The sequence below is a fragment of the Bufo gargarizans genome, chromosome 4 (assembly GCF_014858855.1).
Source record: "Bufo gargarizans isolate SCDJY-AF-19 chromosome 4, ASM1485885v1, whole genome shotgun sequence".
NCBI lineage: Eukaryota > Metazoa > Chordata > Amphibia > Anura > Bufonidae > Bufo > Bufo gargarizans.
Genome location: NC_058083.1, coordinates 15,511,785 through 15,655,963, shown reverse-complemented (window position 1 = coordinate 15,655,963; position 144,179 = coordinate 15,511,785). Strand labels below are relative to the sequence as shown.

The 144,179-nt window shown below is 44.9% G+C and overlaps 2 protein-coding genes across 2 annotated transcripts in view; both read left to right on the top strand.

Moving 5' to 3' along the window:
* The window catches only part of LOC122935796 (b(0,+)-type amino acid transporter 1-like), a 16,901-nt gene extending 1,035 nt beyond the window's left edge, over positions 1-15,866 (top strand). Inside the window, exons 2-7 of the mRNA XM_044291687.1 lie at positions 644-1,413; positions 1,868-2,001; positions 3,015-3,144; positions 8,804-8,928; positions 13,548-13,635; positions 15,437-15,866. Coding sequence (XP_044147622.1) covers positions 673-1,413; positions 1,868-2,001; positions 3,015-3,144; positions 8,804-8,928; positions 13,548-13,635; positions 15,437-15,667 — 1,449 coding nt within the window. The 5' untranslated portion in view covers positions 644-672 and the 3' untranslated portion in view covers positions 15,668-15,866. The remainder of the gene's footprint in view (positions 1-643; positions 1,414-1,867; positions 2,002-3,014; positions 3,145-8,803; positions 8,929-13,547; positions 13,636-15,436) is intronic.
* Positions 15,867-68,411: 52,545 nt separating this feature from the next.
* Positions 68,412-133,733, top strand: LOC122934090 (rho-related GTP-binding protein RhoB-like). Its single transcript, XM_044289265.1, has 2 exons — positions 68,412-68,947; positions 133,160-133,733. Exons 1-2 carry the CDS (start codon positions 68,412-68,414, stop codon positions 133,596-133,598), a joined length of 975 nt encoding a protein of 324 aa, XP_044145200.1. The 3' UTR covers positions 133,599-133,733.
* The last annotated feature ends 10,446 nt before the right edge of the window (positions 133,734-144,179 follow it).

Sequence of the window (144,179 nt, the reverse complement as noted above, 5' to 3'; positions counted from 1 at the left end):
ATCTGGATCCTGTTCCTTATCCAATTACATTAGTTAGTTAGTTAGCTCATATATATAATACAGATAGTCAGTGTAGGTTAGATAGTGATATAGTGTAGCTGATAGGTTACAGTGCAGGGTGTTAGGTAGTGTGATAGGAATTACTGTTTCTCTGCTGTCCATACATACATGCTACAGACATAGTGCTGTGATGTCACAACAATACTTAGTGCACCAATCAGTAATATCTACTCAGACCTGATAAAATGTGAAGTTGTACGTATTGTGCAAAAAATATGCGCATCATTAGTGCTGATTTGCTCAATTGCAAAAAATAATGACTGGAGATCACGCATTCCAGAATTCGCGAATTTATTGCGAATATTATGCAAAAAATTCGCGAAATATTGCGAAAAACGAATATTGTCTATGCCGCTCATAACTACTGCCTGCCGTATGTCCACTGAACTCTAGGCTATAGCTCAGCACAATGTAGCATCCGTATGTCCCCTATTCACCTGAATATACAATTTCTTGTCTCTTTTTTAAGAGATCATTAACTAAAATTACAGAAAACTCGCGAAGTTCTTTAATATTTAACTTAGGTGTTAATTGCCAATGTTGGGCTGTCAAAGAGTGCAGTGTCTTCTCCTTTCTTTCACAGACATCTGATTGGAGGACTTGACGTACAAGATGGAACTAAGGGAGACCTCTTCAACATCCGCTGATGGAAAAATGGAGGAGGACACTGGAAAGATTCATCTAAAACGGGAGCTAGGTCTCATAAGTGCTGTGTCCATGATCGCTGGCACCATGATTGGCTCTGGGATCTTCATGTCTCCTCAATGGGTCCTGTATTACATGGGGAGTCCTGGGGCTAGTCTCTTAATATGGGCTGCTTGTGGCCTCCTAGCTATGCTTGGTGCCCTATGCTATGCTGAACTTGGAACAGTCATTAAGGAATCTGGAGGAGATTACGTATATATTTTAAGGAACGTTGGCTCCTTACCTGCCTTTCTCCTGGCGTTCACCTCAGTCATCGTGGTGAGGCCGGCCAGCATAGCTGGAGTCTCTCTAAGCTTTGCAGAATACGTTGTGGCTTCTTTCTTCCCAGACTGTCCAGCTCCACAAGCCATCACTAAGTGCACAGCAGCTGCCTGCATCCTTGTCCTGGCGATTGTCAATTGTCTGAATGTCAGACTTTCCATGTCCATCATGAACTTCTTCACAGCAGCTAAGCTGATAGTTCTATTGGTAATGATTGTGGGTGGCATGGTCCTTTTGGTCATGGGGAACACCAAGGTTTTACAGAGCGCCTTTGAAAACACAGCCACTGGTTTTGGACCTGTTGGGGTGGCCTTTTATCAAGGGCTCTGGTCCTATGATGGATGGAATAATCTGAATTATGTCACTGAAGAACTGAAGAACCCTGAGGTTAGTGATTCCTAAAGGACAACCTCCTTTTTTGGGGTCCTTTTACACGAACCGATTATCAGTCAGAGTATCAGAGATGAGCGTAGGTATAAACGTTTGTTCCCGATAATCTGACAGTGTAAAAAGTGTTGGCCTTCAATGTCAGACTGGTGGGGGAAACTCTACACCCTGCCAATCAGATGGTCTTCACTAGCTGTATTAGCTCCAGTTCTGGAACTACACTGCTCTATCCATTTCTGAAGTGAATGGGAGTAGAACTACAGTGTCCAGCTCTGTCCATGTTGCGGTGCCTACTTCTGGCGTTGGAGCTACTGTAGCTTCTGCAGAACAGCTAACCGGTGGGGGTGCGGGGTGTTGGCCAAGTAGATATTGATAGCCAATCCTGAGGAAGCCTTTTACCCCAGCTTTCTTAGAGTCACAGTTTGGATCATGATTGATTTCATATATATTTTAGGTGAACCTTCCTCGGGCTGTGATGATTGCAATCCCATTGGTCACATGTATTTACCTTCTGGTTAATGTCAGCTATTTTGCTGCGATGACTCCACAGGAACTACTTACATCGGATGCTGTCGCCATCAGTTGGGGGTCAGTCTATCATTTCTGATTTATATTTGCTATCCTCATATAGGTTATTATTTCCCCTCCCCCCGTGTCCGACCTTCTGCATTTTAGTCACCAAGGGGCCCCGGACCTTATAAAAATAGAGGGCCACAGGCTATTTATTCAGATTATGGAGCTCAGAGGTGACATTTACCATCCACCGCTGACTGATATATCATGCTATGATCCTCTTCAATATCCTCATCTTCATATTATCTTTCAGTTCTGTCATTAATCTTTTTATTTTTTCATATTTACATGGACAACCTCTTTAAAACTTGTTCTTCCTCTGCCAGCCCCTCCCTCACTTTTTACCTTCTTGATTGACCGAACTAGGCAAGATGACTATATAGGAACCTGAGCCTCTCCATCAAGAAGGAGCGGGAGGAGCTAGCAGAGGAAGCAGAAGGAGCAATGGTGCACAGAGTGGCTCAGGCATCATTACATTCAGTTGAGCTAGCCCCCCTTATCTGAAAACGGGCTTCTATAATCTCCATCAATCTGCATTTATCACTGACACTCAAAAGAACCATTATATGGCTGTCGTTCAAATTAATGGTTTCTATGTAATGTGTCGACAAGTCGGCTCTGCCTTCATTGCCCCTAAAGGATTTCCCAGACATATGCACAAAGGATGTCCTTACGGGACAATCCCATTAATAGCAAACGAAAACCTGTTCAGGGTCCCTCTCTCAATAGGCCCTACGATATTACAAGACATGGTTGTGAGGAAGTAAATTTAGGATCCTAGCAAGTTTATGGAGGCAAGCAAACACCAAGTTCTCCAAGATGTGGTGATCACTAGCTCCAGAAGGTGGCTCCATCTTAATCTTTTCTTTTGGGACCCTTTAATTCTATGTATGAACCTGTATTCCAAGGGGTATTCCTTGTACAAGATCTAGCAATGTTACCTGATGGGTGGTTGCCCTAATCTTACATCTGATGTTATCTATTTTACATGATCTGTAGTTTCTTATCTCCTAATCTATTTGCTGTAGCTTGAAGGTCCTGGGGACTTGGACGTGGATAATCAGTCTTGGGGTTGCACTTTCTACTTTCGGGTCTGCAAATGGAACTTTCTTCAGTGGAGGACGAGTGTGCTACGTGGCTGCCAGAGAAGGACATCTGGTAAATTCCCATGTTTTCCCCTTTCTTTCCTTGTTTTATAAAATTGACTCACTTGGTCAATGAACATAAATTGGTTCTTTATTTTGATGATATCTGCCGCTGAAATGATGGATTTCTATGGGTTTTATGTGTATTAGGACACCATAAAACCCACCAGTGAAACTAAACAACCGCTGCTGCTCAATTCTAAGACAGCAGCAGTGGTTGTCAGAGCCGCACCCTCTTAGTCAGTGCTTCTCCGTTATTGGCTGTAGCTACGCTGATGTCATCACTGCTCTCATCCACTATGCTTATTTTTGGAGGGTTTTCTGCATCCGTATTGAGATACTGGGCTCTCTTTCACTCCTTGCTTATATGGACCACTAACACATTCTAGGGGGGTACCCAAGAAAAGGGCAGCACAGTGCTTTGAATATGACTGTCTCTTTAGTGCCCCCTATGGATGGCTACCCTGTAAGTAAACATTTCATCCATCAAAAAGCCTTGGAACATGACTAGGGATATCAGCCAAACCAGAGACACCCATTGATTGTAGACAGAGCCGTTTCAGATTTCCTGCTGCTCAGGCTGGTCATTGGGCGAGACGACTTTGAGGCAGGATATCCCTAGTCATGTTTAAAGGCTCTTTACCCCTTCCTGCAAATGGACGTAACTGTACGTTGATTCTAGCACCCCTTACAGCAAATTGGCACACAGGTACATGCAGTGGATGGCACGCACCCTCACTATCCACAGCGAGAAGTGGCTGTGGTATACAGATGACATCCTGCTGTAATGGCCTGGTTCAGAGATGGTTCTGATCCAGGTTGTTGAACCCCTTAGATGCCATGATTAATAGTGACTGTGGCACCACATCAGATAGGATAGGATGTCATAACCAGTGGCGTACATAGAGATGTAAGGGCCCCATAGCAAGGATCAAACCAGGCCTCCCCACAAGACGGAAAGGTTTCTGCGTAAACCCCTTTCAATGACCCTTGGGGCATTTCCCACTGCCTCATTTGCTAAAAGTTGTTCCTTTAGAGGGTAGAGTCCTGACCAAGTTTTCACCTCCAGTAGAAGAGGAGATAATCCCAACTAAGACTGGGCCCCATAGCAGTCGCATGGTCTGCCGCTATGGTAGTTACTCCTCTGGTCATAACCCAATAGAGTTTGTCACTGACAGGGAATAGCAACCGAGTAAACCAAAACATTATAGAAGTGATTGAACAGTCGCCTTGTGAAGTCCTGTAGTGGGGCTAAAAAAATACAATAAAATAATCTATTAAATAAGCATGTATACAGTACAAAACAAAGTGTTAAATGCACATACAGGGTTTCACTGAAAAGGTAAAAATCTGTTTAATAAAGTTAATGCATTATTTAAACTGCACAGCCATCAACATAAAAAAGCACAAAAAAACGTCAGCATTTATTTCCCATTTAATCAATAACTTATATGGCTATATCGACGATAAAATAAAAAAGTTACAGCTCTGGGAATTCAGAGAGACAAAGCTTGAGTACATTGTGCAATATTGAGGTGTATATTGTGCAATGGTAAACTATGCAACATATATTGTGCAACAGTAAAGACCTACAGAATATCAGATTTGGTTTCACTGTAATTGTGCCAGCCCATAGCATAAAGGTAATATGTTATTTATGCTGCATGGGGAAAGGTGCAAAATTTAGAACACAAACATACACTGGAGAAATTGCTGTTTTTACCATCAGCCCCAGAAAGTGTTAATAAAAGTTAAGGTATATGTGTCCCCCAAATTGGTGCAATGGAAACAAGCCCTCACACGGCTACGTTAATTAAAATATTAAAGTTATGGCTTTAAAGTGGGTCTGTAAAAATGAATGGGGGATGGTTGGCAACCCCCCAATCATCCGGACCTGTAAAGAGAAGATTACTTATATGCTTCCCGACGCCAGCTCCCCGCTCCTTCTCCTGCAGGCCTCCTATGCTTCACTAGGCTATCTTGATGTAAACATCTGGTTTGACATCGCCCCAGCCAATCACTGGCCAGAGCAGTGATCGGATCCCCTTGCTTCATGTGACCATAAGGATAGCTGGTCACCGCCGTGACGAGTGATTGGCTGCGGCAATGTCAAACCAGATGTTTACAGTGAGGGAGCCCAGCGGACCATTGGAGGCCTGCGGTAGAAGGAGCGGGGAGCCGGTGTAGCGTTACATTACCCTACTTCATGAGATTTCCCTACCTCCTAACGTCCGGTCGCACTGCTAATGACGTGAGGAGGCGTTCCTGAGTTTTGACGATCTGCGCATGCGCAAACGGACAGTTTAGGGAAAATCTTACAGCGGAGTTCAGCTGCACACCGGGACACTGCGCATGCGGCGGAGAGCCTCAGTAAGAAAATATTACGGCCCAGTGCGCAAGCGCGGCTAACTCCAGAAGATCCATCTGATCTCTGCGCCTGCACAGTGTGGGGGTAAGGAGATCTAATGGCCATATTTTCTGTTAAAAAAAAATATATATACAGTACAGACCAAAAGTTTGGACACACCTTCTCATTCAAAGAGTTTTCTTTATTTTCATAACTATGAAAATCGTAGATTCACACTGAAGGCATCAAAACTATGAATTAACACATGTGGAATTATATACATAACAAAAAAGTGTGAAACAACTGAAAATATGTCATATTCTAGGTTCTTCAAAGTAGCCACCTTTTGCTTTGATTACTGCTTTGCACACTCTTGGCATTCTCTTGATCAGCTTCAAGAGGTAGTCACCTGAAATGGTTTTCACTTCACAGGTGTGCCCTGTCAGGTTTAATAAGTGGGATTTCTTGTGTTATAAATGGGGTTGGGGCCATCAGTTGCCTTGTGGAGAAGTCAGGTGGATACAAAGCTGATAGTCCTACTGAATAGACTGTTAGAATTTTTATTATGGCAAGAAAAAAGCAGCTAAGTAAAGAAAAACAAGTGGCCATCATTACTTTAAGAAATAAAGGTCAGTCAGTCCGAAAAATTGGGAAAACTTTGAAAGTGTCCCCAAGTGCAGTCACAAAAACCATCAAGCGCTACAAAGAAACTGGCTCACATGCGGACCGCCCCAGGAAAGGAAGACCAAGAGTCACCTCTGCTGCGGAGGATAAGTTTATCTGAGTCACCAGCCTCAGAAATCGCAGGTTAACAGCAGCTCAGATTAGAGACTAGGTCAATGCCACACAGAGTTCTAGCAGCAGACACATCTCTAGAACAACTGTTAAGAGGAGACTGTGTGAATCTGGCCTTCATGGTAGAATATCTGCTAGGAAACCACTGCTAAGCACAGGCAACAAGCAGAAGAGACTTGTTTGGGCTAAAGAACACAAGGAATGGACATTAGACCAGTGGAAATCTGTGCTTTGGTCTGATGAGTCCAAATTTGAGATCTTTGGTTCCAACCACCGTGTCTTTGTGCGATGCAGAAAAGGTGAACGGATGGACTCTACATGCCTGGTTCCCACCGTGAAGCATGGAGGAGGAGATGTGATGGTGTGGGGGTGCTTTGCTGGTGACACTGTTGGGGATTTATTCAAAATTGAAGGCATACTGAACCAGCATGGCTACCACAGCATCTTGCAGCGGCATGCTATTCCATCCGGTTTGCGTTTATTTGGACCATAATTTATTTTTCAACAGGACAATGACCCCAAACACACCTCCAGGCTGTGTAAGGGCTATTTGACCATGAAGGAGAGTGATGGGGTGCTGCGCCAGATGACCTGGCCTCCACAGTCACCGGACCTGAACCCAATCGAGATGGTTTGGGGTGAGCTGGACTGCAGAGTGAAGGCAAAAGGGCCAACAAGTGCTAAGCATCTCTGGGAACTTCTTCAAGACTGTTGGAAGACCATTTCAGGCGACTACCTCTTGAAGCCCATCAAGAGAATGCCAAGAGTGTGCAAAGCAGTAATCAAAGCAAAAGGTGGCTACTTTGAAGAACCTAGAATATGACATATTTTCAGTTGTTTCACACTTTTTTTTATTATGTATATAATTCCACATGTGTTAATTCATAGTTTTGATGCCTTCAGTGTGAATCTACAATTTTCATAGTCATGAAAATAAAGAAAACTCTTTGAATGAGAAGGTGCGTCCAAACTTTTGGTCTGTACTGTATATATATATATATATATATATATATATATATATTTATTTATAAATCCATAATTATTTATCTATAAATTTATCCACACTTTGCCTAGGGTGATCTCATGGCCATATTTTCTTTTAAATAAATATTTATTTAACAGAAAATATGGCCATGAGATCTCCCTACCCCCACACTGCGCAGGCACAGAGATCGGATGGATCTTCTGGAGTTAGCCACGCTTGCGCACTGGGCCGCAATATTTCCCTACTGAGGCTCTCCGCCGCATGCGCAGTGTCCCGGTGTGCAGCTGAACTCCGCTGTGAGATTTTCCCTTTACAGGGCAGCTGCCTACATGTGGCACTAGAGAGACAGAATAGAGCAAATTTCCATATTTTTCCCAGGGAGCAAATCCTTAAATCTTGCAGTTTTCTCTCTGGCCACTAAGCCTAATAATAGGCTGACACTTTCTGTTCTGTACAGAAAGGGATGCAAATGAGTTCTTAACAAGTAATGCCACCAGATGTAAGGCAGCTATCCTATGTTCAACCCTTTAACTAGGCCTTGAGACATGATTTGGATATTAAAAAAGCCAGCCCCTCATCTACAGACAGCTGCTTTCAGATGATTGCCCCTCATCAGTGCAGAGTAGAGAGTACTGGCTCAACTGAGTGAGAGGCCTAAGTCCGCATTTGGGAGGTACTTTCTCTCCTTGGGGAGAGCGCCTTAATCAGTGTGAGGCTTACATCTGGTGGCATTACAGGCAGAGCTCTGGCTGGCGTGGGCACGTCCAGCAGAGACATCTCCCTGTACACCCTTCCCTTAGCAGAGGGTAAGCTAGACTAACTGCATCCCTTTCTTCCTAGAATTCCAGAGGAACATGTATGACCTATAAGCCGATTAAGGTGTTGTGTAGATTTCACTTTTCAGCAGTTATCTCATTATCATCACAGAAATGATTACAATGACAGATATCTTCTATGCATAGATAACATTCAAAATATTGATATCACAGCATATTTATTCCCCTTCCCTGCACAATGACATCTGCACAGTTCACAGAGAGAGACAACTTTCCCATAGATTAGCAGTCAGTGAATGTCTCCTGTCCATTGTGTCTCTAGTTCAAGTGGCTGCTGTAAAGCATATTTCTAAACAATGTTAACAACAGTGCAGGAAGAATGGCTGCCTCTGCCTAATCATGTGTAGAAATAGAAAATAAAAGAAAAAAAGAACAAAAAAAAAAAGTTAGTTAGGAAAAAAATATAGGTGATACATTCCCTTTAAATAAAAAGTTGTGCTTTTACGACATCTCTTAGCTGCAGATTTTTTCAAAGGGCTTAACAACACTGTAAAGGTAAGTATTAAAAAATAGTCTAAAACACATAATGAATTCAGGGATATTAGCTTACTAAATCTTTCCTCTGTTCTAGGTTGGAGACATATTAAGCATACTATGGTGATCTTCTCCCGCCGGATTTTCTGCTCCGACTTTGGAAAATATGTTCTCTATTCTATGGAAATTATCTTTAACTAATGTTATTCTGCATCTTTTTTTATGTGTTTCACAGCCAGACGTTCTCTCCATGGCCCACGTGACACGGTTAACCCCATCTCCTGCCCTCATCTTCACATCTGCCATCTCATTAATAATGATAATTCCCGGAGATTTCAGTAGTATTGTCAACTTCTTTAGGTAGGTATATGATATATATATATAAATACTTTCAACGGGCTCCTCCCCCTAGGGCCCTCTATATAACACGTCCCAGGTGTAGGAAATGCCAAGTGGTATGTTGCTGCCTAAAATGTCTCTTTATGCTCCTACCTGGATACCGCTGGACCCCAGGCTTTGGCTCGGAATAATTGAAGGATAAAAGAATAACTTGAGTCCAGACCTTGAGATGAAGTTCAATGGCAGCTTTACTTGAATAAACGTTTCATTAAACAGTTTACAGGCTTTGTCTTGGTTCCAGCAGGCTTTAGCATATAACTGGCAGGCAAACTCAATTCTGCTCTCTCACTCTTCTGCACTGACAAGCTTAAACAGTGTCCTGGCTTTCTTCTTGGTGCTGCACTTTCTCTCTGTAGTTTGTCTTATAGTTAGGCCAGGGAACTTTCCTCCTGGCTCCTGAGGCTTCAAGATTTGGCCTCCATGGCCAGCAGAGCTTAAAGGGAACCTGTCACCGGGATTTTGGGTATAGAGCTGAGGACATGGGCTGCTAGGTGGCCGCTAGCACATCCGCAATACCTAGTCCCCATAGCTCTGTGTGCTTTTATGGTGTAAAAAAACTGATTTGATACATATGCAAATTAACCTGAGATGAGTCCTGTACGTGAGAGGAGTCAGGGACAGGACTCATCTGAGGTTAATTTGCATATGTATCAAATCGTTTTTTTTACTCAATAAAAGCACACAGAGCTATGGGGACTGGGTATTGCGGATGTGCTAGAGGCCATCTAGCAACCCATGTCCTCAGCTCTAGACACAAAATCCAGGTGACAGGTTCCCTTTAAGGTGCTCTGGCTGGCGTTGGCTCGTCCAGCAGAGACATGTCTCTGTACACCCTTCCCTTAGCAGAGGGTAAGCTAGACTAACTGGAACTTCTGCCCCACCCTTCCTGCAGGAAGTAGGACTCGCCCGCTTCTCTCCAGAGGGGGAGTTAGAATGGAATGGTAAGTTCCATTCTAAGTATACTTCTGTCGTGTTTGCTGCCACCTGCTGGTAAACCAGGCATATTAGATGTTATAAACAGTTGCAAACATTATAATAGATGCACATTATAGAGAGGACCTGGAACATAATGCATAGATGACTTTATGTTAGACCATTAAGGACAGTAGCAGGGTGTAGGAGTGATAACACCACTCGGGGGTGTTACATACTGTATATATACTATACATATATATATATATATATATATATATATATACATACACACCATATTTTTTTCTTTATATGACGCACCTGATGATAAGACGCACCTTTTTGAGGAGGAAAATAAGAGAAAAATATTTTTAACCAAAAGGTGTGGGTTTTGAACTAATGGCGGTCTGTGGCTGAAAAAAGCTTTCACCATTTCTGACAAGTTTATTTTCCCCATGTAATAATAATGATATAAATTAACAAATGGATGTTACCATTCCCCTTGTCAATTTGGTAAGTCCCTAAACAGTCTCGCTAGTAGGCTTGAGTCACACTGTGTAAGAACAGCACCCAGTTATCAATTTATTCATACATTTCCCAGAGGAATAAATGAAGATCACAACACAAACTTCTAAGAAAAGATAGAATTATTTCATGGGGAATGTTAGTACTTTATGCACTAAAACAGTCATCAAAAGAGTCCAGAATTTTAATATTGAATGTCTATCCTCAGGATAGGCCATCAACATCTGATTGGTGGGGATCCAGCATTCCACGCCTCCACCGATCAGTTGTTTTGAGGTGGCTCTGGCTCCAGAAGTCAATGTCGTATTGAATGGAGCTGGTTATGGCAGCGCTGCTCCCATTCAGTTAAATAGGAGCAGCACTGCAGTATCCAGCTCCATGCTCCACACAGTGGACGGAGCTGTGTAGTTTGATCACTGGCTTCCAGGGTCGGAGCTACCTCGAAAAAACTGATTGGTGGGGGTGTGAAATGCCGGACCACCACAGATCAGATACTGATCGCCTATCCTAAGTTCTGGACAACTCCATTAAAGCCTGTTTTAGTGCACACAGTATTTGTATTTCCCATGAAATAACAATTCTGGAGTATCTTTTATTAGAAATTTGTATTATTGTTAAAATCTTGGACAACCCCTTTTTAATGGGAGCTGAGAGGGCCTTCTTAAAGGGGTTAGCTGACACATTTAACACTTTTCCCCTAACATATATGAAGGATTATCTTCCTTGGGAAGCATCTCCTAGGATGCAGTGCAATTAGTTCTTGTTATTCCCTTCCCCCCTGCATAGAAAACAACCCCCTCACATATAGCCCCCGAGATATTTATGGTATTTAATGTCCTCCCTCAATTCCCTTCTTCACTGTCTAGAGAGATAGCTATATATTTCTATGGATTTATAAGTAGGGATAAATGAATGAAAGGTGTCTGGACCACTTAACTATGAGATCACTACACCGGCACTGAGAGGAGGAGAGCAGGGAACCACTGAGCATGCTCGTCCACCTCTGAATTCAGGAGAAGGTGGACCAGATGGACAGACAGCAGGGGGTGATACCAAAGAGAAAAATGTACATAAAAAACCTGAACAATATTTTTATGACATGTATATTGCAATAATGCTTCATTTAAAATGTCCTATTCACTGCATAGTAATACTTATTTTTGTGGAACAACCCCTTTAATATGTCATTTAAAGAAAACCTTCATACTGCTAGCTAACCTTGCTCTGATTATGAGTGTTTCTCCCCCCCCCCCCCCCACCATGATTGCTCTTTAGAAGAAGACATCATATGGGGAGGTGTAACCAGATCGCAACCAACGTGAGATATATTTATAATTATTAGTGATGAGCGGGAGGTGCCATATTCGATTTCGCGATATTTCGCGAATATTCGATTGAATATTCGTCTTATATTCGTAGAAATCGAATATTCGTCATTTTTCTATTTATCGTGAATAATATACGATTTAATTGTTCGTGTATTGCGATTTTTCTTTTGACAGTATAAGGCAACGTTCCTATGACATTGACTATGGCTAGGCTAATATGTGTATTTTGCAAATATTCATATTATTGCTCTAACTTATATTACGAATATTCTAAAAGACGAAGTTAGAGCAATATTACGAATATTCGTAAAATACACATATAGACTGTAATTTAGCTAATATAGTGTTATAATCTTTTTTTTTGTCTAACTTTTTTTCCTCTTCTGAACTTCAGTTTTGGAAAATAAATACACTATTAAAAAAATTACTATAGCACTATATTAGCTAAATTGCAGTCTATATGTGTATTTTACGAATTTTCGTAATATTGCTCTAACTTCGTCTTTTAGAATATTGCAAATATTCTAAAAGACGAAGTTAGAGCAATATTACGAATATTCGTAAAATACACATTTAGACTGTAATTTATGTGTACTGTTATTCCACTTTGGCATACTGCTCCCCGACAAGCGTCCCCGTAACCATGGGAACGCCTGTGCGTTAGAATATACCATCGGATCTGAGCTTTCGCGATCTCAGGGAAAACTCAGATCCGATGGTATTTTCTAACCCACAGGCGTTCCCATGGTGACGGGGACGCTTGTCGGGGAGGAGTATGCGAACAACTGTACAGATAGGAAAAAAATAATGCCAAAATTCTAAATAACGAATATATTCACTATATTCCTATGTATTTGTTTTTTAGAATATTGGTCATTTTATTTTCCATATGAAAACATGATTCCCCCCCTGCTTAAGTTGCTTGTGGGCCAATGGCTTATTGACCCACAAGCAAGAAGCAGGGAGAAATCATATTTTCAGATAAAAAAAAAACAAATATTCAATTTCGCGAATATATAGAACTATATTCTAAATATTCACGAAATCTCGAAGTTACGATATTCGATAAAAAAATTAGCTATTCTAATATTCGCGCTCAACACTAATAATTATAGATCATTACAAATAGTGACCACAGAGTTATAGGTGGATGTCTAAAGGCACAGGAGAGGCTGGTGACTGTGTCCTGTGCAGCAGCATGCATGTCGCAGGCAAATAGCAAACTCCAGCTCAGTGTAGAGAAGAGCAGAAAAACTGGACCACCAGCAAACTTCCCTGTAGGGTCTACGGCCAGTCCACCACTGACCTCAGGTATCATGATTACAGGGGAGAACTGACATTTAAAGGGGTTCTCCATGATTGTTTTAAAATTTGGCTGTATAAAATAAATGTCCTGCCACTCGTGTCTCCAGCACTCCGATCCTTGCTGGGCCGGTCATCCATGTGACAACCACAGCAATCACTGGACTCAGCTATCACATGGGATTCATGCACACATGACCCAGGAGGCCAGTGATTGGCTGCTTCAGTCACATGAACGAGGAATGACATGTTAACGCTACATACCCAGTAAGAATTGGAGTGCCGGGCAGTGGTGGGACATTTAAAAGGCGAGTAAGGTTTTTTCTTTATTTTATACAGCCTCTTGCCAATTTTAAAAAATCTTGGAGCATCTCTTTTACTGTTTCTCTTGTGAATGTCTGACTACACATAATGAGGTAGGTTAACCTCTGCATAGATAAGTTCTTTCCTTTTAGTGACACATTCATATTTTTTTTCCTATTTTAATTCCTATCATGTATTGTTTTCTTTCAGTTTCACAGCCTGGCTGTTCTATGGTATCACAATTTCTGGTCTTATATATATGAAGATTAAAAAGCCGGATATCCCTAGACCATACAAGGTGAGTAAAACAATGGGGCAGGTTTATGAAAATTGTCCAAAAGAAAAACTGCAGACCAGAATGCAAAATTAATGCTGCATTGTGATTGGTTGCTATGGGCAAAGATTTATTTTTTCTTTTTGACAGTCTTTTATCTCTTTTCCATTTTGTTGCGCTGGTGGTCCATGCCTACTGCCATCTCCCTTTCAGAGCACTTACCTGGTTGCCTGCTCTGCTCTCCCAGGGGCCTTATGCACGCCAATGTCCCCCCGCTCCTTCCTAGGGGGCAGGACCGCTGAGGTAGTTCTGCTCGGTCCACCCCACATAGATTGGGGCCTGCTTCCTGTGGGCTCTGCCTCTCACTTTCTTTAGGGTGTGCAGTGTCTCCGGCAGCGCACTCATCTTAATGTTACCTAGCCTATGACTGGCCACCCTAGTGTACTCTCCTGTGGGAGAGTGCCTGAGCAATAGGTTCTAGTTGTCTAGTTTCCTGCAAAGGTGCGATTCTTGTCTTGTTCGCTCTTCCGTGTCACAACTTCTGCCTGTCTCAGGTTTTTGCCCTTCGCTGCCTGACCTGACCTCTGCCTGATCTCCATACTGACCCAGGCTGGCCATCTTGATCTTTGGACCGACTTTGGATTGCACAAACTTTGCCTGGCTTGACCTTGGCTTGTCCCTGACTACAGTTTTGCATGACGCCTCAGTGCTCTACAGAAGTGTCTCTTGACCCGCGTGAGTCAGCAGTCTACTGAACACCATAGAATAGAAGGTGTAGCAGCACTAAAGGGTATACTGGCCTTAATGTGGTGGTGCACGCGGTGTTGAACGCCAGTCCGTAACGTCCCTCCAAGTAGGCAACTGAAAATAGTAGAACCGCAGCACTCTCTTGTCTCATTAATTCCTTTATTCCATCAAATTCATGCAACGTTTTGACCTGGACGGTCTTTTTCAAGCTTGAAAAAGACCGTTTCGACTTGAAAAAGACCGTCCAGGTCGAAACGTTGCATGAATTTGATGGAATAAAGGAATTAATGAGACAAGAGTGCTGCGGTTCTACTATTTTCGGCAGTAGACACAACAGATCCACATTCGCTCCATAAGATATTTCTGTTGGTAAATTCAGTACATCTAAGCCTAACCCCCAGGCCTACCCCAAACCCCCTAGAGAACACCATTTTCAAGCAAGACAAGCCAAATTTTGTAGGATTGTCTCTGGAAATTCAGAATAATCCTGGCAAATTGAGGATGTTTCCAAGTATTGGGTAAATTAGTTTCTAGTACTGTAGTTCATTTTCCATCATCCCTAGCTATCCTAGTATGTGGCCATAGAGATAGGAGCATGATGGGGAGAATTCATACTTTTTTAGTGTTGGTTCCTGAGCCTTAAACAAATATTTAAATGGTCATAAAGTTCAACAGGTTTATAAGAGAGAGAGAGGACCGGCTTGGGCAGGGACTGTAGGTGGTGGAGGCCCCATTATGTTCTAAACCTTTTGGATGATAAGTCTTTTTCAACTGCTCAAATAATGATGACCATATAAAAAATACTTTATACAGAACCTTATCCTGAGGTAATATTCTGGATTCTTGTGATAGACATTTTGGGGCACATCTATTAAGACCAGTGTTTTAGACACCGATCTTAATAAAGCCCTGCACTGGCGGTGGATCCAGTGGAGTTATGAAGAGGCGCTGAGATCACAATGTTCCTATAAACAATAAGGAGCACTCCATTATATAATAATAGACATTGACTCCATTGTCCACACAGATTTTAGTCATTGCTTCCAGCGCTAACTATTATACTCTTCTAATCTTCCAGGTTCCAATCATCATTCCGGTGATAGTGCTCATTGCCTCCGTATACCTGGTGTTGGCCCCGATTATTGGCAGCCCTCAGCTGGAATATCTCTATGTTGTCCTCTTTATCCTCAGTGGGATTATCCTTTACTTTCCAGTTGTCCGCTATAAATGGTCTCCAGGATGGTTCCATTCTGTCACGCTTTATCTTCAGCTCCTGCTTCAGGTTGCACCCGCTGATAAGAACGAATGAGATGAAGTTTCTCTGTTATGGATGTAAATACTGGGACATTATATAATATATTTTATTCTTCCAGTAATTCTGGGTTATCTGCGCCTCCATTTGTTGTGTCATATTTTTTGGTTCTCTGTGGTCAACAACGTAAGTCTGTTTTTTCCACAGTGATCAAGAAGAGTAGGCCAAAAATTACTTCACAAGACTCTTTTCAAATACATTAGGGAATTGTGAGTTAAAAAGGATGTCTGCCAATCAAGTTTATTTTAAGAAGAGACTCCCCATTTTGTAAAATGAAAAAAAAAGTCATTACTCACCCCTTACTGATCCTCTGCTGCTTCTTTTTTGATGCTTCAAGGTTCCCTGCTGGTCTCTCTTGATCCAGAGTAACAATGAGAATGGATCTACATTCAAACCGAAAATTCTACCCATTTTCATAAGATTTTGCTGCAACCCAGAGCAGGGGGGGGGGGAATGCTGTGAGGAGGATAGGAGTGATAGCTGTGGCACTGGTGGATGTTGTAGTTCATGGGGCTGTCCTCACTCCAACTCTCGATAGGGCAATGCAGTGAATGGAGGCCGGAGGGTGCACCCTTTCTTCACCTTGGTATTGGTGCTCCTGCCTGGTGGTAGTTGGGGTGCCCTAGATGGAGGATAGTTGGCAGGATGGAAGGCAGGAGGGCAGATATAGGGGCTGGCGGATGGATGGTGGAGTCAATAACCAGGCCCATTTGGTTGCAATAAATGAAGTCTTTCTTTACTGAATAGATAATAATAGTAGTAGTTCATACAGCAGTAAAGGCACAGTTTCCAGGTATATGACTGAATGGTATTTTACCAATAGCTATGTATAGACAGCAATGATGGTAGTAGTACACTTTGCAGTGTCTCCAAATAACCATAGGCATGCAATCCCGTTCTCATGAACTCTTTTTGCTATTTCCGAGCTGAGGGGTGCAGATCTAAGATCCGGGTGGCCAGTTTGTCTCAAAGGGTGGTGGGCCCTAAAGCATATACCCTTTCCACAGCAGTAAAGTATTTTGCCAGTCTTTATCCTGCACAGCCTCTGGCAGCTCATTCATCTCAGGAATAGCATTTTCTTGTACGAGGCTTTACTAATTCTCTCCTGCATAACGGAAACTGGACGGATTTGTTACGCTGGCCATAGACATATGATACCGGTAGATTATTAGCACCTAGATGTAAAACTTTACATTTACCCACATTGAACCTCATTTTCCAAGTGGAAGCCTAAACACCAAAGGAGAATGTATTAAGACTGGCGTTTCATTTTTTCTTTCTTTATTCTTTTCTTTTTGAAAACGTATACACAATCATCACATCAATACCACAATGCAAAAAATCCATCTTACAATAAATATTATCCTTATTCCTTATCACCCAAATACCCACCCGCCACCCCTTGAAGAGAGAGAGAGAGAGAGAGAGAGAGAGGAACTGGTAAACAACAACATTTCTTCTGAGTTTAAACACTGAAAAAATGTGTTAATGGTAGTTGTATAAATAATTATCTATCACAGAGGTCAACCACCTAAAATATAGCTTTTAATAGAAAATATAAAAAATTACCATAAATCCCTCACGTGGGGACAATAGAACAAGACAGACTGTCTTGTTCTATTGTCCCCACGTGAGGGATTTATGGTAATTTTTTATATTTTCTATTAAAAGCTATATTTTAGGTGGTTGACCTCTGATAGAACATTTCTTCAGAATTTTTAGTATAGCACTCAGTAACCAATTGAATTTTAATAAGATTAACAACTGCTTCGCGCCACTGTCTCACTGTAGGCGGGTCTTCCTTTACCCATTTCGTAAGTATAAGCCGTCTAGCTTGAAATAGTACTGTACTCAGAGCCAATCGTACTTCTTTCTTTAATTTCAAATGTTCAGTTGCTCCCAATATACAAACTACTGGATCTGCAAGCACCTGAACATCCAGAAATACCAGTACAATCTCTGCTATCTCCTTCCAATATCTAAAAAGTCTGGGGCATCTCCAAAAACAGTGTATTAGATCTGCGTTCTCTCCCCTGCATTTTGGGCACTTATCTGAAGTTCTCACACCCATTTTCTTTAGCATCATAGGAGATCGATGTAATCTATGTACTATAAAAAACGGTGATGTTTTATGTGAACCCCTATCCGACACCGTGGCATAACTTCTGAGGGCATCTTTCCATTTCTCTTCCGTGAAGAAAAGCTGAAGTTCTTTTTCCCATTTTTTTTTTGCAAGTATTGTGATCTGTTCTTTCTTTCCCTCCATCAATATCCCATATCTTTTTTTTGTTATACCTCTTTTTTCTCTTCCATTGGTGAATTTATATATTCTATCTGATTGTTCCTTTCTATATTTATCTACACTTACCACTGTTTTTAAAGCGTTCCTAAACTGGAGGTATTTATAAATATCCTTTTGGGGGATCCCAAACTCCCTGACAAGTGTATTAAAATCCTTCAATTTATCTTCTTCAAATGCTTGACCTAGATATTTCATCCCCTTTTTTCCCAGTCGATGTAACTCCTAATCGTTTGCAGTTCCTTTAAATTAAAATTTTTCCACATAGGTGTATATTGCATAGGTCTGTTCAATCAGCCGTGCCAAGTTACTGCATATCAGCTGAACTGACTGTGACTTTACCAAGGACTGCTGAGGAGAGTGTTCAGTGACCAGAAAAGGCTCTGTGTATCTTACAACTGGTTTCAGACCACAGTGTGTGCCCGTTCTGTAGCCGGGTGGGAGTCAAGTCACCCTTAACTGTGACCAGAACCGAAGAAACAGACAGTGACAAGCCAACCAAGACCCTGCATTTACTAAATACATTGAGCTGCTCTGTGAAATCAACAGAGACTGTAACTGCCAAGTTGTGTGCCCCATTGAGACTGTAACCACCAAGCTAAGTGCCACTGTTTGTAACTATTACCCTTTGTACCCAAGCTGGAGTAGAGTTGTGTTAAGGCACTGGGTGCGGAACAACTGTGTCAACCAACACATTTGGCTTAGGGATAATCCTAAGGGCATTGTCCTGGTAGGTACCCTTTTCTCCCTTTAACACTTATACAGGGATATGGACTTCGCTGCAGGGGAATTACCAGGCTTCTATCTCCTGGAGTAGTCTCTGTGCGGTAAAGCTGACCCACGAGGGTCAGAGACACCGGTGCAGAGCATTGAGCGGTCAGGCCAAATCGTAGTCAGGGACAGGCTGAGGTCAGGGCTGGTGGAGTTTGCGCAATATGGGAAAGGGCAGGCTGAGTAAGATCAGTACGTAGGTCAAATACGGGTCAGGACAGGCAGTGGAGGGTCACCGTAAAGTAAATGGGCAGAGGTCAGTAAAAGGCCAGACAACAGGACACCTGGCAGGAACTTAAAGGGGTTCTGTACCTTTAGCTTACTGATCACCTATCCTTTGGAGTGGAGTGGTGGAATGGTTCAACTGTGAAATGATGCATTCCGAGGTAGTAAAGGTGAACAAGAGAAAATAAGCTTTACTTGACGTTCAGCAGCAGTGGCATACATCCGAAGGCAAAATATTTGAACATCGCTCAACGGCTCCTTGTGTCCCTTCTGCTGACTGCTCCCTGCTCTCTTCCACTGCTTCTCTTACCACACACTCTGACTAAGGCTCCAGTCATACGACCGTATATTTACTCCGCATCTGATCTGCATTTTTTGTGGATTTGATGCGGACCCGTTCATTTCAATGGGTCTGCAGAATATGTGTGCTGACCGCATCCGTATGTCCGCTCCGCAATTCCGCAAAAAAGATAGTTTTGCAACAGCTGCAGGGATGCAGGTTGAGCATCTCTGCTTTAGGGCTCATGTACGCGACCGTATGTATTTTGCGATCTGCAAAAAGCGAATCCGCAAAGAATACGGATGATGTCCGCGTACATTCTGTATTTTGCAGAACGGAACAGCTGGCCCCTAATAGAACAGTCCTATCCTTGTCTGTAATGTGGACAATAATAGAACATGTTCTATTCTTATGCGGAACAGACATACGGAAATGGAATGCACACGGAGTAACTTCTTTTTTTTTTCGCGGACTAATTGAAATGAATGGTTCAGCATATGGTCCACAAAAAAATGGAACGTATGCGGAAAGAAAATACGTTCATGTGTATGAGTCCTAAGGATGTATTTAAAAACTGTACTAATTGCATTGTGGGAAAATGAAAGTCAGAGTACATCATATTAGCCTATAGCCAGGAGGTGGCAGTATTGTGTAACGGATTCATGAATATCTGTCTCCACTAGTAATAATGTACTGTTATCAGCAGTAATAATTCCCGTCATATGCTCCTGTATGTCACAGTGTTATAGGAATCAGCTGTGATCCTCCTAATAATAATGTATAAGTATAAGGAGAGCATTGGTGTTAACACTTCATACAGCGCTGAGGTCTAGTGATTGCTGCCGCTGCCTATATGCTCTGACAACCTAGTTTCTCCATTATGGCGCTTTATTTCTTGTTTTATTCGCTAATGAGGGTTATTCTTTATTCACTATGGAGCAGTGGCGACTCTAGGAACAATATATAGGGGTGGGGGCACATAAGATACCACAGTCAAAAATTGGGGGGGAACTAATAATTTTAACTACTTAATCATACCACTGAAAAAAACGGAAAAAGTATATATAAATAAGATTCCAAAATACGAGAGTATTGCGGTCTGCAGAGATACCTTTTTATTGTACTAACCTAATACTTAAAAGAGAAGCTTTCAAGAGTTTTCCTTTCTTCCTCGGTTTTGCTTCAGACCTGAGAAAGAGAGAAACACTCTCCAAAAGTTTTCTTTATAGTTTAAAGCAGTTTTAGCGAACACCAGGGCTGTGTAAATAATCCCATATGTTAAACATGTCACTAAAGAAGACCAATGAACAGACGCTCACAGGCTTATTCACAAAAGGGTGAAGAGTTTGGAGGAGGAAGCAATCTAGGACAACATAACTGAATAGGAAAGTGAGCTGAATTGGAGAATTTTTTTCAAATCAGCTATGTTGTCCTATATTGTTCACTTCTCCAAACTCTTCACTATTTTGTGAAATAACCCTGTGGGTGTTGTTAGTGTGTGCAACTAATACTACTTAATCTGCTTGTAACGCAGAATGCGGTGGTCAGGGGTGCGTGTAACGCAGAGTGCGGTGGTCAGGGGTGTGTGTAACTCAGGGTGCGCTGGTCAGGGGTGCATGTAATGCAAGGTGCGCTAGTCAGAGGTTCATGTAACGCAGGGTGTGCTGGTCAGGGGTGCATGTAACGCAGGGTGTGCTGGTCAGGGGTGCATGTAACGCAGGGTGTGCTGGTCAGGGGTGCATGTAACTCAGGGGGCGCTGATACTGTGCCAGGGTGCCCCCCACAGTAATAGTGCTCCCAAAAGTCCCACCAATAGGAATAATTCTCTGCTAGAGCACACATGGTAGTAATAGTGCTACTACAGTGCCCCCAACATGTCCCCACTGTGCCCCAGAAGTAATAATGCTCCCATAGTGCCCATACTAGTAATCATATTCCCCATAGACCCCCAGTAGTAATAAAGCCCATCATAATGCCCCCCAGTAGTAATAATTCTCCTTATAATGTGACAGTGCAAAAAATACCCCTTTTTAATGCCCCCAGTTGAGCTAATGTCCCTATAGTGCCCCCATAATGTGCCAGTATAAAATACCCCTATTTAGTGCCCCCAGTAAATGCCCCATAGTGCTCCTCTCCCCCCTTCTTCCTAGTGCCCCTCTTAATGTACCAGTATAAAATGCCCCATATATAGTGCCCCAGTAGATGCCTTCAGTGTCCCCCCTAATTTGCAAGTATAAAATACCCCTTCTTAGTGCCCCCCATAGATGAGCCCATGGTACTCCTCTCTCTCCTTACCCATAGTACCCACCAATAATGTGCCCCAGTATAAAATGCCCCTATACAGAGCCCCCCATATAAAATGCCCCTTCTTTGTGGCCTCAGTAGAAACCCCATAGTGTTCCTCTCCCTATTCCCCCATATAAAATACTTGTCACGGATGAAGTTTGCAGATAGCTGGAACTTATAAATAAACGAGCGACTGGCTTGATCCCAAACTAAGAAGCTTATAGGTGAGCCCTATAAAACCCTAAGAGCTCTCCCTGACTGCTATCCACATGCAAGGGTCTCGATGGTAGACAATTGCATGCCCTCGTACCTAAGCCTGTGTGACACCTGAAAACCCTATAACAGTGAGGGGACACAACCACTGGCTCCCTGCACTTAATACGGACGGAGTCCGGGTCACCTAGAATCAAGCCAGCAAGAAAACACAATTAAATAAAGGACTTATCTGAGCAAACAGCAGAAGCAGCCTCCAGCAGTGAACACTTCATCCAGCAAGTAGTATAAACCGCAAAGTGAGGCAGTATGGGAGGGAATATAAAGGAAGACGATTAGTCTAAATAAGTGACACCTGGCAGAAGGAAAAGAGATGAGAAAGTGAAACCAAAACATAGAATATCATACGAGAGGTAGAGAAGAACGTCTGCCATACTTTCTCACAGAACTGGCGGTGACAATACCCCTTCTTTGTGGCTCAGTAGATGCCCCCATAGTGCTCCTAATAATATGCTAGTAAGAAGTGCCCCCATAGATGCCTCCATAGTGCCACCTAATAATGTGCCACTAAAAAGTGCCACCAATAATGTCCCAGTAAGAAGTTCCCCCATAGATGCCCCCACAGTGCCCCCAATAATATGCCAGTAAGATGTGCCTCCATAGATGCCCCCAATCATGTGCAAGTAACAAGTGCCCCCATAGATGCCCCCTAATCATGTGCCAGTAACAGGTGCCCCCATAGATACCCCCCAATCATGTGCCAGTAATAGGTGACCATTTTCTCTGGTGGGCCCAAGGGACTCTCACGGCCTATGGTGTACGCCGTGACACTGTTGCCGCACTTGCTGTTTCCGGTGGCAACTTGTTGCTGTTTTGGCATGTTGTGGCAGTGTCACGGGTTTTGCTGTGCGCGTTGTGACTTGCTTGCCACGCATGCTGTTGCCTGCGGCAACTTGTTGCCATTTGCTTGTGTGTGCAATTCCCCTTCAGTTGCTTCTTCCTTGTGTTTGTTTACCTTTGGGTTAATGTGTGTTCTTGGTGTGGGTGTGGTCGCATTGCGCTATTTAGCTTCTGCTGGATGCCTGTAGCTCAATGTTCCTCCAGGCTTGGTGTGTGCTGGTGGTTCACTGCTCCTGGCTTTACCATTTGTCCAGTGAGGGCCACCCTTGTGGTCATCAAGGTCTTCCCAGTGTCTCCTTCCCATCCTACCCTTTATTGATTGGTATGGGTTTTATCCAGGGTGTATTTATGTCTAGTGTGTTGTGACTATCTGGTCTGTTTATGTTGTTTCCAGGATGTCTGCTAGATATTCCCCTGTTGTATGTTGCACCTCCGTGAGGGGGCTGGTTTCCCGGAGGGGTGAACCATAAGCCAGTATGCAGCGCTGCCAGGGGCTGCCATGCACCTTGCTGCATGGGGGTCCAGGCAGTAACTGGTATGCTGGTTTCCTGTATGCATTGTTTGTGTTGTGCCCTGTTTGGTGTGTGGGCTCTGGTTCGTATACACAGATTCCAGTCATGGTAGCAGCGGCAGGTAAGTGAGTTTTCTGGTATTCTTACCTGCCGATCCAGTTACTGCATATGGTCTTTTTCCTTCCACCTGTTACTTGGCAGCTGGAGACTCCGGTTCGTCTGAGTCCCTGAGGAACCGGTTATCTCCTATTCCTGACCCCTATGCCAGGGACTGTCAGGGTCAGCAGGATCCAGGTTCCAGTGCATGAGTCCTCACACTTTCAGGGTTCGCTCATGCGGTCAGGAGATCAGGGTCAGGATTAGGGTGGCTGTAGGTTGTTGCCTGCTCCCTTCACTGTAGTCTGGCCTAGTAACAGTTCCCACTATACGGTGGGGAGTTTCCCCCACTCCCCATCGTGACAGGGACTTCAGTCAGAAGCTGGTTGTGGATCCCACTTTTGGAACCTGCTCCTATTTCAAGAACAGGGCACCTCCATAAAAAGAGGGCACATCACGCATGGACTGCTTCCTCTCCATTCACTGCTATGGGACTTCGGAAAATAGCCTATTGGCTATTTTCGGAAGTCCCATAACAGGGAAGGGAAAGCTCACCGCACAAGTGCAGCCACCTCTCCGGAGAATTCACTGCTATGGCACTGCCAAAATTGGCTGAGCCAGTACAGGTTTTTTCTGTAGTCCCATAGTAGTGAATGGAGGGTGGCCATGAACATATGGCTGGTTGTCCATTTACTTTGGGGCTCAGTCCTTTAGACAGGAGCAGTGGGACCCGCACCTTTCTGACGTTTATAGCATATCCTATGAAAGTGCCATAAATGTCCTAGATGGGAATATCCTTTTAACACACCCAACGGTATACTGAGTATTTTCAGTGACCTAACAAGTTCTTCCTGCCAAGATGTGATAGAATTGGGCGAACCAAACGTACCTTGAAAGTTAGGATAGCGGAACACCTAAATAACATCGCTAAAGGGTATGAAAAACATTCGCTGTCCAAGCATTTCAAGGACGTACACCATCAAGACCCCAGGGGTCTCTCATTCATGGCGCTGGAAAGGGTGGAGAAGCATTGGCGGGGGGGGGGGGGTTTCAGATCGAGAGATTATCAAGGGCTGAATCTAGAAAAATCTATGAATTCGGCAGTCTCTTACTGAGAGGCCTGAATGCGGAATTAGAAATATTTGGGTTTATCTAGAACAGGGTGGTCCGTGTGGGTGTCGATGTAGAGTTGTATGTCAGGCTGTTTTCCCAGCACTACAACTCTCCCTCTACCCCACACGTGCCCCCCCCCCCCTTTATACATCTGTTAGATACCCAGAACAAATGAAAATTAAAATCATATGTATATATACCGCAAAACGGAAGATTCAATATGTTGTAATATCCCTGATGAATCTCACCTATGATATTGTGCTGATGGGAGAGAAAACGCACTGAATTTGAAAAAAACACAACAAAACCGCGTGCGCGTTTTTTAGTCAAGTAAGCTGGTGATAAAAGCCCCTAATGGTGGGCTAATAACCCTTCCATTAAAAGCTTGGGGGAACAGCCTTGAGTTCATGGACAAATATCTATTTATTGTTTTAGAAAAAAATTTACCAGCAGCACCACCAGGCCAAAAAACAAATATAGAGGGTGCACTGTCCGAGTATGGTAACTGGTGCTTACCCACTAATACGGAACAAAGAAATCGGACTGCACTCCAGTTGAATCTTCAGTGAAAAAAGGTTTATTCACCCATAGGTGGCACAAGCGACGTTTCGGCTCGCATATGAGCCTTTCTCGAGAAAGGCTCATATGCGAGCCGAAACGTCGCTTGTGCCACCTATGGGTGAATAAACATTTTTTCACTGAAGATTCAACTGGAGTGCAGTCCGATTTCTTTGTTCCGTATTTATTGTTTTAAATATATTGTAAAGGATTTAGTATTAGTAGACTAAAATCACAGTGTATATGTTAAACAACAGATAGCTGTATTGAATATTATAGCCAATACAGGTGGATCACATCCTGAATAGAAAAATAAATAAATAAATTGCACCAGGATTGAAAAACGCAGCATAATGAGGAGCCCATATCGATTTTGAAGGAGCAAGTCTGGATCCAGTCCGGATCTTGTGAAAGACCAACGCCAGTATAAATTGTACCGATTTTTTAAATGGGGGTATGCCACTGAGGAAGGGGAAACGTCTCCCCGAAACGCGTCTGGCGTCAAGCATTTGGACAAATACCCCTTTTTGTGCACTATAAAGAAAAGGATTTCCTGGACTCAGTAACAGAAGATTGTAATATGTCACTCAGCAGCGCCAACAGAGAGAGGTCTGTGATCCTCACATTGAACCAACATCATCTGTGAGAGACACGTGGGACGCGAGCGGCTCCATAGCCGGGACGCCGGCAGATTGAACGGAGCAAGGGCTCGAATCCAAGTCCCGACGTACCCGACGGCGCAAGTGAAGGTAAGCCCACAGTTGTGGGTACAACAATAAGGAATACTTTGTCACTGAATAAGTGAATGAACTGTCCTTGGCTACTGAAGCGAATAATTTACATTGTAGCTGTGCACAAACTTACCATAGGAGCTATCAGCTGGATACATTTCAGTATTTATGTGCGGCAGCCAGAGCGCTGTATAACACAGACTTTGGACACAAGTAAATCACTTTGGCCATCTAAGCAAAGGATTGCTGCTAGATTATATCTGTATGCTACTGCAGTGGGACAATTCACCAACTGAAAAGCGGACATAACCCACTATTTGTGTACAAGAAGTAGGAGTGCTATTCTTAATATAGACATCTAGATAGACCTGTGCAGATATAAGAAAAAGACCTAAGAACTGGCCTACTCACGTGGTCTAATAGAATTTTTATTTGTACAATTGAATGTTGGATGTAATGTAATTTTCATTTATTTGGCATTTCCTTGCCATCAATTGGATGGTTACTGTCTGTGCCATTTTATCTCTCTAACCAACTAGATCATCTATTACACCTGGGACAATACCAGTCCAGGTGAAGGACATAGAGAGAGAGGTTTTTTGACACTACCAGTACCTATCTAAATTGTGTTCGGTCACACAATCGAACATATTAAGAAAGAATATATGACATCTTGACAGAGAACAAACATATAACACTGTGTTAAACGATTGTTAGAAGATTTTTATATTGTATTTTTATACCACACCTGTATACTTTTTATTATTTTTATTTCATCTATTTTAAATATAAATGTCAAATAAAACATCCTGTATTTCCATATAAGAGTGACCAATCCTCATTTTCTTTATATATATCCAAATTTTTGAGGGGTGACTCAAGTTTTGGATTGGAGCACCTACCCTGAAAGAATAGAGGTGAGCGGATCCCTTTTCCTGTTAGTTAATGTGATAGAATTTATCTGACCGCTCACTTCTGAACATGTCGATTTATGTAAAGATGAAAACAATCTTAAAAAGGAGGAGAGCGCTCTGTGCTGTAAGAACATTCCTAATCCCTGTGCTTCCTTCCAGGAGACATTTTATGCTTCACTTTGCAATCTGTTTATGTGAGGGGGAGTAGAAAGGCGCCTGATACCGACAGTTTACATACAGTAAGTACCACAGGTATCAGAAGACACATCTGTATGGTACATAAGCTTGTTTTTTGTCACAGCTTTACACGGCTGTCTTTTGGGGAAAGGTTATCATGGTTGAATGGGATTGTACAATGAGGAAACAGACCAGGATGGTCAAATCTGTTCATATTTAGTTCTTGCATGGTTATGGGCAGGGGTGCACCACCAATGAGGCCAGGTGACGGTCTCTCCCATGACAGAGGTTAGAAGATTTGAGAGACTGGCGGCACGTGAGGTTAACTGACAGCCTATCTGTTTTCACTTGTTGCAGTGTTGTTGTTGGTAATGACCACACCTCTTATCCCAGGTGCAGCTTGTGGTCATTACTGCTCTCTAGTTAGTCTAGACTCACACTTCTTACCTTGCGGTTGATATTATCTGCCTGGTGTTGGAAGAGCTGGTGTGTTGTTCTTATCTGAAGTTCCTGCTCATCCATTTTCTATTTAAGATAAGTGTACTTTGCTTGTATTTTGTTGTTCTCTATTGCTCATTGTTTACTAGGCCTCAGGGAGACAGTAGTTCGTTCATCTGGGAAGGAACCAGTAGTCTCAGACCCTGTCACTACTCCTAGGGATTTTCAGGGCTACTAGGGCCTAGGTTTACGGTGTATGAATATTCCCACCTTCAGGGTCTATTCATACTGACAGGAGTCAGGGCTAAGTCTAGGGTTTCCTAGGTGGTCTCCCATTCCCTTTCCTTAGCCTTGAGGCCTAGTTCCCGGTAATTTTGCTTTTGTTGTCATTCTGGTGTTTATCCCCTCCCCCTACATTGTCACAATTGGCATCAGGGAGAGGGGGGCGCCGTTTCAGTTTTCTCCTAAAGCAGCAGAAAGGCTAGATGCACCCCTTGTTTTGGGGGCAATACGGGGCATTTTTGTTCTTATATGGAGCACTCTGGCTGCCATAAACCTCTTTTCCCTCTAAAGTTTATTTTCATCAATTACTCTAGCTCCCATACCTCATTTGCAGCTTTCTCTTATCCCCCATGCTTGAATCCTACTTCCTGTTTTGTTACGTGTCTGCTGTCCCATCAGTGAGATGTGTCCTAACATCAGCAGGACATGTGACCCTAACCACATCCCTTATTTTTGCCAATATCTCTTGAGCCTCCTGCATTACAAAGCTCCAATGAAGGACGTAACTCACTCAACTGAATATCAAAAGATATTCTCCACAGGGTGCCATGGAGGACTAATAACTTTAGAATAAGGCAGTTTTGATGAATGGTGGTATTTGCAGAAAGTGTTATAAAATGGCGAGGGATACATTTACATGAGTGTAACAACCCCTTTAATGAGGGTCCTTTGGATAGCTCTTACGGTTGCACCATTGCTAATTTTTTAGGGGCATTACAGCTACGTTTTATGGGAGCAATCTGGTTGCTATTACGGCTAGATCTAACTGGTGGCACAATTGCAAGATTTTCTATGTCTTAAGGTGTACTATAACTTTTTGGGGTGCTGTTATTATTATGGTACTGTGGCTGTTTTTTATGGGGTTAGTGTGGCTTATTGGGACATTATGGTATGCACCCCTTTATTGGGCTTATTTATATGGCTCTCCTGTTCCCTCATTATTATTATATAATACTCACTTATAAAGCACTGACATATTCCACAGCGCTTTATAGACGTAAGCATCACTCACTGTCCTCAATGGGGCTCACAATCTAAGCTCCCTATCAGTATGTCTTTAGAGTGTGGGAGGAAACCGGAGTAACCGGAAGAAACCAACGCAAACACGGGGAGAACATCCGTGCAGATGTTGTCCTTGGTCAGATTCGAACCCAGGACCTCAGCGCTGCAAGGCACCAGTGCTCATACACATGCATGCTGAACTAGTCAGAGCAGTGGATTCAGCCGTCATAAATCGAATGTCTATAGCAAGCTTTATATTTCCACTCCATTTTCAATGTATGTCCCCTTGGTCTGGAAATATGATAATCCACCATTACTCTAGACACAGATCCAGTATGTTGCTATGAAGAAACATCATTATGATTTCTGATATTCTCAGGAAGCGAGGCCTCCATGCTCTGTATGCAGATCCCTGTGGGCACAAAGCCTCCTCTCATTGTTCGTACCCATGAACAGTCTTCCTCTGTATGAGATCCCTCCAATAACACAAAGATGTTATGTATCTGACACATTGCCCTTGTGCCCCTGATTTGCTGCTTCTCCTCTTGCTATGCCCACATCATGCCCTATGTGGGTCTTCAAACACCAGCTTCACTTTGAATACTAGTTCTCAGGCAGGGAACAAAGCGGCTTTGTGCGATCGTGTATATTGCTGAGGCCTGAAACCACCAATATGAAGTACATACAATATATGGAGAAAAGTATTGGGAAACACGTTTTAATCATTGAATTTTGGCATTTTATTCAGTCCCATTGCCACAGGTGTATAAAATCCAACCCCTATCCATTTGTGAAAGAATGGCTCTTTCTAAAGAGTTAAATAAATTCCAGCGTGGTCGTGTAATAAGATGTCACAATTCAGTTCGTGAAATTTCCTCTGCCCACCATCAACTGTAAGAGTAATTAATTATTGCAAAGTGGTAGCATTTCGGAACCATGGCAACTCAGTCACGAGACCACGTAAAGTTACAGACCAGGGTCACTGTATGCTGAGGAGCATAATGCATACAAGTCACCAATACTCTGCTGAAGCCATAACTGCAGAGTCTAAACCTCCTCTGGTATTAATCTGCACAAAAACTGTGCTGTTTCGGAAGCTTCCTGACATGGGTTTCCATGGTTGAGCAGCTGCATGCAAGCCTTACATTATCAAGCACAATGCCAAGTTTCAGATGGAGTGGTGTAAAGCCTCTGGAGCAGTGGAAATGTGTTCTGTCGTGTGATGAATTATACTTCTCTATCTGGCAGTCTGATGGACGAGTCTGAGTTTGGCCAAAGTTTGGTGGAGGAGGGATATTTCTATGGGGTGTTCTTCAGACGTTGGCCTAGGCTCCTTAGTTCCAGTGAAGGAAAATCTAAAAGCTTCAGCAAAGCAATACATTTTCGACAATTGTACACTTCCAGCTTTGTAACAGTTTGGGGGAAGGCCCTTTTTTTGTTCCAGCATGACTATGTCCCATTGCACAAAGAACGATCCATAAAGACATGGTCAGGTGAGTTTGGAGTGAAAGAATTTGACTGGTACCACAGGTCCCTGACCTCAACCCATCCAACACATTTGGGATGAACTCGAATGGAGATTGTGAGCCAGACCCTCTCCTCCAACATCAGTGTCTGACCTCGCAAATGGTCTTCTTAATGAATGGGCAAAACATTTCCACAGACACCCTCCAAAATCTTAAAGAAAGCCTTGTACCTTATCTGTGTGGGGGGACAGGGCACTAAGGGGCACGATGGCACCTTAACTTTGTGGGAGCACTAACTACTGCATGTGCAGGGCAGAAAGGGTGCACCATTACTGTGAGGGGGGCACTGTCAGAACTATTGGGTATGAATAAAGTCCATAATTATAAGGCCTATATAAGAGTATGGACATGAGCCTAAGGGACAACCATTTTTGTCTTATTTTAAAAGGCAGAGTGATTTTTTTTCCCTTTACTCTGAAATTGCTAAACTAAGGTTTACGATATATACCAAAGTGTTTACCTAGGTCTGTTTTGTGAGAAGGAGATGTCCCAAGGTCTAATGAAATGTAACTGCCTAGATAAGACAATGTATTTGAGGTCTGATGATTTTAGTGAATAGAAAGACTCTAATCTTTCTTTGTGGTTTTTATATTAATCAATATAGGAGTAGATTGATTTTTTTATTATCAATTTTAATAGGTGGGCTGAATATATAGTATATATATAAGAGTATAGTCCTCATAGATATATTCAGTTTTAAGATTAGAAACGAGGTATAAACTCCTCTGTCATGTTTAGAATCTGTCTCAGTGTACCTCACAAATTAATTATTTCTTTCCTTGAATGGAGAAATGTGGACACAGGTGATCATGAACAAACCCTGTCTCCTCCAAGAACAATGAATTGAGATAGCCCTATTTATCTTGATTTAATTAAGTCTGGTCAAAAGACTTAAGGATACACAAGGTAGTGGACCAAATATAAAGGTCATTGTCTCTTCGGGATCTTCTCAAGGTTTTGTTTGAAACCTTAGATTACATTTTATTGCTAGTATATGAATAAGAGAAATAAATGAATGCTTCGATTTTTGTCTGGAATACTAGTGCCATCTAGTGTTAGGGTAACAAAGATCTAGGGTATATTTTTCCCTAGAGGGAGGTTCTATTAATTATAAAGTGAGGTCACTAGTTAATGATAAAACTTGGCCAAGCCCTTTCTAAGAGAGGATAAAAAGATGGTATGGGCTGACAGAAGGGGTCGATCTCGCTCTCTCTCTCTGAACATCATCTTGACCACCTTGCCAGTCATTGGAGGCAGCCATCTTAGAACCATTGAAACTGATTTCTGCTAGCTGACATTTTGGTATAGTATAACCTTACCTATATTTTATAGGATAATTAATTAATATAATACATATCTATATATTCAATTAACCATACTTTGTATATAGTATCTGTTTTGGAATAAGATTGGGGTGTACCTGCAGCATCATCCTGAAAATTAATCCAATACAGGGAGATTAAAAATATACTAGTGAAAGCACAGTATTATCTCCAAGGAACTGAATTCAGTTCTAGACCAGTATGGTTGATAATATATATATATTTATATAGATAAAAGATAAACCAGATTTGGGTTTAATCGGACATTTGTCGGCTGAGAGAAATCAAGTATTAAATTGACTTTTAATATAAGTGAGGGGTATTATTATAAGAAGGCATAGTTGTGTATATATATATATATATATATATATATATGTTCTCAATTATTTTTGTCTTTACCACTATTTTGCATATCATTGATTGAATTTTATTACCGCCAATTTTATTATATATATTAGTTTGCACTATAAATTGTATTAATAAATTACATATATATTTTGTCTGTAACTGGGTTTTGTCTTCAATTCAACGCAGATCACGAGCTTGTTTTAGCTTGATATTTATGATAATAAGTTAGAATCTCCTTTATTACCGATTTTAATTTATTCACATAAATCATATAGACTGTCAATCGGAGACAGCATAAATATTCCGACATTAAATTGGAGGTCCCACCGAGATCTGCTTGTAATAGAAACAAAATTTTGGGGTGCAAAATATATATTTGATAAAGTTATTGTGGTACTTGTAGTGCAACAAGTAAAAAAAATGTCTGATAACAATGGCGAGGCTAGCCAAGGCATGCAGGCTGCTGCTGCAGTGGTAAAGACTGATATGCATGATAAAAAGACTCAAGAATTAATTGAATATATTGTGTTGGGTCATATGCATGACAGGTTGGATATTAAGAGAGAGTTAAAAGATTGGAGGTTTGAATTGGAAAAGAGAGCTGTAGAATATGCAGATGATATCTGGTCTGATAAATCCCGGTTTGCTGATTATCTCTGTCACATTTCCCAAGCTAAACATAAGAAAGATAAGGATTCATTAATCCTTCAATCTTGGCCTGAATTTGTATATTTAGTTATTGAAATAGCAAAGCAATTAGAAAAAGCAAAATATAAAAATGTTGAACAGGCATATGAAATTGATAAATTTCAAAAAGATTTATCTGAAATGGAAAATAAGGCGGCCATGGTTTCTGGTGAATTAGCACAATGGTCTGCTAAATTATCAGAATATAATGACAGAGACAGTCAACAGCAGGAAGTTATTAGGACTCTGGAATGGAAATTAAGTCAGGCTACTAATGAATTGTCTAAATGTCAATTGTCTATGGTGGATCTAGATGAGGAATGTAAAAAGTTGTATAAGGACAATAGAAATTTACAAACAGAATTAGATAACCGGGATCTTGACCCTCTTCAATTCAGACAGCCTAAGGATTCTAATAGAGTGCAGGTAAAATATTCCAGGGGGGAATTAGATGCAGAAAGTAAATATGACAACCCCTTTAATGGAGAAGAATTAATGGCTCTGAGAGAACATTCTCTTCCTAAATTAAGACCGATTTCACCTCCTAGGTCCTCTAAAAGTTCAGTACAGAGATCTTATCAGCCCATGATAGACACTACTAAAGTGATCAAATTTCTCAAGGAAACTGTGGGTCAATTTGCAAAAAAGGGTTCACCCTCCATAATAAGTCATTTGGAAATATATGAGGAGGCCATGAAAACTTTACATTTAGAAAAGGACATACAGAAACTTGAATTTATTACCTGGGTATTCTAACCAAAACACCGGTATTTCTTTAATTCCCTTAGAGATATGGGTAGGGATTCTTGGTCAGATGTGGTCGCAGAAATAAAAACTGAATTTGGTCCCTATAAGTCCGCTACTGCTGCAAGGAGGGCCTTATTTACCCTGAAATGTAGACATAATCAAAGTCCCAGGGAATTTTTGTCAGTCCTCAAAAATGCCTATAGTTTATCTGAAAAAGATCCCAATTTTGAAGGTAGTGAATTTATCCAGTTATTTTATGACGCTTTGCCCAATAAAATAAAATTTATTTTGGCCAGGGATTAACATCCCAGAAAGACTCTGGATTGGTTACTCACTGAGAGTACAACTCTGTACGCTGCAATACAAAATTGTGATGAGTCTCCGGAAATAGCAGAAACTCACATAAAAAGAGATCAGGGAAAATTTGAAAGCCCTAAAAGAAGTTATGCTGATGTGTTAAAAACTCCTAGACCTTCCGAGCCAAATAAAATTCAGCCTAGGCCAGATGGGAATAAGGGTCCAAATGTTGCTGAAAAGAACCCAAACCACCAGAAGGAGTTTAGAAATAGACGGTTACCTCCTTTTCAAAGATATCAGAATAATTATTATAGGGGATATCAACGTAGGCCAGAAAGGGCTCAAAGTGGTTCTGAGTCAGATGGTTCTGGGAGATCACAATCATATCGGTACCAAAATCAATCTCCCAAAGGTTATGGGAGAAAGAGAAGTAACCTATATGATCGAATGGATCAAATCCAAGATCAGTTTGGTATGTTGATGCAGCGGATGGAGGAATTGTCTAAAACAATCACTGCTAACCCTAAAAATCCTTTTTTAGGGGTAACCCCTCCTGTAGAGAATCCTCCCCAAATATAAAGGGGGAGAAGCAGGTAAGTATGTCAAATGTTGCAGAGGTTGATGACTTAAATGTATGTAAAGTGGAGCAATCTAACACAATTGTCCTTCCCTTTAAAAGGAATTTAACCCTTACAAAGCCACATGGCAAGGGGGAGGGGAAACCTGTTTGTTCTGTCTTACAGCACACAAAGTCTTCAGCTGCACAGAAGAAGACATGCAATCCTGCTCATAAAAGGAAGGAGTTGAGGACAAGTATAACTGCTGTGCAGGAAAACCATTTCAATAATCATTCCAAATATCTTTGTTGCATACAGGAAATAGATAATAGATATTATATGAAAGTTGAATTATTTGATAATTTCTCGCCAATAATAGCCTTGATAGATACAGGTAGCCAAGCAACTTTATTATCTTTAAAGTATTTCCAACAATTGCAGGATGTATCTTCTAACAGGTATAAGTTAAAAAGTTTTAATGCTAACCTGGTAAGTGTCTCAGGCAATGCCCTCAAGGTTTTAGGTAAAGCTTGGCTGGATTTTAAAGTAGGAAACAAAGTAATTAGCCATCCTACATTGATCGTGGATATGCCCATTGATAGATTAATTATTGGCATTGATTTCCTGAAAAGATTAAGTCCAGTTATTGATTTTGTTAATAAGGTGATATGGTCTCAAGTGAGGATGCCCATTAATTATGAACAATCACAATCCTATCGCAATAGGCGTAACTGCCATGTGATAGAGGAAAGGCCGGATTCCATTGAGGTACATTTCCGAAATAGCCAAATCCCTGATGTCTCTTTCCTGCAAATCACTCCAAATTCCACTATAGGTGAACAGGAAGATAACACCATATGTGTGTCTCCTGAACGAGTAAAAGATGTATGTTTGGAAGGGGATGTTCTTACAATCCACCTACACCCAGAAACTACTGACCCTATGGGGTTTAATGGTCACGAACAATTCCTAGTGGGAATGGAAAAGGTGGATGATGAGATGTTCTTCCCAGTACAGGTGAATGACTTAGGAAGAACTAAGAGGGCTAAATTGGATTTGCGCCATGAAAACAGTTATATTAGTAGAGATCTACTAAATCAAGTGGCCAATTCTAAAGTGATTCGATATCCAAATCCACAAGATAATTGGATACATGACTTAGATAATGATTCTGATGATCATAATATAATTGCAAAATGTATATTAACCATTTCTATTGCAGGAAAATCGGCTACTCATTTATTCCTGGTGCTTGATGAACCTAGATATCCTATGTACATTGGCAACGATATTTTACATCATTTTGCTATCCATGTGGATATAGTGAATTCCACATTGTGGACAAGATTAAAAGGGAATCCTGAAGGTTTTATGGATGAACATGAAGCACTTAAGTCATCCCAGATACTGCCTTATGCAGTTAGTGTATTAGTGCCACGAGATATAATCATCCCTCCAGGTACTAATAATTTCCTGTTACCCATTCAGGTGTCAAAAGGCCAAAAATTAAAGAATGGTGATGCATTGATATGCCTATCAAACAGAATGCAACAATTAGGTATTTCAGTAAATCATACCCCTATGGTGAATTTACAAACCTTTAAAACCCAAATAATTGTGAATAATGGTATGCCAAATGAAGTTCATTTGTCTAAAGACACTATCATTGGTATGGCATTAGATTCAGATTATTATACTTTTGGGTTTCAGAATATAATTATTGGCCTAATACCTGAATCGTATCTAACAGAAGAACAATTGGTTGAACAAACATTTTATTCTTCTCCTGAAGGATTGTTCACCATTAGTTCAGTATATCCTTTTAATCTTGAAGAAGGTACCTGTAAGGTAGAGGAATCCTCTCTTACCTTTGATCATACAATCAATGAGCAGGAAGCCCAGGAATATCATGAGTTTGCTGAAAAAGCAGGTAAGTCAAATCATGACCTCACTGACAGATTGGAGGAAACCTATGAAATAGGTCAACCAGAAGTTTTTCCAGGGTTTATGGAAATGGTCCAGCAACAAATCTCATTAGCTGATGGATGCTCCAATGACCCAGAGCGACAACAACTAAAGGAAGTTCTCTTAGAATTCAAGGATATCTTTGCTAAAGATTCCTTTGATTGTGGTCTGACTGACATACACATTGCTAGGATTCAGACTGATCCTGAGGCACCTCCCGTTTATATCAAGCAATATCGTCTTCCACTAGCTTGTTACGACTCGCTAGCGGAAATAATCCAAAATCTCAAGGAGAGAGGTATTATAAGACCAGTGCACAGTTCTTATAACAATCCTATTCTTGGAATTCTTAAACCGAATGGTCAATGGCGTTTATGTGCTGATCTTCGTCAGCTAAATAAACATGTATATATGTCCGGCTGGCCCGTGCCGTATATAGACCAATGCTTGGTACAAATGCAAGGCGCTAGGATCTTTACCACCTTAGATTGCGCTCAGGGATATTGGACCATCAAAGTAAGCCCTGAAGATCAATACAAATTAGCCTTTACTTTTGGTAAAGAACAGTTTGCCTGGACTAGACTACCGTTTGGGTACATAAATTCAGGTCATGAATTTGCTGTATTTTTACATAAGGCTATGCCTGATGCCACAGAAAGAGGAAATTTAACTTATGTAGATGACATTTTGAAAAAGGACGGGCGGAACCAGACGTGATTCCTGGCGATGATGATGACAACAAAGATACAGATATCGTGCAGATGGTGTTGATTCAAGAGGTCCAATTAAAGACGGAACTAATCATCAACCCGAATCTACAGTCGTGTTTCAGATGTCCCAGGATTGTGAATGATGGCTAAGAAGATTATACTTCAAGAATCTTTGCGAAACTGGATCCAAGGACATTCATTGGCTGAAGATACCGGATATCACCATTTTAGCTTGGGAAAGGAACCAAATTGGTACATTATGCATGAGAACAAAGTCACAGCAATAATGGCATGATTGGTGCCGAGTTTTGCATTTTTCTCACATGCTAAAAAACCATTGGACACAGGATCTCTGTGATAATATACTTTTCCAGGATTGACGTTATGATGCGATAAAAGACTCAGATACAATATTGATGAACATGAAAATTCTTCCGACCTTCTCCCAGTTAGGTCTTAAGGGGATCCTTGACTAACGTGGGAAGAAGGGGGGAAATTTGTCAGAACTATTGGGTATGAATAAAGTCCATAATTATAAGGCCTATATAAGAGTATGGGCATGAGCCTAAGGGACAACCATTTTTGTCTTATTTTAAAAGGCAGAGTGATTTTTTTTCCCTTTACTCTGAAATTGCTAAACTAAGGTTTACGATATATACCAAAGTGTTTACCTAGGTCTGTTTTGTGAGAAGGAGATGTCCCAAGGTCTAATGAAATGTAACTGCCTAGATAAGACAATGTATTTGAGGTCTGATGATTTTAGTGAATAGAAAGACTCTAATCTTTGTTTGTGGTTTTTATATTAATCAATATAGGAGTAGATTGATTTTTTTATTATCAATTTTAATAGGTGGGCTGAATATATAGTATATATATAAGAGTATAGTCCTCATAGATATATTCAGTTTTAAGATTAGAAACGAGGTATAAACTCCTCTGTCATGTTTAGAATCTGTCTCAGTGTACCTCACAAATTAATTATTTCTTTCCTTGAATGGAGAAATGTGGACACAGGTGATCATGAACAAACCCTGTCTCCTCCAAGAACAATGAATTGAGATAGCCCTATTTATCTTGATTTAATTAAGTCTGGTCAAAAGACTTAAGGATACACAAGGTAGTGGACCAAATATAAAGGTCATTGTCTCTTCGGGATCTTCTCAAGGTTTTGTTTGAAACCTTAGATTACATTTTATTGCTAGTATATGAATAAGAGAAATAAATGAATGCTTCGATTTTTGTCTGGAATACTAGTGCCATCTAGTGTTAGGGTAACAAAGATCTAGGGTATATTTTTCCCTAGAGGGAGGTTCTATTAATTATAAAGTGAGGTCACTAGTTAATGATAAAACTTGGCCAAGCCCTTTCTAAGAGAGGATAAAAAGATGGTATGGGCTGACAGAAGGGGTCGATCTCGCTCTCTCTCTCTGAACATCATCTTGACCACCTTGCCAGTCATTGGAGGCAGCCATCTTAGAACCATTGAAACTGATTTCTGCTAGCTGACATTTTGGTATAGTATAACCTTACCTATATTTTATAGGATAATTAATTAATATAATACATATCTATATATTCAATTAACCATACTTTGTATATAGTATCTGTTTTGGAATAAGATTGGGGTGTACCTGCAGCATCATCCTGAAAATTAATCCAATACAGGGAGATTAAAAATATACTAGTGAAAGCACAGTATTATCTCCAAGGAACTGAATTCAGTTCTAGACCAGTATAGTTGATAATATATATATATTTATATAGATAAAAGATAAACCAGATTTGGGTTTAATCGGACATTTGTCGGCTGAGAGAAATCAAGTATTAAATTGACTTTTAATATAAGTGAGGGGTATTATTATAAGAAGGCATAGTTGTGTATATATATATATATATATATATATATGTTCTCAATTATTTTTGTCTTTACCACTATTTTGCATATCATTGATTGAATTTTATTACCGCCAATTTTATTATATATATTAGTTTGCACTATAAATTGTATTAATAAATTACATATATATTTTGTCTGTAACTGGGTTTTGTCTTCAATTCAACGCAGATCACGAGCTTGTTTTAGCTTGATATTTATGATAATAAGTTAGAATCTCCTTTATTACCGATTTTAATTTATTCACATAAATCATATAGACTGACAATCGGAGACAGCATAAATATTCCGACAGCACTGTTATTGTGTTAATGCCAAAGGGAAGGATAACGTAGCGCAGAGATGTCAGAAAACTCTGCAGAAATGAGTCATGGTTGGGAGAAGTTGTGATGGTGGTCCTTGTCAGACGGAGAAGAAAAGGGAAAATGAACGATTTCAATCAGAAAATGTCACATCATCTGTAATGAACTGAATCAAACTGTACTGTATTCACAGAATGTTTAGAAATTGTATCTACCACTACATGGTCAGTGTATAGGGGTAATACTGGTCTTTCTATATTGGATTGTATTTACTGACTATCCGTGGTAATATATGGTCATAATGTGGAGTTATTATTTGGAAACAGAATTATGATATTATTCAGATAGTAGTAATATGTGGTCATGGTGTGGAGGTATTATTTGGAAACAGTATGGTGGTATTATTCAGATAGTGGTAATCTGCTAGTCATATATGGTTACGGTGTGGCAGTATTTTTTAGTAAAAGTACTAGCAGGAGGACCCGGCTTCACAAGGGTATATTTAATCTATTTCAGTTATTGTTTGTGTGTGTTGTTAAAAGATATCGACAGTATCCCCCATAACAGTGACCTCTACAGCACCCCAGACCTTTAATAGTGAACTCCTCAGTCCCCCAACCTTTACCACTGACCCCCCACAGTGCCCCGACATCTTAAAATGGGACCTCCACAACAGCCCATCCCCTTAAATTTGACCTTCACAGCAGCCCGCCCCTTTAACAGTGAGTTTCACAGCACCTCACTCCCTTGACAATGACCTCCTCGGAGGCCCCCTTAACAGTGACCTCTACAGCACCCCGCCCCTTTAGCACTGACCTCCATAGCGAACCATCCCCTTAGCTGTGACCTCAACAGTTCCCTGTCCCCTTAACAGAGACCTCCACAGCACCCGGCCCTTTAACAGTGACCTCAACAGCATCCCGCCCTCTTAACAGTGACCTCCACAGCGGCTGCCCCTTTATTAGTGACCTTCACAGTACCCCCTCTCCTTAACAGTGATTTCCACAACACCCCGTCCCCTTAACAGTGGCCTCAACAGCAATCTGCCTCTTAACACTGACCTCAATAGCGGACCGTCTGCTTAACTGTGACTTCCACAGTAGCCTGCCCCTAGGGTGGCCAGAGGTCCAGTTTTAGGCCGGACAGTCTGGCCTTCAGACTCCCTGTCCTCTGTCCGGTGCAGGGCCTGGACGGATACAGGGATGTTCTTTTGGACAGCTCACTCTCAGACAGCAGCACTGTGCTGTCTAAGCGTGAGCTGCAGGGAGAAAGTCACTCTCTCTCCCACCCCTGCACCTGACACAAGTTGATTTTTACTTTAATATTTTTTCGGCTGCAGAGTGGGAGGGGGCTAGGCTTAGTGGGACCTAGAGGCATGGTTTTTAAGTCCATCTTTGGAGGGTGGCCTGAATGGCCACCCTACCTACCCCTGAACTGTGACCTTCACAGCACTCCGCTCCCTTAACAGTGTTATCCACAGCACCCTACCCCTTTAAAGCTGACCTACAGCAGTAAGTGTACTTTCACACTTGCGTTGTTTGATTCCGGCAGGCAGTTACGTTGCCTGAACTGACTGCCTGATCAGGCAAACTGTATGCAAACGGATGTAATTTTTTCTGACTGATCAGGCATTTTTCTGACTGATCAGGATCCTGATCAGTCAGAAAAATGCCTGATCAGTCAGAAAAATGCATTGCAATACCGGATCCGTTTTTCCGGTGTCATCAGGCAAAACGGATCCGTTTTTGTTTTTTGTTTTTTCATTTTTAAAGGTCTGCGCATTCCGGTATTTTGAATGCCGGATCCGGCACTAATACATTCCTATGTATTCAGGCAAGTCTCCGGCATTCAGGCAAGTCTTCAGTTTTTTTCGCCGGAGATAAAACCGTAGCATGCTACGGTTTTCTCTTTTGCCTGATCAGTCAAAACGACTGAACTGAAAACATCCTGATGCAAACTGAACGGATTACTCTCCATTCAGAATGCATGGGGGTATGCCTGATCAGTTATTTTCCGGTATAGAGCCCCTGTGACGGAACTCTATGCCGGAAAAGAAAAACGCAAGTGTGAAAGTACCCTAAAGAAAAATGGCTGGGTTGTTATGGAAACCTGGTGTGAAACTGTGTGTATGTGGAGACTAAGGGCCTGTGAGCTCCTATTGGCTGATAAGGGTCATGTGACCAGGCTTCTATTGGCTAATGCATTTTTTGGGAATATCTCACACAGGGATGTCCTTTTGAACAGCTCACTCTCAGACAGCAGCACTGTGCTGTCCGAGCGTGAGCTGCAGGGAGAAAGTCACCGTCCCTCAAACCCCTGCAGCTGACAGAAGTTGAATTTTACCTTCCTTTTTTCAATCCCTGTTGACTGTTGAGTGGGAGGAGGCGTGGCCTAACCGGATATGGGACGTGGCTTAGCGGTACCTGGGGGTGGGGTTTTTATGTCCATCTTTTGAGGGTGGCCTGAATGGCCACCCTACCTGCCCCCTGTACTGTGACCTCCATAGCAGCCCACTCCCTTAACATGTCATCCATAGCGCCCTGCCCCTTTAAAGCTGACCTACAGCAGTGAAGAAAAATGACTGGGTTGTTATGGAAACCTGGTGTAAAACTGTGTGTATGTGGAGACTAAGGGCCTGCGAGCTTCTATTGGCTGAAAAGGGACATGTGACCGTGTGTATGGCAGTTGGGATATGAAGAGAAAGACTTGCAGGCATGTATTGGCTAATGCAGGTCATTTTTTGGGAATATCTCCGGAACGGTATGTCCTAGAGAGCTGTGACCCCCCACAAGATTTCTTTCCAGGCAGCAAGGGATGTGTATACAAAGTTTCATTGAAATCGATAGTTGCGTTTTTGAGTGATCGCGGAACATACATACATACACACATACATATATACGTCCTTCTTTATATATATAAATAGTGGTGTTATTCAGATAGTGGTAATCTGGCGGTAATATATGGTCATGATGTGGAGGTATTATTTGGAAACAGTATGGTGGCATTATGCAACAAAGTTAGACCAGCACCTTCGAGTAATATGAAATAACGTATAGCAGTAATGCAACTCAGATTTATCCATGTTTTCATGTGTCTGTGGCGCAGTGTGCTGGTGCATACAGTGTTAGTATGGTGGCATTATCCAGACTTGATCTACTGCTAATATGTTGTCATGATGTGGATTTATTATTTGGTGACAGCATGGTGGCATTATGCAGACACGATCTACTGGTAATGTGTGGTCATTATGTGTTGGCATTATTTGGTGACAGTATGGTGGTATTATTCAGACACGATCTAGTGGTAATATGTGGTCATGGTGTGGAGGTATAATTTGGTGACAGTATGGTGGCATTAAGTAGACACGATCTACTGGTAATATGCGGTCATAATGTAAAGGTATTATTTGTAACAGTATCTTTATATGGCAACCTAAACCATCACCATAGCCCCCTGTTCACCGGAGACTATACATAGTATGTATCAAAATGACAAACAAAATAGGAAACCCATTTCAACATTTTATTTTAGTGTCAGTTTGGAAGTTTAAAGAATTAAGCATACATGGAATAAATATTAGTGATGATCGAGCATGTTTGGCCAAACACCTGTTCGGCTCGAGCATCTCGATGCTCGGCACATGGCGGTACTCGGCCGAGTACCGCATGTGCCCGAGCGCAATGCTCGAGTCTCCTTCCCGCACGTTTCGTGGGTTTTGAGCAGCCAATAAAGGTGCAGGTAAGTACTGCCCTAACTGTAATGCCAGTAGCCATGTTGGCTGCTGGCATTACAGTGATTGGCTGGCCAGAACGCGTCATCGGGTGCTACATAGCACCCGATGACGCATGTTCGACTCAGACGTAGACAGGGAGAGCAGAGCGTAGGAAGGGAAAGACAGAGTAGGGAGCAAATTTCACAGTTTTTATTCTGAGAAAGCTTTTCCAAGACCCAAAAGTCCTTTTAAGTGTGTGTTTTAGAGCAGCAATCTATTTACCTGCAGTCTCAGGGACAGTGCTGAGGAAGGGACAGATAGTGCAGGGAGAGAAATTAGCTGTTTTTCCTATCAAAAGCTTTTCAAAGACCCCAAAGTCCTTTTAAGGACTACTGTGTGTGTTTGACAGCAGCAAGGTATTTTTATTTTATACCTATTAGTGAAATATACTGTACATCATCCGCAGTCTTTAATAATTTGGGCCACATCTAGTGTCCATAGCGTGTGGCTTTGTGTAAACACATCTGCAAACTGTGTCTGTATTACAAACTACAATAATCTGGGCCTAATATAGTGTCCATAATCTGTGGTGTTCTGTGAAATATACTGTCCTGCATCTGAAAACTGTGTCTGTAATGCAAATTCCAATAATCTAGGCCTAATATAGTGTCCATAATCTGTGGTGTTCTGTGAAATATACTGTCCTGCATCTGAAAACTGTGTCTGTAATGCAAATTCCAATAATCTAGGCCTAATATAGTGTCCATAATCTGTGGGTTTCTGTGAGATATACTGTCCTGCATCTGAAAACTGTGCCTGTAATGCAAATTCCAATAATCTAGGCCTAATATAGTGTCCATAATCTGTGGGTTTCTGTGAGATATACTGTCCTGCATCTGAAAACTGTGCCTGTATTGCAAATTCCAATAATCTGAGCCTAATATAGTGTCCATATTCTGTGGGTTTCTGTGACATATACTGTCCTGCATCCGAAAACTGTGTCTGTATTGCAAATTCCAATAATCTAGGCCTAATATAGTGTCCATAATCTGTGGTGTTCTGTAACCAATACTGTACTACATCAGAAACCAGTGTCTGTATTGCAAATTCCAATAATCTGTGCCTAATATAGTGTCCATATTCTGTGAGTTTCTGTGACATATACTGTCCTGCATCCGAAAACGGTGTCTGTATTGCAAATTCCAATAATCTGGGCCTAATATAGTGTCCATATTCTGTGGGTTTCTGTGAGATATACTTTCCTGCATCCAAAAACTGTGTCTGTATTGCAAATTCCAATAATCTGAGCCTAATATAGTGTGCATATTCTGTCGGTTTATGTGACATATACTGTCCTGCATTCGAAAACTGTGTCTGTATTGCAAATTCCAATAATCTGGGCGTAATATAGTGTCCATAATCTGTGGGTTTCTGTGAGATATACTGTCCTACATCCGAAAACTGTGTCTGTATTGCAAATTCCAATAATCTGGGGCTAATATAGTGTCCATATTCTGTGGGTTTCTGTGAGATATACTGTCCTGCATCCAAAAACTGTGTCTGTATTGCAAATTTCAATAATCTGGGGCTAATATAGTGTCCATATTCTGTGGGTTTCTGTGACATATACTTTCCTGCATCCGAAAACTGTGTCTATATTGCAAATTCCAATAATCTGGGCCTAATATAGTGTCCATAATCTGTAGTGTTCTGGGACATATACTGTCCTGCATCCGAAAACTGTGTCTGTATTGCAAATTCCAATAATCTGGGCCTAATATAGTGTCCATATTCTGTGGGTTTCTGTGAGATATACTGTCCTGCATCCAAAAACTGTGTCTGTATTTCAAATTCCAATAATCTGGGCCTAATATAGTGTCCATATTCTGTGGGTTTCTGTGACATATACTTTCCTGCATCCAAAAACTGTGTCTGTATTGCAAATTCCAATAATCTGGGCCTAATATAGTGTCCATAATCTGTGTTGTTCTGTAACTAATACTGTACTACATCAGAAAACTGTGTCTGTATTGCAAATTCCAATAATCTGGGCCTAATATAGTGTCCATAATCTGTGGTGTTCTGTGACATATACTGTCCTGCATCCGAAAACTGTGTCTGTATTGCAAATTCTAATAATCTGGGCCTAATATAGTGTCAATAATCTGTGGTATTCTGTGACATATACTGTCCTGCATCTGAAAACTGTGTCTGTATTGCAAATTCCAATAATCTGGGCCTAACATAGTGTCCATAATCTGTGGTGTTCTGTGAAATATACTGTCCTGCATCTGAAAACTGTGTCTGTAATGCAAATTCCAATAATCTAGGCCTAATATAGTGTCCATAATCTGTGGGTTTCTGTGAGATATACTGTCCTGCATCTGAAAACTGTGCCTGTAATGCAAATTCCAATAATCTAGGCCTAATATAGTGTCCATAATCTGTGGGTTTCTGTGAGATATACTGTCCTGCATCTGAAAACTGTGCCTGTATTGCAAATTCCAATAATCTGAGCCTAATATAGTGTCCATATTCTGTGGGTTTCTGTGACATATACTGTCCTGCATCCGAAAACTGTGTCTGTATTGCAAATTCCAATAATCTAGGCCTAATATAGTGTCCATAATCTGTGGTGTTCTGTAACCAATACTGTACTACATCAGAAACCAGTGTCTGTATTGCAAATTCCAATAATCTGTGCCTAATATAGTGTCCATATTCTGTGAGTTTCTGTGACATATACTGTCCTGCATCCGAAAACGGTGTCTGTATTGCAAATTCCAATAATCTGGGCCTAATATAGTGTCCATATTCTGTGGGTTTCTGTGAGATATACTGTCCTACATCCGAAAACTGTGTCTGTATTGCAAATTCCAATAATCTGGGGCTAATATAGTGTCCATATTCTGTGGGTTTCTGTGAGATATACTGTCCTGCATCCAAAAACTGTGTCTGTATTGCAAATTTCAATAATCTGGGGCTAATATAGTGTCCATATTCTGTGGGTTTCTGTGACATATACTTTCCTGCATCCGAAAACTGTGTCTGTATTGCAAATTCCAATAATCTGGGCCTAATATAGTGTCCATAATCTGTAGTGTTCTGGGACATATACTGTCCTGCATCCGAAAACTGTGTCTGTATTGCAAATTCCAATAATCTGGGCCTAATATAGTGTCCATATTCTGTGGGTTTCTGTGAGATATACTGTCCTGCATCCAAAAACTGTGTCTGTATTTCAAATTCCAATAATCTGGGCCTAATATAGTGTCCATATTCTGTGGGTTTCTGTGACATATACTTTCCTGCATCCAAAAACTGTGTCTGTATTGCAAATTCCAATAATCTGGGCCTAATATAGTGTCCATAATCTGTGTTGTTCTGTAACTAATACTGTACTACATCAGAAAACTGTGTCTGTATTGCAAATTCCAATAATCTGGGCCTAATATAGTGTCCATAATCTGTGGGTTTCTGTGACATATACTTTCCTGCATCCGAAAACTGTGTCTGTATTGCAAATTCTAATAATCTGGGCCTAATATAGTGTCAATAATCTGTGGTATTCTGTGACATATACTGTCCTGCATCTGAAAACTGTGTCTGTATTGCAAATTCCAATAATCTGGGCCTAACATAGTGTCCATAATCTGTGGTGTTCTGTGACATATACTGTCCTGCATCCGAAAACTGTGTCTGTAATGCAAATTCCAATAATCTAGGCCTAATATAGTGTCAATAATCTGTGGTGTTCTGTGACATATACTTTCCTGCATCCGAAAACTGTGTCTGTAATGCAAATTCCAATAATCTAAGCCTAATATAGTGTCCATAATCTGTGGTGTTCTGTAACCAATACTGTACTACATCAGAAACCAGTGTCTGTATTGCAAATTCCAATAATCTGGGCCTAATATAGTGTCCATAATCTGTGGGTTTCTGTGACATATACTGTCCTTCATTTGAAAACGGCGTCTTTAGCTGACAGTAAAACAATCTGCGCCACATCTAGTGACAAAACCATTAATATGAAGAAGGCGAGAACTAAGGGACAGGGAAGTGGGCGTGATGCTGATTGTGCACGCAGAGGCCATGGCCCTGGGCACAATGAAACTGTGCCTGCTGCCAGTGCACCAGAAAAATAAATAAACATACACCGTACTAAGCTTCATGTCCAACTTAGCTGGGCGGCGCAGGACAACACTGTCCAAGTCGGACCAGTACAAACAGTTGGTCGGTTGGATTGCTGAAGATAATGCTTCCAGTCGGTTAAGCACCACCCTCTCTTTTACCAAGTCCCACCAAGTCCAGTCTCTGTAGCCATGAGTCTGGTCAACTGAATCCTCACTCTGATCATTCTTCCTCCCACCATGGAGAGACTTGCCAAACGAGTGATCCCACACTCGGATATTCCAAGGAGCTCCTTCCAGCGCCACTATTAGATTTGGCCCTTGCGCTCAGCATGCTTGAAGAGGGACCTGAGATATTGTGCCCTGATTCCCAACCTCTTGAGCCTTCACAGTCTCAAGAAGATGAGGGTGGTGAACGGCAATCATTCGCTCACGAGGTGGATGATGATGAGACACAGTTGTCAATCACTAAGGTTGTGGTTAGGTCAAGTCAGGAGGATGAGCAGAGTGAGGAAGTGGAAGAGGAGGTGGTGGACGATGAGGTCTCTGACCCAATATGGGAAGGTGAAAAGCCGAGTGAGGACAGCAGTACAGAGGGGGAGGGATCCGCCGCACTGCAACAGGCTGGAAGAGGAAGTAGGGTTGCAAAAGGGAGAAGTCGACCCACACCAAACAGGCCCGCAACTGTTACATCGAGCACCCCTAATGTGTAAATCTACCTTGTCAAGGGGTAGGTGTAGCAGTATGGCGCTTTTATGAGGAAAGTGCAGACGACAAAAGAGTGGTAATTTGCAACCTGTGCCGTACCAAAATTAGCCGGGGCGTGAACACTAACTACAAAGAGAACTTCTCATCTCTCATTCCTGTGGTGGAGAGGACGAGTAAAACGGTGCAATACCAAAAGATACTTATTGAGAGATTGCTCCAAAATTTTCCATCTGACAACGTGGCCGGCAGAGTCTGTATTTCCTTAGGCAACTGAGGAAGGGAGACAAGGGGAACACACAGCAGTTCCAACAAAGGCAGGGCAACACTCTCCAAGGCATGGGACACTTTCATGACACCCCGCCAGCAATCTCACCCTGAAGAGCGGCCTAGAGGTACAAGGAGGGAAAAGTTTTGGAAGATGGTGAAGGAATACATAGCAGACCGTGTCAGTGTCCTAAATGATCCCTCAGTGCCTTACAAATACTGGGTGTCCAAGCTGGACACGTGGCACGAACTTGCGCTCTGTGCCTTGAAGGTACTGGCCTGCCCTGCCACCAGAGTTTTGTCTGAGCGTGTATTTAGTGCTGCTGGTGGCATTATAACAGATAAGCGTATCCGCTTGTCCATTGGGAATCCTGACAGGTTGACTCGGATATAAATGAACAAGGCCTGGATTGCCCCTGTCTTCTCAATTCCACCAGAGGAGAGCTGAGCTGATGACGAACATAAAGGCAATTTCAATCATTTATAATGTACCTTATCTACTGTAGTGTATTCCTATGCACCTTTTCCACCACAAAAAAATAATATATGGTTGAATCTTGTTTTCTCCTCCTCCTCCTCCTCCTCCTCCTCCAGATTGTATATATTCCCTCCACTCTAATTTTTTTAATAGGGTAAGCTCAACTGCAGGCCCTCAACTCAAATTTTTTTATAGGGTCAGCTCAACTGCAGGCCCTCAACTCAATTTTTTTAATAGGGTCAGCTGAACAGCATGCACCCACATATAATGTTTTAGAGTGTCAGCTGTACAGCATGCACTCGCATATAATGTTTTAGAGCGTCATTTGAACAACATGCACTCGCATATGTTTTAGAGCATCACCTGAACAGCATGAACTCGCTTATAATGTTTTAGAGCGTCAGATGAAGAACATGCACTCGCATATAATGTTTTAGAGTATAATTTGAACAGCATGCACTCACATATAATGTTTTAGAGCATCAGCTGAACAACATGCACTTGAAAATGATATTTTAGAGCATCAGCTGTACAGCATGCACTCACATATAATGTTTTAGAGCATTATTTGAACAGCATGCACTCGCATATAATGTTTTAGAGTGTCAGCTCACCTGCAGGCACTCGCATATAATGTTTTAGGCTACTTTCACACTGCCGTTTAGGGGTCCGCCTGTGAGATCCGTTTCTGAATGGATGCGGATCAGTTTGGCTCCGTTCCGCCTCCATTCCGCTCTGGAGGCGGACACCAAAACGCTGCTTGCAGCGTTTTGGTGTCTGCCTGGCGGTGCAGAGCCAAACTGATCCGTCCTGGGTTACAATGGAAGTCAATGGGGACGGATCCGTTTACATTGACACAATATTGGTGCAATTGTAAACTGATCCGTCCCCCATTGACTTTTAATGTAAAGTCAGGATGGATCCGTCTGCATACACTTAGACTTAGAATTTATTTTTAACTAAGTGTATGCAGACGGATCCATACTGAACGGATCCATCTTTTGCATTTATAGGTGCGGATCCGTCTGTGCAGATACCAGACGGATCCGCACCGAACGCATATGTGAAAGTAGCCTTAGAGTGTCAGCTGAACAGCATGCACTAGCATATAATGTTTTATAGCGTCAGCTTAGCAGCAGGCCCTCGCCCCTCATGTTTTTGACGGTCACCAGCAGGCCACCAATCATAATTTTTCAAGGCTGTGTATGATGCCCTCCTTTATGTGTAATAAAGGGTGTATTGGAGAGCCGGTTCCTTGTAATTTTTGGCAGCCTTTTCACTTAGTGCATAGGCTTTATGAGTGTAGGAGTCCCACTACCTGAACAATTGTACCACAATGTGAATGAGGCCCTCCTTTATGTGATATACAGGCTGTTTTGGAGTGCCGCTTGCTTGTAATTTTTTGCTGCACTTGCACTTTATACACCATTGAATATACAGTAAAGAATGTTTCCTAACAATTTTTTTCTTTTGTGCGTTTTTTGTCAGTCTGTAAAAGTGGAGTATAACTAGGACAACATGGTTCCCAGCAGCGACCTGGGAGTCCAAGATGCATCCAGACATCGCCCCCATGCTGTTCACGATCCATTTCGGTGGTGTTTCTGTCACTTTCTGACCTTTTCCAATGGACCAGGCACCCTTCCCTCTTCAGAGCAGGGGGTGCCTGGTTGTCTCCCATTGACTTCCATTATACTCGGGTGCTCGGTTGAGCGCACGAATATAGCAATGTGTTCGGGCCGAATACTTTGGTGCTCGATTATCACTAATAACTATTTTATCAGGTGTTACTATCTGTCTTAAAAGTAGAGAAATTCAAATTTAGAAAATTGGGAATTCTTCCAAATTTTTGGTAAATTTTGGACTATTTTATAAATAAAGGTGAAATATATTGACTCAAATGTATCACTGTCATGAAGTGCAATGTGTCACAAGAAAATAATCTCAGAATGGCCTGGATAAGTAAAAGCTTTCCAAAGTTATTACCACATAAAGTGATACATGTCAGATTTAAAAAATCAGCCTGGGATTTAAAATTAAAAGTGGCTCGGTAGTGAAAGGGTTAAACAGAATTCACCATGCAGGTTATTTAATGTGATAGTTGTGTAGTTCAGGTCATTACAGTAATATTAATAATGTCTTTTACTTTTTCCATGTAATAAAGCATTTTATCGAGAAATAATTTTCTTGATTTTTTTCTAAAATTTTGATATTGACTTTTTGATCAGAATCCAGCTTCCACTTAGGTCACATCCTTTGGCAGGTTTCTGGCCAGAGCTTTTTGGATGGGACATCACTTCCCCTATGGATCAGGCCAGAACTATTCCTCTCCCTGACACATGCGCAAATGAGGTGGATTCAGATATCTAACATCTATAGACCTTTCATAAATGTGCATGAAAATTATAGTCATTTTAATTGGAATATAAATAAAGTTACAGAAGAAAGAAAATCAATGCACATCCATAATAAAAATCATTCAGGGAATTGATAAAATGATAACATTTTAATACTGGTCTGCTGACACTAGATGGCGACATTGTACAATCATTCTGGTGTTTTCTGTTTTCCCATTGACTTCTATGGAAATCCGCAATTAAACCTGCTTCATAAAAGTAACGTCACTTCTCAAGCATTAATAATATTCGCTGCTGAAAAAAAACAAATCTCTACTATGTTTATCAAAACGTGTCTATAGGAAAATTGGCTTAGCTGCCCAAAGCAACCAATCAGATTCCACCTTTCATCTTCCAAAGGAGCTGTCAAAAATGAAAGGTGGACTCTGATTGGTCTCTATGGGCAACTAAGCCAGTTCTACTTTACACCAATTTGATAAATCTCCCCCAGTACGAACCTGTTGATGGTATTTTGAATGTGGATTTAGTAGTGGAAGACGCCCATTTGCTGCTGCTGAATCTGTGGCAGATTTTACATATGTGAACATAACCTCAAGAAGACTTGGTCTGAACATACCATCTCCATTTCATGCCTAGCTTATAGGTGAATGCCCCTTAGAGGACCCCACTTGGTCCTAAAATCAATCTATTTGCTCTCATAAATATCTACTTATACGGTGGAGTCCCATTACTATGACCTCCAGCTAATATCCAGAGTAACCACCATGTGCAGCACGGACAGCAGCTAAACGGGCTGGAAGTGACTCAATAAGGTCCTGGTAGGCTGTCACAGGTATGTGGAGCCATGCGGACTGCAGTGCATCCCAAAGCTGCTGGAGGGGGTGTACCAGAGGACAAGTAGACCATCGAGGTGGTCTCACAGATGCCTCATTGGGTTCAAGTCTGGGCAATTAGGGGCCAGGGTAATACTTGGGAGTCTTGGACATGCTCTTCCAACCAATGTTGGACATTTTTAGCCGTGTGACATGTATGGGTGTACGTGGCCTGCAAGGATGGATTCATACCCAGGGAATGCCACAAAAACATCCCCCAGACCATAAAGCTGCCACCACCATCTTGTGTTCTTCCAGCAATGGTTGCTGGGCGCTTGTTCTCTGATGTTTCTCACCTGACACGTAAACATCCATCCTTCAATGAAGCAGAAGACTTGACATATCGGAGAAGACAACTGCCAATCACTGGAGGTCTAATTCTGATACTGCTGCAAAACCTGAAGCCTTTTCTGCTGATACAACTTCGTTATCAGAGGAGCAGTGACCGTCCATCTGCTTTGGAGCCCTATACACAGTAGGGTTCTCTAAAGTGTTGTGTTAGACATACAGTGGATATAAAAAGTCTACACACCCCTGTTAAATGTCAGGTTTCTGTGATGTAAAATAATGAGACAAAGATAAATCATTTCAGAACTTTTTCCACCTTTAATGTGACCTATAAACTGTACAACTCAATTGAAAAACAAACTGAAATTTTTTAGGTGGCGGGAAGAAAACAAAACAAAAAATAAAATAATATGGTTGCATAAGTGTGCACACCCTCTTATAACTGGGGATGTAGCTGTGTTCAGAATTAAGCAATCACATTCAAAATCCTGTTAAATAGGAGTCAGCATACACCTGCCATCATTTAAAGTGCCTCTGATTAACCCCAAATAAAGTTCAGCTGCTCTAGTTGGTCTTTCCTGAAATTTTCTTAGTCGCATCCCACAGCAAAAGCCATGGTCCACAGAGAGCTTCCAAAGCATCAGAGGGATCTCATTGTTAAAGGGTATCAGTCGGGAGAAGGGTACAAAAGAATTTCCAAGGCATTAGATATACCATGGAACACAGTGAAGACAGTCATCATCAAGTGGAGAAAATATGGCACAACAGTGACATTACCAAGAACTGGACGTCCCTCCAAAATTGATAAAAATACAAGAAGAAAACTGGTCTAGGAGGCTACCAAGAGGCCTACAGCAACAATAAAGGAGCTGCAGGAATATCTGGCAAGTCCTGGCTGTGTGGTACATGTGACAACAATCTCCCGTATTCTTTATATGTCTGGGCTATGGGGCAGAGTGGCAAGATGAAAGCATTTTCTTACAAAGAAAAACATCCAAGCCAGGCTACATTTTGCAAAAACACATCTGAAGTCTCCCAAAAACATGTGGGAAAAGGTGTTATGGTCTGATGAAACCAAGGTTAAACTTTTTGGCCATAATTCCAAAATATATGTTTGGCGCAAAAACAATCACCAAAAGAACACCATACCCACAGTGAAGCATGGTGGTGGCAGCATCATGCTTTGGGGTTGTTTTTCTTTAGCTGGAACTAGGGCCTTAGTTAAGCTAGAGGAAATTATGAACAGTTCCAAATACCAGTCAATATTAGCACAAAATCTTCAGGCTTCTGCTAGAAAGCTGAACATGAAGAGGAAATTCATCTTTCAGCATGACAACGACCCAAAGCATACATCCAAATCAACAAAGGAATGGCTTCACCAGAAGAAGATTAAAGTTTTGGAATGGCCCAGCCAGAGCCCAGACCTGAATCCAATTGAAAATCTGTGGGGTGATCTGAAGAGGGCTGTGCACAGGAGAAGCGCTCGCTATCTGATAGATTTGGAGTGTTTTTGCAAAGAAGAGTGGGCAAATCTTGCCAAGTCAAAATGTGCCATGCTGATAGACTCATACCCAAAAACACTGAGTGCTGTAATACAATCAAAAGGTGCTTCAACAAAGTATCAGTTTAACAACCTCCCGATGCGTCCTGCGGGCGGCGGGGTTATTCCTCCTAGACGCATCGATGCGTCATCTCACAGCAACGCGCACCTGAGAAGTTGATCTACAGCCTGCCAGCAGCAATCATTCGCTGGCAGGCTGTAGATGTGATTTTTTAAACCCCAAAAAGGTATATTAGACGCTGTTTTGTTAACAGCGTCTAATATACCTGCTACCTGGTCCTCTGGTGGTCCCTTTTGCTTGAATCGACCACCAGAGGACACAGGCAGCTCTGTAAGTAGCACCAATCACCACACTACACCCCCCCTTGTCACTTATTAACCCCTTATTAACCCCTGATCACCCCATATAGACTCTCTGATCACCCCCCTGTCATTGATCACCACCCTGTAAGGCTCCATTCAGATGTCCGTATGTGTTTTGCGGATCCGCGGATCGTCAAAACACGGACACCGGCAATGTGCTTTCCGCATTTTGCGGATCCGCACATTGCCAGATCTATATAGAAAATGCCTTTTCTTGTCCGCAATTGCGGACAAGAATAGGACATGTTCTATAGGCTCTACAAAAAACGCAGTGTTCGCCCGATCAGGCCTGATCTTGTGCGCACACTTGCGTTTAGTCCGCCCCACCGAAGTGACAGAATTATTTTTTTCTGATCACTGCAAAAACACCGTAAAATCGCTGCAGCGCTATAAAAAGATCACTTTTGAGGGGCATGGCGAGTTCATAGAAGATTTATTTTTTTGTTTGGCACAAGTTAGCGGAAATTTTTTTTTTTTGTTTTTTCTTACAAAGTCTCATATTCCACTAACTTGTGACAAAAAATAAAATCTCACATGAACTCACCATACCCCTCATAGAATCCAAATTCGTAAAAAAATTTAGACATTTATATTCCAGACTTCTTCTCACGCTTTAGGGCCCCTAAAATGCCAGGGCAATATAAATACCCCACAAGTGACCCCATTTTGGAAAGAAGACACCCCAAGGTATTCCGTGAGGGGCATGGCGAGTTCCTAGAATTTTTTTGGGCACAAGTTAGCGGAAAATGTTTTTTTTTTTATTTAAATTTAAATTAAATCTTACATGAACTCACCATACCACTCACGGAATCCAAATGCATAAAAATGCCCTGTGAAATCCTAAAGGTATTCATTGGAATTTGGGCCCCTTTGCGCATCTTGGCTGCAAAAAAGTGTCACACATGTGGTATCGCTGTACTCAGGAGATGTAGGGGCAATGTGGTTTGGGGTGTATTTTTACATATACCCATGCTGGGTGAGAGAAATATCTCAGTAAATTGACAACTTTGTATAAAAAAATGTAAAAAGATGTCATTTACAGAGATATTTCTCACACACAGTATGGGTATATGTAAAAATACACCCCAAAACACATTGCCCTACTTCTTCTAAGTACGGCGATACCACATGTGTGACACTAGGTGGGCAAAGGGGTCCAAATTCCAATGAGTACCTTTTAGGAGGGCATTTTTTGACATTTGGATTCCAGACTTCTTCTCACGCTTTAGGGCCCCTAAAATGCCAGGGCAGTATAAATACCCCACATGTGACCCCGTTTTGGAAAGAAGACACCCCAAGATATTCCGTGAGGGGCATGGTGAGTTCATGTAAAATTTTATTTTTTGTCACAAGTTAGTGGAATATGAGACTTTGTAAGAAAAAAAATAAAAAATCTTTTTTCGCTAACTTGCGCCCAAAAAAAAAACTTCTATGAACTCGCCATGCCCCTCACAGAATACCTTTGGGTTTCTTCTTTCCAAAATGGGGTCACTTGTGGGGCATTTATACTGCCCTGGCATTTTAGGGGCCCTAAAGCGTGAGAAGTAGTTCCAAATGCCTAAAAATGCCCTCCTAAAAGGTACTCATTGGAATTTGGGCCCCTTTGCCCACCTAGACTGCAAAAAAGTGTCACACATGTGGTATCGCCGTACTCAGAAGAAGTAGGGCAATGTGGTTTCGGGTGTATTTTTACATATACCCATGCTGGGTGAGAGAAATATCTCTGTAAAATTACAACTTTGTATAAAAAAATGGGAAAAGTTGTCTTTTACAGAGATATTTATCTCACCCAGCATAGGTATATGTAAAAATACACCCCAAAACACATTGCCCTACTTCTTCTGAGTATGGCGATAACACATGTGTGACACTTTTTTGCAGCCTAGGTGCGCAAAGGGGACCAAATTCCAAAGAGTACCTTTACAATTTCACAGGGCATTTTTTATGCATTTGGATTCCAAACTACTTCTCACGCTTTAGGTCCCCTAAAATGCCAGAGCAGTATAAATACCCCACAAGTGACCCCATTTTGGAAAGAAGACACCCCAAGATATTTCGTGAGGGGCATGGCGAGTTTATGTAAAATTTTATTTTTTGTCACAAGTTAGTGGAATATGAGACTTTGTAAGAAAAACAAAATAAAAAAATTCCATTTCCGCTAACTTGTGACAAAAAATAAAAACTTCCATTAACTCACTATGCCCATCAGCGAATATCTTAGGGTGTCTAATTTCCGAAATGAGGTCATTTGTGGGGTGTTTCTATTGTCTGGGCATTGTATAACCTCAGGAAACATGACAGGTGCTCAGAAAATCTAAGTGCGTAAATACATTTTTTTACACCATAGTTTGTAAACGCTAACTTTTTACCCAAACCAATAAATATACACTTATTGCATTTTTTTTATCAAAGACATGTAGAATAATAAATTTAGAGTAAAATTTATATAGAAATGTAGTTTTATTTGAAAAAATTTACAACAGAAAGTGAAAAATTTCATTTTTCTGCAAAAATTTCGGTCATTTTCGATTAATATAAAAAAAAGTAAAAATGTCAGCAGCAATGAAATACCACCAAATGAAAGCTCTATTAGTGAGAAGAAAAGGAGGTAAAATTCATTTGGGTGGTAAGTTGTATGACGGAGCAATAAACCGTGAAAGTAGTGTAGTGCAGAATTGTAAAAAGAGGTCTGGTCATTAAGGGGGTTTATGCAACCATATTATTTTAGTTTTTATATTTTTTTCTTCCCTCTACCTAAAAGATTTCAGTTTGTTTTTCAATTGAGTTGTACAGTTTATAGGTCACATTAAAGGTGGAAAAAGTTCTGAAATGATTTATCTTTGTCTAATTTTTTTACATCACAGAAACCTGTCAGCAGCAGAAAACAGTTCACACTGCGCAGGTTCAGAAATACCGCCACCCGCGGCCCGAAAGCAAATAATCCTTTTTTACAACTCTGATTACTCTCCCCTTTTACCCATTATATCAACGAGGGATATGTGTGCAGACAGCCTATCACATACCTTATATACCCACCAAGCCAGCTCAGCACACCTTATATACCCACCGAGCCAGCTCAGCACACCTTATATACCCATCGAGCCAGCTCAGCACCCGTCACTTCCTTCTTGAGCTTCTTCTGCCGACATCAAGTGTAGGAAGTGGTCATAATACTGGGACTCGGCTGTGTATCTATCTATCTATCTATAATTTTTCATGACCCTGTGCCATTTACCCCCCTAAAGCCTCATTCACACGTCCGTGTCTGTGCGTGAAAAGGTGGTCAGTGATGGATCCGTATTGGGTCCGTGTGTCCGTTTTTTGCTGTCCGTGTGTCATCCGTGTTTCACGGACTCTACAGCTGAAAAATAATTTACAAAGCATCTCTTCCTAATGATCCGTGAAACACAGATGGCATCCATGTTGCATACGTGGTTTTCACGGATCTATAGACTATAATGGGCGTGATGAATAACGGAAAAAATTGAGTGTGCATCCGTGATAAAAACACTGATGTCTGAATACACACATTAAAATGAATGGGTACGTGTGCTGTCCGTGGAGAACGCGTACATGGAACACTGACGTGTGAATGAGGCTCAACCCTGCAGTCCCCTATATAGAGAGAAGTCCTGCAGAGGTTCTCACCACCCAGTAGTAAAGGGTATTCAAGACCTCATGGATGGGACCCTCTCTCCAGGGACCCCATAGCACCCGCCTGGTCTGCCTCAATAGTACATATTTTAAAATATGCATTTTGGGAAAAATCTGTGAATTGGCAAAGAATATAACACAATGTAGGAGACTTATCAAACTGGTGTAACGTAGAACTGGCTCAGTTGCCCATAGGAACCAATCAGATTCCTCCTTTCATTATCTAAAGGAGCTGTGAAAAATGAAAGGTGGAATCTGATTGGTTGCTATGGGCAACTGAGACAGTTCTCCTTTACACCAGTTTGATAAATCTCCCCCAATACGTCTGGACGTGTATACCCTTAAAATGCATTGTGGGTAAGAGCGGACGCCCGTATACGGTGGGTGTGCCGACCAGTAACAGGACAGCCCTGAACTGAGTCCAAAATACTCCTTATCTAGCACGGCAGCCAGGGAACAAAACGGCCTGATCCGTCCGGGATGATTCACTGCGGCTGGCAGATCATCGCTCCACAGGAAAAGAGGCCAAACACTGGGGAGGGCCAGGGAGAACTGTCACAACCCCATGATTAGAGCATCCCGAATGTGCACGATACGGGGGGTGGGGTGCCATGCACACACTGCGCAATACATAGGAGAGCCATGTCATGAGGAAAGGGAAGCTCCTGCTGCATTAGGGCATTGCATTGTAAGCAACTGTCTGCTGGAGTCATCCCTTTACAAGCTGGAGCGACAGCCTCATCCCAGAGTCCTCACAGCGTGCCCCCAGCTACAGGCTCCCATCATCAGACCATTCACAGAGTGCAGGCTACCAAAAATGCCACCTGCATTCTGCATGTTAAAACTTGGATGTGGGGGAGGGGGGCGTCCTTGTAAAATGTCACAAAATGCAGGTCATTCATAGTTATGGTGTTAGTCCCATAGGACTTAAAGGGATATTCCGATTGGTGGGGGTCCTATCACGGGGTACCTGTACTCCCTGCAGCTAGCCTGAAATGAAAGGGGCGTCAAGTCACACATGCGTGCGGCTGCTCCATTCATTTCTATGGGAGTGCTGTTTTAGACTTTCTCCTAAACTCCCATAGAAATTAATAGAACGGCTGCACGTGCGACCGGATGTTCTGTTCATTTCTAGGGGGGCTTGCAGGGGGTACGGGGCACCCGTTTTCGTGATCGGTGGGGGTCCCAGCGGTAGGACCCCCACCAATCTAATAGTTATCCCCTATCCACAGGATCACGTCTAAGAACCAGAATACCCCTTTAAAGGGGTTTTCCAGGACTTAAGGTATTGATGGCGTATCTTCAGGACAGGTCATCAATATCAGATCTGTGGGGGTCTGACTCCCGGCACCCCCACAGATCAGCTGCCTATGCTGAAAACGATACAGCGGACAAAGGCGGAAGGTCCCATGGAGGCAAATGACATCACTCAGCCTCAAAAACCTTATGCAAGTAAATAAATAAAACACTGAAAACTTAATGGAATAGAAATGGCCGCAGTGCTTTATTAAGGGTAACCATAAATAAATACCATTAAATAATTTCAATAAATTAATTAAATAATTTAAACCATATCAATATAGACCAATATTAAACCATCTATATATAGAGCAAGATCCAGTCAGCATCAGCTTAGCGATACAGCCCCTCTAATAAAGAAAAGCGACAAATAACTAGAAAATTAAGGGAGAGAGGGCGGGCGCTGTACAAATCTTCGTCGACTGCCCTGAAGTAGCGCCAAACCTGGAAATATAAAGGGGAGAAATTTCCTGCCGTGGGGGAGAGAACAAATCACAGCACTGGAAATCTCCCCCAGCAACGGGCAGCAACCAATCAGGAGCACAGCTTGACCAACCGGATTAAACTGCATCTTTTTTTTTTTTAGAACTTTCTTTATTCGGAAGTAAATCACAGGTCATACACATTGTTGGCAAGCATGCCATATATCCATCACATTTAGTACCTCCTTTTAAATAACAATATTTGCGGTACATAAAGTACAATTGCATACAAAGACAAGTATTGTTCTCTTTTCCCTTCCAGCATTTGATAATCCTTGATGAGCTGGGGCATTGGCGTACGAGAGATTGAAGGCATACGTGGCTTTATGTAGGATTCTCAGCTGTGACTCACGCCATTGTTCGCTCTGGATTGCCTTTCTAATGCATTCCAAACCCTCTCTCATTTTAAGGGAGAGGTCTGCTACTTTTATGTCCCTCGTCCAATGCGCAAATACGTTTTTTGCCAAGCCTATATAGCTCGTACTATGAATACACCTGTATAACTCTGACAGTGAAGTCGACTCATCTTTTCCCCCTAGGAGAGCTGTAAACCAAGTCAGTCTGTCAGAATCCCCCAGTGACTTCGACTGGGCCTTACAATACGTCGAAAGCTGAAGATATGACAGTGAAAGTGATTCAGATAGTTGGTATTTACCTACCACTTGTTCCCAGGTCATCAACATAGTATCTGACAACCCCTTTATATCGCTAAGAGTATGGATGCCTTTCTCCCTCCATCTCTTAAACATCCCATTTTCCCTTCCTTGTGGAAAGGCCGGGAGGGACCACAGGGGCATTTGGGGTGACACATATATCTGCAACTTATACGTTTTCCTAACTGTTTTCCATGTCATAATAGTGTCTCTGAGTAGTACTGAATGTTTAATATTTGCTGGGAGATCCTTTAGTCTGGTGTGTAACAGAGCCGCTAAGTTCCATGGTTGCGCCACTTCCCTTTCTATCTTAGGGCTCTTTCACACCTGCGTTCTTGTCTTCCGGCATAGAGTTCCGTCGTCGGGGCTCTATGCCGGAAGAATCCTGATCAGTTTTACCCTAATGCATTCTGAATGGAGTGAAATCCGTTCAGGATGCATCAGGATGTCTACAGTTCCGGAACGGAGCGTTTTTTGGCCGGAGAAAATACCGCAGCATGCTGCGCTTTTTGCTCCGGCCAAAAATCCTGAAGACTTGCCGCAAGGCCGGATCCGGAATTAATGCCCATTGAAAGACATTGATCCGGATCCGGCCTTAAGCTAAACGTCGTTTTGGCAGATTACTGGATCCGACGTTTAGCTTTTTCTTAATGGTTACCATGGCTGCCGGGACGCTAAAGTCCTGGCAGCCATGGTAAAGTGTAGTGGGGAGCGGGGGAGCAGTATACTTACCGTCCGTGCGGCTCCCGGGGCGCTTCAGAGTGACGTCAGGGCGCCCCACGCGCATGGATGACGTGATCGCATGGACACGTCATCCATGCGCATGGGGGCGCTGTGACGTCATTCTGGAGCGCCCCGGGAGCCGCGCGGACTGTAAGTATGCCGCTCCCCCGCTCCTACTATGGCAACCAGGACTTTAATAGCGTCCTGGGTGCCATAGTAACACTGAACGCATTTTGAAGACGTATCCGTCCTCAAATGCTTTCAGTACACTTGCGTTTTTCCGGATCTAGCGTGTACCTCCGGCAAGTGGAGTACACGCCGGATCCGGACAACGCAAGTGTGAAAGAGGCCTTACCTGCTGAGAAGTAGTCGGTACCCCACACCCAATCTTTCACATGCCGAAACAGAGCTGCCAAATGATATAATCTAATATCCGGCATTTTCAATCCTCCTTCCCATTTAGGTAAACATAACTTTTTGTACGCTATACGGGGCCTCTTTTTTTTCCAGAGGAAAGTCACGAAAGCCGATTGTAGTTTCCTTATGTCTAGATGTTTCAGTAGCATCGGGATCATCTGCAGCGGATAAAGCATCTTGGGGAAACTAACCATTTTTATTAGGCACGCTCTCCCTGTCAGAGACAATGGTATTTCCTTCCATTTATCAAGCTCCTTGATAATCTTACTAATTAATGGAGGGTAATTCAATGTATAAATGGAAGAAGCGGTTCTACCTATTTTGATCCCCAGGTACGTGAGATATTCCTACCTCAGCTCTACTCCAGTCTGGGACATATTCAATCTGTTTTGGTCCCCCAAAAGCAAAAGTTGACTCTTGGATACATTTATTTTATACCCCGTTACCCCACTATATTTGTGGAATGCCTCAAGTATTGACTGTAAATGTAGGTCTAAAGCTCCCATATAAATTAAAAGATCATCAGCAAAGCATGTAAGTTTCAGCACCTCTTTTCCCACTTTAATCCCCTCATATACAGGTCCTTCTAAAAAAATTAGCATATTGTGATAAAGTTCATTATTTTCTGTAATGTACTGATAAACATTAGACTTTCATATATTTTAGATTTATTACACACCAACTGAAGTAGTTCAAGCCTTTTATTGTTTTAATATTGATGATTTTGGCATACAGCTCATGAAAACCCAAATTTCCTATCAAAAAAAATTTGCATATTTCATCCGACCAATAAAAGAAAAGTGTTTTTAATACAAAAAAAGTCAACCTTCAAATAATTATGTTCAGTTCTGCACTCAATACTTGGTCGGGAATCCTTTTGCAGAAATGACTGCTTCAATGCGGCGTGGCATGGAGGCAATCAGCCTGTGGCACTGCTGAGGTGTTATGGAGGCCCAGGATGCTTCGATAGCGGCCTTAAGCTCATCCAGAGTGTTGGGTTTTGCGTCTCTCAACTTTCTCTTCCCAATATCCCACAGATTCTCTATGGGGTTCAGGTCAGGAGAGTTGGCAGGCCAATTGAGCCCAGTAATACCATGGTCAGTAAACCATTTACCAGTGGTTTTGGCACTGTGAGCAGGTGCCAGGTCGTGCTGAAAAATGACATCTTCATCTCCATAAAGCTTTTCAGCAGATGGAAGCATGAAGTGCTCCAAAATCTCCTGATAGCTAGCTGCACTGACCCTGCCCTTGATAAAACACAGTGGACCAACACCAGCAGCTGACATGGCACCCCAGACCATCACTGACTGTGGGTACTTGACACTGGACTTCAGGCATTTTGGCATTTCCCTCTCCCCAGTCTTCCTCCAGACTCTGGTACCTTGATTTCCGAATGACATGCAAAATTTGCTTTCATCCGAAAAAAGTACTTTGGACCACTGAGCAACAGTCCAGTGCTGCTTCTCTGTAGCCCCGGTCAGGCGCTTCTGCCGCTTTTTCTGGTTCAAAAGTGGCTTGACCTGGGGAATGCGGCACCTGTAGCCCATTTCCTGCACACGCCTGCACACGGTGGCTCTGGATGTTTCTACTCCAGACTCAGTCCACTGCTTCCGCAGGTCCCCCAAGGTCTGGAATCGGTCCTTCTCCACAATCTTCCTCAGGGTCCGGTCACCTCTTCTCGTTGTGCAGCGTTTTCTGCCACACTTTTTCCTTCCCACAGACTTCCCACTGAGATGCCTTGATACAGCACTCTGGGAACAGCCTATTCGGTCAGAAATTTCTTTCTGTGTCTTACCCTCTTGCTTGAGGGTGTCAATGATGGCCTTCTGGACAGCAGTCAGGTCGGCAGTCTTACCCATGATTGCGGTTTTGAGTAATGAACCAGGCTGGGAGTTTTTAAAAGCCTCAGGAATCTTTTGCAGGTGTTTAGAGTTAATTAGTTGATTCAGATGATTAGGTTAATAGCTCATTTAGAGAACCTTTTCATGATATGCTAATTTTTTTTATAGGAATTTTGGGTTTTCATGAGCTGTATGCCAAATTCATCAATATTAAAACAATAAAAGGCTTGAACTACTTCAGTTGTGTGTAATGAATCTAAAATATATGAAAGTCTAATGTTTATCAGTACATTACAGAAAATAATGAACTTTATCACAATATGCAAATTTTTTTAGAAGGACCTGTATATTAGAACGTATGGGGTGTAAAGCCAAAGGTTCCAGCGCTAGGTCAAACAATAAGGGCGATAACGGGCATCCCTGTCGCGTTCCCTTATTAAGTTGTATTACTTCTGACAGAAAACCCGGTACGTGCACCCTCGCCTGCGGGGCTGCGTATAGTGCTGTAATATAATTCCTGAAGCTGCCTTTCAAGGCCATTGTGTCCAGAACATCATTAAGCCATTGCCAACTGACGTTATCAAATGCTTTCGTGGCATCCACTGCCAGTAGGGTGCGTGAGCTATTCGGCAACTTCCCCTTCAAACTATCTTGTACTGCCAGTACCTTCCTAATATTTGTTACAGCCGAACGACCTTTAATGAAACCTACCTGATGGTCCCCAATGATATCTGGCATAATCAACGCCAGTCTGTTGGCCAATAGTTTAGAAGCTATCTTTAGATCCTGATTAATCAGGGAAATAGGTCGGAATGAATCTGGGTTTGTTAAATCCTTTCCTTCTTTAGGAATAAGTTTAATGTATGCCGTATTGCCGGATGGCGGTATCCTACCCCCCTGAATCACCCCATTAAATAAAGCAGCCAGAACCGATACAATCTCTGGCCCCAGAGTTTTATAGAATTCCGCTGGAAATCCGTCGGGGCCTGGCGATTTTCCCGTTCTGTAGGGATTTTCCCGTTCTGTAGGGAGCCTCCGTGATTTCCGCATTAAGACTAGCTAAAGCCTCGTTTGATAATGACGGGAGTCGTACCTGCTCCAGAAGCTCCCGCGCTAAACCTTCGTCATATGAGTCTTGAGAATACATGGCTGTGAAATAGTCTTTCATAATTTCTACCATCTTTCTAGGGTGGGTGTGCAGAATTCCCTTTTCATCTCTAAGGGGATAAACTTGTACCCGCCGAGTATATGGGCGCATCAGATTCACCAATAGTTTCCCTGCTTTGTTTCCATTCTTAAACAGGGTGGCTTGTTTGCAATCTGCAAACCATTTGACCTTGCCTTCTTGCAAATAATCATAGTTATGTTTCGCTGTAATCCACTGTATTCTATTGATGTCTGTCGGGTCATCTAGGTACTTTGTATAAGCTAACCGAACCAACTGAATTGCTTGCTCATATTTTTCCTGTATATCCCATTTCTGCCCTATTGTGAAAGACATTATGCGCCCTCTTAGCACTGCCTTAGCCGTTTCCCAAAAGAGCTCAGGGTTTTGCCTGTGAGGTTCATTGTCTTGGGAGTACTCCCACTACCATCCCTTCAATCTATCATTAAAATCCTCATCCAACAATAGGTGACTAGGCATTCTCCAAACATGGTCCGACCCCCTAGGAAGAGACTCAGTAACCTCAACCCCCAACGGAGCATGATCTGATATCAGCAGATCAGCTATTTCAGTTTTTTGAGTCCTCGGAACCATGTCCGGCGACATTAACAGGTAATCTATTCTGGACCAAGACTGTTGGGAGTGAGAGTAGTGAGAATACTCCCTATCTATTGGGTGATGATGTCTCCAGATGTCAATTAGGCCGGTAGCCTCTAGCAACAGGGTTAATGTATCGGCTCCTTCCGGGTTCTGAATGAGCTGACTACGGTTCTCCTGTTTTCTGTCTTCTACACTATTACGCACTCTATTAAAATCACCTCCCACTATCGTCTGGGGGCCCTTGTTTTGCAGGATAAAGGTCTCCAGTGCTTGATAAAACCCAGATTGGCCCGTATTTGGGGAATATATATTATATAGGGTCAGATTACCTCCCCTCACACCTAACTCCACTCTCATAATCCTACCCTCCTCATCTGTCTCACATTTGTTCACAGCGCACTGTAAATGTTTGTGGAATAGCATCATCGTACCTGCCTTTCTACCAGCCGATGGAGGTCCCAATACCTGACCCACCCACTGCTTGCGCATCCTCCAGAACTCGAGCTCCTCCAGATGCGTCTCCTGCAGCAGGGCAATATCTGCCTTAAGTTTCCTAAGATGTTTTAGTACCATGCTACGTTTTGTCTGGGAACGCAGACCTTTGACGTTCCACGTAACTATTCTCATAATGGTATTCTATTTAGAGCTATTATCAGAGACGCGTCTGGAGGAGGGAGAGATCTCCCACCCATGACCCGTGAGTTAAAGAACAAAACAGCGGCGAGCAGCAACAAGAGCGACAGTTCCCCATTCAGAACTGAGTGGATTTAATGTCTGGTGCAAGTAATTTTGCCACTTCTATTGCCATACTACGGCAGGAGATGGTAAGATCCTGATCAGGGGTTAAACTAACCTCCGCATCTTCAGTCCCCAACTCAGCTGGCTTGACTGGTGGCTGTGCCGCTGACAAGGTAAATCGCTGTGCTTTCTCCACGGCCGCCATCTTGCTTCGTGGCTGTTTGTCTTCAGCTTGTGAAGAACGTGCTGGCGTACTCGCTGAGCTGTCTTTTTTCAGGTACCTCTCCATCCACTACCTCTGGTCACTGTTTGGGGGGTCAGTGTGAAAAAAAAAACCACTGTTTGAGGGGTGTCTAGCTCAGTTTGCGGGCTTCAGGCGCCGAAGCTCTATTCCCCTTCAGCCTCTCATGTGCGCGCCGGAAGCGGAAGTCTAAACTGCATCTTCACCTTGACTGAGGTAATTTTACCTGAAAAATAAAGCAGGAGAGCAGGACAGGGGAACAGAGTGGGGAGAGAACAAGAACTACCCTAATATATAATGAAAAAAGGGGTGTAATAGCCCCCATGTGTCCCCCATGGTAATCGCTCGGGGGGTCTGTACATTCACAATGTCCTCAGCTTCCATTCACGCTTTCCATCCACTGTATCGTTTTTGTCACTGGCAGATGCCTGAAACAGTTAATTAGTGGGGGACCTCCACCAATCTCATATTGATGAAAAATGAGTTTCTGATGCTCTGAAATCTGCAAACCAAAAAAAAAAAAATGCCTGTGTGAACGTGATCTTACAAAGTAAAAACATCTAAGGCCCTCAGAAAACCTGGTGTTATCCAGGCAGACCCCTCCAGCTTGCATTGACCCATCCTGAACCCCATAATTTTTAGGAGCAGCACTTACAAAGGGTACAGTATTGTGAGAGGCCAATGGAGGTGATAGGGGTGCATGATGACAGACAGGGGCCCCAGCCCACTCCCCTAATATTATCAGAGCCAGCAAGCAGGACAAAGAATTATGTAATGAATCATCCCCATATCCAGTGATGCCAGTGACCAGCAGCCCCCTCCAGTAGTGATGACCCCCTCCTACAGCTCCAGCTGTAGTGATGACCCCCTCCTCCTGTAGTGAATGACCCCCTCCTCCTGTAGTGAATGACCCCCTCCAGTTGTAGTGAATGACCCCCTCCTCCTGTAGTGATGACCCCTCCTCCTGTAGTGAACGTCCCCATCCTCCTGTAGTGAACGACCCCCTCCTCCTGTAGTGAACGACCCCCTCCTCCTGTAGTGAACATCCCCCTCCTCCTGTAGTGAACATCCCCCTCCTCCTGTAGTGAACATCCCCCTCCTCCTGTAGTGAACATCCCCCTCCTCCTGTAGTGAACATCCCCCTCCTCCTGTAGTGAACGACCCCCTCCTCCTGTAGTGAATGATCCCCTCCTCCTGTAGTGAATTACCCCCTCCTCCTGTAGTGAACATCCCCCTCCTCCTGTAGTGAACATCCCCCTCCTCCTGTAGTGAACGTCCCCCTCCAGCTGTAGTGAATGACCCCCTCCTCCTGTAGTGAACATCCCCCTCCTCCTGTAGTGAACGTCCCCCTCCTCCTGTAGTGAACGTCCCCCTCCTCCTGTAGTGAACGTCCCCCTCCTCCTGTAGTGAACATCCCCCTCCTCCTGTAGTGAATGACCCCCTCCTCCTGTAGTGAATGACCCCCTCCTCCTGTAGTGAACGTCCCCCTCCAGCTGTAGTTAAAGACCCCCTCCTCCTGTAGTGAACGTCCCCCTCCTCCTGTAGTGAACGTTCCCCTCCTCCTGTAGTGAACGACCAAGAAGAAGAGGTTCCTGCACTCATATATAATTTCATTGCGTGATCTTTATTTCAAGTAACAGCTTTACATATATGGACACATCCTTTTACTCTTGCACAATTAACAATTAATTGTGCAAGAGTAAAAGGATGTGTCCATATATGTAAAGCTGTTACTTGAAATAAAGATCACGCAATGAAATTATATATGAGTGCAGGAACCTCTTCTTCTTGGCTTCTTATGATTGGAGAACTTACCTGGTTCGTTCCATGCACGCGGGGTACTGGATAAGTGGTGAGCTGGACTTTGTTATATGTAGTGACTGACCCCCTCCTCCTGTAGTGACTGACCCCCTTCTCCTGTAGTGAATGACCCCCTCCTCCTGTAGTGAATAACCCCCTCCTCCTGTAGTGAATGACCCCCTCCTCCTGTAGTGAACGACCCCCTCCTCCTGTAGTGAACGTCCCCCTCCTCCTGTAGTGAACGTCCCCCTCCTCCTGTAGTGAACATCCCCCTACTCCTGTAGTGAACATCCCCCTCCTCCTGTAGTGAACATCCCCCTCCTCCTGTAGTGAACGACCCCCTCCTCCTGTAGTGAATGATCCCCTCCTCCTGTAGTGAACGACCCCCTCCTCCTGTAGTGAACATCCCCCTCCTCCTGTAGTGAACATCCCCCTCCTCCTGTAGTGACTGACCCCCTCCTCCTGTAGTTAACGTCCCCCTCCTCCTGTAGTTAACGTCCCCCTCCTCCTGTAGTGACTGACCCCCTCCTCCTGTAGTGAACGACCCCCTCCTCCTGTAGTGAACGACCCCCCCCTCCTGTAGTGATGACCCCCTCCTCCTGTAGTGAACGTCCCCCTCCTCCTGTAGTAATTACCCCCTCCTCCTGTAGTGAATGACCCCCTCCTCCTGTAGTGAATGACCCCCTCCTCCTGTAGTGAATGACCCCCTCCTCCTGTAGTGAATGACCCCCTCCTCCTGTAGTTTATGACCCCCTCCTCCTGTAGTAAATTACCCCCTCCTCCTGTAGTGATGACCCCCTTCTCCTGTAGTGAACGACCCCCTCCTCCTGTAGTGAATGATCCCTCCTCCTGTAGTCACTATCCACCTACTCTTGTAGTGAATGACCCCCTTCTCCTGTAGTAAATGGTCGAGCCCCTTCTCGGCCCCGCCCCCCGCCACTTCCTCCCCCTCCATTCCCAAGCTCCAGCCTGTAACACCCTGTCAGCGGCTGCCGGAGGCGACCCCGCCCCTTCTCCTACCTCCACCAATCAGCGCAGCTTCCCGGAGCATGCCGCCTCTGCCATTGGCTGGCTATATTAAGAAAGCCACAGGAAGGTTTAAATAGCCGGCACGGAGCGTGGACAAGACTCCCAGAAGCCGGAGAACGTCCGCCTGAGTGACCGCCACATCCCGCAGTGCTCCTCCCCGCCGCAGGGCGCTACAGCCACCATTAAAACCATAGGCAACAGCAGCAAGGTGGCCATGGCCGCGATTTACACGAAGTTGGTAGTGGTCGGGGACGGGGCTTGCGGCAAGACCTGCCTGCTGACTGTCTTCATCAGGGACGAGTTCCCCGAGGTCTATGTGCCCACCGTGTTCGAGAGCTGGGTGGCCGACATCGAGGTGGACGGCAAGCAGGTAGAGCTGGCGCTGTGGGACACGGCTGGCCAGGAGGACTACGACCACCTGCGGCCGCTCTCCTACCCTCACACGGACGTCATCCTCATGTGCTTCTCCGTGGACAGCCCGGACTCCCTGAAGAACATCACGGAGAAGTGGGTGCCCGAGGTCAAGCACTTCTGCCCCAATGTGCCCATCATCCTGGTGGCCAACAAGAAGGACCTACGGAACGACGAGCACATCCGCAACGAGCTGGCACGGATGAAGCAGGAGCCGGTGCGGACCGAAGATGGACGGGCTATGGCCGTCCGTATATCCGCCTACGAGTACCTGGAGTGCTCCGCCAAAACCAAGGACGGGGTGAGGGAGGTCTTCGAGGTGGCCGCCAGGGCGGAGCTCCAGAAGAGGCACGGCCCAAGCGGGAAGTGTATGAGCTGCTGCAAGCTCCTCTGATCCTGGAGACTATGTACTGGTACCCACCTGACAGAGGGTGGCCTGGCCCTGAAGCCAGGACAGGGGACCCCCAGACTAAGATCCCCCCCCCCCCCCAGTGGTGTACCGCGGGGGGGGGACGGGCCGCCCTGGGTGCCACTCACAAGGGGGGTGCCATGACTGAGTCACCCAGTCCCCGGCTCCATCCACTGCTGCACCGCGACGCGACTCCGCCAGGCGCCGGCTTCGGTGGAAGGATTATTGCGGCGGCGCGCAACATGACGTGATGTCACGCCGCGCCGCCTTCACGGATCAGAAGCGGAAGGATCCATTATACCAGCGGTCGGACGGGCATCATCAAAATAAATGTGAGTAAATAATTGTGTAATTAAGGGGGGGGTGTACCATGTAATTAAGGTGGGGAGGGAGGGGGTGTAATTAAGGGAGGGGGTGTAATTAAGGGGAGAAGAGAGGGTGTAATTAAGGGGGGGGGGGGGTGCAGGATTTGTTCATTTTATTGATGGGGATTTTGATTTTTTTTTTTTTCTTTTTGGTGCAGATGGAAAGTGATTTTATTAATAACCACCTCCGGACCGCCTAACGCAGATGTGCGGTCCGGAGGTGGCAGGGCTGCGCACAGCGACGCATATACGCGTCATCTCGCGAGAGGTAAGCGAGTGGATCTCCAGCCTGCCAGCGGCGCTCGCTGGCAGGCTGGAGATGGGGGTTAAAAAAATCACAACAGGTATATTAGACGCTGTTTTGATAACAGCGTCTAATATACCTGCTACCTGGTCCTCTGGTGGTCCCTTTTGTTTGGATCGACCACCAGAGGACACAGGTAGCTCTGTAAGTAGCACAAAACACCACTACACCCCCCCCCCTGTCACTTATTAACCCCTTATGAACCACTGATCACCCCATATAGACTCCCTGCTCACCCCCCTGTCATTGATCACCCCCCTGTAAGGCTCCATTCAGAGGTCCGTATGGTTTTTACGGATCCACTGATACATGGATCGGATCTGCAAAACACATGCGGATGTCTGAATGGAGCCTTACAGGGGGGTGATCAATGACAGAGGGGTGATCACCCATATAGACTCCCTGATCACCTCCGTCATTGATCACCCCCCTGTAATGCTCCATTCAGACGTCCGTATGATTTTTACAGATCCACTGATGCATGGATCGGATCCGCAAAACACATGCGGATGTCTGAATGGAGCCTTACAGGGGGGACTAGAGCTTACAAATTTGTAATAAATATTATTGAAAACATTGAAAAAAGTTTGCATGTTTTCTTAACTTTCTTGGGGGGGGGGGGGGGGAGTGCCAAACAAAGGGTTCGCCCTGGGTGCCAAATGCTCTAGGTACGCCCCTGCCCCCCCCCCCCTCCTCCTCTTGGGGAAGGAAAGCCACCTACAGTATTTGCTTGGGTGGGGGCAGGGCATTGCTTGTGACCTCTGTGCCCTTTACACTACCTTGAAAGGGGGTCGCCCCCTAAACTGAGATGGGATGCATTGCCTTGGAGACTCCTGTGCTAATGAGGTTCGGCAAGTGCCCAGGGGCGGCGTTACTGCAGCATTTGCCCAGAAAACCGCACCTATTTCACCCCTCTGGCCCGCCCTCCTTTCCTATTATTACCTCCTCCTCTCCCTCACAAATCTCGCACCTGCTAGAGGAAAGATGCTGCTGCGCCGCCCCTTCTTTGGCTGCACTGCAGTCCCTTTTTTTTTTTTTTTTTTTTTTTTTGTTCATGATAATGCAAACGGATCCGTTTTGACTTGCATCTTGCATTGAAAGTCAATGGGGGACGGATCTGTTTGAAAATTGAGCCATATTGTGTCAACTTCAAACGGATCCCTCCCCATTGACTTGCATTGTAAGTCTGGACGGATCAGTTTGCCTCCGCACGGCCAGACGGACACCCGAACGCTGCAAGCTGTGTTCGGGTGCCAGACTGATGCATTCTGAGCGAATCCGCATCCACTCAGAATGCATTAGGGCTGGACGGATCCATTCGGGGCTGCTTGTAAGAGCCTTCAAACGGAGCTCACAAGCAGAGCCCCGAACGCTAGTGTGACAGTAGCCTTATTGGTTATTAAAGTGCCTGTGGTCATTTTTCTAATTGTTCCTTTATCAAATCCCTACCTATCTTGGCAAATTCGTTCACTCCTCCCCCACTGTTGTCTTCTGGTAACCATTAGATATGGGCACCGCATGTGCCGGGGCGCACATCACTGTCTTGAACGCAAATGCCGCCGCACATGCGCAATGGTGACTTCTTCCTGGCCGAGCATAGAACAGAGCTGCGCTGCATATAGAGCATGCTATACTCGGCCAGGAAGAAGTCACCATTGTGCGGCAGCGCGGACATCGGCGAGGGACGTGCAGGAGAAGTATCGGAGGACCGGGACAACTTAAAATATGTATCTTTTTTTTAGATAAATAAATTCACCACCTAATCCACCAACGATATTATCCTAATGGACAATAAAGGGGGTTACTCAGGAATTCAGGAGGAACGCCAATGGAGTGGAGGGACGCACATGTGGATACTATGGATGGAGTTCTCAGTGTGATGTCATGAAGAGGCGTGGCCGGCCTTCACTCCAACTGCCTAGGCCCGTCCAGCCTTAGAAGCAGGAAACCAGGAAGTGAACAGAGCTGGCTGCAGGTGAGGAGGAATTGGCAAGATGGGGAACCAGTGACATACATGTATGGCGGGCATGAGCTGCGCCTGCCCCAACAGGGGTACGGACCCGGCAGTCACAGCCGGGCCCCTACTGCATATGCGGGCATCGGTGAAAATGCCGGTGTGTTAACCCCTTGTATACCGCGGTCAAAGCTGGTCGCGGCATGCAGAGGGTATGGGTGCCCTCCGCTTCCTCATTAGGTCCCGTGCTACAGTGGCAGGGACCCAATGGCAGAGAAGGCAAGTCCAATGCCTTCCATAGGCATCAGGGCTTGTCTCCCACGGAAGCCTGTGAGATCCAGCCCTTAGGCAGGCTGTCAGCATGTCAACTTTTATGCTATCTATTACAATACAGGTTGTATTGTAATACATTGCAGAGGGGATCGGACCCCAGAAGTTGAAGTCCCAGAGTGGGACAAAAATAAAAAAGGTAAAAAAAAGTCAATTTGAACTAAGTTTTTTTTTTTTTTTTTTTTTTTTTTTTTTTTTAGGGTCAATCAAACAAGGGAAAGGAATAAATGCAGATTGGGCGGAAGGACGCACCATAGGCCCCAGAAGAAATCTTCCTCCACAGACGGACAAGGGAGAGCGACAAAACGCAATCCAAGGAAGTGAACAATCTCTAGTCATTAATATTATTTCCATCGAACTAACTGATGATGAAGCGAGGGTATTAAGCCGAGGATTGGCTTTTTGCCCCTCTACATCAAGTGACTGGTTTGATATAGAACTTGATTTATAGCGATTTTACAGAAGATCATTTGAAGGGATATTTTGCTTGGGATGCGATAGGGTTTACTAAAGTAAATATGAATAAAGATGCAAATATGTTCTGCTTGAAAGATTTAGTTTTTTAAACTTTCAGATTTTTATTCAGCCTTTCAGTACAAATCATTATGTCAAAGTAACAATAAATGAGATTCACTGCTTTATTTGTACATTCTATTATAATCTGAAAATAATCAATATTGATATCAGTTAATAGAACCGTGTGTTCCTTAAGAAATTAGTTACCATAGTAAACATCACAATATGCGTAGGAGCACAATTTAAGAACAGTATTAATGATCGTGATATGCGACAGCTGTGTGTCCAACCCCCCCCCCACATCTCCCTTGATAGCTTTCCCTTACGTTGGCGATTCTATAATTCATTTACAGAGCGATCTGTGGTATGTGAGAGGCGTAAGAGGATGCACACCATAGTTCCCATCTTTTCACCACCTTCAATCTATTTGTATGTGAAGTGGCATATATGCATTCATGTTGCATGTATTTATTAATTAGAGCCTCTGAGAGGGTCTGAGTAATAGGCAACTTCCAGTAAGTGGCAATTAGCTTTTGTGCTGCTGTTAGTACCCCTGTTGTCATCCATCTGTGCGTGTATGGGAGGGTTTCAAACCTGATAGAGAGTATGGCTAATGCTGGGGATAGGGGAAGGGGGACTCCAGCAACTTTAGATAGGTCACTCACATCCTTCCAAAATGGAGAAATGGTAGGACAATTCCACCACATGTGTGATGGTGGTCCCCTCTCACCGCATCCTCGTCAACAATCTGGGCTATATGTAGGATTGACATGGGCTAGGGTCAGATACCAATGGAAATGGTTTTTATGATTTTGTTCTGCATGGTTTATACAATTGGATACAGCTACTGCCCAATAGAATGCATCTTTCCATTCATAAATGGTCCATTCACAACCCATTTTCTACTCCATCTCATCATGAAACCCGACTTGATATCAAATTGTGGGCCTAGAGCAGGCATCCTCAAACTGCGGCCCTCCAGCTGTTGTAAAACTGCAAATCCCACAATGCCCTGCTGTTTGGGCATGCTGGGAGTTGTAGTTTTGCAACAGCTGGAGGGCCGCAGTTTGAGGATGCCTGGCCTAGAGCATGGTATGCAGTGGAAAGACCTTTCCTTGCTGGTCTTGATATGTTGAAAAGCCTACTTAATGGTGTGGCTGCAGGTGGTTGGGTCGGTGGTAACTTGATATCATATAAGTGCCTGATTGGTAAATATTGGGGAGTTGGTGGGAATGATGTAGATCCTCGAATGTTTTAAGGTTGGAGCCCTCCAGTGTCTGATCTAGTGATAATAAACCTCTTTCTTCCCACATCCTGACATCAAGATCTGGAATGAGATAAGAGAAAGCTGTCAGGGGGATTTCTAAGTTGGTAGGAGAGAACAATTCTGTGTTTCTTATATAATGCTTGAAAGATTTTGACCTCAGAAATGAGAGTAATTTCTCCCCTCCACAAAACAATCATGTTATTGAATCCCACATTGAGATAGTAAGTAGACAAATTAAAACATTAAGAGAACAAGAGAATAATTACTATACACACAATATGTCAAAGAAAGAAACGCCCTTAAAACCTTGGAACAGAACAAAGAGATAATAAAACCCGCTGATAAGGGAGGAGCAATGGTTATAATGGACTCTGAAGTACAGGGTGGGCCATTTATATGGATACACTTTAATAAAATGGGAATGGATGGTGATATTAACTTCCTGTTTGTGGCACATTAGTATATGTGAGGGGGGAAACTTTTCAAGATGGATGGTGGCCATTTTGAATCCAACTTTAGTTTTTTCAATAGGAAGAGGGTCATGTGACACATCAAACTTATTGGGAATTTCACAAGAAAAACAATGGTGTGCTTGGTTTTAACGTAACTTTATTCTTTCATGAGTTATTTACAAGTTTCTGACCACTTATAAAATGTGTTCAATGTGCTGCCCATTGTGTTGGATTGTCAATGCAACCCTCTTCTCCCACTGATGATGTGTTTCCCTCTTTATGCACTGAAGCTGGCACGTTCCCTGAGTTTTTCCAGCAAGATGGTGCACCACCACATTATGGGTGTCAGGTCCGAGCATTTCTAGAAGAACAGTTTCCTGGAAAGTGGATTGGTCGTCGTGGGCCAGTTGAATGGCCCCTAAGGTCTCCTGATCTGACCCCCTTAGACTTTTATCTTTGAGGTCATCTGAAGGCAATTGTCTATGCTGTGAAGATACGAGATGTGCAGCACCTGAAACTACAGATACTGGAAGCCTGTGCTAGCATTTCTCCTGCAGTGTTGCTATCAGTGTGTGAAGAGTGGGAGAAGAGGGTTGCATTGACAATCCAACACAATGGGCAGCACATTGAACACATTTTATAAGTGGTCAGAAACTTGTAAATAACTCATGAAAGAATAAAGTTACGTTAAAACCAAGCACACCATTGTTTTTCTTGTGAAATTCCCAATAATTTTGATGTGTCACATGACCCTCTTCCTATTGAAAAAACAAAAGTTGGATTCAAAATGGTTGACTTGAAAATGGCCGCCATGGTCACCACCCATCTTGAAAAGTTTTCCCCCTCACATATACTAATGTGCCACAAACAGGAAGTTAATATCACCAACCATTCCCATTTTATTAAGATGTATCCATATAAATGGCCCACTCTGTATATTCGGGAGATACAGAGGCAATTGGAGGATAGAGAGGTCTATGAAGTACTATGGACTGACCTGAAATTTGAGATGAGTGCCACAGGAAGTATAATAGAGAAGGCTATTAAAGATAACATAATAGACAATGATTTGGGGGAATTTTTGAGGGTGCAACATCCCATAACCTCTCTACTCTATATACCTCGTAAGAGGTTGGAGGATTCCCCTGGTAGACCCATCGTCTCAGGTCAAGGTTCAGTCCTCAGCGCTATAGCTGTATTACTAGACCGTCTATTCCGTAAGTATGCAATGGAAGCCCCCTCGTATACAGGGAGTGCAGAATTATTAGGCAAATGAGTATTTTGACCACATCATCCTCTTTATGCATGTTGTCTTACTCCAAGCTGTATAGGCTCGAAAGCCTACTACCAATTAAGCATATTAGGTGATGTGCATCTCTGTAATGAGAAGGGGTGTGGTCTAATGACATCAACACCCTATATCAGGTGTGCATAATTATTAGGCAACTTCCTTTCCTTTGGCAAAATGGGTAAAAAGAAGGACTTGCTCAGAAAAGTCAAAAATAGTGAGATATCTTGCAGAGGGATGCAGCACTCTTAAAATTCCAAAGCTTCTGAAGCGTGATCATCGAACAATCAAGCGTTTCATTCAAAATAGTCAACAGGGTCGCAAGAAGCGTGTGGAAAAACCAAGGCGCAAAATAACTGCCCATGAACTGCAACATCACTGGAGTGCCCAAAAGCACAAGGTGTGCAATACTCAGAGACATGGCCAAGGTAAGAAAGGCTGAAAGATGACCACCACTGAACAAGACACACAAGCTGAAATGTCAAGACTGGGCCAAGAAATATCTCAAGACTGATTTTTCTAAGGTTTTATGGACTGATGAAATGAGAGTGAGTCTTGATGGGCCAGATGGATGGGCCCGTGGCTGGATTGGTAAAGGGCAGAGAGCTCCAGTCCGACTCAGACGCCAGCAAGGTGGAGGTGGACTACTGGTTTGGGCTGGTATCATCAAAGATGAGCTTGTGGGGCCTTTTCGGGTTGAGGATGGAGTCAAGCTCAACTCCCAGTCCTACTGCCAGTTTCTGGAAGACACCTTCTTCAAGCAGTGGTACAGGAAGAAGTCTGCATCCTTCAAGAAAAACATAATTTTCATGCAGGACAATGCTCCATCACACGCGTCCAAGTACTCCACAGCGGGGCTGGCAAGAAAGGGTATAAAAGAAGAAAATCTAATGACATGGCCTCCTTGTTCACCTGATCTGAACCCCATTGAGAACCTGTGGTCCATCATCAAATGTGAGATTTACAAGGAGGGAAAACAGTACACCTCTCTGAACAGTGTCTGGGAGGCTGTGGTTGCTGCTGCGCGCAATGTTGATGGTGAACAGATCAAAACACTGACAGAATCCATGGATGGCAGGCTTTTGAGTGTCCTTGCAAAGAAAGGTGGCTATATTGGTCACTGATTTGTTTTTGTTTTGTTTTTGAATGTCAGAAATGTATATTTGTGAATGTTGAGATGTTATATTGGTTTCACTGGTAAAAATAAATAATTGAAATGGGTATATATTTGTTTTTTGTTAAGTTGCCTAATAATTATGCACAGTTATAGTCACCTGCACACACAGATATCCCCCTAAAATAGCTCAAACTAAAAACTACTTCCAAAAATATTCAGCTTTGATATTAATGAGTTTTTTGGGTTCATTGAGAACATGGTTGTTGTTCAATAATAAAATTAATCCTCAAAAATACAACTTGCCTAATAATTCTGCACTCCCTGTATTAGGGACACAGGTCACTTTCTTTTGAAGTTGCCTGAAATCAAACTAGCAGATTTTTTTTCTACTTAGTTTCTTTTGATGCCTCATTATATACATCGATTAAACATGATGATGGATTGAGGGCGTTCAATTTGGTGTTGGCTGGTGCAGGATTCTCTGAGTGGCCCTCAGGAGGAATTACTGCGATAGGGTCCAACGTGGCCCCAATGTATGCTACATGACCAAAGTGGAGGACAGACTTGTGTGCCGATCCACTTTTATGGAGAGGATCCTGTGCTGGTGGCGTTATATTGATGACATTTTTTTATTTGGGATGGCAAAAGTGAGGAACTAGAATTGTTCCATCAGCATCTCAATGCAGGTATTCCTGGTCTACAATTTACCAAAACTGTTTCGGATAGAGAATTACAATTTCTTGATGTGAGGGTCTACATAGAGGATAAATGTATTAAAACAGATTTATATTTAACAACTAAGTGGCATAAATCTGCGCAAATGCTCATAGATGGTCAGCCAAGATCACCAGTGATAACTGACAAAAATTTCCCATGTGTAGAGACATTTAAATATTTAGGTATTAACAGATCTCCTAAAATTAAGGATTTTGAGGAATTAAATCTTACTCCACTACTAACTAAATTTCGCAATAAAAGTTATGGCCTGGAGTAAACTTTACTTGTCAGTGTTGGGGAGGACAAACCTTCTTAAGATGGTATTGATGCCGCAGCTTTTATATGTTCTCCATAATGCCCCGGTCTGGCTGCCAAGGGACAGGTTTAACAAAATTAACTCGATATTTAGGGATTTGACATGGCGCAAAAGAAAACAACCTGGAATAAAATTCGAGACCTTGCAGTATTCTAAAGCAGAGGGAGGCCTGGCAGTTCCCAATCCATGGGTATACTTTCTGGCGGCCCAAAGTCAACACTTTAAAGGATGGATAGACTTAGGGTCTATGGATATAACTAGCCAGATTCTTAGACATCATCTGAAAGGCAGGGATCTAATGATGTTATTAGAGGGACTAGATGGGAGGTCAGAGAGGTCAGAAATTCCCATACAACGTACAATGCATACGGTTTGGCGGAATATCAAACACTTCAGAGGGTTGTCTGGGATTACAGAATATGCCCCAATATAGCGTAACCCAGTTTTGTCTGAATTCGGATCGCTGACAGGGTTTGATGAATGGAAGAGGCGAGTGAAGAGAATGGGACACCTCCTGGAGGCTAAAGTGTTTTGAGCTTTTACTAGCTTCCAGGAAGTCTATGGCATTCCTAGACATTGTTTCTATCAATATTTACAAATGCAGCATGCTTATAACACTATGATCAAGAATGGTCTTATGGTGTCACAGCAGGATACAGCATTACACTTTATGGTTTCGGGAGGAGAGGGTTGATATCTATGGTATATAGGTTGTTGCTTGACAAATACCTAGAATCACACCCATTCACCAGGATGCAAAAATGGGAATAAGATGTAGGTGCAATTTTGAAAGATCAATGGTCTGATATACTAGAAGTGGTACCTCTTTTCTCTTTGAGTGAAAGTGAAAAACTATCACAATTATTTATTATTCATAGAGTGTACAAGACACCGGTTTTCTTACATTGGATGGGCATCAGATCAGATGCTAAATGTCCTAGATGTTCTATGGAATCTGCAGATCTGATACACATGCTATGGTAGTGTCCAGTAATAACTTCTTTCTGGGATAAGGTGATTGATGTCATACAGAAAGCCTACACGATACGAATACCATGGTACCCCGATGTGTGCATCAGGGATTATATGTCAGAGAACATATAACATATAACTGAAAACACACCTAAGGTGGCTATAGGTCACTTGCTATATTTGGCTAGGGAATTGATAGCTCTACATTGGATTCAGGCTGACCCCCACCCACCGACACCCTGAGAATTTCAGTGTAAAATGAAAAATATGCTTGTATGCGAGAAAGCTGTCTTCCAGGGTTGTCCCCTCAAATATAATAAGCTATGGGAGCCGTGGCTGGAATTTGTGTGAGTAAACAATATTACGGGATAAAGATGCAGCTGATACTGGAATAAGGGGAATTGGTTGGGGGGGGGGGGGTCTGAGTTTAAAGAAAAGAGAGATTCATTTCATATATGTATCTGTCAATATGCATGTACACTGTATTATTATATTTTAAATGTATGTTGTTTTTATTCTTTGTGACATGTAATAAAAAAAAAAAAAAGATTTATATCAGAAACCCATGGATAAAAACAACTTGTTAAGATATGACAGTGGTCATCCTTGTAGGATGATCGAATTATTACCATGGAGTCAACTGTTGAGGGTTAGGAGGGTGGTATCTGACAATCATGTTTTTCATAATCGAGTTTATGAAATGTGTGAGAAGTTTGTCACCAGAGGTTATCCCTGAAAATTATTACAAAGATCACATGACAAGGTAAAAGTGGTGAATAGGCAGGAGACTTTACAGATGAGCCATGGAAAAAAGAATGACATATGGAGGATTCCGTTTGTCTCCACATATGGGATACATAGTGGTAAAATATCTCAGATTATAAAAAAAAGAATGGCATATTCTACAAAGAGGTTTGCCTATGTAAGGGAAAGCCTCTTATTCGGGGGTCATTCTCACAATGATCTTCATCAACCACAGGGTTAGGGGCCAAACATTGCTTTTATTTGGCACCTCAGCAAAACCAAAACAAACAATACAAATAAAACACCTGCCCGGCTGGGCTGTAACTAAACATGAGGACTCCCTACCTCACTGAAAGCCCAGTTCACACACGGGAAGAACATGCGGCTTTTCCCAGCCTAACAATCCAGCACTTCCAGGCTGTAACAAAATCCAGTACCTTTTGGGGGATTGTGGCCCAGAAGTCCCCCTGACTCTGGCCTAGCGACCGTCGATTCCAAGACCTTGCGGATTCCCCCAAAGTTCAGGCTAACACCTAGCCCCGTGGCTCCTTAGCCAGCTCGGCTGAGCCCACTAGTACAGAGCCTTCCCGGGCCTCTGCTGCACACAGACTCTTCCTCCTTCTCCTAAGAGTCTGGACTGGGCTCTTATCCCAGACTGATTGTTCCAGCTGGTGCGGCCTCTGACCTGCTGATTGACAGCGAAGAAATGGGAACTCCTGCCATGTCTCCCCCCTAGCAGCCGTGAGGCCTGTCACTGCCTCACACCATCTATAAGTGAATTTAACCCCTTAGTGACCACCCATACGTGTTTTTACGGCGGTCACTAAGGGGCCTTAGGCTGGGCCGCCGCGTTTTTACGGCAGCCCGGTCTAAGCGCTGCACGGCTCCCCCGTGCAGCGGGAAGCACGGACCTGGCTCTCACATGAGAGCCGGGACCCTGCTCTAACAGCCCGGACCGGCAGGAGTGCCGATCCGGGCTGTTTAACCCTTTACATGCCGGGCGCAATGGCGCCTGCTGCATGTAAAGTGGTGACAGAGGGAGCGGACTCCCTCTGTCTCCCATCAGCACCCCGAAAATAAGATCGCGGGGTGCTGATGTGTTCGGAAGCTTACCTTGCTTCCGTTCAGGGCCCCGAGCCTGTCTTCAGTTATTTCCAGCAGGCTGTGCCTCTCTGGCGCCACCTGCTGGTAAAGGTTTGAATAGCATTGCTATTGAAATGCTATTGAAATGTAATGCCTTATAGAGATAATGCATTACATTTTAAAAGCAATCAAAATACTGTATATTATAGTCCCCTTGTGGGACTTTTAAGTAGTAAAAAAATAAATAAATAAATACACATTTATTAAATAAAAAAATTCCATAAAATAAAAAAATATGCTTTTTTTTTCATTGAAAATACGCTTTTCAATGAAAAAAATTGCAAAAAGAAAATATCCCCCATATGTTTGGTATTGCCGCGTCCGTAACGACCCGGACTACATAAATATTACATAAATTATCCCCTATGGTGAACGCCGTAAAAAATAAAAATAAAAAAAAGACCGAATTTCTAATTTATTCTTAGTTTCCACCGAAAAAAACGTAATAACAAGCGATCAAAAAGCGCCATTTACTCCAAAATGATACCAATGAAAAATACAAGTTGTCCCTCAAAAATCAAGCCCTCACACAACTCCATAGAAAAAGAAAAAAAAAAGTTATGGGTCTTGTGAAGTGGCAATGCAAAATCATTTTTTTGGTTAATTAAAGGGGTTTTATTGGAAAAAAAAGTAGTAAAACGTAAAAAAAATTATAAGTATTTAGTATCACTGTAATCGTACTGACCCAGAGAATAAAGATATTATGTTATTTGTACCGAAAAATGAACGCCGTAAAATTTATAATGTAAAAACGCAGTGGCAGTATTGCTATTTTCCCCCATCTCCCTCCCAGAAAGAGTTAATAAAAGTTAATCAGAAAGTTATGTGTACCCCAAAATGGTTCCATTAAAAACTACAACTTGTCCCGTAAAAAACAAGCCCTCATAAAGCTATATAGACGAAAAAATAAAAAAGTTATAGCTCTTGGAACGAGACCATGAAAAAAGGAAGAAAAACGCTTGGTCATAAAGGCCCAAACAGGCTTGGTCACTAAGGGGTTAAAGTCCCCCCCCCCCCCCATGGCCTATAGAGCAAGTACCAATTTAAGGTCTAAGATTTGAACATGATGTTGTTTTTAACATATTGATTTTATCTTTTTGATAGATGGAGGAGAGACTGCATATTGATCCTCATCATGCACATGAGCGAGTTGTCAGTTATAGCATTGAGAGCGCAAAGAACACCGAAAATCGGATGATGATCTGGTAATCCTCAGCAAGTTAGTAGTTGTCCTGATAAGATCAGAATACAGCTTGATTTAATAACGACCGTATATCCCTAAGTAGGTCAGTAGTCGTCCTGATATGACCGTGACACCTACCGCACAATGGATCGATCTACCAGTGGTGATCAGTTCTGTTGTTGCACTGCACGGCGTGTACGTTTCCATGGAGATAGACTGTGAATCTTAAAGTCCTCATAAAACCTGACCACTGTGAAATCATTCATTTTTCACTGATTGCTTCTCCAAAGTTTCCAGTAATTTTGGGTATCCCTTTGTCGGGTTGTAATAATTCAATTAAGAATTATTAATTATGGTCATAAAAATTATTAACCATAAAAAAATTAAATTTATAAAATTTGTCATAAATTCTTAAAATCATGACCTGGTGAATTGTAGACAACCTAATTGATACAACTCACATCTGAGTCCGACTATTTCCTCAGATAAATAAGTTATTTTTGACGTGAGATGACGTTAATGATAAAACATGTAGTTCTACATTACACAATAATACGAAGGTATTATAAAAATATGCAGATTTATTGGTTACAAGATTATAAACATATATAAGTAAATAAACACAATGATACATGCAAATGAATATATATAGCGTTAATCTAAAGCATTACAAGCTTAACAATACATGTGAGTGAAAATAACTTGTCACATTATAACCAAGCTATTATTAGGTTAGGATATCAAAGTAGGAACATAATTTATATATTACCGCTGTTCAGAGAAAATCTCATGATATCAGGATGGGCATGTCTAATCCTAGACATCAATATGGAATGCTAGATACATTCTTCCCCCCTCTAACCAACTACACATCACATGACTTCAGGCATGGGCAAATCCATTCAAGGATATAGCTTAGAAGAGATAACTGTATCCTTCCGCCCCATCCTGGACTATTTTTTCACACATATGACTTTGGTAAGATTATTAAGACAAATAACAGGGATCTAGGATCATTGCTAGATCATATCTTAAATGGGAAGGACTTTGAAATATGTCTTTCCTGTGGGAATCCATCACTTAGCTTGGCGAAGAATGTTCTATCAATATATATATATATATCTAAGCAATTATTTAATGCTTTGCTAGATTATGAGTCTTGATTCTTCTGCAGGTAGAATGAAGCCTCACAATATCCTAAAACTACATCTCAATATGGAGATGATCAATTAATTAATGTATTTATTCGCCAATCTAGATGGTATAATTTCACCCACACTATCAAATTAGTCTTAATAAAATGAAATATAATTTTCTGTGTCTCTTACCAAGTCCTAGTAGAAATCTCACTTCTGCTCCTAGGAAAGCTGGGTGGTCCATCATAGCACATCTCACCATGGCTTTCATCTTGATAGACCCCTCTAGAGAGCTCCACTTCTCTCTCCTCTCCTCTTTCTTGTCTGTGTCCCTTTTCTCCCCCCTGTGTATGGTTTATGATCACAAACTTATCAGTTAGACACACCTTCCTAATTTGGAGCTTTCCAATCATTGTCGGATGGGTGTGATCATTGATAAGAAATGACATCATAACCTTACCCAGAATGCACTTTTGCTACTGTTGTAATGTCACCTACTCATACCTAGGTGGCACTGCTGTGTAAGCTATTTGCATCATAGTATAAAGGGTTAACTTCTGTAAGTCTGAATAAAGGTATAATATACAATTGACCTTAAAAGCTTTAATTCAAGGCTATAGGGATTAACTCTGACACTTGTAGCAATTAGAGACAGACCTCTCGGCGTCTCTCTGAATGTTTCTCACACTGTTTATTTGTGTATCGTAAATAACTTCAATGGCTTTGTTTTCTCAGAGATATCAGTACCTCCTCTCATACCAAAGAGGTCAATAATTGTTACAAAACACACATCTTCATAGACACTCTTTTAGAGACAAAGATTTTCCTAATAAGAAATATATATAATATACTGGATACATGTTGTCTTCATAACATATACCAGTATAATATATAGTAATATATATATATGTCCTACTGATTGTCTTATGCTAAGGACTAAGGCTCATTAAATGAATACATGAATATTATATATTTGCTTCATTGATAAATGCCTAATTGTATAGGTAATTATCACCAGCTGCATAGAGCTTATCTTTATCTTCCGTCATAAATTTTAAAGTAGATAAGGAGTCCTCTTCTCAGACTGGTACATTCATGAGAAGAATAACACTAAAAAGTAGAAACCTTCGTGTGACCTTACTTTGGCCTTCTCAAGACATACAAAATTGTAACTATAGTCGAGCATGGCTCTTAAAGGGAATGAACATTCATCTTGACTAAAATGAATTGGATATCAATGTATTTACCTATGAAAAGGCACAACACCTTGGCTAACTACTCATAACTAGAGTTGAGCAGACACCTGGATGTTCGGGTTCGACGGGTTTGGCCGAACTTCACAAAAAAGTTTGAGTTCGCAACCCGAAAAATCTCCATGAAGCATATGATTACATATCTGTTAGGATTGGATAGCGACCAGTCCCTAAACTTACGTTAAGTAAAGTTAAAGAACTATAAAAACAACAAAAACATGTGTACTCAAACCCAAGTGACCGAGCTTCTGAGTAGCTTTGTGGATAGGTGTTCAAAAGACCCAAACGTAATGGAGTAAAAGAATAAAAGACCTGAATGTGGCAAACAGCTGTATAGCTTAGCCAATGACTAGAGGTAAAAGCTCTATGATGATATCACTTTAAGGAGTGACATCCTTCCACAAGCGCTCCGTTTGGAACTCTTTCCATTGATTCCACAACCGCAGAAATCTAGCATGCGATCTGGTGGCCCAACTTGCCAATTCCTCCATCAGGAAAATCTGGTCAACTCTATCATACCAGTCCTCAATAGAGGGAAGAGAGGTCTGAAGCCAGTTCATGGGGACTAATAACCTGGCTGCCTGGATTAGGAGGGTCGGCAAGTCGTCCATTGATGGCTGCCACGTTTTTGACGGTAGCCATAATAGTACCGATTGAGGGGAAAGCTCAATCAAGGTTTTACATATCACATTTATTTGACGTTCAATTTGGTCCCAAAAAGAGCGGATAAGCGGACAGAACCACATAATATGGCCTAAATCGTTGTTCATAAAACCCATATTGAAGCATTTAACCGGGTCATTGTACCAGCGAGACATAGTTTTAAAGGAATGTTCTTGCGTTTTAATACATCTAGAGAAGCCGTGAGACCTCAAGAAGATCTGGGATATGTCTTGTGGTGAGAAAGATCCATCTAGGTCCACTTCCCACTCTCTTATAGAAGCCGGAGTCACATTACCCCTCTTGGAAAGTAACCATTTATATAGAAGTGATATACTATGTCTCGGCAAAACCTCATGGGAAGTAAGCTGTTCAAACATCTACACCCGGCGCAGGCGCATTGAGGATGGAGCGGTCGAGAGAGCAGCCGCCTCTCAGTGCGCCTGCGCCGATTAAAGACAGGTACGGCGCAGGCGCGATATTTTGAATTCAAACAGGGCCAGCAGAGAACGATCCCGTTCCCTGGCCCTGTCACTCACACAGCAGAGGGGGTGTCATTATGAGAGGAGGATGCGGCTGCTACCAGCAAGTAGCCGCCCTACTTGCTGGTAGCAAGGTAATTTACATATTATAAAAATAGCTTTTTAACAAAATCTACTGAACAAAAATGACTATTTAGCTTATGTATAGGGAGCTCGCAGTGTAGGGATTATTATTAACAAAAAAAAAAAAAACGGTTTAGTGGGCTGACAGAAGCCCTTTAAGACCTAATGGAGGAGACAAATTGGGCATCTTTCCTCTGTCTAATCTGATGAGTCATAAGTTTGTTCCCCTTATCACCATGAATATATTGCCTAAACTTTGCATATTGATAAGCCTTTGCACACTTAATATTGAGAAGTTCCTTTAGTTGTCTCCGTAAGGATTTAAGTTCCTCTTGAGCAAGGGAGAACCTAGATCTCTTCTGTATGGACTCAATTGCGGCAATCTGGCCTAGTAAGGAGTTAAGTCTCGTCTGTCTCTCTTTTTTGAGCATGGAGCCTAGGGCAATGAATTCACCACGTATAAAGGCCTTGTGAGCCTCCCAAATAATAGTCTGGGCTGTATCTTGTTGAATATTATCTCGGAAATAATAGGTTAATTTGAGGGTAATATCTGAGACATGTTTATCTGTATCTAAAAGAGTCTCGTTTAGGCGCCACGTCCATTCCCTAAGGCCTCATGCACACGACCGTTGTTGTGTTCCGTTCCGCAAAATGGGGTTCCGGTGTTCCGTGATCCGTTTCCGTTTTTGTTTCCGTGTGTCTTCCTTTATTTTTGGAGGACCACCAAACATGAAGGAATATAAAAAAAAGTCTAAGACAAGTTTGCCATGCAAATGATAGGAAAAAAAAAAACACGGACGCGGATGACAATCTTGTGTGCCTCCGCGTTTTTTAGCAGTCCCATTGACTTGAATGGGTCCGGGAACCGTTTTCTGCGAAAATAATAGGTTATATTTTTTTGACGGACTGGAACCACAGATCATGGACGCGTGCATTAGCCGAGTTTTCAACGGACCCCTTGAAAATCAATGGGTCCGCAGAAAATCACCAAAAAACGGCGCAATGGACACGGAATAAAACAACAGTCGTGTGCATAAGGTCGTATAAGAAGGTTTGCAAAAGTAAGCAAAGTCATTACAGGGGCATGGTCTGACAGTAATAGGGCCTATGGTCGACTGAACCAGCATGTCCAAATGTGAATTGGACAAAAAGATATAATCTAACCTCTGGTAGGACCTATGTACTTGCGAATAAAAAGAGAAATTCTTATCCGGGGCATTTAAAGACCTCCAGGTGTCCGTCAGTTGCAAATCTTTAAAAACTTTTTGAATGCCACCTAACGTTTTTGGGGATTTAGTAGAGCTACCTAATGACATATCCAAAACGAGGATTTAATAACACATTAATATCACCACCTACCACCCTCATGTGAAATTGCGTAAGAGTTGTCCTAAGCCAGCAGTGTTGTCTAGTATTCGGGGCATATAGACCCGCTAGCGAAACTAAGATGGACGATTTTACCTTTCCCAAACAAGAATCTGCCTTCTGGGACCGCCTGCACCATTATTGGTACAAACGGTACCTTTTTACTAATTGCAATACTCACGCCTCTAGAGGCAGATACATATGTGCTGTGGAACCATTGTGAATACTGTAATTTGGATATAAGTGGAATCTTTACAGTCTTAAGGTGTGTCTCTTGGTGAAAACATATGTCACTTCCAATCTTTTTTAGGAGTGTAAAAACCTGTGACTTTTCTGGGGCTTATTGAAATCTCTAACATTGAAAGTAGTAACTTTTAATTCTGACATGGGTGTATGGAGAAAAGAGGTGGGAAGCGCCTGTGATATAGCATACAAGGTAAGAAGACTGAAACAGTAATTACCAGGCTGAGTACATACCGATCAAGAAAACTGAATATACGACATCCAGGTAAGCTAAGGACATATGGATGAGCAAGTAAGCTGGGTACATATGGTTCGGGTGAGCTGAGTACACGAAGAACAGAAAAGCTGAGTACATTAAGAAAAACAGGTAAGTTAAATACATGCGACTCAAGTGGGCTGGGCGCCCAAAGAACATATGATCTGAGCATATGGATCAAGATAACAACATCGAAACATAAGTAGTACAATAAAATTGCAATGGCAAAGAGCCAATGCCAGGGAGTATGGGGGGGGAAGGTGGTTTTTAATAAACATCCTAACCCGAAAACCTCCTCACCCATGCTTCTGTTGATAGCAATACTAGCTGGCCCAGAAGGCCAGAACTGAAAACAATATTAAGAATGCACAACAATTGGAAAACAGTGTGTATCACCATACGTCAACTTGCGGGCTTGCGACCACAGCGAGACTTTGCCCTGCATATTTATCACGACCTTTAATACATGCACACATGAGAGGTCAGTGGTCTGCTAAAAAGGCACCGCAGTTTTAATGAGAGTTAGTATGACAACTTCGCATAGTTGACCAAGATGGGAGAGCATCCTGAGAAAACACGATACAAGGCATTTCAACAATTACGTGTTACTCAGGTGCAATCTCTTCCTCCAGGAGCCTTCTTGTTGGGGAAGGATTTTTGCCGGGATACTACTGCCTACAAATCCCGGGAGGGCAACTGTGGCAGTCCTGCTACTGAAATGTCCACCGGTAACCAGGAATCCAAAGCAAAATTTTCCAGGCTGCGCGCAGGTCCTGGGGCGTGCGTACTGTGCATCGACGGCCATCTTTGGCGAATGTAATTCCAAAGGGAAAGAGACATTTATATAGCATCTTTTGGCTTCTTAAGTAATCCGTGAGTGGCTTTAGGACCCTACGTTTAGCCAAGGTGGAGGTGGCCAGATCTTGGTACAGCGCCACTGCTGAATCCCTATGCATGAGGTCTGTTTTTTTACGGGAAGCTTGCAGGATGGCTGCTGTGTCCCTGTAACTTAAAAGGCCACAGGTTACATCTCTGGGGGGGATCTTCACCCTTGGGAACAGGGCACAAGGATCAGTGAATTTGCTCAATAACAATATCCGTTGCTTTCTTTTCTCCCAGCAGGTCTGTAAACAGCGACCTAGCAGCCGCCTCAAGGCCCTCCAGAGGTACTGATTCCGCTAAGCCCTTCAATCTTACACTTTTCCTCCTACTTCTGTTCTCCTGATCCTCAATCATGAGGAAAGCGTTGTTTAGGGAGGTTATCTGCGAGTCTGTGATATTCATCATGGCCGCACTATGCGCCACTACTTGATCCTGTCAGCTTTCCAGGTGCTCCACCCGGGACTCCAGGGCGCGCATATCATGTCTGAGATCTTGAACCTCTTGTATCAGCTGAACTAGGGCTTGAGCCAGCGTCTCCTTGAAGAAGGCTTTGGTAAGTGTGTCAGCTTCTCCCTGTAATGCAGCTGTAGCAGGAGTCTCCGTGAGTTCAACTTCGCCGTCATCTTCCCCATCAGATTCCTTCTCTGAGAGCTGGGGCGCCATCTTGGATCCCCGAACAGGGGACGCAGTTACTCTTTTGGTGAAAAATTTCTCCATGTCCCTCTGGTTTTTCTTCGATCTGGGAGTATCAGGAGCCTCCCTGGACCTGTCTCTGCCAACTTTGCCCATCTTGGCGCTTTTAGAAGTGTGCAAAAGCAAAGAAGCACAGGCTACAGAAGAGAGGGCTCTTTCTCAAGCCTCCGTCTTGTTCAGTGGTTAGGCTCCGCCCCCCCTATCTGGGTAATTTTTAAGGAACCTCTGCACCACCAAATTCAGCACATGCGCCAGGCAAGGGATGTGCGTCAAGCCGGCTAGTCCCAGAGCCGCTACGAGATTTTGCCCATTATCGCACACCACTAGGCCGGGCTTGAGGCTCACTGGCACCAACCACTCATCGGTCTGTTGTTCAAGGTCCGTCCACAGCTCCTGCGCGGTGTAGGGTTTGTCCCCCAAACAGATAAGTTTTAAAACTGCCTGCTGTCGTTTACCCCTGGCTGTGCTGAAGTTGGTGGTGAAGGTGTTACGCTGACCGGATGAGGAGCCGGTAGAGAATGAGGAAGCGGAGTAGGAGGAGGAAGCAACAGGAGGCAAACTGAAGCGCCCTGCAATCCTCGGTGGTGGAAGGACACGCGCCAAACTGCTATCCGCCTCAGGCCCAGCCGCCACTGCATTTACCCAGTGTGCTGTTATGGAGATATAACGTCTCCGTGCTTACTGGTCCACGTATCCGTAGTTAGGTGGAACTTGCCACAGATGGCGTTGCGCAGTGCACACCTGATTTTGTCCCCCCACCTGGTTGTGCAGGGAAGGGATGGCACGCCTGGAAGAGTAGTGGCGGCTGGGCACAACGTACTGTGGGACAGCCACCGCCATAAGGCTTTTAAAACTCTCCGTCTCCACCAGACGGAATGACAGCATTTCAAAGGTCAGTAATTTTTAAATTCTGGCATTCAGGGACAGGGATCGTGGGTGGGTAGGGGGGTACTTCCTCTTCTGCTCCAGTTTTTGGGAGATGGAGAGCTGAACGAGGTGGATGAAGAGGCCGAGACTGCAGCAGAAGAGGAAGCAGGAGGAGCCAGAGACCTTTCTTGGTTTTTGAGGTGTCTACTACACTGCAGCTCGTGCTTTGCACTTAGATGCCTGGTCATGCAGGTTGTGCTCAGATTGAGAGCGTTTATGCCTCACTTCAGGCTCTGATTGCAGAGCGTGCAAACCACTTGTGTCTTGTCAGCAGCACATTGTCTGAAGAACTGCCCCGCTAGGGAACTCCTTGGAGCTGGCTTTGGTGTGCATGGTCTCTTGCTGCGGTGGGCAGTAGCAGGCATACTGTCTAGGGGACGGCCGCTCCACTTTTGCACCCTGCTCCCTCTTCTGCTGTGCTGGTGGATCTGTGCTACCACCGCCTCTTCCTCCGAACTACACAGGTCAATCGCATGACCTTGATTCCATGTGGGGTCGAGGACCTCATCGTCCTTCACATCATCATCCACCCAGTCTTCAACCCTGCCCTCCTTGTCGGTCTGCACACTGCAGAAAGCCACAGCAGTTGGAACCTGTCCTCCCATGTACTCATCTTGAAACATAAGTGCTTGGGCATCGGTGCACTCAATCTCTTCCATTTCTGGGGCAGGGCTATGTGGATGGGAAATCCTGCTAGCAGAGTCATCAAAAATCAGAAGAGACTGCTGCATGACTTGGGGCTCAGACTGCTTGGCTGATTTGCAAGGGGGTGAGGTGAAAGACTGATCGACATCGGCTGCAGGTGCCAACTCTGATCTTTCAGCAGGAGACTGGGTGTGAGACAATGTAAAGGAACTGGAGGCACTGTCAGCAACCCAATCTACTATTGCCTGTACTTGTTCTGGCCTCACCATTCATAGAGCCGCATTAGGCCTGACCAAATAACGCTGAAGGTTCTGTCGCCTATTCGCACCTCAGGAAGGTGTTTCACTTGTGCGTGTAGCTGGCACAGATCGACCACGTCCTCTCCCTGCAACAGGAGCTCCAACAGCAGCACCACGACCGGGGCCACGTCCCTTATTTAACGCTCTCCTCATATTTCTCAAATTTAGGATCTTGCCCAAAATGGGTGTTTCTTTAATAACAGTATAGAACAACAGTATCTAACACGTGTATTTCATACTGACAGATGCAGCAAAGGCTGCAAAATTAGGTTTTTTTTGCCCAAAATAGGTGTTTTTTTTATAGCAGAACAGTATCTCAAGGGTGTATCTCACACTGACAGATGCAGACAAGGACGCAAATTTAGTTTTTGGCCCAAAATTGGTGTTTTTTCAATAACAGAATAGAAAAGCAGTATCTAACGCATGTATCTCACACTGACAGATGCAGCAAAGGCTGCAAATTAAGATTCTTGCTGAAAATGGGTGTTTTTTCTATAACAGAATAGCACAGCAGTATCTAAGGGTACTTTCACACTTGCGGCAGAGAGATCCGGCAAGCAGTTCCGTTGCCGGAACTGCCTGCCGGATCAGGCAAAATGTATGCTAACTAATGGCAGGATCCTGATCAGTGTTAAAAATGCCATATCCGTCGAAAAAATGCATTCAAATGCCGGATCCATCTTTCCGGTGTCATCTGGCAAAACGGATCCGGCATTTATTTTTTCACCTTATTTTCAGTCTGCGCATGCGCAGAGCGGAAGGACGGATCCGGCATTCCGGTATTCTGAATGCCGGATCTGGCACTAATACATTCCTATGGGAAAAGATGCCGGATCCGGCATTCAGGCAAGTCTTCAGTTTTTTTCGCCGGAGATAAAACAGTAGCATGCTGCGGTTTTCTCTTTTGCCTGATCAGTCAAAACGACTGAACTGAAGACATCCTGATGCAAACTGAATGGATAAGGGTTCTTTCACACTTGCGTTCTTTTGTTCCAGCATAGAGTTCCGTCGTCGGGGCTCTATGCCGGAAGAATCCTGATCAGGATTATCCCCATGCATTCTGAATGGAGAGAAATCCGTTCAGGATGCATCAGGATGTCTTCAGTTCAGGACCGGAACGTTTTTTGGCCGGAGAAAATACCGCAGCATGCTGCGCTTTTTGCTCCGGCCAAAAATCCTGAACACTTGCCGCAAGGCTGGATCCGGAATTAATGCCCATTGAAAGGCATTGATCCGGATCTGGCCTTAAGCTAAACGTCGTTTCGGCGCATTGCCGGATCCGACGTTTAGCTTTTTCTGAATGGTTACCATGGCTGCCGGGACGCTAAAGTCCTGGCAGCCATGGTAAAGTGTAGTGGGGAGCGGGGTAGCAGTATACTTACCGTCCGTGCGGCTCCCGGGGCGCTTCAGAGTGACGTCAGGGCGCCCCACGCGCATGGCTGACGTGATCGCATGGCACGTCATCCATGTGCATGGGGCGCTCTGACGTCATTCTGGAGCGCTCTGGGAGCCGCACGGACTGTAAGTATGCCGCTCCCCCGCTCCTACTATGGCAACCAGGACTTTAATAGCGTCCTGGCTGCCATAGTAACACTGAATGCATTTTGAAGACGGATCCGTCTTCAAATGCTTTCAGTTCACTTGCGTTTTTCCGGATCCGGCGTGTAATTCCGGCAAGTGGAGTACACGCCAGATCCGGACAACGCAAGTGTGAAAGAGGCCTTACTCTCCATTCAGAATGCATGGGGATAAAACTGATCAGTTCTTTTCCGGTATAGAGCCCCTGTGACGGAACTCTATGCCGGAAAAGAAAAACGCAAGTGTGAAAGTACCCTAAAGATGCTGCAATGACAGATGCTGCAAGGGCTGTAAAATTTATTATTTTGCCCAAAAAGGGTGTTTTTTTAATAACAGAATATGACAGCAGTATATAACGCTTGAATCTCACACTGACAGATGCAACAAGGGCTGTAAAATTGAGTATATGTTTTTTTAAAACCCAGAAAATTATTGAAGTATTTTAAGCTTGTTTGCCCAAGGCTGCAATATTAAGCTCTTTGCCCAAAATGGGTGTTTTTTTAATAACAGAATATGACAGCAGTATATAACGCTTGAATTTCACACTGACAGATGCAGACCAGGCCGCAAATTAAGTATTTTGCCCAAAATGGGAGTTTTTTTAATAACAGATGTAGGAGAGTCCCCGGAATAATAATGGACGGACGATACGTGCCACCAGAGGTCCTGGCCTCGGTGGAGTAAGAACCGGATCATTGCGGTTACAGCGGCGAATGCTGCTGGCGCAGCGTGTCCGGGCCGGTTCTTACTGTTCCCCACGGCCAGCCCAGGTTTTTGGTGGAGCTGGGCCTTTAAGAACCCAGCCTGCTGATGATGGGGGAGGGGGGTGTGTGTCTTGCTGTGCTGGAGATTTCCACAGAGTGAGTGCTGGTGAAGGAGAGTCTGGGCGCAGCACACATTGAAGGATAGCCCTGGGACCTGTGGTGCTACGAGCCGAAGGGGCTCTGGCCTGAGGGAGACAAAGGCAGATAGCCTAGAAGCCTGCAGAACTGCTGTGGTCTGTCCAAAACAAGGTGACTCAAACCTGCTGTTTATTTTCTATGGAAGGACTTTTGTTTTATGCACTATGTGGATATGCACCTGTGTGGTCTGCACATTGCCTGTTATGCCGTTGGTGTGAATAAAGTCACAGTGTATCACAAAGACTGTCTATGATTGCCTCAATACTGCCGCCGCTACCGTAGCCTACCACGAGCACATCCCCACAATTGGTGGATGGATGCGGGCATTCCTGCAGTGAGGCAGGCCTGAGGCAAAAGTTGTGTTGGACTGCATGTCATATATCAGGCCTGCAAGTTTTATGGTTCCTGACAAGATGGAGGAGGCCATTAAGCACCTGATTCAGAGTAATGTACAGCAGCAACAGGCATTGCAGGCTCAGAAGGAAAGACATGATGAGGCTATGTGTGCACAGCAGCAAACAAACAATCTCCTAATGCAGCAGCTGGTAGCCATGCAAGAGTCGGTGCGAACATCCCTGCAAGGAGTTTCAACTGCGACAACCCCGACTGTGTCTACCGCCAGGGACAAAGTCCGATCCGCCCTGAGGAAAATGGGTCCGGGAGATGATATAGAGGCATTCCTGATGGTATTCGAAAGAACCGCGGAGCAAGAGAGGCTGCCGTTGGAGCAGTGGGCCGAGGTGGTGGCGCCTTTTCTGGTGGGGGACGCACAAAAGGCCTATTTTGACCTCAGCTGCGATGAGGCCAAGGACTATGAGAGGCTAAAAACTGAGGTGTTGGCCAGGTTGGGGGTAAACACCTATGTGCGAGCGCACAGGGTGTATCAGTGGGTGTTTGCCGAGTCCCGACCCGCCCGGTCACAAGCCTATGACTTACTTCACCTAGTAAAAAAATGGCTTCAGCCTGAAATATTGAGCACTTCTCAGATGGTTGAAAGGGTCGTGGTCGACAGGTTCGTGCGTACCCTCCCGAGAGCCATACAGCGCTGGGTGGGACAAGGCGATCCAGGCAACCTGGAACAACTGGTTAGCCTGGTGGAGAGGTATATGGCCACTCAGGATTTGGTGCGGGACTCAGCGGTACTACCGAAGTCACGTCAGCCCCCGTTGCCGACCCGGGATCCTGAAAAAGGGATCCCACCACATAAGGAGGGGAGTGGATCTCCAGTCCGTGGGAGGAATACCCTGGGGAGGAGGGAGGCTGCGAGGATCAGATGTTGGCATTGTCAGGACTGGGGACATGTGGCATCCAACTGCCCTAGGGCATCCGAACCCATGGACTGCGGGTTCGCTCGCCGGTCCTCCTTTTTATGCCCAACCGGTGTATATAGCTGACCCCCTGCTGGCGGCGGACAACCCTCCGGTGTGTGATGTCGTTGTTAATGGACACTCCGTGCAGGCCCTGCTGGACTCTGGGAGCCTGGTAACTCTGGTCCATGAGTCGCTGGTAACGGAAAAACTCCCAGAAAGGCGAACCCTTACCATTGTCTGTATACATGGGGATCGCAGGGAGTATCCCACCACTAAGGTTACCCTGGCAGTGTGTGGAAAGGAGGTACCACATGTCGTCGGGGTGGGGAGACGGCTCCCTTATGCCGCAATATTGGGGAGGGACTTTCCCCTGTTCTGGACTTTGTGGAGGAACGGGTTGCCTACCTATGGGGAAGGAAAATGTCCAGGTCCCGAGCCCGAGGACCCCGAGGCAGGGACCCCAGCTGTAGGGGTCACCGTAGAGGAGGTAGAGTGTAACCCTGACCGGTTTCCCCTAGAGGTATTGGCGGGTGAGACAGTAGAAAGTTCGTCCATCCTGGATCTGGAGGTACCCCGAGAAACCTTCGGGACCGCACAGCTCCAGGATTCGACGTTATTGCGGGCTAGAGAAGGTGTGTCGGTGGTTAATGGTGTTGCCCAGCGTCCCGGCGCCGATACCGTATTTCCTCACCTGGCCTATAACCAGGACCTGTTATATAGGGTAGACAAGGTGAGGCAGGAGGTGGTGGAACAACTGGTGGTGCCCCAGCCTTACCGGCGAATGGTCTTGGATTTAGCGCATGCGCATGTGTTGGGTGGTCATCTAGGGGTTAAGAAAACGCTGGAGCGAATTCTACAACGGTTCTATTGGCCTGGGATATATGAGGAAGTCCGGAGGTTCTGTCAGTCCTGTCCAGTGTGTCAGCTGACTAGCCCCCAACCTCACTATCGCAGTCCACTGGTACCTATGCCCATTATAGAGGTGCCCTTCGAAAGGATCGCCATGGATCTGGTAGGCCCCATTATTAAGTCAGCCCGAGGTCACCAACACATCCTGGTAGTGTTAGACTATGCCACTCGCTATCCGGAGGCGGTCCCATTGCGCCATACGTCGGCCAAGGTAATAGCTAAAGAGCTCATGAGTATGTTTGCCCGGGTGGGGATACCAAAGGAGATTCTGACGGACCAGGGGACACCCTTTATGTCCAAAGTAACAAAGGAATTGTGTAAGCTATTAAATATTAAACACCTGCACACGTCCGTCTACCATCCCCAAACCGATGGGTTAGTAGAACGGTTTAATAAGACCCTGAAGTCCATGCTAAAAAGAGTCGTGGCTAAGGACGGGAGGGATTGGGACTTACTGTTGCCCTATGTTTTGTTTGCGGTACGGGAGGTGCCCCAGGCGTCCACGGGGTTCTCGCCCTTTGAGTTGTTATATGGGCGACATCCCCGTGGGCTACTGGATATCGCTAAGGAAGCATGGGAGCAACAGCCTACGCCTCATAAAAGTGTGATAGAGCACATAGGAAAAATGCAGGACCGAATAGGGGTCGTGTTGCCGATCGTCCGTGAGCACATGGAAGCGGCACAACTGGCCCAGAGTCGGGTATATAACCGAACCGCCCGGGTAAGGACATTTCACCCGGGGGACCGAGTTCTTGTACTCGTGCCCACGGTCGAGAGTAAATTCTTGGCCCGGTGGCAAGGACCCTATGAAGTTAAGGAGAAGGTGGGCCCAGTTGATTACAGGATATACCAGCCAGGGAGGCGGAAGCCCGAACAGGTATATCATGTGAATCTACTAAAACCTTGGAGAGACAGAGAGAATTTGTTTGCAGACAGCCCGCCCTCTGTCGGGACGTCAGGGAGTGACCCGGGGTCACCAGGTGTTCCGGAGAGCGCCGCTGGGGTGACGATAGGGGACGGACTGTCGACCAAACAAGCACAAGAGGTGAAAGAATTTGTTAGTCGGAATAGGGACGTATTCTCTGACCTTCCTGGACGTACCACCTTGATCGAGCATGACATTATCACCGAGCCCCGGGTGAAAGTCCGCCTAAGACCATACCGAGTACCGGAGGCTCGGCGACAGGCCATTTCGCAGGAGGTAAGATCGATGCTACGTCTAGGGGTCATAGAAGAGTCAAAGAGCGAGTGGGCTAGCCCGATTGTCCTTATTCCCAAACCGGATGGTTCATTACGGTTCTGTAATGATTTTAGGAAATTGAATGAGGTATCAAAATTTGACGCCTATCCCATGCCTCGGGTAGACGAGTTGATAGAGCGGCTGGGAAAAGCCCGGTATTTTTCGATCCTAGATCTCACGAAGGGCTACTGGCAGGTACCTCTGACGGAGGCGGCAAAGGAGAAGACGGCCTTTGTCACCCCGGAGGGGCTTTTTCAGTATAGGGTGTTGCCTTTTGGGTTACATGGCGCTCCGGCTACGTTCCAGCGTCTGATGGATGTCGTCCTCAAGCCCCATCACCAGTATACCTCCGCGTATCTGGATGATATAGTCGTGTTTAGCCCAGACTGGGAGGGTCATTTGTCAAAACTTCAGGCAGTGATAGATTCTCTAAGGAAGGCGGGGTTAACTGCCAACCCAAAAAAATGCTCGGTGGGACTAGAGGAAGCTCGCTATTTGGGGTATGTGATTGGACGCGGAGTCATTAGGCCCCAAGTAAATAAAGTTGAAGCAATCCGGAATTGGCCCAGGCCTCGTACGTCCAAGCAAGTACGGTCATTTTTGGGCCTGATTGGGTACTACATGAGGTTCATTCCCCATTTTGCCACCTTGGCAGCCCCGTTAACCGGCCTCTTGAAGGGTAGAAAGTCGGTGATGGTTCGCTGGGGGGAGAAGGAGGAGGAGGCGTTCTCCCGTTTGAAGTCGGCCCTATGTGAGTCCCCAGTTCTGGTGATGCCCGACTTCAAGCGGGAGTTTGTAGTTCAAACAGATGCCTCGGGAGTAGGACTAGGGGCTGTGCTTTCCCAAGAGCTCAACGGGGAAGAGCACCCCGTGGTTTTTCTAAGCCGCAAGCTTACCCCAGCAGAAACCCGGTATAGCATTGTGGAGAGAGAGTGCCTCGCCATCAAGTGGGCACTCGAGTCTCTCAGATATTACCTTCTGGGGAGAAGGTTCCGTCTGGTGACCGACCACTCCCCTCTCCAGTGGATGAGTCGGGCTAAGGAGGGGAGCGCTCGGGTTACCAGGTGGTTCTTGTCCCTCCAAAACTTTAAGTTCACTGTTGAGCACAGGGCCGGCCGCTTACAGGGGAACGCAGATGCCCTGTCCCGGGTACACTGCTGTGCGTGTGTTCACCCCCTCAGGCTTGAACGGTATGTTCAAGCCCTCAGGGGTGAACAAAGGGGGGGGATATGTAGGAGAGACCCCGGAATAATAATGGACGGACGATACGTGCCACCAGAGGTCCTGGCCTCGGTGGAGTAAGAACCGGATCATTGCGGTTACAGCGGCGAATGCTGCTGGCGCAGCGTGTCCGGGCCGGTTCTTACTGTTCCCCATGGCCAGCCCAGGTTTTTGGTGGAGCTGGGCCTTTAAGAACCCAGCCTGCTGATGATGGGGGAGGGGGGTGTGTGTCTTGCTGTGCTGGAGATTTCCACAGACAGAGTGAGTGCTGGTGAAGGAGAGTCTGGGCGCAGCACACATTGAAGGATAGCCCTGGGACCTGTGGTGCTACGAGCCGAAGGGGCTCTGGCCTGAGGGAGTCAAAGGCAGATAGCCTAGAAGCCTGCAGAACTGCTGTGGTCTGTCCAAAACAAGGTGACTCAAACCTGCTGTTTATTTTCTATGGAAGGACTTTTGTTTTATGCACTATGTGGATATGCACCTGTGTGGTCTGCACATTGCCTGTTATGCCGTTGGTGTGAATAAAGTCACAGTGTATCACAAAGACTGTCTATGATTGCCTCAATACTGCCGCCGCTACCGTAGCCTACCACGAGCACATCCCCACACAGAATAGAACAACAGTATCTAACGCATGTATTTCACACTGACAGATGCAAAATTAGGTGGTTTTTTTTGCCCAAAATAGGTGGTTTTTTTAAAAAAAAAACTGAATGAACACCAGTATCTAACGCGTGTATCTCATAATGACAGATGCAGCAAGGGCTGCAATATTAAAGGGCTTCTGTCAGCCCACTAAACCCTTTTTTTTTTTCCCGTTAATATTAATCCCTACACTGCAAGCTCCCTGTACATATGCTAAATATTCATTTTCGTTCAGTAGATATTGTTAAAAATCAAGTTTTATAATATGTAAATTACCTTGCTACCAGCAAGTAGGGCGGCTACTTGCTGGTAGCAGCCGCATCCTCCTCTCATCATGACGCCCCCTCCGCCGTTTGATTGACAGGGCCAGGGAACGGGTTCGTTCTCTGCTGGCCCTGTTCTAATTCAAAATATCGCGCCTGCGCCGTACCTTTCTTTAATCGGTGCAGGCGCACTGAGAGGCGGCCTCTCTCCCGGCCACTCCATCCTCAATGCGCCTGCGCCGGGTGTGGATGTGACGTCATCGGCGCAGGCGCACTGAGAGGCGGCCACTCTGTCGGCCGCTCCATCCTCAATGCGCCTGCGCCGATGACGTCACATCTACACCCGGCGCAGGCGCATTGAGGATGGAGCGGCCGCCTCTCAGTGCGCCTGCACCGATTAAAGAAAGGTACGGCGCAGGCGCGATATTTTGAATTTGAACAGGGCCAGCAGAGAACGAACCCGTTCCCTGGCCCTGTCAATCAAACGGCGGAGGGGGCGTCATGATGAGAGGAGGATGCGGCTGCTACCAGCAAGTAGCCGCCCTACTTGCTGGTAGCAAGGTAATTTACATATTATAAAACTAGATTTTTAACAATATCTACTGAACGAAAATGAATATTTAGCATATGTACAGGGAGCTTGCAGTGTAGGGATTAATATTAACGGGGAAAAAAAAAAAGGGTTTAGTGGGCTGACAGAAGCCCTTTAAGTACTTTACCCAAAATTAGTGTTTTTTTTTAAACCCAGAATATTATTGCTGTATTTCAAGATTGTATCTCACACTGACAGATTCAGACAAGGCCGCAAATTTCGTTTTTTTGCCCAAAATGGGTGTTTTTTTAATAACAGAATAGCACAGCAGTATCTAAAGCATGTGTCTCACAATAACATATGCTGCAAGGGCTGTAAAATGTATTATTTTACCCAAAAAGGGTGTTTTTAAAACCCAGAAAATGATTGAAGTATTTCAAGCTTGTTTTCAACAATCACAGATGCAGGCTGCAATATTAAGTACTTTGCCCAAAATGGGTATTTTTTTACTAACAGATTATGATTATGACAGCAGTATATAACGCTTGTATTTCACACTGACAGATGCAGCAAGGGCTATAAAATTGAGTATTTTGCCCAAAAATGGTAGATTTTTTTAAACCCAGAATAAAATTGCAGTAGTTCAAGCTTCTATTTGACTGTCACAAATGCACATATGCTCTGCTGTTGCACAGAACTTGCATAAAATGGCTGCCGCTGCCCACCTAGCAGACGGATAAAAGTTATTTTTCTGGGTCACTGGGCTCAGGGCAGGGTAAAAAGATTGTGCACTGCATTCACAAGCACTTCTGATTAAAGATTCTGTCCTATTCTCTCCCTCACAGCAGCAGCATTCTATCCGTTCACTAATAAGAGCAGAGTGACGTACAGCGCTACGTGACTCCAGGCTGGGTCACATGCTGCACTGGCCAATCACAGCCATAACTGTTGCAGTGCAGTGTGTTAGGTCGTGTGATAGGTTCTGCTGTCCATAGTGCTGTGATGTCACAACAATACATAGTGCACCAATCAGTAATTTGTAGTCATGGGGAACACCAAGGTTTTACAGAACGCCTTTGAAAACACAGCCTGTTGGGGTGGCCTTTTATCAAGGGAAATAATGAGATTAAATAATCTGAACTATGTCACTGAAAAACCCTGTCACTGTGCCACCGTACAATGTAGGGAATGTGGGAAAGCAACTAGGCCAAAGGGTGGGATAAGAGACCTGGTCACCTCCTATTGCATCCCTAATCCTCGCCCTAACTCCTCACCTTATGAGCGGACCTGGATGGTAGGACGGCTCATTCCCAGGAAACCTAGGACCCTGATTCGCCCTGATAGTCCCTCAAATAGAGAAAGGGGATGAGATGACCTGTTCGTCCAAGACACGGATGAACAGGATTCTTACTGGCCTAGCTGCCAGGGAAGGGACAAAAAGTGCACAGATACTGGAATGGCAGGTAAGAGCCCCGAACAACACGCACTTACCTGCCACTGCAACCACGATAACTGGACCCCATGCAGATGTACTGGAACCTGTTCAACTCACAGGACACAGCACAAAACACAAACACGGAATCCAGCAAACCAGAAACTGCCTGGACCCCCATGTGGATAGGATGCATGGCGGCCCCAGCAGAGCTGCACACTGACTAGTGGTTCCCCCTCTGGGGAACCCTGAGACCCCCTTCCTGAGGCACAGACAAACAAGGGGATGTCTAGCAACCATGCCGGGCATTATACCAAACATACTAGACATAGAACACCAAACTAGACATAACAACAAATCCCCAAAACAAACCCACACCAAACATAACAACAGGTAAGGTAGGAAACAAGGAGGAGAACATAAGGAGACATTGCTAAAGACCTTGATGTTCCACAAGGAGTCCCTCACGGACAGGTGACACATCCAGAGAGGAGCAAAGCTCCTTCTCCTACAAAGGTAAACAACTGACCTCATTCTCACAACTCCAACATAAGAAGAGCCATGAGGCCACACCCAGCTCCACCTTGCACACCTTAACCCCGTATACACCAAAATGGGAAGGAACACCGGACTAAAAGGGGAAGTGACCACACATGCTAACACATTGCAACCGGCAACAAAAATGCACGGCACAAGTGTCACAGTCCACTACCACCAGACCATGACACAGCCGTGACAGGTTAGTAAGTGATTCCTAAAGGACAACCTCCTCTTTAAGGGTCCTTTTACACAAACCGATCAGTCAGAGATGAGCGTAGGTATAAACATTTGTTCCCGATAATCTGACAGTGTAAAAAGTGTTGGCCTTCAATATCGGACTGGCGGGGGAAACTCCACACCCTGCCCATAAGATGGTCTTTAGTAGCTCCAGTGCTAACCAATGGGGGTGCGGGGTGTTGGACCTCGGCCACTACTGGCGGGGGAAACTCCACACCCTGCCCATCAGATGGTCTTTAGTAGCTCCAGTGCTAACCGATGGGGGTGCGGGGTGTTGGACCTCGGCCAAGTAGATATTGATAGCCAGTCCTGAGGAAGCCCTTTAACCCAGCTTTCGTAGAGTCACAGTTTGGATCATGATTGGTTTCATGTATATTTTAGGTGAACCTTCCTAGAGCTGTGATGATTGCAATCCCACTGGTCACATGTATTTACCTTCTGGTTAATGTCAGCTATTTTGCAGCGATGACTCCACAGGAACTACTTACATCGGATGCTGTCGCCATCAGTTGGGGTTCAGTCTATCATTTCTGATTTATATTTGATATCCTCATGTAGGTTATTATTTCCCTTACCCTCTGTGTCTGTCCTTCTGCATCTTAGTCACCAAGGGGCCCTGGACCTTATAAAAACAGAGGGCCACAGGCTATTTATTCAGATTATGGAGCTCAAAAGGGTGACATTTACCACCCACTTCTGACTGATATATCATGCTATGATCCTCTTCAATATCCTAATCTTCATATTATCTTTCAGTTCTGGCAATCATTTTTTTTAGATTTTCATATTTACATGGACAACCTCTTTAAAGCTTGTTCTTCCTCTGTCTGCCCCTTCCTCACCTTCTTAATTGACCAGACCAGGTGAGATGACTATACAGGAACCTGATCCTCTTCATTAAGAATAAGTGGGAGGAGCTAGCATAGGAAGCAGGATGAGCAATGGTGCACAGAGTGGCTTAGGCCTGCCCTTGGTGCACTTAACAGCTCGTTTGCATACAGAATAAAAGTACTTTTTTTTCTCTAAGTGAAAGGCTTCATAGGATGTCCTTATGGGACAATACCTTTAATAGCAAATGAGAACCTGTTCAGGGCCCCTCTCTCCGTAGGCCCTACGATATTACAAGACATGGTTGCGATGAAGTAGATTTAGGATCCTGGAAAATTGATGGAGCAAAGCAAGCACCAAGTTCTCCAAGTAGCTCCAGAAGGTGGCTCCATTTGAATCTTTTCTTTGGGGACCCTTTAATTCTATGTATGAACCTGTATTTCAAGGGGTATTCCTTGTACAAGATCTAGCAATGTTATCTGATGGGTGGTTGCCCTGATCGTACATCTGATGTTATCTACAGGGTGGGCCATTTATATGGATACACCTTAATAAAATGGGAATGGTTGGTGATATTAACTTCCTGTTTGTGGCACATTAGTATATGTGAGGGGGGAAACTTTTCAAGATGGGTGGTGACCATGGCGGCCATTTTGAATGGTGTGCTTGGTTTTAACGTAACTTTATTCTTTCATGAGTTATTTACAAGTTTCTCTTTGTTTACAGCCATTGACATGTCGCCGAGGTTAACACGTGCGGAGCGGATAGAAATTGTATTGATGTCTGGTGAACGCAGTAACCGGGTCATTGCAGCAGATTTCAATGCAAGACAGCCTACGAGACCACCCATCTCCCATGCTACAGTTAGCAAACTGCTTGCTAAGTTTCGTGAAACTGGTTCAGTGTTGGATTTGGCAAAATGTGGACGCATGAAATCTGTCACTAATGAAGAAACATCAGTGGCTGTCCTAGCTTCATTTTAGCAAGAGCCCACAGCGTAGCACTCGCCGCATGTCACTGGAGAGTGGCATTAGTCGAACATCCCCTCGGTGGATATTAGCTACTCACAAATGGCACCCTTACAAACTCCAGCTACTGCAGCATCTCAACGAGGATGACCCAGATCGGCACACTGAATTTGCAGAATGGGCAAAACAAAAATTGGAACAGGACCCTCAGTTATCGCAGAAGATTTTGTTCAGTGATGAGGCAAACTTTTATGTGAATGGTGAAGTTAACAAACAAAACCACCGCTATTGGTCTGACACTAACCCACATTGGATAGATCCCTCCAAGACTGTTGGAACCAAAAAATTTATGGTATGGTGTGGTATATGGGGTACAAAGATAGTGGGGCCATTCTTCATCAATGGAAACCTCAAGGCCACTGGATATGCAAAATTGCTACATGATGAAGTGTTTCCCTCTTTATGCACTGAAGCTGGCACGTTCCCTGAGATTTTCCAGCAAGATGGTGCACCACCACATTATGGGTGTCAGGTCCGAGCATTCCTAGATGAACAGTTTCCTGGAAAGTAGATTGGTCGTCGTGGGTCAGTTGAATGGCCCCCAAGGTCTCCTGATCTGACCCCCTTAAAACACAAAAGTTGGATTTAAAATGGCCGCCATGGTCACCACCCATCTTGAAAAGTTTCCCCCCTCACATATATGTGCCACAAACAGGAAGTTAATATCACCAACTATTCCCATTTTATTAAGGTGTATCCATATAAATGGCCCACCCTGTATTTTACATCATCTGTGGTTTCTTATCTCCTAATCTATATACTTTAGATTGAAGGTCCTGGGGACTTGGACGTGGATAATCAGTCTTGGGGTTGCACTTTCTACTTTCGGGTCTGCAAATGGAACTTTCTTCAGTGGAGGACGAGTGTGCTACGTGGCTGCCAGAGAAGGACATCTGGTAAATTCCCATGTTTTCCCCTTTCTTTCCTTGTTTTATAAAATGGACTTGGTCAATAAACATCAATTGTTTTTTTATTTTGATGGTATCTGCCGCTGAAATGATGGATTTCTATGGGATTTATGTGTATTAGGACATCATAAAACCCACCGAAACTAAACAACCGCTGCTGCTCATTTCTAAGACAGCAGCAGTGGTTGTCAGAACTGCACCCTCTTAGTCAGTGCTTCTCCGTTATTGGCTGTAGCTACGCTGATGTCATCACTGCTCTCATCCACTATGCTTATTTTTGGAGGGTATTCTGCATCCGTATTCAGATAATTGGATCTCTTTCTCTCCGTACCTCTATGGACCACTAACACATTCTAGGGGGGTACCCAAGAAGAGGGCAGCAAAGTGCTTTCAATATGACTGTCTCTCTAGTGCCCCCTATGGATGGCTACCCTATAACTAAATATTTCATCCATTAATGAAAGCCTTGGAACATGACTAGGGATATCAGCCAAACCAGAGACACCTATTGATTGTAGACAGAGCCGTTTCAGATTTCCTGCTGCTCAGGCTGGTCATTGGGTGAGACGGCTTTGAGGCAGGATATCCCTAGTTATGTTTCAAGGCTCTTTAACACCTTCCTGCCGATGGACGTAACTGTACGTCGATTCTAGCACCCCTTACTGCAAATGGGCACACAGTTACGTGCAGTGGATGGCACGCACCCTCGCCATCTGCAGCGAAAACTGGCTGTGGTATACAGATGACATCCTGCTGTAATGGCCTGGTTCAGAGATGGTTCTGATCCAGGTTGTTTAACACCTTAGATGCCATGATTAATAGTGACTGTGGCACCACATCAGATAGGATATCACAACCAGTGGCTTATACACAGAGAACTAAGGGTCCCATAGCAAGGATCAAACCAGGCCCCCCACAAGACGGAAAGGTTTCTGCGTAAACCTCTTTCAATGACCCTTGGGCCATTTTTCCTCTGCCAATTTCCTTGTGCTTCTGCCAATTTCCTTGCGCAAGGACTGAGGACATGGAGCAAGGAATTCTGGGAAGGCGGGATCACCCAGACTGACATGCATGCAGCCAATCAGCAGCCAGTCAACCCTGTGATGTCACAGCCTTATAAATACAGCGGCCATCTTATAGCACTGGCGGATCCGGGGGGGGGGGGGCAATGTGGCAATTTCCCCCAACCCGAGCTGGCGGTGCAGGCCTGTTCACAAGTGGGCGGCGGCGTCAACAGGGCACAGGGAGATGAGCGCTTCCATTGTGGAAGCGCTCATCTCCATAGTCATCTGTATCTTCGTCCTCAGGACAGCGATACAAATGGCTGTGCTGCGGCAGGGCAGGGGAGGGAGAGGCGTGTCCCTTCCCCTTTCTCTGATAGGCTGCCGGCCAAGTGCCTGCAGCCTATAAGAGGCTGGCATAGGTGGTGCGATGACGTCATGCCGTACAGTGCGGGACACAGGCCGGAAGAGGCCTGCATCGCATTGCTGACATGGAGGGAAGTATAAGTGTTTTTTTTTTATATGTACAATACTTTTACTGGCACATGATGGGTCTCTTATTACTGGCACATTGGGGGGGCTCTTATTACTGGCACATGATAATGGGGGCTCTTATTACTGGCACATGATGTGGTCTCTTATTACTGGCACATGATGGGGGGCTCTTATTACTGGCACATGATGGGGGGGCTCTTATTACTGGCACAGGATGGCGGGGTGCTCTTGCAGTATGCCACCCTGCAGGGTGAGGCGAATGAGGAGGTCACAGGGGTAGTTTTTAACCGAGGGTGGTTATAGTACTCACAGTCTTTTATATACCTTGGATAGACATACAGCAGTGATGAAGAGGCTGGCACAGGGGACCTCTGGGGCACTCTCTGTGTATAGGGACCAGGCCTGATGGTAGGTGAGGTGCCGTGGATGCTGCAGGTTTGTTTAATGTGCCAGTGGCAAGATCCCTCTAAATTCGTGACGCCAGTGCCGGTAACGGTGGCACACCGATTGATGGTAGGAATAATTGAGGAACACGATGTTGTGGTAAACCAAAACTTCCTTTTACTTTAACAATTTACTGATTACAGTCTTTTGGTCAAAGTTCCATATGTCAGCAGCAGTCACATGCAGGCTTCACATGAATTGGCAGGCACAATGTTCTTGCAAGATACTCAGAGGGTTAAACACTTACAGATCAGGCTGCACTTTTCCTCAGAATCCTGTCTGTCTTTATCCCAAGGCCGTATGCCCTATTGTTGGCTTTATCCTTGGTTAGGGGAAACTTCCTCAGGTATAGATATCCATGCTTTAAATATATCCTTCTGCCCTTCAGCTCTCAGGTTGGCTGGAAACAACTTGGCTCTGCTCTGCACTGTTATAGGAACTTCAGGTTTCTCAGGAGGCAGCTTCATCTCTGGTGTCAACTAGAAGCCTGGGCTATCTAGCTGCATATCAGAAGCTGATTCCCAGCTACCCTCTAGCTAGGGTGCACACTTCACTTCTGGAATACACAGGCTTCTGAACTTCCCCTCTCTGGTCTGGACCTGACTATTTAGACTAGGGGGTTTCCTAGCTCCCTCTACTGTCTAGGAGGAGGAACTTCCCCTAACAGGCCTGGCACACAGGAGACAACATAAATAACATGGCAATATACATTAAAACGTAATGTAAAATACAATGACCCTGTTCCACAGGAGTTGGAGAACAACGTGGCCCAATTGACCCTTGTGTAGTGCCCACATTTACATATTGGGACACTACACTCTTATTACTGGCACATGATAGGGGGGTGCTCTTATTACTGGCACATGATGGGGGGTGATTTTATTACTGGCACATGATTGGGGGGACTCTTGTTACTGGCACATGATGGGGGCTCTAATTACTGGCACATGATGGAGGGGCTCTTATTACTGACACATGATGGGGGGCTCTTTTTACTGGCAAATTATGGGGGCTCTTGTTACTGGCACATCATTGGGTGGCATCTATGGGGGCACATTTTAATGGCATGATTGGGGGCACATTTTAATGGCACATTATTGGGGGCACTTATTACTGGCACATTGTTGGGGGCACTTATTACTGGCACATTATTGGGGGCACTATAGGGGCATCTACTGAGGCCACAAAGGAGGGGTATTTTATATGAGGGGCTCTGTAAAGTGGCTATTAATGCTGGGACACATTATGGTGGGTACTTTGGGGAAGGGGGAGAGGAATACTATGGGATCATCCTCGGGGGCACTAAAAAGGGGTATTTTATACTTGCAAATTATGGGGGACACTGAGGGCATCTACTGGGGCACTATATATGGGGCATTTTTATACTGGTACATTATGGGGGGCACTAGGAGGAAGGGGGGAGAGGAGCACTATGGGTGCATTTACTAGGGGCACTATATAGGAGTATTTTATACTGGAACATTATGGGGGCACTATGGGGACATTAGCTCAACTGGGGGCATTACAAGGGGGTATTTCTTGCACATTATAAGGAGAATAATTTTTACTGGGGGGACATTATGGTGGGCTTTATTACTCCCCCATGGTATGAGCCGCCTAGTAGCAGCACCAGCCTCTCTCTGCTCTGCTATCCCTCTGCTCCTTCTCCAAATCCTTATTATGAAATCTTTCTCATTAGGATGAAACACCAAATCCGCTCCACCGAGCCCCCGGCCAAAGTGTTAAAGTGCTGCCCGAGATCCCCAAGGGCCAAGCCAAGTAATTGTAAGTTTTCATGTGAAATATGTTTGTTATACACATATAGCATACATTGTGCTACACATTATACAGTATACCTCGACACTGTGTAGTCTGTTCTATAAGTACCACATTGCATTGTGGCGGCGGACAGAAAATAATCTGGAAGTGCCCCTCCTGAGACCAGGCTCTGGATCCGCTACTGTCTTAGAGTCAGACATTTTCCAGTATTCAGAGTGCAGGGACTGACATAAAAAGGCGTCAGGGACAGCAATAGGAAAAACCTAATTGAGGAAAAAGAAACAGAAAAAATGATTTATAAGTGCAGGGAAAGGATAGGGAGGAATCATTTCACAGCATCTTAGTGCAGGGAGAGATGTCAGAAGGCGGTAGGGATAGTGATAGCAAAGCGATTTACAAGTGCAGGAAAAGATTATTTGGGGATCAAAATAGCCATTATACAGCTCTGTCATTCCAGCTATTTGTTCTTGGGGTGCACGTGCTATGTTGAAAAGTCTTTAGTGGCTTATATCTGTTGAAAAAGAAAAATATATATACGCACTTCACTGCTGCAGTTTTTTCTGGTGAAAGCGTATAGGGACATATTTCATTAAAAAAAGAAATATATATACACTGCACTGTTGCAGTTATTTCTGTTGAAAGCATATATGGGCGTATTTCAGTCCTACAAGAAAAATATATACGCAGTTCACTCTGTTGAAAGTGTATAGGGGCGTATTTCTGTAACAAAAAGAAAAATTGATACGCACTTAACTGCTTAATTTTTTCCTGGTAAATGCGTACAGGTGTAATGACCGGCGTCACGCAAAGGGAGGGAAAAGGGAAGGCCCTGCCCAAGGGAGAGGGAAAGGTGGTGACCCCTGACTCACCTTGCGGCTGGCACCTGACTGCCCTGACGTCCCTAGACAGGTTCCTCACCCGTACGCGATCACGTGCCTAAACCCTGGCTTTCCCTAAGATGAGTCCTAGGTAGTGAGCACTGTGCTGCCAGCCCAGGGAGGCTTTCTGCTAACCGTGAGTAAACTGATGAACTGTGTGTTATTATTTGGCCCCTCATCGGTCCACCGTGCACATCTAGTTTTTTGTGATGTAAGGTGAAAAAAAATTCTTTTTTGGGCAGTTTTTTTTTACGGTGTTCACCTGAGGGGTTAGATCATCTGATATTTTTATAGAGCAGGTTGTTACGGATGCGGAGAGACCTAATATGTATATTTTTTTTATTTATGGAAGTTTTACACAATAATATCATTTTTGAAACAAAAAAAATCATGTTTTAGTGTCTCCTTAGTCTGAGAGCCATAGTTTTTTTTTTTTTTTGGGCGATTGTCTTAGGTGGTATATAATTTTTTGCATATGACTTTTTGATCGCTTGCTATGCTATTACACTTTTTGTGATGTAAGGTGACAAAAAATGGCTTTTGACAGTTTTTTTTTTTTTATGGTATTCATCTGAGGGATAAGTTCATGTGATATTTTTATAGAGCCGGTCGATACGGAAGCAGTGATACATAATATGTATACTTTTTTTTAATTTATTTAAGTTTTACACAATAAAAGCATTTAAAAAATCACGTTTTAGTGTCTCCATAGTCTGAGAGCCATAGTTTATTTTTATTTTTGGGGTGATTGTCTTAGGTATGGGCTCATTTTTTGTGGGATGAGGTGACAGTACTATTTTGGGGAGCATATGCCTTTTTGATTGCTTGGTGTTGCACTTTTAGTGATGTAAGGTGACAAAAAATGTTTTTTTTAGAACAGATTTTATTTTTTTATTTTTTACAGTGTTCACCTGAGGGGTTAGGTCATGTGATATTTTTATAGAGCTTGTCAATACAGACTTTTTTCCCTATTGGAAATAATGAGAAGTGCATCTTATGGTAAGCCATTAAAATTAATATATTTTAATTATATTCCTTAAAAATTGTCAAGTTCATATCGGACAATACTTACTGAGGGTACACTCCGATAATTTGCCACACAAAGCACCTGCAAGGTATATAGGGGATGAGGGAAAACAGTCCCTATGAGGGTACACTCCAATAATTTGCCACACAAAGCACCTGCAAGGTATATAGGAGATGAGGGAAAACAGTCCCTATCATCTCACCCTAGTCTTGCTCAGCCCAGGGACAACCCCTGATGGTGGGGACTCCCTGTCCTCAAACCTAGGCTGCTCTAACCCTCACATAACCCTGATACAGTGATCCTGAGAGGGTGGAGAGTAAAAAAAATGGTGCTGGAATGTGGGCAGATACAAAAAGAAAGGACATAAAAAACAACAACAACAATACCACATACAATGACCCTATTGATATAAAGGGCCTACTAATGGACTGTGTATACAACCCTTATGCTGCTGGATAATACAGCCAGCTAAGTACACAGTACATTATAATCGTACACAAACAAACGTAAATCATACCCCGACGCGTTTCCCCCACCCTGTGGGATCATCAGGGGGTCAATATGTCAGAGATGCCTAATATCCATCTAGTAGTATTATAGTGTCATATATAGTACACTTATTGTGGATACGCAATATCCTGTGAATATTATAATTCCTAAGTTTTGGATATGCGTCCACCTTATAGTGTCATATATGGTGCAATTATTGTGGATGCACAATACCCTTTAAAATGATATCTTAAATTTTGGATATTCATCCACCATTACACAATCCTATATTCAGATATAGAAAAAAAAGTTAAGAGGACCACAGCTTGGTACTGCAGGGAAAGAAGCTATTAGATATAAACATCAACAGGCAGACCAGGTAAGGCGAGCAATGAGGCCATAAGTCAGTTTTGCTGGATTCCCGTGTAGATACCTGTGGAGAAAAAGTGAGTATAATGTAGGGCAGAAGATATATCAAAGCCGCAACCTCCACCAAACTCCGCGATAAGGAAATAAAACTCACAATCACAGGACCAGCTCCAAATATCCAACAATCTCTTTAATGGCCCCATAAAGCAACAGTTGCCTAGCCTGTAAAAATTAAAGATTCATGGTGACCAGAAACAAAAAGAATAATAGAAGCTAAACAGGGAAGGAATATCCCTACTCACAATTCGTTGTCCGCCTCCTGATATGGTCGCCCCCTCTCATCCAAAGGCCCATGCATGTCTGTGCCTGGTGCCCCCTTATAAATACCCACACTCATCAGATTCACATAAACTCACCAGGTACGGAGGCGTCCGCTTGATTTCACCACTTCAGGTCTGTGCATACATCCACTTCCGGCCGATGGAACGCAAGACGGCGCTCCGCCCTGAGCGTGCTGTTCTATTCATGCGCTTCCTGTCCATGGAGCACAGTGGAACGCAAAGAGCATACAATGGAGCCTACGTACTTCCGGTCACGTGCTTCCGGTCCATGAGGCACAATGGAACGCAACAGGCAGATAAAAAGCGCTCAGATCAATCCCCATCAGATATATCCCCCTCTGGTCGGTCCTAATAAGTCAGTACACTCAGGTTGGTCCCCCACATATGGAGATCATTCAAGGGAGTACCGTGGGTTAACATAAATAAATGAAAAAACCTCAACCAGTTGATTCAGCACAGTGGGAAAAGAGATGTATATATAAGATCTATTTAAAAGATGAGGTGTTTGTAGTTCATAACACCCAGATACAATATCGTCCATCACATCCCGTGAATTATATACAGGATGTGTTATGTAATCAAATGAGAAGGTAATACTCAATGAGTATGATAGTATTAAATTTGGATGCTTCCCGCATCCTAGCCAGCTAAAGAACCCAAAATTATTATTCCCGGCCCAGCAATTCCATAAAAGGGAAAAGACAGGCAAAACAACGGCAGAGAGAAGATAAGAGGAAAAAGGGGAGGGGCATAAATTGTATTCCTCATAACAGCTAGAGAAAGCAGAAGAATGTCAGTCTCTCGTTTATTCCGAGGGTAGACTGGGACCGGAACCGGTGGATCCATTCACATTCCTTCTGAAGGATCTTCCTGTCCCAGTCACCCCCCTAGGGCGATGGTGGTATCAATTGGAAAACTGAGAATCTCAGACACTTAGGGTTCCCCCATGACATTTATTGATATGTGAAGCCACAGGTGTGACATTTTTCTTTACGATGTTGTTCACGTGTTCGCAGACCCTTCTCCTAAGTTCTCTAACCGTTTTGCCTATATAGTCCATAGGGCAAGGACACTGGCAAATGTATATGGCCTACCAATTACGGGATTGAGGCAGGATGGACAAGGGACAGTAAATGACCTCCAGATTATTAATCTGACCTCCCGCACGCTCAGTACAGTAGAGATCGGGGTCCTTAAGAGGGGTCTCTCATTTGTACTGACTACCAACTTTAGCCTCTTTATATGGACTAAGGACCTCCATCTCTTCTGCCGGAGACTAAAATGGCACAAATTTTTCAGGAATTCTAATAGACAGACATGTGAGAGCCTTGGACTTGACGTAGGGGACTTTGATGATCTACAAAATTTGACTGAACTAGGGGAGGAGAGTGGCCGTAATCAAGGGCAGGGTCCTTTCACTATATTAAAACCTAAGAGTGAAAGAATGCCACCCCCCTCTAACTACGAATGTGTGGACATCTTTCTCCAAATGGTCACCTCGGACCTGGAACAACTAGGTAAAGTTGAACCCAGTACCTTCAACCTCTCCCTTGCTGAAATGCAAGCATTGAGAAATTTGGAGAAAGATGATTCCATTATCACCAAACCGTCCGATAAAGGTGGAAACTTAGTCATTTTTGATCATGATGTCTATCTGTATATGTGTATGGATCTTCTTAAAGACAGAGAAGGATATAAGATACTAGCATCAAATCCGACTCTGTCTTTTCTTGAAGATCTTAAGATGTTACTATTGGGGGGTCTGAGTAAAAAGGTGATTAGTACTTCTGAATATGAGTTCCTTCTTCCCACATATCCATGTATTGCAACCTTTTATGGGCTCCCCAAGATACACAAAGGCACGACACCATTAAAGGGACGACCGATTGTTTCAGGGGTCAATTCCCTTACACAAAATTGTGGAATCTACCTTGATCGTGTGCTCGGGCAGTTCGTCGTGTCCCTACCAGCATACACGAGGGACACGATGGACTTCCTGAACAAGATAGATGCCCTCAACATGGATCCCGACTGTATCTTGGCCAGCATCGATGTAGAGTCGCTCTATAGCTCCATCCCACATCACTACGGGCTTATTGCTGTCAAATACTTTTTGAAGGCAAGAGGTACACAATATGTGGCACACAATATCTTTATTCTACAGTTGTTAGAATTTACCCTGACACATAATTTTTTTCTTTTTAATGCACGTTTCTACCACCAGCTCAGGGGGACGGCAATGGGCATCCCCTGTGCCCCCACATATGCCAACCTCCTCCTGGGATGGTGGGAGGACACCCATGTATTCCCCGATTGACCGGTTTGGTGGGTTGAAAACATCATATTTTGGACACAATATATTGACGACATCTTTTTGGTATGGAAGGGCGGACCGGGTGAGTTGAAAAGGTTCATTGCTGAACTTAATAACGAGATCGGCCTTCGCTTTACCTATGAGTCAGACCCGTGTACGATTACGTTCTTGGATATTCGAGTAACTAAGGAGGACGACAGACTCGTGACCAACATGTTTAGAAAAGCCACAGCCACTAATTCCTTGCTTCACTGGAAGAGCCACCACCCGACCCCCCTTAAACGGGGTATCCCAAGGGGTCAATATCTCCGAGTGAGAAGAAACTGCTCGGAGGGTGGTGCCTTTTTCAGTGAGGCAAGGAAACTTCAGGACAGGTTCAGGGGAAGTGGGTATCCATAGACTTTCTTAAAAGAGGCTTTTAAAAATGCACAACAGAAAAAACGTATAGACCTCTTGGTCCCCAAACCCAGGACCATAGACAAACATCAACCACTACGTATCATTTCCACCTTTGACGTAGCCAATCATGAAGTGATGGCTGTCCTGAAGAGATATTGGCCCATTTTACAGATGGACTCCGACCTATCCGACATTCTTACGGAACATCCCTCAGTTACTTACCGTAGAGGGAGGAGTATAAAAGACCGTCTTGTCCATAGCCACTTCACACCTCCGGCGAAGAAAGGGACATGGCTAGACTGTAAACCGATAGGCGTTTTCCGATGTGGCTCTTGTAAAGCGTGTGAATACCTCTCGACCGCCAAGACCATTACGTGTTCTGTAACTAAGCAGACTTTTAGGGTCAGGGATTTTGTCAATTGTAGAAGCAAGGGGGCCATATACATTTGCTAGTTTCCTTGCCCTATGGACTATATAGGCAAAACAGTTAGAGAACTCAGGAGAAGGGTCTGCGAACACGTGAACGACATTGTCAAGAAAAATGTAACACCTGTGGCTTCACATATCAATAAATGTCATGGGGGGGACCCTAAGTGTCTGAGATTCTCAGTTCTCGAATTGATACCACCATCGCCCCCCGGGGGGGTGACTGGGACAGGAAGATCCTTCAGAAGGAATGTGAATGGATCCACCGGTTTCGGTCCCAGTCTCCCCTCGGAATAAACGAGAGACTGACATTCTCCTGCTTTCTCTAGCTGTTATGATGAATACAATTTATGCCCCCCCCCCCCCCCTTTTACCTCTTGTCTTCTCTCTGCCGCTTTTTTGCCTGTCTTTTCCCTTTTCTGGAATTGCTGGGCCGGGAATAATAATTTTGGGTTCTTTAACTGGCCAGGATGCGGAAAGCATCCAAATTTAATACTATCATACTCATTGAGTATTACCTTCTCATTTGATTACATAAAACATCCTGTATATAATTCACTGGATGTGATGGACGATATTGTATCTGGGTGTTATGAACTACAAACACCTCATCTTTTAAATAGATCTTATATATACATCTCTTTTCCCACTGTGCTGAATCAACTGGTTGAGGTTTTTTCATTTATTTATGTTAACCCCCGGTACTCCCTTGAATGATCTCCATATGTGGGGGACCGACCTGAGTGTACTGACTTATTAGGACCGACCAGAGGGGGATTGATCTGAGGGCATTTTATCTGCCTGTTGCGTTCCATTGCGCCTCATGGACCGGAAGCACGTGACCGGAAGTACGTAGGCTCCATTGTATGCTCTTTGCATTCCACTGCGCTCCATGGACAGGAAGCACATAAATGGAACAGCACGCCCACGGCAGGGCGCTGTCTTGCGTTCCACCGGCCGGAAGTGGATGTATGCACAGACCTGAAACCTGTCACCATGATTTTGCGCATAGAGCTGGGGACATGGGCTGCTAGATGGCCGATAGCACATCTGCAGTACCCAGGTCCCATAGCTCTCTGCGCTTTTATTGTGTTAAAAAACAGTTTTGATTGATATGCAAATGACCTGATATGAGTCCTGTATCCGGAGATGAGTCAAGCGGAAAGGAGCCCAGCACCGCCCCGCGTCCTCCGAGTCTCCTCCTTGCTGGCTGACGTCACAGAGCTGGAGCGCCAAAATCTCGCGATGCGCGAGCTAGCGCACGCGTAGTTCGTTCCCTGTGCTGATGCCAGTACAGGGAATGAACATGATGCCGACACTGCGCATGCACTAGCTCGCGCATTGCGAGATTTCGGCGCTCCAGCTCTGTGACGTCAGCCAGCAAGGAGGAGATTCGGAGGACGCGGGGCGGTGCTGGGCTCCTTTCCGCTTGACTCATCTCCAGCTACAGGACTCATATCAGGTCATTTGCATATCAATCAAAACTGTTTTTTAACACAATAAAAGCGCAGAGAGCTATGGGACCTGGGTACTGCAGATGTGCTAGCGGCCATCTAGCAGCCCATGTCCCCAGCTCTATGCGCAAAATCCTGGTGACAGGTTACCTTTAACATTTTTTTCTACATCTGAATATAGGATTGTGTAATGGTGGATGAATATCCAAAATTTAAGATATCATTTTAAAGGATATTGTGCATCCACAATAATTGCACCATATATGACACTATAAGGTGGACGCATATCCAAAACTTAGGAATTATAATATTCACAGGATATTGCGCATCCACAATAAGTGTACTATATGACACTATAATACTACTAGATTGATATTAGGCATCTCTGACATATTGACCCACTGATGATCCCATAGGGTGGGGGAAACGCGTCGGGGCATGATTTACATTTGTTTGTGTACGATTATAATGTACTGTGTACCTAGCTGGCTGTATTATCCAGCAGCATAAGAGTTGTATACACAGTCCATTAGCAGGCCCTTTATATCAATAAGGTCATTGTATAAGGTCAAAGGATCACTGTATCAGGGTTACGTGAGGGTTAGATCAGCCTAGGTTCAAGGACAGGGAGTACCCACCATCAGGGGTTGTCCCTGGGCTGAGCAAGACTAGGGTGAGACGATAGGGACTGTTTTCCCTCATCCCCTATATACCTTGCAGGTGCTTTCTGTGGCAAATTATCTGAGTGTACCCTGAGTAAGTATCGTCCGATATGAACTTGACAAGGAATATAAATAAAATATATTAATTTTAATGGGTTAAATAATTTGCTGGAAGTCGTTTGCTTATACTAGACCCTTAGAGATCTTGTTATATTGAACTGCTGGTTTGAAATACATCTTATGGTAAGAGTTTCTGATGCTCTGAAATCTGCAAGAAAAAAAAATGCCTGTGTGAACGTGATCTTACAAAGTAAAAACATCTAAGGCCCTCAGAAAACCTGGTGTTATCCAGGCAGACCCCTCCAGCTTGCATTGACCCATCCTGAACCCCATCATTTTTAGGAGCAGCACTTACAAAGGGTACAGTATTGTGAGAGGCCAATGGAGGTGATAGGGGTGCATGATGACAGACAGGGGCCCCAGCCCACTCCCCTAATATTATCAGAGCCAGCAAGCAGGACAAAGAATTATGTAATGAATCATCCCCAGCTCCTATATCCAGTGATGCCAGTGACCAGCAGCCCCCTCCAGTAGTGATGACCCCCTCCTCCTGTAGTGATGACCCCTCCTCCTGTAGTGATGACCCCCCCTCCAGTAGTGATGACCCCCTCCTCCTGTAGTGAATGACCCTCTCCTCCTGTAGTGAATGACCCCCTCCTCCTGTAGTAAATTACCCCCTCCTCCAGTAGTGAATGACTCCCTCCTCCTGTAGTAAATGACGCCCTTCTCCAGTAGTAAATGACCCCCTCCTCCTGTAGTGACTGACCCCCTCCTCCTGTAGAGAACGGCCCCTTCCTCCAGTAGTGATGACCCCCTCCTCCTGTAGTGACTGACCCCCTCCTCCTGTAGTGAACGACCCCCTCCTCCTGTAGTGAATGGCCCCCTCCTCCTGTAGTGAATGGCCCCCTCCTCCCTCCAGTAGTGAAGTCCCCCTCCTCCAGTAGTGATGACCCCCTCCTCCTGTAGTGAATGACCCCCCCTCCTGTAGTGACTGACCCCCTCTTCCTGTAGTAAATGACCCCCTCCTCCTGTAGTGATGACCCCTCCTCCTGTAGTGACTGACCTCCTCCTCCTGTAGTGAATGACCCCCCCCTCCAGTAGTGAAGTCCCCCTCCTCCAGTAGTGAAGTCCCCCTCCTCCAGTAGTGAAGTCCCCCTCCTCCTGTAGTGAACGACCCCCTCCTCCTGTAGTGAACGACCCCCTCCTCCTGTAGTGAACGACCCCCTCCTCCTGTAGTGAACGACCCCCTCCTCCTGTAGTGAATGGCCCCCTCCCCCTCCTCCTGTAGTGATGACCCCCTCCTCCTGTAGTGAATGACCCCCTCCTCCTGTAGTGACTGACCTCCTCTCCACCCTCTCAGGATCCCTGTATCAGGGTTACGTGAGGGTTAGATCAGCCTAGGTTCAAGGACAGGGAGTACCCACCATCAGGGGTTGTCCCTGGGCTGAGCAAGACTAGGGTGAGACGATAGGGACTGTTTTCCCTCATCCCCTATATACCTTGCAGGTGCTTTCTGTGGCAAATTATCTGAGTGTACCCTGAGTAAGTATCGTCCGATATGAACTTGACAAGGAATATAAATAAAATATATTAATTTTAATGGGTTAAATAATTTGCTGGAAGTCGTTTGCTTATACTAGACCCTTAGAGATCTTGTTATATTGAACTGCTGGTTTGAAATACATCTTATGGTAAGAGTTTCTGATGCTCTGAAATCTGCAAGAAAAAAAAATGCCTGTGTGAACGTGATCTTACAAAGTAAAAACATCTAAGGCCCTCAGAAAACCTGGTGTTATCCAGGCAGACCCCTCCAGCTTGCATTGACCCATCCTGAACCCCATCATTTTTAGGAGCAGCACTTACAAAGGGTACAGTATTGTGAGAGGCCAATGGAGGTGATAGGGGTGCATGATGACAGACAGGGGCCCCAGCCCACTCCCCTAATATTATCAGAGCCAGCAAGCAGGACAAAGAATTATGTAATGAATCATCCCCAGCTCCTATATCCAGTGATGCCAGTGACCAGCAGCCCCCTCCAGTAGTGATGACCCCCTCCTCCTGTAGTGATGACCCCTCCTCCTGTAGTGATGACCCCCCCTCCAGTAGTGATGACCCTCTCCTCCTGTAGTGAATGACCCTCTCCTCCTGTAGTGAATGACCCCCTCCTCCTGTAGTAAATTACCCCCTCCTCCAGTAGTGAATGACCCCCCCCTCCAGTAGTGAATGACTCCCTCCTCCTGTAGTGAATGACGCCCTCCTCCTGTAGTGAATGACCCCCTCCTCCTGTAGTGACTGACCCCCTTCTCCAGTAGTAAATGACCCCCTCCTCCTGTAGTGACTGACCCCCTCCTCCTGTAGTGACTGACCCCTCCTCCTGTAGTGAAGTCCCCCTCCTCCAATAGTGAAGCCCCCCTCCTCCAGTAGTGAAGCCCCCCTCCTCCAGTAGTGAAGTCCCCCTCCTCCTGTAGTGATGACCCCCTCCTCCTGTAGTGAATGACCCCCTCCTCCTGTAGTGACTGACCCCCTCCTCCTGTAGTGACTGACCCCCCTCCTCCTGTAGTAAATGACCCCCCTCCTGTAGTGACTGACCCCCCCTCCAGTAGTGAAGTCCCCCTCCTCCAGTAGTGAAGTCCCCCTCCTCCTGTAGTGACTGACCCCCTCCTCCTGTAGTGACTGACCCCCTCCTCCTGTAGTGAACGACCCCCTCCTCCTGTAGTGACTGACCCCCTCCTCCTGTAGTGAATGGTCCCCTCCTCCTGTAGTGAATGACCCCCTCCTCCTGTAGTGAATGACCCCCTCCTCCTGTAGTGAATGACCCCCTCCTCCTGTAGTGACTGACCCCCTTCTCCAGTAGTAAATGACCCCCTCCTCCTGTAGTGAAGTCCCCCTCCTCCAGTAGTGAAGTCCCCCTCCTCCTGTAGTGAATGACCCCCTCCTCCTGTAGTGAACGACCCCCTCCTCCTGTAGTGAACGACCCCCTCCTCCTGTAGTGAACGACCCCCTCCTCCTGTAGTGAATGACCCCCTCCTCCTGTAGTGATGACCCCCTCCTCCCTCCAGTAGTGAAGTCCCCCTCCTCCAGTAGTGATGACCCCCTCCTCCTGTAGTGAATGACCCCCTCCTCCTGTAGTGAATGACCCCCTCCTCCCTCCAGTAGTGAAGTCCCCCTCCTCCAGTAGTGATGACCCCCTCCTCCTGTAGTGAATGACCCCCCCTACTGTAGTGAATGACCCCCTCCTCCAGTAGTGATGACCCCCTCCTCCTGTAGTGACTGACCCCCTCCTCCTGTAGTGAACGACCCCCTCCTCCTGTAGTGAATGACCCCCTCCTACTGTAGTGAATGACCCCCTCCTCCAGTACTGATGACCCCCTCCTCCTGTAGTGACTGACCCCCTCCTTCTGTAGTGAACGACCCCCTCCTCCTGTAGTGAATGACCCCCTCCTCCAGTAGTGATGACCCCCTCCTCCTGTAGTGACTGACCCCCTCCTCCTGTAGTGAATGACCCCCTCCTCCTGTAGTGAATGACCCCCTCCTCCTGTAGTGATGACCCCCTCCTCCCTCCAGTAGTGAAGTCCCCCTCCTCCAGTAGTGATGACCCCCTCCTCCTGTAGTGAATGACCCCCTCCTCCTGTAGTGAATGACCCCCTCCTCCCTCCAGTAGTGAAGTCCCCCTCCTCCAGTAGTGATGACCCCCTCCTCCTGTAGTGAATGACCCCCCTCCTGTAGTGAATGACCCCCTCCTCCAGTAGTGATGACCCCCTCCTCCTGTAGTGACTGACCCCCTCCTCCTGTAGTGAACGACCCCCTCCTCCTGTAGTGAATGACCCCCTCCTGCTGTAGAGAATGACCCCCTCCTCCAGTAGTGATGACCCCCTCCTCCTGTAGTGACTGACCCCCTCCTTCTGTAGTGAACGACCCCCTCCTCCTGTAATGAATGACCCCCTCCTCCAGTAGTGATGACCCCCTCCTCCTGTAGTGACTGACCCCCTCCTCCTGTAGTGAATGACCCCCTCCTCCTGTAGTGATGACCCCCTTCTCCCTCCAGTAGTGAAGTCCCCCTCCTCCAGTAGTGATGACCCCCTCCTCCTGTAGTAAATGACCCCCTCCTCCTGTAGTGAATGACCCCCTCCTCCTGTAGTGACTGACCCCCTCCTCCTGTAGTGAACGACCCCCTCCTCCTGTAGTGAACGACCCCCTCCTCCTGTAGTGAATGACCCCCTCCTCCAGTAGTGATGACCCCCTCCTCCTGTAGTGACTGACCCCCTCCTCCTGTAGTGAACGACCCCCTCCTCCTGTAGTGAATGACCCCCTCCTCCTGTAGTGATGACCCCCTCCTCCCTCCAGTAGTGAAGTCCCCCTCCTCCAGTAGTGAAGTCCCCCTCCTCCTGTAGTGACTGACCCCCTCCTCCTGTAGTGACTGACCCCCTCCACCTGTAGTGAACGACCCCCTCCTCCTGTAGTGACTGACCCCCTCCTCCTGTAGTGAATGGTCCCCTCCTCCTGTAGTGAATGACCCCCTCCTCCTGTAGTGAATGACCCCCTCTTCCTGTAGTGAATGACCCCCTCCTCCTGTAGTGACTGACCCCCTTCTCCAGTAGTAAATGACCCCCTTCTCCAGTAGTAAATGACCCCCTTCTCCTGCAGTGAAGTCCCCCTCCTCCAGTAGTGAAGTCCCCCTCCTCCTGTAGTGAAAGACCCCCTCCTCCTGTAGTGAACGACCCCCTCCTCCTGTAGTGAACGACCCCCTCCTCCTGTAGTGAACGACCCCCTCCTCCTGTAGTGAATGACCCCCTCCTCCAGTAGTGATGACCCCCTCCTCCAGTAGTGACTGACCCCCTCCTCCTGTAGTGAACGACCCCCTCCTCCTGTAGTGAATGACCCCCTCCTCCTGTAGTGATGACCCCCTACTCCCTCCAGTAGTGAAGTCCCCCTCCTCCAGTAGTGATGACCCCCTCCTCCTGTAGTGAATGACCCCCCCTCCTGTAGTGAATGACCCCGTCCTCCTGTAGTGAATGACCCCCTCCTCCCTCCAGTAGTGAAGTCCCCCTCCTCCAGTAGTGATGACCCCCTCCTCCTGTAGTGAATTACCCCCCCTCCTGTAGTGAATGACCCCCCCTCCTGTAGTGAATGACCCCCTCCTCCTGGAGTGATGACCCCTCCTCCTGTAGTGAATGACCCCCTCCTCCTGTAGTAAATGACCCCCTCCTCCTGTAGTGATGACCCCTCCTCCTGTCGTGAATGACCCCCTCCTCCCTCCAGTAGTGAAGTCCCCCTCCTCCAGTAGTGATGACCCCCTCCTCCTGTAGTGAATGATCCCCCTCCTGTAGTGAAGTCCCCCTCCTCCAGTAGTGAAGTCCCCCTCCTCCAGTAGTGAAGTCCCCCTCCTCCTGTAGTGAATGACCCCCTACTCCTGTAGTGACTGACCTCCTCTCCACCCTCTCAGGATCACTGTATCAGGGTTACGTGAGGGTTAGATCAGCCTAGGTTCAAGGACAGGGAGTACCCACCATCAGGGGTTGTCCCTGGGCTGAGCAAGACAAGGGTGAGACGATAGGGACTGTTTTCCCTCATCCCCTATATACCTTGCAGGTACTTTCTGTGGCAAATTATCTGAGTGTACCCTGAGTAAGTATCGTCCGATATGAACTTGACAAGGAATATAAATAAAATATATTAATTTTAATGGGTTAAATAATTTGCTGGAAGTCGTTTGCTTATACTAGACCCTTAGAGATCTTGTTATATTGAACTGCTGGTTTGAAATACATCTTATGGTAAGAGTTTCTGATGCTCTGAAATCTGCAAGAAAAAAAAAGGCTATATGGTGTCGGTCGCCACATCAGAAATACCATCTGATCAATAATTAAGCTAAATATATTGTAAGTTGGGATAGCTGTAAGCATAGCCAGAGCCAGCTATTTGATATTGTATGCTGACCTGGGCGCCCCTGCACAGCTTTCCAACAGCAATATAGCTGTATGTATAGCAAATACCAACGGCAAACAAGTGATATTAATGTGGACTGTCTTGTATGGCACTCTGTATGATCTCTGCATTCACATGTTGTTTTGTATATGTCTTTTATGTCATTTAATAATAATAATAAAAAAAAAATATTTTAAGGGATATTACATGGTACCGATTTCTCTTTAGTTGATATATATATAGGTGGATCATTCCTGTTGATTACAGGCTGTGTCGATCCAGTTGAACCTTATAATTATTCTGTGCCTATTTCACAGATCAGCGATTGACTGCAGTCATGAACTTGGGAGCCAGAGAAACAGTCTGGCTTACTCAGGTTAATGATATTTTTAAAGCAGAGACCAACAGAGGTTTTAATGAAGCTACAGTACAAGTGAAGGAACAAATGAAAACATATAAAAACCTATGCCATACCAAAATGAAAACCTGGTGGAACCGTATTACATTAGAGAAATATAAAGATAAAAAGATAATACCAAGAGGCTTAAGAATACAAAAATTTCCGGGCTTCGGCTTGGAAGATGAAGAGCTAAGTGAAAAGTGGGAAAGTGCAATAAATAGATGCTCAATGGAAATTATTGATTTAATTATGGAGGCAAATAGTAGAAAGTTGCTAAAAATAGAGAAAGAACTAAATATACTGCAAACGCAAATAGAAGATAACCTAGAAGCTGTCCGGAAAACTAACTTTGAAGAAGAAATAGGAAAAGCATTTGTAGTATGGGAAAAAGAAATTATAGATCAAAAAACAAAGACATTTCAGAGAGATATAGGAGATTATAACAACAAAAAAGTCTACAAATGGCAGAAAAACCACAATGATAGCACCAGAGTAAGAACCTCCTCCTTTGCCTCCACTAATTCGGAAACTTCTGAATCGAATGAGGACAATAGCCTTAGATACGTACAGAGATCTATGAGAGCACAACAACAGAAAAACTGGCTGCCAAACTTAGGAGGCAAACGAAAAACTGAGGAGAAAATAGAAAATAAGAACAAAAAGAGGAAAGATGATACCCCTCAGGTAAATAATCTCTCTTCAATAGAACTAACGGAGGACCAAATCAATCTACTCAATAGAGGTTTAAGCTTCTCACCCGCAACTAATTTTTATCTTTTCACAGTAACCAAAGATCTACATTTATTCGCTAGAAAATTACTCCTTAAAAAATTGCACAATAATAAAAGAAATAATCATGAAGGATTGGATACAGAGGAAGAAATGAAAGCACTAAAAATTCTAGAGGACTTGATGAATTAAAATGAAGATCAAACTAAGGTAAGTGCAATTATATAAGAAATCCACAAACTTTCCCCCACTGCAATTATGTCCAGCAATTGACATCTTTGTAAAACTGGTAAGTGAAGACCTCAACACCCTCAATAACCAAGGTAAAAAAAGAGATGAAAATCTAAGCTTAAAAGAAAAAAATGCACTAAAAGCATTAAGGGAAGTAAAAGGAGTGCTATTCAAACAAGCAGATAAAGGGGGTAATGTGGTAATTTGGCCAGAAAATATGTATATGAGACAGGCCTACAAAATACTTAGAGACAAAAAATGCTACCGTAAATTAGATTTTAATCCCCTACTTACCTTTCAGAAAAAAACTAAATGATATATTGGATGAGGCTGAAGAAAAACAAATCATTCCATCAAAAATAAAGCCTCTGCTGTTAATACCATCCCCTAGAGTGCCAACATTTTACATGACACCAAAAGTACATAAAAATACCATAGACCCGCCCGGCCGACCTATAATATCAGGTAACGTGGGGCTATGTGAGAAAATTGGTCAATTTATTGACTACCATCTGAAAATGTTGGTTAATACTTTACCATCCTTTATACAGAACACCACAGCAGCGCTAAATAGACTTAACAACATGCAAGTGGATGACAATATTATTTTAGTGACAGCGGACGTGGAAGCACTGTATTCAAATATAAAACATGAGGATGGCTTAAAGGCAGTGGCAGAATACCTCAAAGGTAATAACATGGAAGGGGAATTTAATGAACTAATTCTCATCTTACTGAAATTTATTTTGGATCATAATTTTTCCCTCTTCAATGATGAATTTTTCTTGCAAATACAGGGTGTGGCGATGGGGGCAACATGCGCCCCATCCTATGCCAACCTCTTCTTAGGAGCCTGGGAGAGGGAAATATTCATGAACGACATGATACCCCACATCAATAAAGATTATTGACAACATCTTTTTCCTATGGGAGGGTACACAAGACGAACTTAAAAAATTGATAAACACTCTTAACAACAATGACCGTAATATATTCTTAACCTTCCAGATGGGGAAAGAAGTCACCTTTTTGGATCCTTCCCTTGTGGGACATGCAAGGCATGTAAAAATATGATCAAGACTTAAACCACAACAAAAGATATAAAATTAGAGAATATATCTCGTGCTCCTCAAAAGGGGTAATATATCATGCCAGATGCCCTTGTAATAAAATATACATAGGTTTAACATCTAGAGAGTTGAGAGTACGTATCAGGGAGCATATACGGGATATAGAGAAAAGCAAAGAAGAAGAAGATCCAAACAATTTAAAAACAATCCCAAGGCACTTTAAACTATACCATCAAAGTGATGAGAAATTGTTAAAATTTACAGGTATAGACCAGATACACATGGGAATACGGGGAGGAGACCTGAATAAAAGATTGGCTCAAATTGAGAGCAAATGGATTTTTAGATTGGGCACCATGGCACCTAGGGGACTAAATGAAACCCTTGGATTTAGTTCCTTCCTATAACTGTAGGAGGTTTTAGATAAGTTTTAATGTTTAAGTTTAGTAATTAGTATATAATATTTTAATACTGTCTTATTGCAATGATTGTAGAACTTACCTATATGTGTTGGATTGGTCGATGGCCGTAGTCATGATGAAAGTCCACTGAAGAAACCTATGAAGATGGAAATAAAGGGAGAAGAAAAGGGGAGGAAAAAAGAAAAAAATTATGAAAATTAAGAAGAAAAATTGGATACTCAATAAGTATACTTTATCATCTAGAATACAATACTTTAATATATGAAATAAGCACCTCAAATGATAAATCTATATATCTATGAGTAAAGTTAATGTTTATATTTGGTGTCACATGGATGTACATGGCCATAGTGTATAAATGTGTGACTGTTTCGGCAGTTTATCACATGTATATACAGTGGCCAGAGGAAAGATATAGAATAAATAATATGTATACACACATTGAGAAAATACTGAGATACACTGAGGATGACTTCTCATAAATATAGCAATGAGACATCTAAATATGAACATAAATAATCAACATCTATGATATTAAGAATAGGAGAGATTCATTAGGAGTAATATTATATATGCATTGACACTTTAGTATGCGATAGTAAATCGCATTTAATAATACAATAATGAATTAGCGATAATATAGGTAAATGGGGATTACACCATGTATGTACATGATATTATAGGTATACACCGTGTAAGCACATATCACTTTAACGTTAGGATAAGATTATTGCACTATAGTACGTTTATATACATAATATGAAAAAATAATATAAAAAGAAGAAAATACATTTTATATATAAAGAAAACTTTTTATGGATACACCGTAGTACATTGAGTACACATGCCCTTGACACTTTACATATGCATGGCACACATATCTGCACATATGCACATGACACTTTATTAGAAAATATTAAAATATTATATCGATGTAATTTTATAAATATGCAGTTTTGGAATCTCGGCTATATACACTTTATAGATAGAATATGAGATAACTATGTAGATGCTATATACTTTTGGAAATATGTACTTCTAAATTTCTGATATACATTTTAAAACATATTAAATATGAAATAATTATGCAAATATAGTGACACTATGTATTGCTGCCTATGTATGATATCAGGGCGATCCAAATCTCCAATATAGAACATCGAGGGATTGTAGATGGTATTTTCACTACTACTAGGTTAATTTATGGTGGAGATAGAACAATATGGAAAATAACATACACATCAAGGTAGATGATATAACACCTATACTCCCCCACATATGTAAGAAAACCAGACTGAGATCTCTATGCGCGTCATGGATTGCAGATGAGAGGACTTTCGCCGTCCCGTCAAGCGGGATCCAGATGACGTCAGACGTATCTGCCCTCGTCTGGATCACGCAGGCGGAAGGGCGGAAGTCCCATTACAATCCTCAATCGAGCCATCACATGACGCGCTAAGCAGGAAATCGACGTCAGTGGAGTCACATGACACCAAATGCACCGAGCCATTGGCCAACACCCGCATAAAAAGACCTCACTATTCATTAGAAAATTTGCCTCTCCTGATGAAGCAATGAATCGAAACGCACGTCGAGGAGCTCACTCCAAACCGAGCCAGCCCACACTCATACAGCGCTGAACATAGGGTAAGAAATAGAGATTTTGATCGGCCTGATTTGATACACCGCAGCACTAGATGATACAACTTAGAGGCTATATGGTGTCGGTCGCCACATCAGAAATACCATCTGATCAATAATTAAGCTAAATATATTGTAAGTTGGGATAGCTGTAAGCATAGCCAGAGCCAGCTATTTGATATTGTATGCTGACCTGGGCGCCCCTGCACAGCTTTCCAACAGCAATATAGCTGTATGTATAGCAAATACCAACTGCAAACAAGTGATATTAATGTGGACTGTCTTGTATGGCACTCTGTATGATCTCTGCATTCACATGTTATTTTGTATATGTCTTTTATGTCATTTAATAATAATAAATAAAAAAATATTTTAAGGGATATTACATGGTACCGATTTCTCTTCAGTTGATATAAGAAAAAAAAATGCCTGCGTGAACGTGATCTTACAAAGTAAAAACATCTAAGGACCTCAGAAAACCTGGTGTTATCCAGGCAGACCCCTCCAGCTTGCATTGACCCATCCTGAACCCCATCATTTTTAGGAGCAGCACTTACAAAGGGTACAGTATTGTGAGAGGCCAATGGAGGTGATAGGGGTGCATGATGACAGACAGGGGCCCCAGCCCACTCCCCTAATATTATCACAGCCAGCAAGCAGGGCAATGAATTATGTAATGAATCATCCCCAGCTCCTATATCCAGTGATGCCAGTGACCAGCAGCCCCCTCCAGTAGTGATGACCCCCTCCTCCCTCCAGTAGTGAATGACCAGCCCCCCTCCAGTAGTGATGACCCCCTCCTCCTGTAGTGAATGACCCCTTCCTCCTGTAGTGAATGACCCCCTCCTCCTGTAGTAAATTACCCCCTCCTCCTGTAGTGATGACCCCCTCCTCCAGTAGTGAATGACCCCCCTCCAGTAGTGAATGACCCCCTCCTCCTGTAGTGAGTGACCCCCTCCTCCTGTAGTGAATGACCCCCTCCTCCTGTAGTGAATGACCCCCTCCTCCTGTAGTGACTGACCCACTCCTCCAGTAGTGAAGTCCCCCTCCTCCAGTAGTGAAGTCCCCTTCCTCCTGTAGTGAATGACCCCCTCCTCCTGTAGTGACTGACCCCCTCCTCCAGTAGTGAAGTCCCCCTCCTCCAGTAGTGATGACCCCCTCCTCCTGTAGTGAATGACCCCCCTCCTGTAGTGACTGACCCACTCCTCCAGTAGTGAAGTCCCCCTCCTCCTGTAGTGATGACCCCCTCCTCCTGTAGTGATGACCCCCTCCTCCTGTAGTGAATGACCCCCTCCTCCTGTAGAGAGGATGGGTTTGTTCAGGAGCAGCAACACAAACGGCTTGTAAAGAGCAAAAAATGGTGAATACGCAGCAGCTGGGCAGGGGATCGCAGATCCAAAGCGGTCCAATGGCATGTAGAAAGAATGGAGGGCCACAGCAGCGTCTCGCCAGAAAACTTCTTTATTCAGGAACACTCCTCATAACAAGGCATATAAAATAGTTTGCAGCAACGTTTCGGCTAAGAATAGCCTTTGTCAAGCATGACAAAGGCTATTCTTAGCCGAAACGTTGCTGCAAACTATTTTATATGCCTTGTTATGAGGAGTGTTCCTGAATAAAGAAGTTTTCTGGCGAGACGCTGCTGTGGCCCTCCATTCTTTCTACCCCTCCTCCTGTAGTGACTGACCCCCTCCTCCTGTAGTGAATGACCCCCCTCCAGTAGTGAAGTCCCCCTCCTCCAGTAGTGAAGTCCCCCTTCTCCTGTAGTGAAAGACCCCCTCCTCCTGTAGTGAAAGACCCCCTCCTCCTGTAGTGAACGGCCCCCTCCTCCTGTAGTGAATGGCCCCCTCCTCCTGTAGTGAATGGCCCCCTCCTCCCTCCAGTAGTGAAGTCCCCCTCCTCCCTCCAGTAGTGATGACCCCCTCCTACTGTAGTGAATGACCCCCCCTCCTGTAGTGAATGACCCCCCCTCCTGTAGTGAATGACCCCCTCTTCTTGTAGTAAATGACCCCCTCCTCCTGTAGTGATGACCCCTCCTCCTGTAGTGACTGACCTCCTCCTCCTGTAGTGAATGACCCCCCTCCAGTAGTGAAGTCTCCCTCCTCCAGTAGTGAAGTCCCCCTCCTCCAGTAGTGAAGTCCCCCTCCTCCAGTAGTGAAGTCCCCCTCCTCCAGTAGTGAAGTCCCCCTCCTCCTGTAGTGAAGACCCCCTCCTCCTGTAGTGAACGACCCCCTCCTCCTGTAGTGAATGGCCCCCTCCTCCTATAGTGAAGTCCCCCTCCTCCAGTAGTGAAGCCCCCCTCCTCCTGTAGTGAACGACCCCCTCCTCCTGTACTGAACAGCCCCTTCCTCCAGTAGTGATGACCCCCTCCTCCTGTAGTGACTGACCCCCTCCTCCTGTAGTGAACGGCCCCCTCCTCCTGTAGTGAATGGCCCCCTCCTCCTGTAGTGAATGGCCCCCTCCTCCCTCCAGTAGTGAAGTCCCCCTCCTCCCTCCAGTAGTGATGACCCCCTCCTACTGTAGTGAATGACCCCCCCTCCTGTAGTGAATGACCCCCCTCCTGTAGTGAATGACCCCCTCTTCTTGTAGTAAATGACCCCCTCCTCCTGTAGTGATGACCCCTCCTCCTGTAGTGACTGACCTCCTCCTTCTGTAGTGAATGACCCCCCCTCCAGTAGTGAAGTCCCCCTCCTCCAGTAGTGAAGTCCCCCTCCTCCTGTAGTGAACGACCCCCTCCTCCTGTAGTGAACGACCCCCTCCTCCTGTAGTGAATGGCCCCCTCCTCCTATAGTGAAGTCCCCCTCCTCCAGTAGTGAAGTCCCCCTCCTCCAGTAGTGAAGTCCCCCTCCTCCAGTAGTGAATGACCCCCTCCTCCTGTAGTGACTGACCCCCTCCTCCTGTAGTGACTGACCTCCTCCTCCTGTAGTGAATGACCCCCCCCTCCAGTAGTGAAGTCCCCCTCCTCCTGTAGTGAATGACCCCCTCCTCCTGTAGTGACTGACCCCCTCCTCCTGTAGTGAAACACTCCCTCCTCCTGTAGTGAACGACCCCCTCCTCCTGTAGTGAACGGCCCCCTCCTCCAGTAGTGACTGACCCCCTCCTCCTGTAGTGAATGACCCCCCTCCTGTAGTGAATGACCCCCCCTCCTGTAGTGAAGTCCCCCTCCTCCAGTAGTGAAGTCCCCCTCCTCCAGTAGTGAAGTCCCCCTCCTCCAGTAGTGAAGTCCCCCTCCTCCAGTAGTGAAGTCCCCCTCCTCCAGTAGTGAAGTCCCCCTCCTCCAGTAGTGAAGTCCCCCTCCTCCAGTAGTGAAGTCCCCCTCCTCCAGTAGTGAAGTCCCCCTCCTCCAGTAGTGAAGTCCCCCTCCTCCAGTTGTGAAGTCCCCCTCCTCCTGTAGTGAATGACCCCCTCCTCCTGTAGTGACTGACCCCCTCCTCCTGTAGTGAAAGACCCCCTCCTCCTGTAGTGAACGACCCCCATCTCCTGTAGTGAACGGCCCCCTTCTCCAGTAGTGATGATCCCCTCCTCCTGTAGTGCCTGACCCCCTCCTCCTGTAGTGAATGACCCCCTCCTCCTGTAGTGAACGACCCCCTCCTCCTGTAGTGATGACCCCCTCCTCCTGTAGTGATGACCCCCCTCCTCCCTCCAGTAGTGAAGCCCCGCTCCTCCAGTAGTGATGACCCCCTCCTCCTGTAGTGAATGACCCCCCCTCCTGTAGTGAATGATTGCCTCCTCCTGTAGTGAATGACCCCCTCCTCCCTCCAGTAGTGAAGTCCCCCTCCTCCAGTAGTGATGACCCCCTCCTCCAGTAGTGATGACCCCCTCCTCCTGTAGTGAATGACCCCCCTCTTGTAGTGAATGACCCCCTCCTCCTGTAGTAAATGACCCCCTCCTCCTGTAGTAAATGACCCCCTCCTCCTGTAGTGATGACCCCTCCTCTTGTAGTGAATGACCCCCTCCTCCCTCCTGTAGTGAAGTCCCCCTCCTGCAGTAGTGAAGTCCCCCTCCTGCTGTAGTGAAGTCCCCCTCCTCCTGTAGTGAATGACCCCCTCCTACTGTAGTGAATGACCCCCTCCTCCTGTAGTGAATGACCCCCCCTTCTGTAGTGAATGACCCCCCCCCCTCCAGTAGTGAAGTCCCCCTCCTCCAGTAGTGAAGTCCCCCTCCTCCTGTAGTGAAAGACCCCTCCTCCTGTAGTGAAAGACCCCCTCCTCCTGTAGTGAAAGACCCCCTCCTCCTGTAGTGAATGACCCCCTCCTCCTGTAGTGATGACCCCCTCCTCCCTCCAGTAGTGAAGTCCCCCTCCTCCAGTAGTGATGACCCCCTCCTCCTGTAGTGAATGACCCCCTTCCTGTAGTGAATGACCCCCCCCTCCTGTAGTGAATGACCCCCTCCTCCCTCCAGTAGAGAAGTCCCCCTCCTCCAGTAGTGATGACCCCCTCCTCCTGTAGTGAATGACCCCACCTCCTGTAGTGAATGACCCCCTCCTCCTGTAGTAAATGACCCCCTCCTCCTGTAGTGATGACCCCTCCTCTTGTAGTGAATGACCCCCTCCTCCCTCCAGTAGTGAAGTCCCCCTCCTCCAGTAGTGATGACCCCCTCCTCCTGTAGTGAATGACCCCCCCTCCTGTAGTGAAGTCCCCCTCCTCCAGTAGTGAAGTCCCCCTCCTCCAGTAGTGAAGTGCCCCTCCTCCAGTAGTGAAGTCCCCCTCCTCCAGTAGTGATGACCCCCTCCTCCTGTAGTGATGACCCCCTCCTCCTGTAGTGACTGACCCCCTCCTCCAGTAGTGAAGTCCCCCTCCTCCTGTAGTGAAAGACCCCCTCCTCCTGTAGTGAAAGACCCCCTCCTCCTGTAGTGAAAGACCCCCTCCTCCTGTAGTGAACGACCCCCTCCTCCTGTAGTGAACAGCCCCTTCCTCCAGTAGTGATGACCCCCTCCTCCTGTAGTGACTTACCCCCTCCTCCTGTAATGAACGACCCCCTCCTCCTGTAGTGATGACCCCCTCCTCCTGTAGTGAATGACCCCCCTCCAGTAGTGAATGACTCCCTCCTCCTGTAGTGAAAGACCCCCTCCTCCTGTAGTGAACGACCCCCTCCTCCTGTAGTGAACAGCCCCTTCCTCCAGTAGTGATGACCCCCTCCTCCTGTAGTGACTTACCCCCTCCTCCTGTAATGAACGACCCCCTCCTCCTGTAGTGAATGGCCCCCTCCTCCCTCCAGTAGTGAAGTCCCCCTCCTCCAGTAGTGATGACCCCCTCCTCCTGTAGTGATGACCCCCCTCCTGTAGTGAATGACCCGCCCTCCTGTAGTGAATGACCCCCCCTCCTGTAGTGAATGACCCCCTCCTCCTGTAGTGATGACCCCTCCTCCTGTAGTGATGACCCCCTCCTCCTGTAGTGACTGACCCCCTCCTCCTGTAGTGAATGGCCCCCTCCTCCCTCTAGTAGTGAATGACACCCTCCTCCAGTAGTGAATGACCTCCTCCTCCTGTAGTGAATGACCCCCTCCTCCTGTAGTGACTGACCCCCTTCTCCAGTAGTAAATGACCCCCTCCTCCTGTAGTGACTGACCCCCTCCTCCTGTAGTGACTAACCCCCTCCTCCTGTAGTGAACGACCGCCTCCTCCTGTAGTGATGACCCCTCCTCCTGTAGTAATGACCGCCTCCTCCAGTAGTGAATGATCCCCTCCTCCTGTAGTGAATGACCCCTCCTCCTGTAGTGAATTACCACCTCCTCCTGTAGTGATGACCCCTCCTCCTTTAGTGAATTACCCCCTCCTCCTGTAGTGAATTACCCCCTCCTCCTGTAGTGAACGACCCCCTCCTCCTGTAGTGAATGACCCCCTCCTCCTGTAGTGACTGACCCCTCCTCCTGTAGTGATGAGCCCCTCCTCCCTTCAGTAGTGACTGACCCCCTCCTCCAGTAGTGAATGATCGATCCTCTCCTCTTGTAGTGACTCACACCCCTCTTCGGACCCGCCTCTGCCGCTGGAGACCCCGCCCCTTCTCCTACCTCCACCAATCAGCGCAGCTTCCCGGAGCATGCCGCCTCTGCCATTGGCTGGCTATATTAAGAAAGCCACAGGAAGGTTTAAATAGCCGGCACGGAGCGTGGACAAGACTCCCAGAAGCCGGAGAACGTCCGCCTGAGTGACCGCCACATCCCGCAGTGCTCCTCCCCGCCGCAGGGCGCTACAGCCACCATTAAAAGCAAAGGCAACATGAGAAAGCGCCGGGCCGCGAACCGCAAAAAGCTAATGATGGCCGGGGACTCGGATTGCGGCAAGACCTGCCTGCTGACTGTCTTCATCTTGGACGAGTTCCCCGAGGTCTACGTGCCTAAAGTCTTCGGGGGCCACTTGACTGTCATGGAGGTGGACGGCCAGCAGGTGGAGCTGGCGCTGTGGGACACGGTTGGCCATGATGACTACGACCGCCTGCGGCCGCTCTCCTACCCTGACACGGACGTCATCCTCATGTGCTTCTCCGTGGACAGCCCGGACTCCCTGAAGAACATCACGGAGAAGTGGGAGCCCGAGGTCAAGCACTTCTGCCCCAATGTGCCCATCATCCTGGTGGCTAACAAGAAGGACCTACGGAACGACGAGCACATCCGCAACGAGCTGGCACGGATGAAGCAGGAGCCGGTGCGGACCGAAGACGGACGGGCTATGGCCGTCCGTATATCCGCCTACGAGTACCTGGAGTGCTCCGCCAAAACCAAGGACGGGGTGAGGGAGGTCTTCGAGACGGCCACCAGGGCGGCGCTCCAGAAGAGGCACGGCCCGAGCGGGGAGTGTATGAGCTGCTGCAAGCTCCTCTGATCCTGGAGACTATGTGCTGGTACCCACCTGATTCCAGGACGGGGACCCCCAGACTTGAGCTACTTTCACACCTGCGTTCGGTGCGGATCCATCTTGTAGCTGCACAGACGGATCTGCACCAATAATGCAAACGCTTGTATCCGCTCAGAACGGATCCGTTTGTATTATTCATAAAAAAAAAAAAAAAAAAAAAGTCGAAATCAAAGCGGATCCGTCCTGACTTGCATTAAAAGTCAATGGGGGGCGGATCCTTTTACAATTGCACCATATTCTGTCTGTGAAAAACTGATCTGTCCCCATTGACTTACATTGTACATCAGGACGGATCCGTTTGGCTCCACATCGTCAGGCGGACATCAAAACGCTGCAAGCTGCGTTTTGGTGTCTGCATCCAGAGCGGAACGGAGCCAAACGGATGCATTCTGAGTGGATCCTTATCCATTCAGAATGCATTGGGTCTGAACTGATCCGTTTTGGGCCGCTTGTGAGAACCATGAAACGGATCCCACAAACGCCAGTGTGAAAGGAGCCCAAGACCCCCCCCCCCTTGGGGAAGGAAAGCTACCTACAGTATTTGCTTGGGTGGGGGCAGGGCATTGCTTGTGACCTCTGTGCCCTTTACACTACCTTGAAAGGGGGTCACCCCTTAAACGGAGATGGGACTCATTGCCCTGGAGACTCCTGTACATTGATCTGTATGGTCTGAACTGCGCTCTGTGCCTCCTCTGCAGCCGATGGTTTCAATTTTCTTTTTTTTTTATGGGTTTTATTTAAGTTTTCCTGTGAAAACAGAAGTTTTGCACATTTATTTTTATTTTTATTTGGACACTCATGCACTTGCTGTCTGCGTACACACTGTAACGCGATTGCTACGGGCGGGACAAGAACGGCCGCTTTCTCCTGAGATGCGGATGTAGCAAAGCTGAGTTTGTCACGCGGCACATGTTCGTTCTAGCGTTGCGTAGGTCTGTGGGTGAACGAGAAGCGACGCAGTGGCCTCCTGTGGAATTCAGCTCTGCTACATCTGTACGTAGTGTATTGCTTTGTTAGGCCTCATGCACACGACCGTTGTGTGCATCCGTGGCCGTTGTTCCGTTTTCCGTGATTTTCTGCGGACCCATTGACTTAAAATGAGGCCATTGAAAACTCGGAAAATGCACTGCCGTTCATCAGCGGCCGTGATCCATGTTTCCTGTGCAATTTTTTTTTAGACGGACAAGTCAATGGGTCCGTGAAAGAACACGGATGCACACAAGATTGTCATCCGCGTCCGTGATCCGTGGCCGTAGGTTACTTTCATACAGACTGATCCGAAGATCCGTCTGCATAAAAGCTTTTTCCATTTCATCCACCATGACGGCCCACATTGAGATTGACCCTTGACCTCTGTAGGGGCAGGAACACATAGAGAGTTTAAGAACCCCCCACCCCTCCACCTCCTCAGTGCTTTCCTGCCCCTACAGGGGCCAACACGTGGAGAGTTCCTCCTTCATGGAGGATGAAATAACCGTATCTTTCTTACAGGTTCTCCAGCTGGCCTCCCGCGGCAGGGGCCAAGGCTGGCCAGCTAGGAGCCTCGAGGACCCTCGTCTTGGCTTATGCCGAGGCCTGTGGTCCTCCCCATACCTTCTGACTTCCTTCCCTCCTTGTGGACGCAGTCGAAGGTGCCGGCTTCTCAGCACGCGCGGCGCTCGGCGTCCTTTTCCTTCCGGAGGACCGAGCTCCAGCGTCCGGCAGGGGGAGCAGGTGCGACGCATGGAGCGTCTCTATGGGCGGGCCGGGCGACGCACGCCTCTCTTGGTAGGCTAGTGCGGCGCAGGCCTTCGCCGTCATGCAGGGCGCAGCTTGATGACGTCAGACGCCGGGAAATTTAAAAAGAAGACCGCGGTTCCTCTCAGCACCTCTCCTGTCACACCGCGATGTCCGAGACACCTGCTCCCCGCCAGGAAGGTCCCGATCCTTCTGCCTCCAGCACAGTGAGTCCCCTTCGGGGGGGTATATATTTCAGTTCTTGTAAATCTGAATTACTGATGCTGGGTTATCTGGTTGCTTCCTTCTGCAGGGCAGCAAGGAATTAAAATCTAAAACAAAGCCCTTAAAATGCTGTGCTTGTTCCAAGCGTCTCCCCGAAAATTATAAAAAGCGACTATGCAAACCTTGCACTTCGGAGATTTGGAAAGCGGAGCAACCAGATATACTCTCGGAGATGAAGTCCTTTATTTCTGATGAGATTAAGTCCTCTTTAGCCTCCTTATCTACTCCTGCCAGCGACCCCATCCCTTCTAAGAAGCGTAAAATATCCGTTATTTCTTCCTCTGAGGGTGAAGAGGTTGAAGTGGCCTCTGCCTCATCCAGACAATTTCCTAATGAGGAACCCTTGTCGGACGGAGAGATTCTGGAGGAGGATAAAAGATACTTCTTTTCCGCTAAAGAAATGGAAGAGCTGCTCCGAGCAGTCAGGTCCACCATGGGTATTGAAGATATTCCTAAACCCTGTACGGTTCAGGATGAGATGTTTGGGGGCCTTAGAGCTAGGTCTCCTATTGTTTTCCCCATCAATGAAAATATAAAGGAGATGATATTAGAGGAATGGTCAGATCCAGAGAAGAGACTTGGCGTTCCTAAAGAATTCAGGAATAGGCTCTGCTTTGACCCGTCTGAAAGTAAAATATATAACCAGACGCCTAAGGTCGACTTGCAAGTATCCAAGGTAGCAAAAAAGACCGCCCTACCCTTTGAGGATTCCTCTCAGCTAAGTGATCCTATGGATAGAAAGGCAGATGGCCTTCTTAAGAAATCCTGGGAAGCGGCGATGTTTGGGGTAAAAACTAACATCTCCGCCACATCCGTTGCCAGAGCAATGTATATATGGCTTGGAGAACTAGACGAACATCTGAAGAACAAGACTCCAAGAGAAGAGATCAGGGAATCTCTCCCCCTTCTCCGCTCCGCCACGGCATTTTTAGCCGATGCATCGGCAGAGTCAATCAGATTTTCCGCCAAGGATGCTGCCCTTTCTAATGCTGCCCGTCGGGCTTTATGGATGAAAGCCTGGTCCGGAGACAAGGCATCCAAGGCCAAGCTTTGTTCTATCCCCTTTTCAGGGGAATTTGTCTTCGGCCCCACTCTGGATAAAATCCTAGAGGGCGCAGCAGACAAGAAGAAGGGTTTTCCAGAGGACAAAGAACCAAAGAAGAAGCCCTTTCGGCAGTACCAACCCCAGCAGAGATCCTACAGGGGGAAAGGGAAGTCTGGCCGATGGAGTTATCCAAAAGGGGGGAGAGGAAGAGGCTTTATCCTCAATCCCCAGAATAGGCAACCGAAGCAGCAATGACGCCAGGGTAGGGGGGCGACTGATGGGTTTTCTATCCTCCTGGAGTCGGGTAACTTCAAATCCCTGGGTGCTAAATATAATCTCCCAGGGCTACAGGATAGAGTTCACATCAGTCCCCCCAAAAAGATACTGCATCACATCTCAGAGCAGATCAGATCTCCCGAAAATCTGGCAGGGCGTCCAAGACCTCTTAGAGCTAGGGGTAATACGAAAGGTTCCTATACCAGAGGAAAGAAGAGGATTCTATTCCAGTCTTTTTTTAGTAAAAAAACCAGATCAATCCTTTCGCACGATAATAAACTTAAAACCCCTAAACAGGTCTATCTTATACAGGAGGTTCAGGATGGAGACCATCCCATCCACAATCCCTCTGATCCCAAAAGGAGCATTCATGTCGTCAATCGATCTGAAGGACGCTTACTACCACGTCCCCATCCATCATCTTTCCCAAAAGTATTTAAGGTTCGCTCTAAGAGGTCCAGACAGGTCTATACATCACTTCCAGTATGTCGCCCTCCCTTTTGGTATTTCCTCGGCCCCCAGGGTCTTCACAAAGATCGTAGTAGAGATGGTGGCCTGCCTTCGTCAAGAAGGAATCACAATTATACCTTATCTCGACGACTTCTTAATCCTGGGCAAGACAGAATCCGAAAACCTTTCGGCAACCCAAAGATTCTCGGAACTCTTAAGGAGCCTCGGATGGATTATAAATATAAAAAAATCCACCCTAACCCCGTCCACAAGAATAAAGTTCCTGGGCGTGGAATTAGATTCGTCTCGGCTGATGACCTTCCTCCCTCAGGACAAAGCTACTGCCCTGATAGAGAAAGTCAGAACATTCCAGAAGGCTCGCAACTGCTCCATCAGAAAGGCCATGAGTCTCCTAGGAAGCCTAACGGCCTGCATCCCCTCGGTGGCTTGGTGCCAAAGCCACACAAGAATAATCCAAAATTGGATCCTAACTATCTGGGACGGAAAACAGTTAAGCCTGGACAGGGTCTTTCGTATCCCTCAGTCTGTAAAAACAGATTTGGACTGGTGGAAAGTAAAAAGAAGGCTGCTAGGGGGCCTTCAGTGGCGGAATCATCCCGTCATTCAGGTAATTACGGACGCAAGCCTCGGAGGCTGGGGAGCAAAGATAGGAGATCATCTTCTACAGGGTACCTGGCCTGCCGAAATAAGAGACAGATCTTCCAACTACCGAGAGCTTTACGCAGTCCTGGAAGCTTTACTAAAAGGAGAGTGCCTTCTAAAAGGACAACATCTAAGAGTAATGTCAGACAACACCACAACGGTGGCCTATCTGCGTCACCAGGGGGGAACAAGATCACGGCCTCTTGGCGAGATAGCAAAAAGAATTTTCTCCTGGGCAGAAGTAAACACTTTATCTCTGTCCGCCATCCACCTAAAGGGCTGCGAGAACACAGTAGCAGACTTTCTGAGCAGAGAGACAGTAGACCCAGGAGAATGGTCTATGAACAGGAAGATCTTCCAAAAGATCTCAGAAAGGTGGGGCTGTCCAGAGGTAGACCTATTCGCCACCAGGAAAAATGCGCAGGTAGACTGTTTCTGCTCCCTAAACCCAGGGGACAATCCATGGGCAATAGATGCTCTATCAATACATTGGAATTGGAGACTAGCCTACGCCTTTCCCCCAATACCACTGTTACCTCGGATTGTCCAGAAGCTTCTGGAGGAACCGACTACTCTCATCCTGATAGCCCCTCTATGGCCAAAGAGAAGTTGGTTCTCCACCCTAAGACAGCTATCGCTGGAGGATCCGTGGGAGATTCCCTTCCAGAGGGACATTCTAGTCCAGGGCCCTCTTCTTCACCCAGACCCAGGCATGTTCAAGCTGTCAGCCTGGATCCTGAGAGCGAGACACTAAGAAGCAGAGGACTTTCGGAAAAAGTGATATGTACTCTGAGGGCAAGTAGGAAAAAGGTGACCTCCTCCATCTACCTCAAGATCTGGAAGAAATACTGTTCCTGGTTAGGAGTTGAGCGCCCAGACACCACCTCTCCTCCCATCAACAGAATTTTGGACTTTCTACAGTGCGGCCTTGAGTTAGGCCTTAGACCTAGTACTTTGAAGGTCCAAATTTCTGCCCTAAGCTCCTTCTATGACTGTAGCCTGGCCAACCACAGATGGATCAGGAGGTTCTTCAGAGCGGTTGCTAGGTTGAGACCCTCCCTGAGATCCAGAATTCCGACCTGGGATCTTAACACCGTACTAGAGGGCTTAACAAAACCTCCTTTTGCACCTTCATCGGAGATCTCTCTAAAACACCTTTCCTTTAAGACTGCCTTTCTGATCGCCATCACCTCAGCCAGACGCATCGGGGAGATCCAGGCTTTATCATGTAGAGAGCCCTACCTCCAAATTAACAAGGATCACATCCGTTTAACTCTCGACCCAGGCTTTCTCCCCAAAGTAGTCTCTCCTTTCCATCTAGAGCAGGAGATCTTCCTACCCTCTATCCCTAGGTCCGATCAGGCAGGGTCTAGTGATAGGTTACATCTCCTGGACGTCAGGGACATAGTTATCCGTTACCTGGATTCTACCAGAGATTTTAGGGTGGACGACAATCTCCTTATTCAGTTTTCAGGGAAGAATAAAGGAAAGAAGTTAGCCAGGTCTTCCATAGCTAGATGGATCAAATCCACTATTGAATGTTGCTACAAGATCCAGAACAAACCCTGTCCTGGTAATGTTAAAGCCCATTCTACTAGGGCCACATCCTCCTCTTGGGCCGAGAAAGGAGGGGTCTCGCTGGACCAGATTTGTAAAGCCGCAACCTGGTCTAGTGCTAATACTTTCGTAAGACACTATCGTCTTAATCTTCCGGACGCAAATGAAGCTCTTTTCGGCCGGAAGGTTCTACAGGCGATATCCCCACCCATTTAGTTATCTGATATGTCTCAATGTGGGCCGTCATGGTGGATGAAATGGAAAAACCGCAATTAGACTTACCGGTAATTCCGTTTCCTTGAATCCACCATGACGGCCCATACTATTCCCCGTCCCTAAAAAAAAAAAAAAAAAAAAACATATATATAAAATATAAAAAAAAAAAAAAAAAGATTTTTTGGATTTATGTTGCATATTCATGCAGGAGTTTAAGGGTATGAATCAATATCCTTTTACGTTTGTTCCACCTTTTCGGGTAATTGTGAAGCACTGAGGAGGTGGAGGGGTGGGGGGTTCTTAAACTCTCTATGTGTTCCTGCCCCTACAGAGGTCAAGGGTCAATCTCAATGTGGGCCGTCATGGTGGATTCAAGGAAACGGAATTACCGGTAAGTCTAATTGCGGTTTTTCAGAGCTGTTTATTCAAGTTAGAATATACTAAGAACTGTGTACATGACTGCTGCCTGGCAGCACCTGAACTCTTACAGGGGGCTATGATCCGCACAATTAACCCCTCAGGTGCCGCACCTGAGGGGGTTAATTGTGCGTATCATAGCCCCCTGTAAGAGTTCATGTGCTGCCAGGCAGGAGGGGGCAGACCCCCCTCCCTCCCCAGTTTTATTTTCATTGGTGGCCAGTGTGGCCTCCCCCCAGCCCCCCCTCCCTCCCTCTATTGTATTAACTAATTGGTGGCCAGTGTGCGGCCTCCCCTCCCTCTATTGTATTAACTAATTGGTGGCCAGTGTGCGGCCCCCCCTCCCCCCATCATTGGTGGCAGCAGAGAGTTCCAATCGGAGTCCCAGTTTAATCGCTGGGGCTCCGATCGGTAACCAGGATGCTACTGCAGTCCTGGTTGCCATGGTTACTTAGCAATAGTAGAAGCATCATACTTACCTGCTGCGCTGTCTGTGACCGGCCGGGAGCTCCTCCTACTGGTAAGTGACAGATCATTAAGCAATGCGCCGCTCAGACCTGTCACTTACCAGTAGGAGGAGCTCCCGGCCGGTCACAGACATCGCAGCAAGTAAGTATGATGCTTCTAATATTGCTAAGTAACCATGGCAACCAGGACTGCAGGAGCGTCCTGGTTGCCATGGTTACCGATCGGAGCCCCAGCGATTAAACTGGGACTCCGATTGGAACTCTCCGCTGCCACCAATGAGGGGGGGGGGGGGGGCCGCACGCTGGCCACCAATTAGTTAATACAATGGAGGGAGGGAAGGGGCTGCTGCCTGGCAGCCCCTGATTTCTTACAGGGGGCTATGATACGCACAATTAACCCCTGAGGTGCGGCAACTGAGGGGTTAATTGTGCGGATCACGGCCCCCTGTAAGAGATCGGGTGCTGCCAGGCAGCAGGGGGCAGTCATGTACACAGTTCTTAGTATATTCTAACTTGAAGCTTCCCCATCACCATGAGAACTCCTCTGTGTTAGAATATACTGTCGGATCCGAGTTCACGATCTAATTCATATCCAACAGTATATTCTAACATAGAGGCGTTCCCATGGTAATGGGGACGCTTCAAGTTAAAATATACTATCGGATTGGAGAAAACGCCATTCCGATGGTATAATAGGGACTCCTGTCTTTACATTGAAAGTCAATGGGGGACGGATCCGTTTGCAATTGCACCATATTGTGTCAACGTCAAACAAATCCGTGCCCATTGACTTGCATTGTAAGTCAGGACGGATCCGTTTGGCTCCGCACGCCCAGGCGGACACCAAAACGTTTTTTCTTCATGTCCGTGGATCCTCCAAAAATCAAGGAAGACCCACGGAAGAAAAAACGGATCACGGACCTACGAACCCAGTTTTTGCGGACCTTAAAAAAAAATAATAAAAAAAAAAAAATGTCGTGTGCATGAGGCCTTAGAATGAGTCAGCAACATCCATCTGTTCTGAAACTACAACTCCCAGGATGCTGCATTCACTTCTATGGGAGGTAGAATATCTGAGCATGCTGTGAGTTGTAGTTTCGCAGCAGCTGGTGGTTGCTGATACCTGTTACAGAGCGGAGGTTACACGACCTTCTGCGCCCCCACCCCCCCAGCCTGTAGTCAGTGCCGCCATGTTGGCGTTGACCTCTGTGGCAGATATTATAATGCTGATTTGATATTTTTGGACAGTGGTACTGAACTGTTAATTTCTGAGAACACAAGCTGTCGGCGGTGAAGCCATGCATTTTGGATATGTTAACATGAAGTTTAACCCCTTCAGGACCCTGCCGTTTTCACCTTAACCCCTTAAAGTCCCGGTGGACATGACTTAACCTCTTCTGGACACATGACGTACCGGTACGTCATGTAAAGTTCCGATTGCGGGCGGTGATCGGAACCTGGTGCCTGCTCAAATCATTGAGCAGGCACCTTGGCTAAATGCGGTTTGCAGCTTTTACCTGTGGTTGCGGCGGTGATCGGGCATGTCATCGGGTCCCTGTGCGGCTGTAGGGGGGACCCGATGGCATGGAAGGCAGTGCGATGCCTTACTTGGGCATCTGCGCTGCCTTCTGGTGACGAGCCTGTGAGATCCAGCCCCCTGGATCTCACAGGCCGGAATCTGTATGAGTAATACACACTGTATTACTCATACAGCCAATGCATTCCAATACAGAAGTATTGGAATGCATTATAAAGGATTAGACCCCCAAAAGTTCAAGTCCCAAAGTTGGACAAAAAAAGTTTCAAGTAAAAATAAACAAAAATTGTCATTTTCCCTAAAAAAAAAAAAAAAAAAAAAAAAAAAAAATAGGTGGGGGGAAAAAAGTATACATTTTGGGTATCGACCGGCTCTATAAACATCTCACATGACCTAACCCCTCAGATGAACACCGTAAAAAATAAAGTGCTAAATAAACCATTTTTTGTCACCTTAAATCACAAAGTGTCATAGCAAGCGATCAAAAAGTCACATGCACCCCAAAATAGTGCCAATCAAACCGTCATCTCATCCCGCAAAAATCATACCCTACCCAAGATAATCGGCCAAAAACTGAAAAAATTATGGCTCTGACTATGGAAACACTAAAACATGATTTTTTTTTTTTTGTTTAAAAAAAGAAATCATTGTGTAAAACTTAAAAAAAAGTATACATATTAGGTATCGCCGCGTCCATGACAACCTAGTCTATAAAAATACCACATTATCTAACCCAGGCATCCTCAAACTGCGGCCCTCCAGCTGTTGTAAAACTACACCTCCCACAATGCCCTGCTGTAGGCTGTTCAGGCATGCTGGGAGTTATAGTTTTGCAACAGCTGGAGGGCCGCAGTTTGAGGATGCCTGATCTAACCTGTCAGATGAATGTTGTAAATAACAATAAAAACGGTGCCAAAACAACGATTTCTTGTTACCTTGCCTCACAAAAAGTGTAATATAGAGCAATCAAAAATCATATGTACCCTAAACTAGTACCAACAATACTGCCACCCTATCCTGTAGTTTCTAAAATGGGGTCACTTTTATGGAGTTTCTACTCTAGGGGGGGCTTCAAATGGGACATGGTGTCAAAAAAACAGTCCAGCAAAATCTGCCTTCCAAAAACCGTATGGCATTCCTTTCCTTCTTGGAGGTATTACTATGTATTATAGAAGTAGAGAAATTGAAACTTGGAAATTTGCTTTTTTTAAAAAAATTGTATTTTTTTTATAAATAAAAATTACATTTTTTTAAACTTAATTTTATGAGTGTCATGAAGTACAATATGTGACGAAAAAACAATCTCGGAATGGCCTGGATAAGTCAAAGCGTTTTAAAGGTATCACTACTTAACCACCTCCTGACCGCTGTACGCGTATATGCGTCCGGGAGGTGGTTGCTTTATTCCTCCTGGACGCATATACGCGTCTTCTCGCGAGACGCGAGATTTCCTGTGAGCGCGCACAGGAACGGAAGGTAAGCGAGTGGATCTCCAGCCTGCCAGCGGCGATCGCTCGCTGGCAGGCTGGAGATCCGAATTTTTTAACCCCTAACAGGTATATTAGACGCTGTTTTCATAACAGCGTCTAATATACCTCCTACCTGGTCCTCTGGTGGTCCCTTTTGTTAGGATCGACCACCAGAGGACTCGGGTAGGTCAGTAAAGTCGCACCAAACACTACACTACACCCCCCCCCCCCCGTCACTTATTAACCCCTTATAAACCCCTGATCACCCCATATAAACTCCCTGATCACCCCCCTGTCATTGATCACCCCCCTGTCATTGATCACCCCCCTGTCATTGATCACCCCCCTGTCAGGCTCCGTTCAGACGTCCGTATGATTTTTACGGATCCACGGATACATGGATCGGATCCGCAAAAAGCATACGGACGTCTGAATGGAGCCTTACAGGGG

What these genes read in the sequence shown, in the direction of transcription:
- LOC122934090 (XM_044289265.1), top strand. Translation starts at nt 68,412, where the DNA reads ATGGCCGCGATTTACACGAAGTTGGTAGTGGTCGGGGACGGGGCTTGC. An exon ending in GTGGCCGCCAGGGCGGAGCT is followed by an intron (nt 68,948 to 133,159) that starts CCAGAAGAGGCA and finishes GGTGGACGGCCA; the next exon opens with GCAGGTGGAGCTGGCGCTGT.